The 144,179-nt window shown below is 26.3% G+C and overlaps 8 protein-coding genes across 20 annotated transcripts in view; 5 read left to right on the top strand and 3 right to left on the bottom strand.

The window, feature by feature from the left end:
* The window catches only part of LOC123272164 (protein Skeletor, isoforms B/C), a 74,199-nt gene extending 74,084 nt beyond the window's left edge, over positions 1 to 115 (top strand). For all 4 annotated transcript variants that reach the window (XM_044738863.1, XM_044738864.1, XM_044738865.1 and 1 more), the window contains one exon: positions 1 to 115. This exon is cut by the window's left edge and continues 617 nt beyond it. The gene's annotated coding sequence lies outside the window, so the exon portion shown is untranslated.
* Positions 116 to 7,079: 6,964 nt separating this feature from the next.
* On the bottom strand, positions 7,080 to 15,762 carry LOC123272163 (nuclear pore complex protein Nup107). Its single transcript, XM_044738861.1, has 5 exons — positions 15,564 to 15,762; positions 12,617 to 13,665; positions 9,776 to 10,540; positions 8,231 to 8,551; positions 7,080 to 8,092 (listed from the first exon to the last, which is right to left on the bottom strand). Exons 1-5 carry the CDS (start codon positions 15,604 to 15,606, stop codon positions 7,754 to 7,756), a joined length of 2,517 nt encoding a protein of 838 aa, XP_044594796.1. The 5' UTR covers positions 15,607 to 15,762; the 3' UTR covers positions 7,080 to 7,753.
* A 6,513-nt stretch (positions 15,763 to 22,275) lies between these two features.
* Positions 22,276 to 52,538, bottom strand: LOC123272162 (homeotic protein caudal-like). Its single transcript, XM_044738860.1, has 3 exons — positions 51,377 to 52,538; positions 22,826 to 22,971; positions 22,276 to 22,726 (listed from the first exon to the last, which is right to left on the bottom strand). Exons 1-3 carry the CDS (start codon positions 52,068 to 52,070, stop codon positions 22,421 to 22,423), a joined length of 1,146 nt encoding a protein of 381 aa, XP_044594795.1. The 5' UTR covers positions 52,071 to 52,538; the 3' UTR covers positions 22,276 to 22,420.
* A 21,544-nt stretch (positions 52,539 to 74,082) lies between these two features.
* Positions 74,083 to 105,446, bottom strand: LOC123272059. Of its 2 annotated transcripts, XM_044738678.1 has the most exons (6): positions 105,300 to 105,446; positions 105,079 to 105,152; positions 104,894 to 104,999; positions 102,749 to 103,052; positions 98,293 to 99,214; positions 74,083 to 74,105 (listed from the first exon to the last, which is right to left on the bottom strand). In XM_044738678.1, exons 2-5 carry the CDS (start codon positions 105,124 to 105,126, stop codon positions 98,296 to 98,298), a joined length of 1,377 nt encoding a protein of 458 aa, XP_044594613.1. In that variant the 5' UTR covers positions 105,127 to 105,152; positions 105,300 to 105,446; the 3' UTR covers positions 74,083 to 74,105; positions 98,293 to 98,295. The 2 variants fall into 2 exon arrangements, with proteins under 2 accessions (XP_044594613.1, XP_044594612.1); XM_044738677.1 differs by lacking the exon at positions 74,083 to 74,105 and having other exon boundaries at positions 98,269 to 99,214.
* On the top strand, positions 89,086 to 96,693 carry LOC123272056 (centromere protein J). 2 transcript variants are annotated; one of them, XM_044738671.1, is made up of 4 exons: positions 89,086 to 89,248; positions 89,369 to 93,113; positions 95,268 to 95,463; positions 96,482 to 96,693. In XM_044738671.1, the coding sequence occupies exons 2-4, from the start codon at positions 89,428 to 89,430 to the stop codon at positions 96,617 to 96,619; spliced, it is 4,020 nt and encodes a 1,339-aa protein (XP_044594606.1). In that variant the 5' UTR covers positions 89,086 to 89,248; positions 89,369 to 89,427; the 3' UTR covers positions 96,620 to 96,693. The 2 variants fall into 2 exon arrangements, with proteins under 2 accessions (XP_044594606.1, XP_044594605.1); XM_044738670.1 differs by having other exon boundaries at positions 89,086 to 89,253; positions 89,372 to 93,113.
* LOC123272060 (lipase 3-like) lies at positions 102,529 to 110,437 on the top strand. 3 transcript variants are annotated; one of them, XM_044738681.1, is made up of 8 exons: positions 102,529 to 102,604; positions 105,730 to 105,925; positions 106,053 to 106,233; positions 107,706 to 107,820; positions 107,889 to 108,129; positions 108,227 to 108,385; positions 108,773 to 109,000; positions 110,158 to 110,437. In XM_044738681.1, the coding sequence occupies exons 2-8, from the start codon at positions 105,740 to 105,742 to the stop codon at positions 110,323 to 110,325; spliced, it is 1,278 nt and encodes a 425-aa protein (XP_044594616.1). In that variant the 5' UTR covers positions 102,529 to 102,604; positions 105,730 to 105,739; the 3' UTR covers positions 110,326 to 110,437. The 3 variants fall into 3 exon arrangements, with proteins under 3 accessions (XP_044594616.1, XP_044594617.1, XP_044594614.1); XM_044738682.1 differs by lacking the exon at positions 102,529 to 102,604 and adding an exon at positions 102,954 to 103,019; XM_044738679.1 differs by lacking the exon at positions 102,529 to 102,604 and adding an exon at positions 103,004 to 103,028.
* Positions 110,438 to 110,472: 35 nt separating this feature from the next.
* Positions 110,473 to 113,551, top strand: LOC123272061 (lipase 1-like). Of its 2 annotated transcripts, XM_044738684.1 has the most exons (8): positions 110,473 to 110,561; positions 110,643 to 110,703; positions 110,770 to 110,950; positions 112,287 to 112,401; positions 112,470 to 112,713; positions 112,782 to 112,940; positions 113,020 to 113,247; positions 113,325 to 113,551. In XM_044738684.1, the coding sequence occupies exons 1-8, from the start codon at positions 110,542 to 110,544 to the stop codon at positions 113,478 to 113,480; spliced, it is 1,164 nt and encodes a 387-aa protein (XP_044594619.1). In that variant the 5' UTR covers positions 110,473 to 110,541; the 3' UTR covers positions 113,481 to 113,551. The 2 variants fall into 2 exon arrangements, with proteins under 2 accessions (XP_044594619.1, XP_044594618.1); XM_044738683.1 differs by lacking the exon at positions 110,473 to 110,561 and having other exon boundaries at positions 110,568 to 110,703.
* Positions 113,552 to 117,604: 4,053 nt separating this feature from the next.
* On the top strand, positions 117,605 to 143,564 carry LOC123272057 (guanine nucleotide exchange factor for Rab-3A-like). Of its 5 annotated transcripts, none has more exons than XM_044738676.1 (8): positions 117,605 to 118,161; positions 135,033 to 135,396; positions 138,159 to 138,396; positions 138,681 to 138,932; positions 140,734 to 141,404; positions 142,840 to 142,939; positions 143,027 to 143,093; positions 143,176 to 143,564. In XM_044738676.1, the coding sequence occupies exons 2-8, from the start codon at positions 135,053 to 135,055 to the stop codon at positions 143,253 to 143,255; spliced, it is 1,752 nt and encodes a 583-aa protein (XP_044594611.1). In that variant the 5' UTR covers positions 117,605 to 118,161; positions 135,033 to 135,052; the 3' UTR covers positions 143,256 to 143,564. The 5 variants fall into 5 exon arrangements, with proteins under 5 accessions (XP_044594611.1, XP_044594607.1, XP_044594608.1 ...); XM_044738672.1 differs by having other exon boundaries at positions 138,156 to 138,396; XM_044738673.1 differs by lacking the exon at positions 117,605 to 118,161 and adding an exon at positions 124,089 to 124,229 and having other exon boundaries at positions 138,156 to 138,396.
* The last annotated feature ends 615 nt before the right edge of the window (positions 143,565 to 144,179 follow it).

Genomic DNA, 144,179 nt, shown 5'->3' with positions numbered 1-144,179 from the left:
GAGTTCAGAATTAACTTATAAAGACAATACGACGAAATGGCGACAATAAATGAATTTTAATTAAAAAAAAAAAAAAAAAAAAAAAATACTTAATAAGTATACCTAAGACCTTCCTATGAAATAATCAGATGAGAGACATTGGGCAAAAAATAAAATAAAAAAAATTAAAAAGTTTATAGAAAGTATTAGGATAATTATACATCTTTTAACGCGTGTATGTATACATAAATTTCGTACTTGTATTTAAAGTTTATCTATACTAATAATGGGCCACTCTTGGGTCACTGATATCGATAGGGACGGCGGGTTGTAATGGTGTAAATTTTGCACAAAGTATTAGAAAAGTATAAAATAAAATATTAACAAAACGATTTATTAAAAAAACCAATTATTTTGTAAATCGGTCTAGTGTCTATTGATAATTAATTAATTTGTTAAATTCATTAATTATTAACAATAATAAAATGCTGTCTGTTTGACAATAATTAAATGTATGATAAATTATAAATAATAATTATAATTATTAATTATAAGTAATGTTTAATGGATAATTTTACGGGGTAATGTAATGTTGTTGTAAGAGTGAAAGGCAGGTATGACGAATTTAAATGTACACGAGTCGAAAATTTGTTTAGTTTTATGGTTCATAGAATTTCAATATTTGCAAATTTTAGTTATAATTTTTTTTTAATATTTACCAATTTTTAATTATAAAAAAGATTTTTTAAATGTCAATTTTTTGAAAAAATAATGAAAATTTGGAAAATTAAAATTACATTTTTTTCATATTAAAGTTGTAAATTAATTAAAAAATTTTATTTTTATAAAGTAAAATTTTGTTTATTAAATAATGACTTTTGTTAAATTGCACTATATTGCAATAAAACTATTGACGTTTTTTAAGATATAAGCTCATCTCGATGTTACACTCAGCAAGAGCTTTCATTTGAATACCCACATGCATTTTGATATATTTTTTATATATTCATATATTCATATATAACATATATAAATATATGAAAAATTGATGTGGGTACTCAAATGAAAGGTCTCGATGAATGTAATGTCGGAATGAGCTTATGTCTTTAAAAATGTCAATAGTTCTCAAGATATAAGGTAATTTCTTAATTATTGATATTTTTTAAGATATAAGTTCATCTCGATGTTGTACTCATCAAAAGCTTTCATTTAAGTACCCACATGCATTTTCATATATTTTTTATATATACATATATATAACATATATAAATATATGAAAAATTGATGTGGGTACTCAAATGAAAGGTCTCGATGAATGTAATGTCGGAATGAGCTTATATCTTTAAAAATGTCAATAGTTCTCAAGATATAAGGTCATTTCTTAATTATTGATATTTTTTAAGATATAAGCTCATCTCGATGTTGTACTCATCAAAAGCTTTCATTTAAGTACCCACATGCATTTTCATATATTTTTTATATATACATATATATAACATATATAAATATATGAAAAATTGATGTGGGTACTCAAATGAAAGGTCTCGATGAATGTAATGTCGGAATGAGCTTATATCTTTAAAAATGTCAATAGTTCTCAAGATATAAGGTCATTTCTTAATTATTGATATTTTTTGAGATATAAGCTCATCTCGATGTTATACTCATCAAAAGCTTTCATCTAAGTACCCACATGCATTTTCATATATTTTTTATATATACATATATATCATATTTATAAATATATAAAATATATGAAAAATTGATGTGGGTACTCAAATGAAAGGTCTTGATGAATGTAACATCGGAATGAGCTTATATCTTTAAAAATGTCAATAGTTCACAAGATACAAGGTCATTTCTTAATTATGTATCTAGAGATAGTGCATTTTCAAATGCAACCTAAATACTTATCACAATAAATTGACTATTGGCGAAAATGATATGAAACCTTGAAAAGGCACAATTTCAAGTCAAGACCTTTGTAATGATACTAAATTTCACTAAAAAACCGATTTTATCATATGAATATCCTGGAGACAAATTTTTTTTCATTCTCTCAATAATATAGATTATTCTAAATCTGTTAATTTAAAAAAAAATTTCAAAATGTTAATTTTTAGAATTGTTTTTAACCAAAAAAATCAGATGACCGTGAAACTAAACAAATACCTTTTTATGTTACACTGAACGATCCTTCATATTTTTTTAAGAACTTACATAACAATATACTTGTATTTATCGTTAAATTACAAATATTTTATGAAATATTTTTTAGTCTCATTAATAAATAATATTTAACTATACAAAGTTTGAATTTTTAAGTAAAAAATTCCATGAAATGAATTAATTTTTCAAATGAATTTTTTTTATGCGCAAAAAAGTTCAGTGTTACAAAATTTTAACTCGGAAATCATTATTTTTATTTGTAAGTAAAGATTGATTTTGAGTGAATTACGGTAATATATTTAGAAATTATACTTCAATTTTTTTTAATTATTTTCATGTATTAAAATTTGTTTTTGAAGTATAATTTCTATTAACATCAGGATAGAAAATTGAAAATTACAAAAATTGAAATAGAAAATTTAGAAAAACTAATCAATAAAAATTTTACAGACATTAAAATAAAGTCAAGTAGGTTACAAATTCTCCAACATAATTTTTTTCTTCATAATAATTAAAATGAACAATTTAATAATTGAAAAAAAAAAAATAAAAAATTTTCTACCCTGATAATAAATAAAATTACCGTACATGGACAAACAATAAAAAATAAAGCGTGGACCTTTTATTGAACGGAGTGAAAGTATAAAACGTGCCTTGGGTGCAGGTATATGTCTCACTTATTCTACAATACATATATATTTAAATATATCTCGGATTTAATTGGATACCCACTTGGATAAAAATATAAACATGACACTCGTTTGTAAAAAAAAGAGTAATTGGGATTGACTAAAACGCTCCTTTGTTCCCGACCCGTCGTAATTTTATGAAAGTAGTAGATATAAATTAAAATTCCTGACTTGTTGTATTAAATATTTAAAGAATTTTAAATAATAAAATAAAAACATATATCTGATAATAATAATTATAATAAAATTTTACACTCAAATACGTGCAGCTGGAGGAGCGTTTGAGTGTGGTGAAAAACCAAGAAATCAACATTAATACATAATCATATAAATGATAATTAATAATGATAATTTATAATTAATAATTTAAGATTAAGGGTGATAATTGATAATACATTCTCCCAAGGTCTTTTGTTGTAATTGTATCCATCCATTATAGCCAAGTGGGTCCTGGAAATTCCGTGGGAGAACGAAGGTATGGAATAGAGTGACTACAAGTTAATTATATTACGACTAATAATTAATAATTAATTAATTATTGATCAACAATTATTATAAATTATAATTATTATTAATGAATGTTTTTGGCTTGAGACTAAAATCCAAATGAGGTAATTAAATGTAGAATTTAATTAATATGTAAGATAGAGACGCGTAGAATAAATAGACAAGTATTAATTGATTATTTTTTTTTGAGTAAAAATTAATTTTTTTTTCATTAATAATTTTTCATTTTTAATTATTGACAAACAGAAATTAAATTAATAAATTAATAAAATTTTGCTTTATTAAATAATGACTTTTGTTAAATTGCACTGTAATTTCTTAATTATTGACATTTTTGAAGATATAAGCTCATCCTGATGTTACACTCATCAGGAGCTTTCATTTGAGTACCAACATGCATTTTCATATATTTTTCATATATAATATATATATATAAGCTCATCTCGATGTTGTACTCATCAAAAGCTTTCATCTAAGTACCCACATGCATTTTCATATATTTTTTATATATACATATATATAACATATATAAATATATGAAAAATTGATGTGGGTACTCAAATGAAAGGTCTCGATGAATGTAATGTCGGAATGAGCTTATATCTTTAAAAATGTCAATAGTTCTCGAGATATAAGGTCATTTCTTAATTATTGATATTTTTTGAGATATAAGCTCATCTCGATGATATACTCATCAAAAGCTGTCATTTAAGTACCCACATGCATTTTTATATATTTTTTATATATACATATATATCATATTTATATATATATATAAATATATGAAAAATTGAAGTAGGTACTCAAATGAAAAGTCTTGATGAGTGTAACATCGGGATGAGCTTATATCTTTAAAAATGTCAAAAGTTCACGAGATACAGGGTCATTTCTTAATTATTAACATTTTTTTAAATATAAGCTCATCCTGATGTTACACTCATCAAGAGCTTTCATTTGAGTACCCACATGCATTTTGATATATTTTTCATATATACATATATATGATATATATAAATATATGAAATATTGAGGTGGGTACTCAAATGAAAGGTCTCGATGAATGTAACATTGGAATGAGCTTATATCTTTAAAAATGTCAATAGTTCACAAAATACAAGGTCATTTCTTAATTATGTATCTAGAGATAGAACAAAATTTTGCTGATTCTCTTAATAATATAGATTTAAAAAAATAATTTAATAAACTATTTAAAAAATTAAATTAATAAATTATTTTAAAAAATAATTTAACGCTCAATTATTTAAAAATTATAAAAAAAACTTGGTATTTTTATACGAATTTTTCGTCAATTTTAATAAAAATGCTAATTAGAGTTAATGTTCCAGAAAATTTAATGGGTTCTCTTTTTTGTTCTTTAATAACTGCTTCCTTGACAAAATTATTCACCGCACAAAATAATTATTTACCTTTCTTTTTAATCAAAAAAAAAAAATAAACAGATGTTTAATTTAAAATTAGCTTCAATTTAATTAACAATAAAAATAATCAACATAATACTTGCCTATAATCAAGCGACAATAAAAATACTAAAATAAATAAAAAATGTCGGAGTACGACAATTTCGGACAATAAACGAGATAATTAAGACAATATAAAAAGTGATGAAAGTAGGGATGTTTGTCCACTTGATAAAATATAAAATCTTTGAGGACAAACTTACAATGATGAAGTAACAACTAAATAAACTGACTCAAAAAAAAAAAAAACAAAAAAAAAAAAAGTTAAGTAACATAATTAGAAATTAAGCGGATAAATCTCCTACTTCTGTGAACTTGACAATAATAAAATTTACTCATCAAGTACCCGGATTACCAGGCAGTGCTGCTCTGTACTATCAACGCTATTAATTGGAATTAATATTAATAAAAATAATAGAAGATTGGGAGCAGCTCGGCAGAGTCCAGACTTGCTATAGCTTCTTAGGGAAAAATAATAAATAATTATTTAAATAAATTTATCAAATAGACAATAAGCGTCTTTTGCTATAAATATTATTAAAGTGTAAAAAGTAAAACTAACACTAATATTAATATTTAAAATAAAACTACTTAATAATTAATAATAATAATAATATAAAACGATCATAAGACCTCACCGTGGTTGATGAGAAGATAAATCATTAATTACAAATCATTTAAAATAATTGAATAAAATAAAAGCTTATGAAGCATTCAATACGCACAGAACTAGTAAATTTTGTTTGTATATTCTATGTTGAATTATTAATTATTAATAATTAATTATTAATTATTAATTACTATATTAAAGGTTTAAGGGTTTTAAATTAACAGGTTTATTGTTTGTAAATTATTATTGAAGATAAATAGTTGCTTCTCGATAACACACGGTGTTTTAACGCTCGGGTTAAAGAACGAATGGTTATCCAATTAAGGCAAAAAGGATCAAAATGGGAGAGGTGGTTAATTGTAGTTAATTATTAAATGTTTCGACTCAATATTGATTGTTGAGATCCAATGAATCAGATCTTATTTATTTTAGACAATTTTACTAAATTGCATATCAAAATAATTAATCATATCAAATTTCATATCAAACTAGGACCTTGCAGTTACTATGTGACTGCCGTGATTTGTGAACTATAAATAAATAAAATTTTACTTTATTAAATAATGACTTTTGTTAAATTGCATTGTACTTTTTTAACTATTGAAGTTTGTAAAGATATAAGCTCATTCTAATGTTGCACTCATCAAGAGCTTTCATTTGAGTACCCACATGCATTTTTGATATATTTTTCATATATACATATATATATTTATATATAATATATATCAAATATATGAAAAATTGATGTGGGTACTCAAATGAAAGGTCTTAATGATTGGAACATCGGGATGAGCTTATATCTTTAAAAATGACATCAGTAGACAAAATACAACGTCATTTCTTAACTATTGACATTTTTATAGATACAAGCTCATCCCGATGTTATACTCGTCAAGAGCTTTTATTTGAGTACCCACATGCATTTTTGATATATTTTTCATATATACATATATATAAATATATCAAATGTATGAAAAATTGATGTAGGTACTCAAATGAAAGGTCTTAATGATTGGAACATCGGGATGAGTTTATATCTTTAAAAATGACATCAGTAGATAAAATACAACGTCATTTCTTAACTATTGACATTTTTATAGATACAAGCTCATCCCGATGTTATACTCGTCAAGAGCTTTTATTTGAGTACCCACATGCATTTTTGATATATTTTTCATAAATACATATATATATATATAAAATATATGAAAAATTGATGTGGGTACTCAAATGAAAGGTCTTAATGAGAGTAACATCGAGATGAGCTTATATCTTTAAAAATGTCAATAGTTCACAAGAAACAATGTCATATCTTAATTATGTATCTAGAGAGAGAATTTTTAAATACAGCTTAAATACTTATCATCATAAATTGACTATATGAAACCATGAAAAGGCATATTAAAAATTTTTTTTAATTTTTAATATTTTAATGAAAATTAAAAAATTGTATTCTTCAATTTTTTCACTCTACTTATTTGTTACAAATTATAAAATATCAAAACAATTAATAAGATCTGAATCATTAGTCTCTAAAAAAAAAAAATAAATTTTTGTCAATATACATTAAAAATATAAGTATATAATAATAATAAAAAAAATATATTATATATCATACGTAGAAGAAGTATGTAATAGAAAATTAGATAAAAATATTTTCTTTTTATTACGTTTTAATAAACCTTTTTTATTTATATTAATATTGCGCTGCCTTTTGCAATTATAAACGAGGCACGCTATTTATCCCTTCAACTTATTACTGTATCACTCAATTCAACATTCATCATCAATATCTTATATATATACACATAAATATATATAAAAAAAAAATGAACGAATCTTTCGTCCAGACCCAGCCATCGTAGCGTAGCTCACAAGTGTTTTAAAATAACCGGATTTAAAAAGTCAACCAAAAAAATAAAAAATAAAATTCTTATCCACGAATGAGCTTTATTAAATGTGTTTATTGATAAAAAAAAAAAAAAAAAAAATAAAATTACTAATAAAATAATTATCTAACTTGTTGTATTGGCTACCTTAATTGTTGCTATTATTACGATTTATTCACAAACATATTTATGATTAATTAACAATGTATGAAATTTTATATTCACTTCGTGTGGTTGACAATAAATAACTCGTTTTGTAAACTCATTGACGATTAAAAAAAACCATGTATCAAATTTATTATTTAAATTGTAGCTTAATTAATTAAACCTATCATTGATTAATATAATTAATTATTATTGATTGATTGATTATTGTAACTATAAATATAACGATAATTATAATAATTATAATTATACGGAAATATTTATAATTTATTTAGAATAACCCCATGCATCTTTTTTTTGATCCATAAGAACAAGAGACGACTCACATATTTTCCTGTAGACTTCCCGCAAACGTTCTTTCGGGAATACTTTGTACAGCTGGTACCGTTCTGAAGCGAGAGTATCTGCAAGTTCAATGCACTCGGCATGCTCGTTCATCTCCGACATGACATTTATCAACAGCAGCGTTATTTTGGGGATGCACAGACTCCGCAATTTTAAGAGCTGGTGCTTGCGGAGGTGGTCTGGCGGCATTGTTGATATTCTGTCGACCAGCCAACCTCCGTCGGGGAACAGAAGAACGTTGAATAGCAGCTGCTTAACGGCCTGAAGATAATTAATAAACATAATAATTAATACGGTTGAATAATTTGAATAATTTTTTTGAATAATATTTCAATATTTAATATTTTAAATAATTTTTTTTTTTTCGACTAGATTAATAGTAATTAATAATAAAATTACTTTTGTGTGACGCTGCATGGTAGCCTTCCAGTTTTCGAGGTTGGCTTGGTACTCAGCTTTCTTGTGGTCGTAGGCGACTTTTTCGGTAAACGTAGCATACATTGGTAGCGGCTCCAGTGGAATAGGTTTTCCCTGGTGAAAATGTCTGAACCACTCTTGGAAACCCTCCTGCGCGTCTAAGTAGGCCTTGAAACAGAGGTACTCGCGGATAGATGCTGAAGATTTGTGGTGGTTTAAGTCTTCGGTTACTGTTTGGTCAACGAAAGTATTTTCCATTGACGGCTGGTCCATCATTACCAATCCAATTGTGTCTGCTGGGATCTAAATGTTCAAAAATATTATTTTTGAATAATGTTAATAAAAAAAATTTTTTAATGGAAAAAAAAAATTAAGAAATGACATTGTATCTCGTGAACTATTAAGATTTTTAAAGATATAAGCTCATCCCGATGTTACACTCGTTGAGACCTTTCATTTGAGTACCCACATCAATTTTTCATATATTTTATATATATATATATATATATATATATATATATATATATATATATATATATATATATATTATATGTATGTATGAAAAATATATTAAAAATGCATGTGGGTATTCAAATAAAAGCTCTTGATGAGTGTAACATCAGGATGAGCTTATATCTTGAAAAAAGTCAATAGTTAAGAAATGACATTGTATCTCGTAAACTATTGTCATTTTTTAAAACATAAGCTCATCCCGATGTTACACTCATCAAGAGCTTTCATTTGAGTACCTACATCAATTTTTCATATATTTAATATATTTATATATTTCACAAATACCATATATATAAAATATATAAAAATTGCCATGTGGGTACTTAATTGAAAGGTCTCGATGAGTGTAACATCAGGATGAGCTTATACCTTTCAAAATGTGAATAATAAAGCAATGACGTTGTATTTTATTCAATGATGATATTTTTAACGATATAAGCTCATCCCAACATTGCACTCATCGAGACCTTTTGTTTGAGTACCCACATCAATTTTTCATATATTTATATATATTATATATATGTATGTATGAAAAATATATGAAAATGCATGTGGGTATTCAAATGAAAGCTCTTGATGAGTGTAACATCGGGATGAGCTTATGTCTTTAAAAATATCAATAATTAAGAAATGATCTTGTATCTTGAGAACTATTGACATTTTTAAAGATATAAGATCATCCCGATGTTACATTCATCGAGACCTTTCATTTGAGTACCCACATCAATTTTTCATATATTTATATATATTATATATATCTATATATGAAAAATATATCAAAATACATGTGGGTACTCAAATGAAAGCTCTTCATGAGTGTAACATCGGGATGAGCTTATATCTTTAAAATCGTCAATAGTTAAGAAAATACAGTGCAATTTAACAAAAGTCATTATTCGATACAGCAAAATATTCAAAAACAGTAATAATAATAATAATTTCAATTAAAAAAAATTATTATTTTTTTTTAAATTCAAAATTTTTTATTAGTATATATAAATAAAAATAACTCACCTTATCAAAAGCTTGTCTAGCAGCATCAATCTTATCACATGTCAAAAAATATCTAATAAGAGCATTAGCTTGCCAAAGAGCTTCTTCTCTCTGATTGGGATAGAAAGTCATCCACTCCAGCGCGTCAATCTTCTCCAAATCACATTCCGTGATCTTGCTTCCCAACATATCCAACTTGTCAACATCCTCGACATTCTTTCCCCGAATATTCTCAACGACCATCTTAGTAACAGCTTCTGCATTTAGATTTGCATCTTCAGCAGCCGCAAGACACTGTTTCCTCATCTCAGTACCTCTTATACGTTCCAAGTACTGGGCATAGTAAGTCACCTGTTCTTCTTGCTGAAGCGTAGCTGTGTAGAAGGCCACCAGGGTCGGCTCTCCGATTTCAATCAGCAACTTGACATACGCAAGTAGAACTTTGTCTCCAACTTTGTCACTTTGATTGCCAATTTTACCGATTTGCCGCAAAAACAGCACCAAGTGCGCGAGGAACCTCAAGAATTGAGGTCTGCACTGGTCACTTTCAATCCAGTCTTCGATTATTTCCATCAGCTGAGGAACTTGGTCTAATATTAAGTACTTTTGGATCATATGGTCTGGTGTATTTGATAGCTTCATTATTATAGCTTCCTTGGAGGAATGAAGGTCGTTGAAGATTTCTTCCAAGTTTAGCTTTGACTTCCAGTATTCGTCTGGCATAGCGACGTAATTTTTTGGTACTACTCCACGAAGTTCTGATTCTACTTCAATGTCCATCAATACCTAAATATAAAAAAAAAATATAAGTTTATTATTATTATAGTAAAGTCTATTGTTATTATAGTATATTATAGTATGTCTTTTATTATATAGTAAAGTATATCATTAATAATTACATTGATCATAATAATTTATTTTTTGAATTTTTTAATTTTTAATTGAATCAAAAAAAATTTGTTTTTGTTAAATTTATTCTTTAAAAAAGAACCTAACTCAAAACTTGATTTAATAATTTTGTTTTTTTTAGACGACATTTTAGCATAATTTTCATTACTAAGAAATTAATTAAATACAAGATCTGATATTTTAAAAGATAATATAAGTAAGTGCTAATAAGCGGTTGGATTTTTGTTCATTTGAAAATAACTTGGAATAATTTTACATTAACAACCTTGCAATCACTATGTGACTGCCGTAACTTATGAACTATAATGAAATAAAATTTTGCGTTATTGAATAATGACTTTTGTTAAATTGCACTGTACTTTCTTAACTCTTGACGTTTTTAAAGATATATAAGCTCATCTCGATGTTACACTCATCAAGAGCTTTCATTTGAGTACCAACATGCATTTTTTATATATTTTTCACATATTCATATATATAGTATATATAAATATATGAAAAATTGATGTGGGTACTCAAATGAAAGGTCTCGATGAGTGTAACTCCAGGATGACTTTATATCGTTAAAATTATCATCAGTGAACAAAATACAACGTCATTGCTTTATTATTCATATTTTTAAAGATATAAACTCATCCTGATGTTACACTCATCAAGAGCTTTCATTTGAATACCCACATGCATTTTGATATATTTTTCATATATACATATATATAATATATATAAATATATGAAAAACTGATGTGGGTACTCAAACGAAAGGTCTCGATGAGTGTAACTCCAGGATGAGCTTATATCGTTAAAAATATCATCAGTGAACAAATTACAACGTTGTTGCTTTATTATTCATATTTTTTAAGATATAAGCTTATTCTGAAATTATACTCATCAAGAGCTTCCATTTGAATACCCACATGCATTTTGATATATTTTTCATATATACATATATATAATATATATAAATATATGAAAAACTGATGTGGGTACTCAAACGAAAGGTCTCGATGAGTGTAACTCCAGGATGACTTTATATCGTTAAAATTATCATCAGTGAACAAAATACAACGTCATTGCTTTATTATTCATATTTTTAAAGATATAAACTCATCCTGATGTTACACTCATCAAGAGCTTTCATTTGAATACCCACATGCATTTTGATATATTTTTCATATATACATATATATATATATATATATATATAATATATATAAATATATGAAAAACTGATGTGGGTACTCAAACGAAAGGTCTCGATGAGTGTAACTCCAGGATGACTTTATATCGTTAAAATTATCATCAGTGAATAAAATACAACGTCATTGCTTTATTATTCATATTTTTAAAGATATAAACTCATCCTGATGTTACACTCATCAAGAGCTTTCATTTGAGTATCCACATGCATTCATATATTTTTCATAAGTACATATATATAATATATATAAATATATGAAAAATTGATGTGGGTACTTAAATGAAAGGTCTCGATGAGTGTAGCATCAAGATAAGCTTATATCTTTAAAAATGTCAATGGTTCACAAGATACAAGGTAATTTCTTAATTATGTATCTAGAGATAAAGCATTTTCTAATGTAGCCTAAATACTTATCATAATAAATTGACTATCGATGAAAATTAAATGAAACCATGAAAAGGCACAAATTCAAACTAAGACCTTTGCAATGACACTAAATTTTACTAAAAAAACCGATTTTATCATTTGAATATCCTGGAGACAAAATTTTTCTCATTCTCTTAATATAGATTATTTACAATTTTTTAATTTATAAAACAATATTAAGATCAAAATTTGATAAAAAAATTTCAATTGTTATTTATAAAATTAATAAAAAAAAAAAAAAAATATTACATTTTTTTAATTCAATTATTATAAATATTCAAATTTCGGCTAGAATTTCCTTAATTCTTTTTTAAATAAAAAATTCCTACCTTAACATGTGACCAAAGAGCATCTTCCCAGCTCCTCGAAACCGCCAGTAGCTGAGTAATATTCCCACAAAGACTCGCATAAATCGCGCGGTTAAACGCACCAAGACGAGTATCCTGAGACATGTACCAAGCATTAAGTTTCCAAAGTGCTCGATTAGGATTTCCCTCTATGGATAATTTCGTATCAACAAGTGGATTTTTGTAATTAGGATCATGATGAGGCTGCCAACCAAGCAAGCAAGCAGCCCTCCAAGGTTGCCCGCAATGAATCGCCAACTCCTGAGCGCGCTGAAGTCTTCCACAGCGAACTTCCAAGAACATTCTTTTCTCAAGCCGCGCATCGTCTTCTCTGTCAAGGTCGTGCAAAGGTTTGCCTTCCCTGATTGGCGCATCAGGGTCCAGAGAAGTAACCAGCGGCCTGCTCGAGCCAAAAGTAATTCCCGACTGTCGATTTTGCAACTGATGGAGCGTGTTTTCCCAGGCGACGGTTTTATCAGTGAAGTGTTCAATTTTAGGAAGATACTCGAGCTCATCACAAGCGTTCTTTTCCAGCCAGTCAATTATCAGCTGGTACTCGCGAACTTGGCTCTCGCTGCTCAACAAATTTGTTATCACGTCTTTTTCCGAGACGTAGTTATTGCCATTAGCATCGGTGTCCATCTGCGAGTGGGAGGCCAGTCTGTTCTTGTAGAGACAGTACAAAAGCCGCCAGGTGTTTCGTTCATTGGTCAAGCTTATTTCTTCTTCGCAAAGCTCAGTGTTCTCGACCTTTGATTGCATATCACGCATTACTTCTAAAGCGTGAGTGCAATTCTGGACAAAGTCCGCGATCGTGTCGAACACTTGGGGCTCCGAGGAATGTGACTGGATTATTTCTAAAAATTCTTGGTAAAGATTTGATGCTACTTTACGCCATGGCTTCTCGGATTTTAATATCAACCCTGTTGAAGCGCTGTCTTCCATCAGCTCGAATAACGACCAGTTACTCTTGTCGGGGAATACTGAAATGTCGGATTCGTCCAGATGGCTTCTTAGCCGCGAACGATCCACTGGAATTTATTTTTATTAGATGAATATTATTTTTATAAATTAAAATAAAACTTCTGATAAGTTTTTTAGTTAATAAAAAAAATTTAAGGGTATTTTTAATTTAATTTATTTTTAAATAATGAGATTGAAATTTACAGGCATATGTTCATTTTTTGAATTTTTATTATCTAATTTTTGTAAAAAAAATTTAAATAAATATTCCATGTGTAGAAATTAAAAAAAATTATGAAAATTAATTAAGAAGATATTTAATAATTTTAAAAATATTTGTTAGTTTTGTTAGATGAATTTCATTTTTATTTTTATAAATTACAATGACATCTGATAAGTTTTTTCGTGAAAAAGGAAATTTGAGGGGAGTATTTTTAATTTGATTTATTTTTAAATAATGAGATTAAAATTTACAGACATATGTTAATTTTTGTTACTGAATTTTTGTAAAAAAATTTAAGTAAAAAATTCCATATGTGAAAATCAAAAAAAAAAATTATGAAAATTAATTTAGAAGATATTTAATAATTTTAAAAATATTTTTTAGATGAATTTCATTTTTATAAATTAAAATAAAACTTCTGATAAGTTTTTTAGTAAAAAAAAAATTTAAGGGTATTTTTAATTTAATTTATTTTTAAATAATGAGATTTAAATTTACAGACATATGTTAATTTTTTTTAATTGTTATTATCTGATTTTTGTAAATAAATTTCAATAAAAAATTCCATATGTAGAAATTAAAAAAAAAATATGAAAATTAATTTAGAAGATATTGAATAATTTTAAAAATATTTGTTTGATGAATTTCATTTTTATAAATTAAAATAAAACTTCTGATGAGTTTTTTAGTAAATAAAAAATTTAAGGGTATTTTTAATTTAATTTATTTTTAAATAATGAGATTGAAATTTACAGGCATATGTTAATTTTTTTGAATTTTTGTAAAAAAAATATAAATAAATATTCCATGTGTAGAAATTCAATTTTAAAAATATTTGTTAGTTTTGTTAGATGAATTTCATTTTTATTTTTATAAATTACAATGACATTTGATAAGTTTTTTCGTAAAAAAGGAAATTTGAGGGGAGTATTTTTAATTTGATTTATTTTTAAATAATGAGATTAAAATTTACAGACATATGTTAATTTTTGTTACTGAATTTTTTGTAAAAAAATTCCATATGTGAAAATCAAAAAAAAAAAAATTATGAAAATTAATTTAGAAGATATTTAATAATTTTAAAAATATTTTTTAGATGAATTTCATTTTTATAAATTACAATGACATCTGATGAATTTTTTTAGTAAAAAAAAAAAAAAAAATTTAAGGGTATTTTTAATTTAATTTATTTTTAAATAATGAGATTAAAATTTACAGACGTATGTTAGTTTTTTTGAATTTTTATTATATAATTTTTTTAAAAAAATTTAAATAAATAATTCCATATGTAAAAATGAAAAAAAAAATTATAAAAATTAATTTGGAAAATATTTGATAATTTTAAGAATTTTTGTGACTAAAAAATTATGATAAAAAAAAAATGAGGAAAAAAAATTGACATGTAGAAATCTTAGAAAATAAAAAATGCAATTTGTTAAAAATAATTTTTCAGAACAAATTTTTTTGTTAAAAAAAATTAAAAAATGGTAATTTCTTTCAATTTCCACGTGTGGAATTTTGTAACAAATTTTTTTATAATAATTTATTTGTTAAAAAAAATCTAAAAATGATTAGATGTCTATTATCTTCAGTATCGTTAATATTCTTTATACTACTGTAGTAATATTTAATTTATTTATTAAAAAAAAAAAAAAAATATTCATATTTTTTAACTCACTATTATTAATTATAATTTATAATTAAACAAGTAGAAATTGTTAACAAAATTAAGGTTATAATTACCGGAATAATTGAGCATGGAATAATTTGACGTTGATTGATCCATATTTGTTAGTTTAAATTACTGATATTTATTAAAATTATGGAAATAACTATTATAAATTTTAATTTCAGTGATTTTTGCAGTAATTCACGTAAAATCAACAATATAACTTGTGTTTATCTTGTCGCCGGTCACATATTGACGCCATATTGTTTTGATACATGAGACAAGGTGTATATTTTGCGCGGGATTTGAAATTTGACATATCACCAGCCAGTAAGAAAGTTAGCAAGAAAATTTATATTATCATCGAGTATGAAAAATTGAGTTTGTCACTTGGCCGCAAGACAGCAGTTCAGTTCCTCTAGTGGTTATAAAGTTAATATAAATTAAAGTTATAAATAAATAATAGTTTAAAAAATCTAAAAACACGCTTTTTATAGAAAACCAAACTAAAAAATAGAAAATAAATTTAAATTAAGAATAGTGTTAAAAATTTCAATAAATATAAATTAATAATAGTGTAAATAAAAAAAATGTATTTTATTTAAAAAAAAGCGTGGGGTGCTTTTTAAGATATTATCAAAATGATAATCACTCTACTCATATCTGTCAATAAAATATTTATAACTATTGACACCATGCACCTCACGCTTTTTTTAAAATAAAACTAGAATTGAATTTTGCGCGCGCAAGCGCGCGCCTGAGTATAGCATTTGTCTATATTTTCATGCTTATGATATATTCGACCAATCATGTGACGAATAGTTTGATGCCACATACATTTCATCTCAATTTTATTATGAGACTAGAATTTGAATTTGCGCGCGCAAGCGCGCGCCTGACTGTAGCATTTGCATATATTTTCATGCTTATGATATATTCGACCAATCACGTTACGAATAGTTTGATGCCACATACATTTCATCTCAATTTTATATTAGGAATATTAGGATACATTTTTTTTATTTACACTATTATTAATTTATATTTATTGAAATTTTTAACACTATTCTTAATTTAAATTTATTTTCTATTTTTTAGTTTGGTTTTCTATAAAAAGCGTGTTTTTAGTTTTTTTAAACTATTATTTATTTATTCTTGTTTTTAGTTGATTATCAAAATATTAATCTGCCATTGAATCATCAGTTAGATTGAACAAAATTTTAACATCCTTGTAAAACTATTCTTTAAAATTTCTGTCCCTGCTTTTCTGCGCCATAATCTGCTCTACAAAGTTTACATCAAAATGCTGGCAGAGTATTGGCGGTATATTTGAATATGCACACCGGGGTTTTTTTTTATCCAACCTTTTCTTATCAGTATATAAAAATCAAAAACTACCTTTTAATTAAAAAGTGGTTATTTCTTTTTAATATACAATACAATATTCACCGGTGACGTTAGCCGAGTCGTCTAAGGCGCATGGCCTATAGAGAACTCGGACTAACTTACCGGCCAGGCGTGGGTTCGAATCCCAAGCTGGTCTTAGAAACCAACTTGGTTGATATTCGGCCCTTGCCGCGTAGGTTAAGATTTACACAACCCAAAAAGACCCAACGTACCACTCCCAACAGTTAAAAGTCGGCGATATGACCACAGCAGTTAAAACCGACTCTAAATAATAATAAATAAAAAAAAAAAAAAAATACAATATTCACAATTTTTCATCAAATTAATTTCTAATCAATATTTTTTAAATTATCCTTCCACTTAGTAAAATTTTCTTCAATTTTAAATTAAAAATCCATTTTTAGACTAGTAAGTAAACGTGATTAAAATACTTATAGCAATTATTACTTAGTAGATAATGCTAAAATAAAAAAGACGTACCACGCAGTTAATGTGAATGTCAAGAATAAATGTTTGGTAGTGAATCGTTTGGAAACGCTAGAACGCGTTGGAAATAGCGATAACGAGTCCCGCGGGTGCTCTTGAGTTAACTACCAGATCGATGTCTGACCCTTACTACTTCATCTAACACGTACCCCTCTTCAACTTTGCCAACTCGCGGTACTGTTCGGTAATTCTAACGCAACGTACTTTATTTCATTTTTTTACTCTATTTTCTTTACACCACTTTAGATTTTTTATTTTTTATTTTATCCACCAATTCTTTTCGGTTTTTTTCGTTTAAAACTTGACAACTCATACAAAGTTTAAAAATAAACTTTACTACATAAAATATAAAACTAAGGATGTATTTATATATTTATATTTTACTTAAAACTTAGATTCAATATTTATTTAAACCATTTTATACATTTTTATAAGCTTATTTTATTTTTACAATTTACTTAAACTTTTCTATCTATTATTAATTGCACCATGATTAGACATATAATTATCACTAAAAAAAAATTAATTAACAATACAACGTTGAAATATTAATTTTCAACAAAGTTTTGATAAACAAATTTCAAAATATTTCTTCTTATTACAAACTTATTTACACTATTATAAATCAGTTCAAACAATTTGTTTTCACTGTCGTAAAAAATGTCCAATAATTACAACAAATAATTACTTTAATACAAAAATAGTTTTTTTTTGTTAACTAGTTAATTAAATATAATATAATATTCTAACTAATCTTCTTCAAGTAAATTTACAATTAATCTAAATCTTATGATAGATTTTTTATGTACAATTTATTTTATTAATTATTATAAACTATATTACATTAATAATTCTTTGAATATACTTATAAGCCATAAAAAATTCATTATATCACTCACTATTCAATCATACAAAGTTTAAGGCTGCCCAATTTCAAAACACAGTAACTATTTTAAGATTTTTTTTAATTTTTCTTGTTAAAAAAAAAATTTGCGTGCCTAATTGATAAAAAATTTTATTTATGAATAGAAAATACTAGAATATAAACATTAAAAAAAAAATAGTTGAAATTAAAGTCTTAAAGTTATAAGAAATGCAGCAATACTAAAAAGAAATCAGGTATAAAAATTTTGCAATTATAACTGAGAAAAAAAATACTTTTATTAAGAAAATTTTCTTAATACAAGAATTTATATTCTTGAAAATTTTCAAAAATATATATTCTTAGCTCAAGAAATTTTTAAATTGTAATCTGTAAATTGTAAATTGTAATTTGTAAATTGTCATCTTCTCTTCAGAAATTAATAATTAATAATAATAATAATAGAATATTTAATCGTCAGCAAGTTTCTTGAACCAAGAAAATGTTAATTGAGTAAAAGTATTTTTTCTCAGTGTACTGTGGTTTAAAATTGGGTAGCCGTTTAGATGTTACAATTTTTTATGAAATACTTTACGGCTCAAAGCAAAATTATTTTACAAAATCAAGCAATTTTTATGGTGACAATTTCTTTAAAATTTTTTCAATTCATTAATTAAAATTTTGAGTTGACAAGCAATTAATTAGTTTTATTATTTACAATTAATATAATTTTTAAAGATAAAAAAGATTTTCCAGTTAGAAAATAAGGCAATTATTTACAAGTCGGCTCAACCTTTTTTTTTATACTACTTGCTTTTACGGCGCATTTATGATAAAAAATGTGAAAGAAAAAAATAAAGATTTCAATAGCTTTTTTTGCTTTTAAAAATTGGAAAAAATTTTGAAGTTCAAGTTTTTGAATAAAATTTATATTTTATCTTTTTTTTTAATTTTTTTTTTAAATTACATAAAAAAACGAACAACTAAAAAAAAAAATTGTTCAATTTGATTTAAAAAAAAAAATGGGTTGATTCTTGTAAATAATTACCGAAAATAATTCAATTTTTATAGTAAAAATTTTTATGTTAAATATGTAACACTTCATTGCATTAATTTTTTGAAAATATTTAAAATTAACACAAATAATATTTAAAATCTAACAAAAAACTTTTACATAAATTTATTTTGTTTAAAAAAAACAAAAATTTTGTACTATGTACATTTTACAAATCAAAAATTATTTTTAGGAAAAAAATAATTTGATTTACAGAAATATCTTATAAATTTAATAGTAATTTAAAAATTTTGATTTTTCTCTAAAATTTAATTAATATATTGAAAAAAAAGTTAATTTGATTCAAGAAAAAAATTGTTGAATCGAGAAAATTATTTTAAAGAATTTAATTGTCTTGATTAAAGTAAAAAAATCAAGTCAATTTTTTTTAGTGTAATACGTAGAATAAATTAATCAAGTACAATTAATATTAAAACCTATACTATTTTACTATTGAATAATGAATAATAAACAAACAGAACAGATTGAGTATTGTTCAAATCTTTCTCATAAATAAACCTACGATATTTATCGGATGCGTTAACAATAGTTATTTATGATTATAATAATAGTAAGTGTTCATCTTGGTCTTTATTTCTTCTCACTTTTAACATTTAATTTATTTTTACAATTCTAAAAAGGCTTGGACGAAATATTGCACTTCGGTTTTGAAAATCAAAAGGAAAAAAGCGGTAAAAAATGAAGAAAAAAAAAACAAAATAATTTTATCTTCACTTAATACTTAAGTTTTCAAAATCAAGCAGCAATATTCGTTCGATAAACTAAAATATTTACAAATTTATCCTTCCGGTGGATCGTGAATAACACGGAGAAAAAAAAGAAAAAAGAGGAAAAAATTACATTATAAGGTAAAAGTCTATTAAATAGGAAATATTAATAAGTGTCGGTTCAAATTTAAAACTAGAAAAATTACAATCTTAAATAAAAATTAAAAAATTCAAATTTTAAATGTTAATTTTTACAGCTTTAAATGTAATACTTACATTTTGTAATGTAATTTTTACAAGGTTCGTTGAATTACCATCTGAAATTGTAGTTTTTTATACTCAGAAGAAAAAATTCTTGCACCAAAAAAATTTATTTTAGAGCAAGAAAAAATTTTCTTGGCTCAAGAAAATTTTCAATCTTTAATATTTTATTGAACCAAGAAAATTTACTCTCGTCAAGAATTTTTTTTTCATTGTATAAAGCATCACGTTACATTATATAACGACGTTCTAATTAGCAAATTATCTATCTCCATTTTAGAAAATCTTTTATTTGTACGAAAAAAACAATTAGTTCGAAATTTATTATCACTATAAAAAACCATTTAATATCATTAATATCTAATAGAGGTATAATATTTAGGTTTGAATCATTTAAATAATTTATAATCAGATTATTACTACATCAAAAAATTAAAAAATCACCCTCTAAAAAATAAGGAGTTACAAATTGCTAATTAGACCGTCGATAATATCATTTTTTCCAATTACATTATATAATCTAACTTAGACTTATTCTAATATTTGTTATTTCGCGTTCCAGATGCCATAAGGGCGTATAAAAATTTTTTTTTCTGTACGGCTGCACAATTTCAAAACACAGTAACTGACAATTTTAAGATTCTTAAAAATTTTTCTTATTCAAGAAAAAGTTTGCGCGCCAAATTGATAAAAAATTTGATTTATGAATAGAAAATTTAGGACATAAATATTTTTAAGAAAAAATACTTGAAATTACGGTTTAAAAGTCATAAGAAATGCAGCAATACTAAAAAAAATCAGGTATAAAAATTTTTTTGGGAACGTATTTTTTCATGAAATGTGCAGAAATGCAAAAAGAAATTTTTTTCTAAGCTAAAAATTTTTTTGGATTTCGAAAAAAAAAAAAAATATAATTTTTATCATACGCCCTTATGCACACTGATAGAAGGATTTCTTAGTATTTAAGAAAATTGCTTTGTACTTAAGAAATCATTTCTTAAACATCATTTCTTAGTATTTAAAAAATATTTCTTAGTATTTAAAAAATATTTCTTAAATACAAAGAAATATTTCTTATGAATCCCGGAAAAAATAGACCGGAAAAAATAGACCTGGAAAAAATTTTAAAGTCATGAAAAATTCATATTATTTCAGATTTATTAAATTTCTATTATCATTATAATTTTTATTTTATAATAATTTTAATGAAATAATATGAATTTTTTATAATTTAAAAATTTTTTTCGGTTCTATTTTTTCCGGTCTGTTTTTCCGATTACCATTTCTTATATACTTAGAAATATTTTTTAAATGCTAAGAAATGATGTTTAAGAAATGATTTCTTAAATACAAAGAAATCTTCTTGAATGCTAAGAAATCCTTCTGTCAGTGTGGCATCTGTAACGCGATTTATTAATCTGGAATTGAACTGTATTAAAATGTAATTTTTTCCTTTTTCTTTACCGTATAATTTACAGGATTAATTACTTCATTAATATTTATAAAAAAATGCTCGAAAATCAGGAAGTTAAACCAGAAAACTCCCTTAAACCGAGAAAAATTACAGTTCGAAATAAAAATTTCAAAATTCAAACACTGATAGAAGGATTTCTTAGCATTTAAGAAGATTTCTTTGTATTTAAGAAATCATTTCTTAAACATCATTTCTTAGCATTTAAAAAATCTTTCTTAGTATTTAAGAAACATTTCTTTGCATTTAAGAAATATTTCTTAGTAGTTATGTTTCTTAATATTTAAGAAATATTTCTTTGTATTTAAGAAATATTTTTCAACTACTAAGAAATGATTTCTTAAATACAAAGAAATCTTTTTAAATACTAAGAAATCCTTCTATCAGTGAACTTTTACTACTTTAAAATTTTTACACCTTCACATTTTGCAATTTAATTTTTACAAGGTCCGTAAAAATTACAATCTGAAATTAAAATTTTTTCAATTTTTCACGCGAATCAACACGTTATATTTTGTAATGTAATTTTTTCTTTTTTCTCTACCATGTTATCTACAGTATTCATTACAACTAATGAAAATAAAATTGAGAAGCAAAGTAAACTGTTAACCCGACCAGTTGGGGGTAGACCAAGACTCAGCACTGCCGAGATGATTTTCGGGTCACAATCCAAGAACACTGTGGGGGTGGACGTGTTGGTGTGCATGTGAATGAATAGATGAACTTGAGTGAGTGAGACCTAAACTGTGTGACGTAGGTCCAAGATTTAGAGGCGGCGAGTTCGCATTGTGCATTAAACCACTCAGCATCCCGCTCATCCCACTCAGAGCTGAAAGACTGACCATTCCGCCGGGTGTTTGCAGACCATCTTGGTGTATATTAGGCTTAACATCTTTTTGTTCGAGTTCTTCACGCTTCTTCACTTGTTTACGCTCCTTGGCGCGACGGTTTTGGAACCAAATTTTTACCTGTCGTTTCAACATAAATAAACATGTTAATTAATTCTCATTTTAAATGTCTACTTGTTATTGTTGATTTTAAATGTTTTAAGATAGTTTGCTGCTTACCTGTCGTTCCGAGAGCGCTAAATGCGAAGCTAGTTCAGCTTTTCGTCTGATTGTTATGTATCTACTGCAATAAAACTCTTTTTCCAGCTCCAGCCGCTGGTGATCTGTGTATACTACTCGGTATTTATCTTTTGTTCGGGTTTTACCTGGAATTGATTAGTTTTTGTCATTAGTATGAAGAAAATATTTTTCTAAATTAATAACTTAAAATTTTAAACAAGCTACAGCCAAAATAAATATAGAAAAAATTATTTTTCTTTAAATTTATAATTCTAAGTTCAGAAAAATAATTTTTAAATTTCATAAATTAAAATAAAATTAATAAATTTAAAAATTATTTTTCTTTAAATTTATAATTGTAAGTTCAGAAAAATAATTTTTAAATTTCATAAATTAAAATAAAATTTCAATTTTTAATAATTGCTATTAATTTTTATTAATCATTTCAAATAAATACAATTTTAATCATTGATTTACATTTTATTATCAATAATAAATTGTTTCCATTCCAATAACATTAATAAAAAAAATTTCAGACAAATTAAATTTGAGACAATTAAATAATAAAAATACAATTAGTTATAAAATACATAAATGGTGCCAAATTTGGATAATTGACATAAAAAAAGAAAATTTGGATTATGTAATTTGAGATAAATATTATTGCAACGAAAAATAATGAATTAGTATTTATCGAATTGCCCCGAGTAAAAACAGAATTCCGCCGCACCACCGCTGCACGGCTTTTTAAGCGCCGCACCACCGCTGCACTACAGCCGTGACAATTTTGGTTATTTTATAAGTGCCGTATCACCGCCGCACCACCGCCGTGACAAGTAAAGAATTTATCTATTCGCCGCACTACCGCCGCACCAGCGCCGTGACAAGTAAATAAATTTCTATTCGCCGCACCACAGCTGTGACGCGCCCGGGTAAAAATAAAATTATTAATTTTTACGAAAAAATAATAAATTTCGTTCGACCGCCGCACCACCGCTGCACCACCGCCGCACCATACCACTGTTTGATGGTATATACATTGAAATAATATATTCGTTGATCATTCAAATAGCTTAACTAAATTTTTTAAGTTAAGTATGGCTTGCAGTGCAGTTGGCAATGTTCGAGACTTCCATGCAGACGATCCAGGTTCGAATCCCATCACAGTTCAATTTTTAAAATTCTTTCAGAGTATTTCGCTAGGCGTACCGCTTCTGTGCAACTCGAGGACGAAATTAAAAATCTACATCAACAATACGACTAAAAAAATCAATAATTTCGCGGTGCTTTGGCCTGATTAAAAAAAAATTTTTTTTTTTAATATTAGGCATTCGATTAAAAGGAGGTTGATCAATAGGTCTTACATAAAGATTTCTAGTCGCATTATTTATTAATTAATTATTGCGTGATAAATTAATTATGATACCATTTTTTGTGAAATTGTAGGTATGATTTAGCATTGGTGCGGCGGTGGTGCAGCGGTAGTGCGGCGATGCTAGGGGGAGTAAATTTTTAGCGTGCGGCGTAATAGTCCGCCAAACGGCGGTCGTGCAGCGGTGGTGCGGCGGTCGAACGAAATTTATTATTTTTCCGTAAAAAATAATAATTTCATTTTTACTCGGGGCATGTAAATAAAACGAATGTGTTTGAATTTTTTAGATAAGAATTTTCCAAGAGAAGATATAAATTAAAGCGAGGAAATCTTTGAAAGATAAAAATTTTGTTGAAATTTTCTCTTATATACTTTTATGTAAAAGTATTTGAAAAGAAAAGGGAAGATTAAATTTTTTATAACACATAAAAATGCTTCTTTTGACATTACACCTAAAAGTAACACTTTCTGAATAAAAAATTTCTATAAAAGAAGAAATCTCAACTGTCCGAGGAAATTCTTTTAGAGTTAAAGGTAAAAAAACTTGATCTTTAGAAATGTAAATTTAATAACATTTAAAGATCATGTTAATTTGTTTAAATTACTCGAAAAATTTTGAATTTATGAGAGGTGAAAATAACATTCTTCCTTTGATATAAAAAATAGTAATGATGAAAATTACTCTCTCAGATCACATATCGACGTCCTAATTAGCAAATTGTCTAACTCCATTTTAAAAAATCTTCCATTTGTACGAAAAAAAAATTAGTTCAAAATCTATCAAAATTTATTATTAGTTAAAACAACAATTTAATATCTAATAGAGGTATAATATTGTGGATTGGATCATTCAAATAATTAATAATTAGACTATTGCTACATTAAAATGTTAAAAAATCACCTTCTAAAAAATAAAGAGTTAGACCAATTGCTAATTAGACCGTCTACATGCACCTGATAATTCCCATTATTAGATTATAAGAATAATAATTTTATACAATATATTTTCTGTAGACTGGTTAATACTATAAATCTGAATTTTTTTATTGGCTGTCCAGTCTATTGCACGAATTTTTTTAACTAATTACCCGAGTCAGAATAATGAACCTATATGAGCCTACATGAACCTACATGAGCCTACAGAATAATTTTCAATTGTTTTGATCGATATTATTCAATTTATAAATTGAATTTTTAAGTTTTTTTATCAATAAATTTTTAGTTACTATTTAAATTTATTTGTATTGTACTATTTAAAATTAAAGATAAAAATATCGATCAAAACAATTAAAAATTGTCCTGTAGGCTCATGTAGGTTCATGTAGGCTTATGTAGGTTCATTATTCTGACTCGGGTATTTATCTAATAATTTATAATATCCTTCGCCTGTATTCCCTACAGGCATAAACGATTTTAAAATTCGTATATAAATTTGTCATTAAAGGTAAATTTGACTGAAAAAATAACACTGGACAGTGTCTCGGATAGCTTAAGGGAAGAGCAGTTGGCGCGATACCAAAAGATCCAGGTTCGATTCCTGGTCTGGGCCGTCCGAATTATTTTTTCAGTCAAATTTACCTTTAATCACAAATTTATATACGAATTTTAAAATCGTTTATGCCTGTAGGAAATACAGGCGAACGATATTATAAATTATTAAGTAATTAATTAGTTAAAAAAATTCGTGCAATAGACTGGACAGCCAATAAAAAAATTCAGATTAATAATAATTTTCTTCCCGGTAATAAATAATAAACTTTAACTGAATATCTATACTTATAAAGGAACTAACTTGATTAAGAAATAGTATATTACACACCTAGGGAAGTAAAGTAAGAAATGTCTCAGATCACATGTAATTGTTGGCCGAGGCGAAGCCGAGGTCAACAAACATGTGATCTGAGGCTTTCTTATTTACTTCCCGAGGAGTGTATACTATTTTTTTGTCCGACGAAGGCGGAAAGCGGCAACTTAGTTTAGTGCAGCGGGACGAAAGTTGCCACTTTCCGCCCGGAGGGCAAAATAATTTTCTCATCTCCGGGCGGAAAGCGTCAATTTTCCTCCCACTGCGCTAAACGAAAATGCCGCTTTCCGCCTCCGTCGAGGAGAAAAATAGCATACACACCACGGGCAGTAAATAAGAAAGCCTCAGATCACATGTTTATTGACCTCGGCTTCGCCTCGGACAACAATTACATGTGATCTGAGACATTTCTTATTATTACACTGATAGAAGGATTTATTTGTATTAAATAATATTTGTTAATAGTTAATAAATCATTTATTGAAGACCACTTTTAGTATCAAACAAATATTTCTTAGTATTTAAAATGATTTGTTTGTATTTAATAAATCTGATATTCATTTATTAAATATTAATAAATCTTTTAAATACTAAGAAATATTTGTTAAGGACTAAAAGTGGGCTCTAATAAATGATTTGTTAAATATTAACAACTATTTTTAACTATAAACAAATCCTTCTATCAGTGTGCCCTAGATGTGTAATATACTATTTAAATTAAAAAATTTTCTGGAATAGCGTCAAAAAATGTTTTCATAAAAAATCTTCATATAAAAAATTTAAAATAAAAATTTAAAGTAAATAAATAATTTTTTACCCAAACTTTTTTAACGCAAGTAAAAATTAATAAATCCAAGAAAATTAAAAAAAGTTCTTCTTAAATCAAATTACTAATTTTATCATGATAAAACAATTTAACAAGATTCGATGTGTGGATAAAATAATTCTTGTTAAAACATTAATTATCGCTGCAAACAAATGTTTCGATTTTTACTAATTTTTAATTTTTACTAAATTAAAAAAAAAATTTTTCATTGCAAAATATAAAATTTTCATCTTACATTCAACACAAAGGAATAATTTTGTGATAGATAAAAATTATTTGAGTACTAAAGATATAACTAATATCAATTTAACATGGCAATTTTTATTATAGTATAAAATTTTTTAATTGAACATTGAAGCTGATTATTTTTTTTTAATTTTATTTAAAATTTGCCTTATTTTTTCTAATAAAATTTAGGAAATAATTTTTACATACAATAACATGCAAAGCGCATTTAGCCGTCGCATACATAAAGTTATAATAAAATACATTATTGTTATTATTAAAATAAAATAAATTTAATAACAAAAGTGTATAATTCTAAAAATAACAATAAAACAAAAAAAAATTGTTTTAAAACGTTGAAAAATGATAACATATTATCATACAAGATACACGAAATCATGCGTCATGTCTCACGTAGGCGAAGCACTGTTAATTACCCTCTTTGATAAGCATTTGTTTACAATTATAAGATGAACACATTCGCTTGACAAATTCTTTTAATATTCATGCGTTTATATATTTTATCAACAGAAATACGAGTAGGTGTTTACGCATCGAATATTAGAATATTATATCTAAAAATATATTTTTATCGGATATAAAAATCGATAAATAAAATAACTATTCATTCAAAATGTGGATCGGAAAATTTACTTTGTTAAAAAATGAATTTATTTTTATTTATTTATTTACTTATTTTAATGTAATCCTGCAACAATAAACATTGTATTACAAGGACACAGGACTCAGTGAAAAAAATAAAAAAATTTTAAAAACCGAGAAGAGTTGGTAAAGTGGTGAGGAGAGGAAGACGATTAGATAAGACTGATGCGGCAAGATCAAAGACAGACACGCTAATCCACCATTCCTCGATAACTTTATGTGTGAGACGAAAGAGCCCGCAATTCTACTGCTTTACTTATTTTATATTTTATAACTTGTAACGTTTAAAAATTTTCATGTTTCTTTTTTTTTTAGTTATTGGGAAAAAATAGTCTGTCAGAATTTTTGATCATTGGAATTTTCTTTACAAGAATCTGGAAGTGTACAGGAAAAAATTTTGAGTCATTGCGTCAAAAAAATGAATTTGAAAAAATTTTATGCTCGTTATTTAAAATTTTTTTGTATTGATTTAAGATAATTTACCGTAAAAAATTTACAGTAAATAATTGACAGTAAGAAATTCGGTCAAATTTTGTCATTGCGTCAAAAAAATTTGTGTTAAATATTTAAAACATAAATTTTTTGACACAATGACAAAAAATTTTTTACGGTGTAATAATTATCTTAAAATATTAAAAATTAAAACTACTCATTAAAAAATTTTTCTTCATTATGTATTGTGTAAAAATTTTAATATTGACACTCTTTTAATGTTAGATTAATTCAAAGCTGTGTTAAACTAAGCCAAAAAATTTCTTTTGAAAAAAATGAGTAAATTGTAGTGAGGAATTAATTATTTAAAATTGTAAACAGTTTTATTTCGTAGCTGAAGAAATTAAAAATTTTTCTCACAAAAATTTTCTTGTTAAAAAAAAGATTTTTTGATTTGAAAAATAAAAACAATTTTGGATGAAAATTCGCAAGTTGTCTATCTAAAATTGTTTTTTCTTCAATCAAGAAAACTTTTTTTCAACGAAAATTTTGATTTTTCAAACTAAAAAATGAAATTGTTTAAAATTTTTAATAAATTAATATTTTACTAGCAATCTTGCAGTCACTATGTGACTGCCGTGACATGTGAACTATATATAAATAAAAGTTTGCTTTATTAAAAAATGAATTTTGTGAAATTGCACTATACTTTCTTAAATATTAACGTTTTGAAAGATATAAGCTCATCCCGATGTTACACTCATCAAGAGCTTTCATTTGAGTACCCACATGTATTTTGATATATTTTTCCTATATACATATATATAAAATATATAAATATATGAAAAATTGATGTAGGTACTCAAATGAAAGGTCTTAATGAGTATAACATCGGGATGAGGTTATATCTTTAAAAATGTCAATAGTTCACGAGATATTTGTTAAATTACACTATACTTTCTTAAATATTGATGTTTTTAAAGATATAAGCTCATTCCGATGTTACACTCATCAAGAGCTTTCATTTGAGTACCCACATGCATTTTCATATATTTTTCATATATACATATATATAAATATATAAAATATATGAAAAATTGATGTGAGTACTCAAATGAAAGGTCTTAATGAGTATAACATCGGGATGAGGTTATATCTTCAAAAATGTCAATAGTTCACGAGATATTTGTTAAATTACACTGTACTTTCTTAAATATTGATGTTTTTAAAGATATAAGCTCATCCCGATGTTACACTCATCAAGAGCTTTCATTTGAGTACCCACATGCATTTTCATATATTTTTCATATATACATATATATGAATATATAAAATATATGAAAAATTGATGTGAGTACTCAAATGAAAGGTCTGAATGAGTGTAACATCGGGATGAGCTTATATCTTCAAAAATGTCAATGGTTCACGAGATACAAGGTCATTTCTTAATTATGTATCTAGAGATAGAGTATTTTCGAATGCAGCCTAAATACTTATCATCATAAATTGACTATTGGTGAGAATGATATGAAAGTTTGAAAAGGCACAACTCCAGGTCAAGACCTTTTTAATGACACCAAATTTAACTATAAAAACCCATTTTATCATATAAATTCACTGGCCACAAAATTTTGCTTATTCTCTTAATAATATAGATTACAACATTCCTCATTTTTTCAAAAAAATTTTTTTTTCTTAATGTACTTCATCGTTACACATAGATTGTGTTAAATTAAAACTAAGTTTGTTTGAAAAAAAAAACATCAATACAAATTATTATGTTAAATTTTTTACTGTGATTCAGAGAAGACGATAGTTATTAAGTTACTTGAGTAAATAACTGCAGATAATGGTCGAAAGTGCGTGAATAACATGAAGAATATGAATAAAATGTGAGCGAAATAGAGAAATTGGTAAGATGGCAGTGAGTAAATCGTATGACTGGTGTTACTGTATACACATAGCAGGGGTGTAAAAACGGTACTCGCGGGACTCGTTGCCACCCCATTACAATGCTTCTCTTCTCTATTTCACCCTCTACACTTCGCATTTGCAGTTATATAAAACTATACTCTATAGTTTTAGTTATAGTTATATTATAGATATATATTTGTCCTCATATTTCCTTTTGGGCATTTCTTCACCACCTATTTCATGTGACAATTTGTTTTACTCGTTCGTTACATTGTAATTATCATACACTCATATATTCATCCAATTATTATTGCCGGGATTTATGAATAAAATGGTTTTGGATTATTTATTGAGGGCGAAAAAATTCTTCTGCTATTGCTTCAACAGACAGTTTGATCGTATTAATAATTGGGGTGAGTCATTTGTTTTTAACTGACAAAAAAAACTACAGTCCTTTCTTTAACAGGCCATAATTTTATAGAAAATCACCAATGTTGATGATCAATCATCAATATTTTCATGATAAGCCATTAGCTTTTTGTATGACTAAGAAGAAAAATAAATTTGATGAAAGAGAAAAAATTTTGAAACAAGAAAATCCTTTTGAAGAATTTATTCTTCTTAAGCCGAAAAATTCTTTAACCAATTAAGATTTATTTAATTTGAGAAAAAAATTAAAAAAAAAAAATTTAGCAATGTTGAATTAAAAAATTAATTTAAAACTTTAAAACAATATACATTAATTATTATAGATCTAAAATTTATCCAAAATTCTTTCCTTAGTTTAAGATTGCTTCTCTTGAATCAAAAGTTAGTTTTCCTATCAGTGAGAGTGAAAATCCCTAAATAAGATGAAAAAATTTATTAAAAATATATTCTTAGATTTATTAAAATTTTTTGCATGCATTAATTTTAGAATTTTGTTTCAATTTTTAAATCTTTATTAAAAATTGTAAAAATTTCTACTCATTCTATTTTTGAATGTTTCAAATACTTACAATAAAAAAAAAACCAATTGAATTGCATTCAATATAAATTTTCTATTTTAATAAATGAAGAACCGAAATTGAAAATACTTCATAATGACTCTAAAGGTAGCCGACAGCTGTCAATTTATTGAATTCTTGCAACAAATTATTTACAATAATAAAAGTGCTTCGAAAAATATCTACTAATAATTTTTTTCAATTTTTATATGCGGAATTTTATTATTAAACTTCTTTTATTATAATTTAACTGCTATAAAATTTTAAAACAATTTCTAATGTTTGTCAACTTTAGTGCCCTTACTTCATAGAGTTTATTTAATATGCTGTATTGAGTTTCAAATCCTGTTAAACCTGTCAAAACCGGAAAATTTTAAACCCAACAACTTTGGATGGAAGCGTGCGCTTTTCTCTAGGGATGAATTTTATGCCTGCCATTTAAAATCTGACTCCATTTTAGCTCTGCTATATAAAATTGCTGTCAATTTTCAAACCAATAAACACTAATTTAAAAATTCAAATATTTGTGCTACCTGACTTGCTTTTACTCAATTTATTTACTAATTTCAATTATTAGAAAAACATTAAATTATTTATTTCATAATTTTTTTTTCAATTTCTATTCAACAAATTTAAGGTGTATAAAGTTATAATTTAAAAAAAAATTAATTAAAAAAAAAATTAATTAAAAAAAAAATTAATTAAAAAAAAAATTAATTAAAAAAAAATTAATTTAAATAAAAAACTAATTAAAATTAATTTAAACAAAAAATTAATTAAAATTAATTCAAACAAAAAAATAGATTAATTAAAATTAATTCAAACAAAAAATTAATTAAAATTAATTCAAACAAAAAATTAATTCAAACAAAAAATTAATTAAAATTAATTCAAACAAAAAATTAATTAAAATTAATTTAAACAAAAAATTAATTAAAATTAATTCAAACAAAAAATTAATTAAAATTAATTCAAACAAAAAATTAATTAAAATTAATTCAAACAAAAAATTAATTAAAATTAATTTTCATCAATAATTTCTCTAAAAATAACAATATTTTTTTTTTTTATTTATTTTTCATCAGTTATTCCTGATAAAATGACTGTAATAAGTATTACACTTGAAATAATTAGTTACTACCAGTAATATTAATTATTTGAAGGACAAATAAATGAAAATTACTAATCCTCTTCAATTGAGTATTTAAAAGTCTTTGTAAAATGTCATCACCTATCCAAGAAATTGAAACCTATTGATCCCTCTTACGAAGAAATGATCACAATTTAATGTCCGACGGCAGAGCGATTTGTCAGTTTCCAGCAGAGATATTTAAGGAAAATAATGTTGTTTTTCTTTCCTGAGTGTTAAAGTGATATAATATGTAACAGGTAAACATCTGATTTCACAGATAAGGATCACGTCCTTTTGTGTACCTGTTATTTATGTATTTTCAAACGTAGAAATTCTTTTAAACCCATGGTATAGTCTTAAACACAAGTTTCTAATTCTGGGACGTTTTATTTAAGTTGTAACTTTGTTGTATTATGACTTATCGTGCTGTTAAAAAATACTCACTCAGGTTTTTAAGTATTTAATCAAGTATTAATTTAATTTCTGTTTTTAAATAAAAATCTAGATTTTTTTAACGTTTTTTTGTTGACTTTTATTTGTTAAAGATAAGAAAAGACGATGGAAAATAACTTTAGATTTTAGAGCACTAAATAGTAAAATATAAATCGAAAATTTGGTTAAAAAAAATTTTTATGCCCCCGAACTATTGCTTCAGGTTATATTACACTGTATTCTATTCCTCAGGTCTATCGACGTGAAATTTATTTATGACTTGGTTACTTTTATGTTCATTTATTACAACCGTAGCTTTATTGGTCAATTTGAACAGCTTCCGAGCTCGACCTTTAAATATTACGCCGCTTTTCGAAACAAAGTTTACGAAGATCTCACTATAATATCCTTGGCCCGTTTTTTTCAATTTTTACAAATATTTTTCCTTTGTATATATTTAGGAATTGAGACCGCGGGAAGATAAATTCTCTCTTGACAAAATATTTCATCAAATAAACCAAAAATTTTATTTTATAATCTATAATTGATAAACAAATCTTAAATACCAGGGTATAATCAACTTTTTATTCTTTGTTTATCTTTTTTACTTACTAATAAGTTAATCCGTAAATACACAAGAAACAAAAATGGCGGGTGTATTTTGTACAAAATAATGGGAATTTTATTGAAACATTTTTCTTATTTTTAAATTTATTTATTATTTCATTTCAATGCCAAGGCAGTATAGCCAGATGGCAAAAGTATACAAAAACAGTTACAATAAAAGTACACGTATGACTAATGAAAATATAAAATTTCAAAAATATTGGATATTAAGAATTGATCGTTTTTCTTTACTTTACTTTGGAATACAATTATGACAAATACAAGAAAAAAAAATAAATTTAAGTATAAAAATTGAGCATTAAAAATTTAAGAGTTAAACTCAGATCTATAATCGTTTATTTTTCGAAAAAAGCAATTTTTAATCTAGTGAGTAAGCTTAATTTTAAAGAATGTTATTAGATAAAGTCCGAGTGACGTTACCTGGATTTTGGGGAATTACAAATGTTTGACAGGCTTTAGTGTTGCGTCATTTTTTTCAGCGAATTTAATAATCTGCGCTAATATTTATTATAATCCAAGATCACATTATTTTTTTGTTTTTTTGTTGAAAGTACTTTGTTTTTTTTTTTTAATCTCTTTATTAAAAATGTTTTTTAAACAGACTATTTTTTTGCTGAAATATTTTAAGAAACAAATAATATTCGAACAAAATTCAAATTATAGGCTACTAGCAGCCTTGCAGTCACTACGTGACTGCCGTGGCTTGTAAACTGTAAATAAATAAATTTTTGCTTTATTAAATAATGACTTTTGTTAAATTGCACTGTATTTTTTAAACTATTGACCTTTTTAAAGATATGAGCTCGTCCCGATATTATACTCATCAAGAGCTTTCATTTGAGTACCCACATGCATTTTTGATATATTTTTCATATATACATATATATATATATATATATATATATATATATATATATATATATATATATATATATATATATAAATATATGAAAAATTGATGTGGGTACTTAAATAAAAGGTCTCGATAAGTATAACATCGGAATGAGCTTATATCTTAAAAAATGTCAATATTTCACAAGATATTTGTTAAATTGCACTGTATTTTTTTAATTATTGATCTTTTTAAAGATATAAGCTCATCCCGATATTATACTCATCAAGAGCTTTCATTTGAGTACCCACATGCATTTTTGATATATTTTTCATATGTACATATATATAAATATATAAAATATATGAAAAATTGATGTGGGTACTTAAATAAAAGGTCTCGATAAGTATAACATCGGAATGAGCTTATATCTTAAAAAATGTCAATATTTCACAAGATATTTGTTAAATTGCACTGTATTTTTTTAATTATTGATCTTTTTAAAGATATAAGCTCATCCCGATATTATACTCATCAAGAGCTATCATTTGAGTACCCACATGCATTTTTGATATATTTTTCATATATACATATACATAATATATATAAATATATGAAAAATTAATGTGGGTACTCAAATGAAAGGGCTTGATGAGTGTAATATCGGGATGAGCTTATATCTTTAAAAATGTCAATAGTTTACAAGATACAGGGTCATTTCTTAATTATTTATCAAGAGATAGATCATTTTCAAATGCAGCCTAAATACTTATCATAATAAATTGACTATCGGTGAGAATGATATGAAACCTTGAAAAGGCACAACTCAAGGTCAAGATTTTTCTAACGATGCCAAATTTAACCATAAAAACTCATTTTATCTTATAAATACACTGGCCTCAAAATTTTGCTTATTCTCTTAATAATATAGATTTTTGATTTTATCAATATTAAATTTTGATTAGAAAATATTTTTATACTTAAAAATCTTTTTTTATATAAATTTGAAATATTATAAAAAATTTCTATACCGTTATAAAATAATTTTTCTGTAAATTCTAACTTGAATGTTAGATTACAGAACTAAATAAATAATTTAAGTTTATATTCCAAACATTATCTCATAGCACCTGAGACTTTTGAGATAATAATTTTCCAACATACATTATACAAAACACTTTTCTAAAGGTGTTAGTTATTTTGAGCTAGTAGTTCTACACTACTGAAAAAAATGAGTTAATTTTTTTGTTTGATTTTAGCCGCGACCTTTAAAGGATCCTTGGAAAAAACATGATTTTCCTGTTAGCGTCTCTATTTTCGCGGAGGATCAAAGAACTTTAAAATAAATTATCTATTCTTTTTTACAAAACAATTTTTCACTTGTTACATTTTTAAAAAATGCCGTCGGAAACTCTACTCTACTCATTTAGAGCTCGTACAAATTACAAATATGAATTATCTTTAATTTTATTCAATAAGAACAATAATTTAAATATAATTTTATGCAAAATAAAAAATTTTAAACCGAGAAAATTATTTTGTGAAATAAAATTTTTTAAAAAGTAAAAAATTTTTTCTCTTGATTAAAAAAAAATTAATTAATTAAGAATAATTTTCTTGTTTTTCTTTTTTTATTATAAGGGTGATTCTCTGTAAGGACGCCTTAAATCTGTACAAAATTGTCCGACCAAATTATTTTTGATTTTATTAGAAAAAAAATTAACAAGGGCTACAAAACTATCAGCTTAATCATAATAAATAAACAGCCGAATTAATTTTTGCTTTTTCGATATTTGTGTATCTTTGCCAGGGGACTGTTTTTTTTTTTATCAAATTGAGAAAAATCAAGCAAACTATTTCAATGCATTCAACTTTTCAAGTTCTTAATTAATGTTTCCATTAATTAGAATAATATTAAGACTTATGGATCGAATTTTATAAATAAATTATAAATAAAAATAGTTGTCAGGGGACTGAGTTTTGAAGTGGCCCAGACACATATTTCCAGCACAAACTGTTCTTTGACACTAAATAAAATGGCGATAAAGCGCTAACAGCCCTATGGTTATTAACTCTAAGCTAGTTAAATCCTTATAAACTTTACAAAAGGTAAAATAACACGCTGGATTTTTTTTTTGGCTTTGAACTTCTGGTAGGGGACTGTTCTTAAAATGCCTGAGACAAACTTTGCACGGAAAAAAGTAAACTGTAATAAATAACAGTCGATTTATAATAAGTAGGGGAGAAGGGGGTCAAATGAACCACGGGGCAATTGAACCACTCGACTTAAAAAATCGAAAAAATTGAAAAAACGCTTCATGCTCTTAGAATTAGATTCTAATATGTTAAACTTGGATATGATCAAAATTTGAAATCATTGCGATCGATAAATTTTGAAAAATTGAGATTTTCTTATTTTTAGGCATGCAAACTTTCTTTTCGGCTGGTGACAAATTGTTTAATAATATTTAAATTTTTGAATTAATTGATAAAATTTGAATTATAGTAGTTGTATATACTTATATTTTATAATCCTCAACTTTGTTTATAGTGATAGAATGGTTTATTTATTTATTATTTACTATTAATTGTTTTAAAATTATACGGGGTCAATTGAACCAGCAGTCCCGGGGACGATTGAACCATACGGAGAAGCATGGGACATGCGCGCGCATCTTGACTCGACGTGAAAAATACTCAGGGAAATAACCTAACAATTTGATAAACTCAATTTGTAATTAAAATTATTTTTAAATCGATTTTTAATTTATTAAATATAATATATGTGTATTAAAAATGTGCAACAGTAATATTAGAAAGTAACAATTAATATGTTATTTATTAAAAGTTCGGGTTTGAGTTATAAATGTCATTGGTTCAATTGACCCCGAGCAGTGGTTCAATTGCCCCCCGAGCGGGGGTCAATTGAACCATTCGACGCGTTTGGATAAATTAATAATTTTTAAAAATTCACGTTGTTTATTAACTAATTTATGTATTGATAATGATAGTAGACTTAATAAACTATCATTCCAAGAAAAAAAAATTTATTATTTAGTTTTAATTCGAATAGTAAAAAATTACTAAACTTTTTTTGGTTCAATTGACCCCCTTCTCCCCTAATGATCAACCGCTAAAAATTACCATTTCAAACAGTAAAATCGTGGTTTTACTATTCACTTTAAAATATTTACCATTTAAACGTTACAATTTACTCTTTACATGGAAAAAAATACTATTTCAAATACTATTTCAAACAGTAATTTCGCAGAGCTATCGACAGAAATGAACTAACTTATCTTATCCTCTTCGATTTTTCTAAAGCCTTTGACTATGTAAACCCTGAGGTCTTATATATAACTTATGTATCAAATTGGATTTTCCATTGAGGTTATTCTGTGGTTTCACTCCTATTTCACTGGTAGATCGCAATCTGTATCGGATCTTGATCACTCTTTATCTGATGCCATCAGTACGACATCTGGAGTTCCTCAAGGATCCATCCTAGGCCCTATCTTATTGCACGACTCATGATGCGAAGCATCAGAGAGTGCTTTACGATCGAAAAATTTTTTTCGCCTCATTTTGGCGGCTATTTTTATTATTATAGCCTTGTTAGTTCACGGAATCAAGATATTTTGCATACTATTGTCGAGATAATTTAATGGAGATTAATTTCATACTTTTTAAAAATTGATTTACTGCAATAGAATTGGAAAAAAACACCAAAATAGGTCAAAAAATTTTCCTGTCCGTCATGTGTGAAACCCGAAACACTGTAACTTGTGAAAAAATCCATTATTTGAGTTAAATTTTTTTTTTTTAAATTCTAATCGACGATTGTAGGTCACTGAATGCGAATGATTAATTAATTCAGTGTCGTTTAATTGCAATGAATAAAAAACGAAAACTACAAGACTGTATATCTATATATATCCATGTAAAATTAACATGGATGGTGATATATCTATATCTATAGATATTATGTACATTTTATTCCACCAGGGGCGCTTGTGCAGTACCTTCCTACTACAGCTGTTTTTTCGGCAATTAATTTTGAACGACTTAAGTTTTTTTTTTTTTTTTTTTATATTTCATAATTAAATGAGCATTATGAGTCGTGCACTTTTGGATTTTCCAAACTTTTTTCTTATTATGATAAATGGTGTTGCCAAGAGGATGAAGTACTCAAAATATGGTCTCTTTGCAGATGATAAATATGCTTACTATCACTTCAAATGTTTTCAACTAAATGAAGCAGCTTACAAAATTAATATAGATGCTCAGGCTGTAGCTGATTGGGCTAAAGATGTTGGTCTTGAACTAAATCTTCAAAAAACTAAGGTTATGCGATATTGGGTAGCAGCAGGAAATTGAAATGGCTAGATGACTTTGATCTTCCTCAAATCACTGTAAATGGAAATGTCATTCCATATGTTAATTCAACTAAACATCTTGGGGTGCATATAACAAACAATCTCTCCTGGGATGTTCATGTGGCTCATACCTCGCGTAAGGTCTACGGTACACTTAACAGCCTCAAACATAGGAAGAACATACTATCTACCGCAAATCGCAAATTACTTATCACGGCTTTAATTATTCCAATACCCTAGTAGAAATAATCGAGTTTTCACTGGATATAAACCAGTAACTGGCCAGTGATATCGAGTAAAAACTTGAAATCTCGCCACCTACAACTAAGTCATAAACATTAGTTACACCGACAGTGTATCTTTACTAGTGTGTGTATGTTTGTTTATTTTTTTTGTTAACCTGTACGCATCATTATTGTAATTATTATTATTAAAAAACAGTATAAATCAATCAAAATTAGTGTTTATTAACGTGTAAATAATTTCCAGTATATATTTCAAAATGGATGCAGTGAAAAAAAATGACACAATATATAAATTGCGACTGTGGGCATTAAAAACAAATCTCCAATTCAAAATAATTATTTTCTTATTCTATTGTTAGATTTATTATTAGTCTATCAGTCTAATGATGTTATCTATTTTATAATGTACACATAAATGAAACTTTTTTATATCATATCGTTTATTAAACATTATTTTGAATTTATTTGACAATTTTAATAACGCCCAATAACCTCAAAATTCGAAACTGACAGTTTCACTAAAGCCGCCATAATGTTTTGTTAGATCTCTAGTAAAACTGGCCAGTTACTAGACAGAAACTGGATATTACACTGGCCAGTTACTGGTTTAAGTCTAGTAAAACTGGCCAGTTACTGGCTAAAAACTTGATTTCATTTCTACTAAGGTAATTGATTATTGCTCATTGGTATTGATAGATAACTCTAAAAGATTAGACTATAAATTACAGCGATTGATGAACAACGGCATCAGGTTCATTTTCGATCTGAAGCGTGATGACCATATCACTCCTTATCGTCGCTCCTTAAAATGGCTCTCAATCAAATCAAAAAGATTGTATCTCCTAGCTTGTTTCCTGTATAAACTGTTCAGTTCTGATGAACCAAATTTTTTGAGGTGTCTCTTTGTTGAGGAGCCACAAGATATAAGACGCTCGGAAAAGCTGGCTTCAAAGTATAACAATGTCTCGTTTAGCTTTCCAAACTTCTCAACAGCAGTATATGAACACTCTTTCTTAATATCATCAATACGCCTTTGGCGTGAAATACCATTGGATGTCATAAATTCAATTAGTATTGAGGCATTTAAATCCAAAGCATTTGAATTCTTCTACGACCTTGAACTCAGAGAGACATAGTAACCAAAGACTGCATTCACTCTACATAATTTATAGATAAACTGATATGTACAAAACTTTATTGCTCAAATCCATGAGTGGTTTTCATGGTGGTTTATATTTTTTTTTTTTTTTTATATTTAGATGATGACTATGTTTATGGTTTTACATGTACTTTAATTAATCACACTATGTATAATTTTGCCATTTGGCTCTTTCCTTGGCATTTAAATTGAATAAATAAATAAATAAATAAATAATATTCGCTATGTAAATGTCTAAAATGTTAAAGTATAATAATTAACAATTCAGACTTTGATATTTATCATTTCGTACCTAAAAAATGATCTTATGATATGTAAAAAGTATAAAATAAAGTTAGTAAATTTCTAATACAAGAAACGTCAATATTTACAAAGTAAAATGGTAAATTTTAAATGCAACGCTAAAAATCAAACTGTAATTATTGACTTGCTTGGACTGGTAAAATGTATATTTTAAAAGTATAATTTTTACTGTTTCAAATGTTAAATTCTCCCAGAGTGGGACCCCCTTCTCTTTCATCTGAGTTCCCCATCTCATAATATGGACTATATATTGAAATGGCAATTTTTACTGTTTGAAACTGTAATTTTTTAAGAGGAAAGAGTCGTTATTTACTATAGTGACATCTACTAATCACTTATTTTGGATATTAAATTATAAATTATGGCTTTTATATTTTCTACATTAAGTTCTGTAATATTTATATTTTTGTCACCCCGATGTCCACTTTACTGTTTGAAACTATAAAAATTAATCGGAATCCGAGTGAATATTACAGTTTACTTTTTTCCGTGTGGTTTAATGAATTTAATGAAACAAATTAATTTTCGGTACTTTTTATTGAAGAAGATTGTTAGTTAACTAATTAAGTTTATAAACATTATGGATCAAATTATATATTATGGACGAATAACTTAAAATTTAATCTTAAAGTTTTAATTTTGGGAGTGGGACAGCCCAGGGGACTGTTATTTCGGTGGTTTACGAATTTATAGCAAAAAAACCAAAATTTATTTCATTTTAGTTTTCAATGCTCCAAATAGAAATGTTTTTTTACTTTCATAATCAATTTTTTTTCGTAACAAAATAACAATTTTTCTAATAAAAAAATTAGGAAAACGGTTGACCCTAAAGGCCATCCCTGCAACTTCCCGCTAATTCCGTTAATACCTGGCCGCTTTTTTGAGCTCTTCGAGCTCAAAAGTACAATCTGTGTGTTGTTTTAAGCTCTCCGAGCTCAAAAAGATACCTTTTCTATGCTTTTGAGCTCTTTGAGCTCAAAAGTCTGATAGAAGTTTCATAGAACACTATTTTTTGAATGTTCATACCGCAATAACTTTTGAATGAATGAACCGATTTTTACGCGGTTGCCGGCATTCTACGCAGTTTTTTAAGCCTTATGAAGAATTTCTAAGTTTCAATTGGTCAAACTAGAAATTTCGGAGTAACTCTGAAAAAACACTTTTTTCGGTTTTCTTTCGTTCACGATATCTCTCGAACGAATCTACCGATTTTGACCGGATTGGCGGCGATCGACGTGGTTTTTTAAGGTTGAGAGCTGATTAGTTTTTGGAATCGATCGGTTGAGCCGTTTAAAAGTTATCCCAAAAAAACCACTTCAGAAAAAATTTTTTTTCCTACTCTTTTTTAGATTTCTCCAAATTTCTCAAAATATATCGGTCCGAATCGGTTCAAATTAACAGGAAATCTAAGTTTGGCGGAGCCCTTTCGAATGGCACCAACCGCGATGAAATCGGTTCAACCGTTCAAAAGTTATAAGAGGTTTACATACTTACACACACACACACACACACACACACACACACACACATACAGACATAGTGACACCCTCGCGGGAATAGTCAGGAAAGCTTCCTAGGACCTCAAAACGTCGAGATCTGATGAAAACTCGATTTTCGAAAAACGGGGTAAAACCAATAACTTCCCGATTTTTGAAAATTTTCAATTTTCTTAGCGGGAAGTTAAAAAATGCCTGAGACATCAAAAAACATCCTTACAGAGAATCACCCATAAATTAAAAAAAAAATTTTTTTTCTAAAATTTTAATAACAATAAAACTATAATGCGTTCCGCCCCGCTCAATTAATTTTACAGTAATATTGTCGTGAGTTGACGAGTATAAAACAATGAAAACAGTTGTTAAACGGTAATTTAAACGATGGTTATGCAAATTATTAGCAAAAACCCCGGAAACTTTAAAATACCTTAAGGTTTTTCCCGTCATAAATCAAAGTACATAGGCAAAATGAATGTTTCTAAATATGTTGAGGCCATTTGAAGAAAATGAGTACTACCTGACAAGTAGTATTTAGTATACTAAATACAGTCGACGCTCTCTGTATTGGACCTCTCTGTATTTGACCGCTCTCTGTATTTGACCACATTCTTTCTCTGTACTAGACGATTTTACACAGCTCTTATGGACAAGGACGAGTCAAATACAGAGAATGGTCCTGTACGGGTGAGTCAAATACAGAGAGCGTTGACTGTACAATACTGTAAGAGCTGTGTAAAATCGTCTAGTACAGAGAAAGAATGTGGTCAAATACAGAGAGCGGTCAAATACAAAGAGCGGTCAAATACAGAGAGCGGTCAAATACAGAGAGCGGTCAAATACAGAGAGGTCCAATACAGAAAGCGTCGACTGTAGATTGAAAAGAAAGTTTGGGAATTTCCCAAGTAGCAGGTGTACAATATCCAGTTGTGATTCATTGAGTAGGAGACAAAAGATTGTCCCTTTCGAAAGGTAAACCTTACTGAAATAATGTTACGGTTGTAATGCTTCCATCTTCACCCTAAGTACGTTTAATTAATCTCTGTTGTTGACCAACAAAACTACCTTCTGTGACTCTAGGGTTTCAATTTTGAGCCGCAGCAAACTACTCTAAGACACAGATACATTTCTAAAATTTAAATACGTTTGTTAAAAGATGTGAAGTGTCATACAAACAGGATTAGGACAACTTATAAACATTCAATTGTGTTAAACGCAACTGTTGTTGCTAAATTGATCTGTCAAAAATGAGGGTGCATTTTCAAATTTATCATGGAGCGTGCACGGAGAGAAGTATTTATTTAAGTCATAATAAGGCTCGTTTATTATAAATAAATCTGTTATTTAAATACCACAAACTATATTACTTATTTGACGGAAATAAATTAATTTAATGAGATAAAAATATAGTTTTTTCAGTGTATTTATTTGAAGAATATAGTGATTTTTTTATAATTAACAAATCTTCCTTTAACCCTTTAGAGTCTGACCTTGAAACCCCACTCTTTGGTCTGGCGGAGCCCAATAGAATTAGAAAAAGCGCGAAACAAATGTGACAGGGCCGTATTATAAGAGAAAAAATTTCACCTGGGTGGGAAGTAAAAAATAATTTTTTTTTCAATTTTTAATTTATTAAATAATAAATATCAAAGGACTTAAATTCAAATTAAGAACAACATTTTGTCTCATTATAAATATAGTTAAGTATTTTAATTATCAGCATAATTATTAGAAAAAATAAATACTAAGAAAAGTTCAAATTTCAATATCAATTCTTATAATGTGAATAATGGCCATATTTTAATAATATTTTTAGTAATATTTTAACAATATTTTGAATAACATTTTTAGTAATATTTTAAATAATTTAATAGTTAGTTTTTTCCATAAAAACTTTATTTGACTTTATGGTAAGCAGCAAAACAAACTATTTTGCACAAAGATACCTGATATTGTTCACATTGCCATGTAGATCTAACATTATTGCCATTTTGCGTGTGATTTTCATTGACGATACACATAACACATGATTTTTGGGAACTCCTTATCAAGTTGTGTTCAAGTTTAGATTTTAAGGTATTACCCTCGCGACTTCCGTCGTCAAAAGTTTATGCCAGAGTGTACGGTACACATACCAGATAGCCATTATTAACAAGCCTAAAACTTTTTGCTGTTTATGTACTTATTTCAGCCAATCACGAAGGAGATACTGATCGTTTGAAAAGTCTGGCAACACTGCGTGAGCGTTAAGATATTTTATAGTGGTTATACTGTAGTGTTTTGGACTGGCTGTAGACTTACCTCTGTTTTGATACATGCGTTTATTTATTTATTTACATACATTGAAAGATTAATATATATTATTATATTAAAATTGTTAACTTTTTGAATTTTTAATAAATATAAAAAAAATTAAAATTAATTCAGCCGACATTTAAAAATTTTTAGAATTTTTTTTTATTGAAAAAATGATTATAAAAAAATAAAAAAGAAATTTCACTTGAAAAAAACTTCAAAAACTGTAAATGCAATATAAAAAAATTTTTTTTTTTTCTAATTTAATTATTAAAAAAAAGTCAAAAAATTAAAAATGTTGGCTAACTTTAGTATCATAAAAAAATACTTATTTTCATAAAATAATCATAGTTTTTTTTTCAAATAAATAAAATTAATAACTATAATATTACACCTAACGTAAATTAAACTTTTCAAATTTGTCAGCGCATGCGCGTCTCATACTTCTTTCGCGACTAACAAAACTTGCGCTGTTGCCACAGCTTTATTAACGTATCCCCTCCTCAGTTAAAGTCTGGTAAATTTTTCATTACTTATTAATAAATAGCTCTGAAACTGTGTGGTAATTATCAATGAATTTTTTTTTTAATTGTTTAGTTGTTAGTTAACGTTACTCTAGTTTTTTAAAAAGATCCTAAGAAAAGTTTCTAAGATATAAAAATGTTTGTAGGTAAATTTTTCGATATCCCGTATACCGTAATGTATAAGAGCGTTCAAAACTCAAACTTTAAAATTAAATATCTCGGAAACTAGATGGTAAAAAATTCTCAAATTGCGCCAATCGACGAAGAATTATATGAACATTAATCTACCAAAATTAAAAAAATCCTAAGAAAACGACTTTGGCGAGGGTACTACCTTAACCCTTTAGAGTCAGAGGATCTTGAAACGTCTACGTGTGAGACTGGTGGGGAGAGCGCGAATCGTAGAGTCCCGTGAGTATGTATTTCTGACATGTGAGAGTAGTAGTGTGCCTGTGAGTACCCTTCCACTCATTTGAATCTCGCGCTGCGTTCATTGACAGTGCCGTAGTTAGTATTTTGACGTAAAGAAATAGTCTCTTCGAAAGTAAGGTTAGAAAAAATTTTTTAAATTTCATACATTGCTATGTAATTGAAAAATAATTTGATTGCTCATAATTAGTCGCTAGTATGCCAAAAAAAAAAAAAAATAAAAACATAAAAATATAATTAAAAATATTATTAAAATATGGCCATTATTCACATTATAAGAATTGATATTGAAATTTGAACTTTTCTTAGTATTTATTTTTCTAATAATTATGCTGATAATTAAAATACTTAACTATATTTATAATGAGACAAAATGTTGTTCTTAATTTGAATTTAAGTCCTTTAATATTTATTATTTAATAAATTAAAAATTGAAAAAAAATTATTTTTACTTCCCACCCAGGTGAAATTTTTTCTCTTATAATACGGCCCTGTCACATTTGTTTCGCGCTTTTTCTAATTCTATTGGACTCCGCCAGACCAAAGAGTGGGGTTTCAAGGTCAGACTCTAAAGGGTTAAAGTAACAGTTGGAGTAGGTTGAGCAGTCGGATCTACCAGTAGTTGGTTAACTAGGTTTATTCGAAATTGTAACTGGTTATGACCACGGTTATTCTGAGATGGTGAATTGGTGTTTGTATACAAGAGGAAATAATTAATAATTGCTACGTTAATCACATAAAAAAAAATACATTTCCACCATTTTTTGGCTGGACGACCTAAAGTTTTCTAACCTTACTTTCGAAGAGACTATTTCTTTACGTCAACAATACTAACTACGGCACTGTCAATGAACGCAGCGCGAGATTCAAATGAGTGGAAGGGTACTCACAGGCACACTACTACTCTCACATGTCACTCATACATACTCACGGGGCTCTACGATTCGCGCTCTTCCCACCAGTCTCACACGTAGACGTTTCAAGATCCTCTGACTCTAAAGGGTTAATTAATTTATTTTCATTTTTAAAAAAATGAGTATTGTTGTGGGCACAGTAACTTTCTTGTTGAAAAATAGTTTTTTTTTAGACGGAAATAGTTTTTTTTTAGACGGAAGTCGCGAGGGTAATACCTTAAAATTTTCTTGGCGCAAGAAATTTGTTTTTTTTTCTTTTCTGTGTATGTATTTAATGATTTATCTGTACTCAATTAAAATTTAAAATTAAATTTATTTTTAAATCTTTAATTAATTAATTAAAGAAAGATTAGGTTCTAAAGTCGAATAAAATTTTTATCTATCTATTTATTTCAAATAAGATTTATTAACTACACGGAAATAAAATTGAAGGAGTTTTTACTAATTTACTATTGTAATTTTTACTAAATAAAAGAGTAACGGTGGACTATACTTCTTATTTAGTAATTTTTACGATCTACTATTGTAAATTTTATCCAACAAATAAGACAAGCAAGAGTCTTAAAAAGTCGAATACTATAGAGCAAATTATACAATATGTGTTTGTGAACTTTACCATTCAACTATTGTAAAAATTCACAGTTGGTTTTTTTAAAAGAAATATTAGGGAGGGAGAGAGATAGAAGGTTGGACTAATTGGTACCTGTACAGTAATCGAAAAAAGAAACCGACATTTTCGTGCTATCTAGGAATCGAACCCAGAACTCTGTGTTGGCAGCCAGAGACTCTCCCTCTACGCTATCTGAGGTAAACTAAGACACATATCCTTTAACATTTACATAAACTCGGAGTCTAGCGCTGTGCACGGCCATCACTCACACTAATTGAGAAACATTCCAATTCAACTATTGTAAAATTTGCTATAGTTCTATTGGAAAGATACAGAGGCAGCACTGGAAATTTTCATCTCTTACTTTTTACAATAGTAATATCGTATTTTTTCATGAATAAATAGTATTTTTTCTTCTAAAATATTTGAAAATTAATAGTAATCAAAGTATAGTCCAGCTTTACAATAGTTGTATCGTAAATTTTCCCAGAAATTTTTCCCGTGTATATTTAATGATTTATCTGTACTCAATTAAAATTTAAAATTAAATTTATTTTTAAATCTTTAATTAATTAATTAAAGAAAGATTAGGTTGTAAAGTCGAATAAAATTTTTATCTATCTATTTATTTCAAATAAGATTTATTAACTATTAAAAATCTTATTCCAATGAAATAAATAAGCGAATTCAATCAAATAAACCAAAACAAAATAGCATTTGGTTCAAATTTAAATAAAACATATTTGTTAATATTAAATACGTATTTTTAAGTTATTGTAAATAAATCTAAGAATTTAAATCAATCAAACTGTTTTCGTAGTTTGGACAAAAATTATATGCAAAATACCAATAGCGATAAAGTATACGATCGCGTGCATTTTCTTTTATATTATTCACTGTATCTGGCGCTAGAAACATGGAGAGAAATCGCGTGTAACTAAAATAATTCAAACATGTATCATGAATCGTATTTTTATTCAGAGTCATAAGCTCGAAACTTGCAAATGTCCAAACTTAGATATTGCCAAGTGTTTCTGTTAGTTTGAAACACAGGAAAATACACCATAAAAGATGGTGTACGTTGCTACACGAATGGGTTTTATTTAATTGTAATGTACCTACATTTCAAGTCATGCAAAGGCGCATTATACGAGCGGCAATGCAGCAATAAAACCATAAAATGCAGATAATCACCAGTAAAAAAAATATGAGAGATAGTCTCACGCTTGTAGAAGCGAGCGTTTGAAAATCGTTAAAAATAATCAATTATTTTTTTTTCTACTTGTAATGCAACTACGGAAAACATGGACGGATAATTATTAGACATGCTGATTTTTAAAAACATTCAGTTCAACGGGTATTTTTTTTTTTATTTTATTACCGTCGAGGGTAAGTTCTGGTAGCACCGATATTGAGTAGCTTGTGATCCCAATGTTACAAGCTGTAAAAGTTGGTAAAGAGCAGATTTTGAGAAATATTTTTTAAAGTTTATATCACTAGACAGGAGGACAAAATAAGTTCAATTAAAACTAATTAAATTGGTGCGTAACACCAATATTTAACTCTTCAAAAAATATCAAATTTATTCACTCTAGGTCCTGGCTGACAACAAATAAATTAAAAATAAATATAACTCTGCACGCGTAGCCTTAATTCATCTATTTTTCTTTTTTCCTTAATAATTAAACTACCTTGTTAATTTAAAATAATTAAATATAGAAATTTTAGTTTATATAGTCATATTTTTACGTAAGTTTTTTACTCTAAAAATTTATTAACCCTGTTATTGGCCCTTTGGACTGTTGAATTTAAGTAAATGCAAATAAATAAATAAAATTTTGAATTTGGAATTTTTTAACGCAATTTTTAAATATTTATTTACTTACTTTAAATATTTATTTACTTTATTAATATAAGTTAAATAATTGAGACTTTTAAAGATACACAGAAAAAAAATTTTGCGTTATTGCATCAAAAAATTTTGCATTATAAATTTTTGTTTTAATTATTTAACACAAATTTTTTTGACGCAATGACAAAATTTGACACAATTTTTTACTGTGCAAGTTAAAAATAATAAATTTATAATTTTGAAGGAAAAGAAAAAATTATCATTTCGAAAACGTAAACTATCATTCTACTGGTAATGTTTTCTATTACATATTGTATAACACATCGATGTTCTAATTAGTAAATTATCTAACTCCATTTTAGAGAATCTTCTATTTGTACTAAAAAACAATTAGTTAAAAATTTATTATCACTTTAAAAAATAATTTGATACTAATAAAGGTACCCAGTAAAAAATATTTTGTAAAATCAAAACACACTTTGTGTTATTTTAACACAAAGTTTGTGTCATTTTAACACAAAAGTGTGTTAAATTTTAACATTAATTTTGTGTGGAGTGTATTTAACATAATAATTTTTACTGTGTATAATATTTTGGTTTGGATCATTCAAATAATTTATAATTAGACTGTTGCTACATTAAAATGTTAAAAAATCTTCCTCTAAAAAATAAGGAGCTAGACCAATAGCTAATAATTAGACCGTCAACATTTACCTGATAATTCCCATTGTTCGCTTATAATAATAATAATTTTCTTCTCTGTAAATAATAAAATTTGACTGAATATCTATACTGATAAAAAAATTAACTTGATTAAGAAAAATAATCTTAAATTAAAAAATTTTCTGTCATTGCGTCAAAAAACGTTTTCATAAAAAAAGTTCTCATAAATATGTTAGTAATATATTATTAATTTGCTATAACTGTACTAAATTAACTGACAAATAAATAATTTTATACCCAAACTTTTTTAACGCAAGTAAAAATGATTAAACCCAAGAAAAATAAAAATGTTCTTCTTAAATCACTAATTTTTTCATTATAAACCAATTCAACAAGATTCATATTCTTACCGTCGATTAAAATTCCAAACGAACCCAATTTTACAAAATAAAACCTAAAAGTACACGTATGACGAAAAGTATTGTAGATTAATCTTACAAATATTTGATAACAATTAGATGTTTACCTTCATCTATCCAACAATGTTTACATTGTTTCTCCATATCTATACCACGAGTCAACTATCCTATTTACAACGCAATAAATGTAACAAGAATTTAATATATAAATTAAAAATTTATCCATTATTACTTTTGTCTTAGTTTTTATTAGACCCACGAAATCCTCTTTATCTCCAAAAGCCACAAAGAAAAAAAATGAATTAAGTAAAGAATTTTGAAGAATTTGATCTTCTAGATTTGAGTAAAAAAATTCTTAAACTAAGAAATTTATCGTCTTGATACAAGACAATGAAACTCTTCAAAATTATTTTTTTGGTTTAAGAATTTTTCTCTTGATTGACAGAAAAAAGTAAACTGTAATAAATAATAGTCGATTTATAATAAGTAATGACCAACTGGAAAAAATTAACATTTCAAACAGTAAAATTGTGATTTTAACAATTACTTTATAATATTTATCATTTAAATGCTACAATTTATTATTTACATGGAAGAAAATACTATTTCAAACAATGATATTCGCTATATAAAAGCCGAAAATGTTCAAGTATAATAATTAAGAATTTTGACTTTGACATTTATCATTTCGCACACAGAAAGAAATAATTAAATTCATTAAATAAATTAACGTTTTTAATATTTAAAAATATAAAAGATAATTATGAGCTGTGATAGAATTTGGTATTTTACAATAAACGTTATTATAATGTAATATAATTAATGCAAATAATTTATAAAGATAATTTTTGTTTATAAGCAATCTTCATATCATATAAAATTGCAAGCGAAACAAATTCACTCAACAAAATATTTATTAACTGTTAATAAATATTTGTTAACTATTAATAAATACTTATTAATTGTTAATAAATGTACGTTCCTCCCAAATAAATATTTATTAAATGTTAAAAAATATTTATTAAAATTTAATAATTGTCTTCAAATAAATTGAATTATTAATAGTTAATAAATTCTTCTATCAGTGCACGCAGAAAAAAATTTTGTTAAAATAACTTAAGATATATTCTAGTAACAAATGCATTTGTTAACATAGTGATAACAAATTATATGTTAAAATAACAAAATTTAGGTTATAGCAAGTTATTAATATGTTATAACAACAAAACAATTTGGTTACTATAGCAAAATCTTTAAGTAGATTCGACCAAATAATTCAGTTAGTATAACAAATTTTTTTGTTGAAACAGCAAAATTATTCTATTAAAATAACAAATAAATTTACATTAAATTTTATAAGAATCCATAATTTAAAAATATGCTATAATCAGTGATATCTGATTTGGAAAATATTTTAGCAACAAATTAGTTTTGTTATTGCAATAAAATGATTTCATTAGGACAACAAATTGATTTGGTGAATTAACAGACTGGTTTTTTAGTACAACTTGAAACATTTTGTTAATGCGATTAATGGATTTGTTACTATAACTAAACTCATTTGTTACCAGAACATATTTTTTAGTTATCCCGTCTTTTGTTATTTCAACAAAATCATTTTTTGCCCTCCGGGCGGAAAGTGGCAACTTTCGTCCCGCTGCGCTAAACTAAGTTGCCGCTTTCCGCCTTCGTCGGACAAAAAAATAGTATACACTCCTCGGGAAGTAAATAAGAAAGCCTCAGATCACATGTTTGTTGACCTCGGCTTCGCCTCGGCCAACAATTACATGTGATCTGAGACATTTCTTACTTTACTTCCCTAGGTGTGTAATATACTATTTTATGCGTGTGTATTTTCTAAAAATACTATCGTACTTATTATTAATCTGGTTAATATTTTTTTTCAGTAACGCGTTTATAATTAATACGCATTAAAAAACCCTCGATATACAGTTTACTTTTCTCCGTGTTGAAATAAATTTTTTTTCCGTGCAAATAAAATAAAATAAACCCAAAAATCTTACCAGGAGTCTGCTGATGAATATACGAAGTTTTCTTCATCCACTCATAAGGGCTGCGAATTGGCGCGGGTCTAACAGGGGTCGTGGAAGCACTACTATTATTATTATTATTATTATTATTATTATTATTATTATTATTAGGAGGATTAAGAGTATTGATATTAGGCGAAGCGGGTGTTCCAGGGCTGCTAATTTCACTGCCACTTATGGTAATCGGCGGACTGGGTTCACTGCCGGCAATAATGTTGTGATTGTTGTTGTTATTGGTTTTGGTCATGCTCCAGTCAGTGGGGGTAGGAGTCATGGGGCTCTGCTGGTTTTGGTGATGATACAAAGGCTGTTGATACTGCAGATGATGGGAATAAGGATGAGAATGAGGCCAGGAGCAGGTGAGGACGTCCCCAGTGGGACTTGAGAGGTGATCTAGGTACTGGTGTTGGCTTCCAGGTGAGGATTGGTGCGAAGATCCTGACGAAGGATGGCCATGAGGATACCCATGAGGGTACCAGTACTGTTGAGAGCCTTCTGCTGCAGCTACTGCAGCTGCTCCAGCTACAACTGCTGCAGTTACTGCTGCTTGTTGCTGCTGCTGGCTGGTTAAGTGTTGTTGGTGAAGAGTCGCTTGTGCCTGTTGCTGTTGACGGTACATCGTTAGTTGATTGTAATACACCATTCCTACACTACTGACTTCAGTCATTACGTATTAAAAAAAAAATTTTTTTTCTGTCTATTTTGACAAAATTAATCCTTTATTTTTTTCCAATAATTTAAAATGAAAATTTATCACTTCACAAATTTTAAGCCGACAAATATTCGACATTACTAACCTAATCTATTGAAAGGTCAGACGTCACAATTAGGCCCCAGGTATGTCGAACTTAACAATTACTAGAGAAAAACGTGTACGCACTTGAGCAAAACTAACTCGAAAATGACACAAGCTCCGTTTATCAATTCTAAGGTACTGAAAGCAGTAGGTATATTTTCCCCACTCTTGGTATGTAACGCCTCTAAAATTTAACTTTCCCCACTACGGCATTTAACGGTAAGACTCGACCAATCGCCTTTAGCTTTTATACATACATCACAATGGCGACTTTACTACTCTATGTACACCGATTATGATAAATTTCTGATAATAATCTCACTCCATTCACGTACAAGTTATTCATTATTTTGAGATTCATTTTTTTAATGATTTTTATATTTTATGCGCCGGACTATTTTTGATTGTTTATTACTTAATAATTCTCAAGTTTTGTTGTATTAATTTTTAGTAATGAAAAATTTATGGAGATTTTTAATTTGGAATTAGGAAATATTGGCTACAAAGTGTAATAACACTTTTGTGTATACTTATACCTGGTTAACAAAGCAAAGGTAAACTTAATGAAGGCATCCTAGATTATTGTTAAGCTCCAAATTAACTCTCTTTTGTATTTACATGACTTGAGTATATGTCGTGACTTAAATTCAATAGCGTTAATGTCTACAAATATATATTTGGTTTGTGGGTAAATTATGAGTTTGAAAAATATATTTATCCCAGGGATTAACTCGAAAGAAAATTTTTCTTTAATTCATTTTTTGAATTATGGTATGAAATACAAGGTTAGTATTTTTTAAATACTTTTATAAATTTTTTTGTTGATACCTGATATATTAAATTTGTTTTAAAATTTTTTTTTTGAAACTATATTTTTAATGAAAAATGATAATCTTTCGTTCAAAAAAAAAAAAACAGTTTAAAAAAAGCACTTCTTAACTTACTTGTTTGTATACTCTAGCGTATTTTAAAAATTTTTTATTAATTTTAATTAATAATTTATTATTAATTTTAATTAATAATTTATTATTTGCACGATAAAAAATCTTTCTGACTGAAAAAAAATATTAAAAAAACAAAAATGATAATTTTCTTGGCTGAAATGAAGTTTTATTGAGCTAAGAAAACTTTGTTTTCTCAAAAAAATCTCTCCTTGCTCCAAAACAAGTAAATAGCAGCGACTTCAAAAAATTTTTTTCAAAGATAAAATTTTAATATCAACATTAAGAGAACTTTTTTCCACTAATTTCTTTACTTTTTCAAAGAAAGCAGCTAAAGAAAACTAAGAAGAAAAATAAATGTAAAGATAGTCAGAAGTTTTGAAAATGAAAATTTTAAAAGTGTGGTTAAACTGTAGCGAACCCTCTATTATATACACCCATCTCAGTACTGCTACAAAAGAAACTCATAATTGGTCGTCTCCTAATTACAAATCAGGTCAAATCCAATTTACAAATTAATTTAAACAAAGAAACTATTTCCTTAGACCAGTGAATTTCCCACAAAAATGTCCATTGTTCGTTTTATAATGATTTTGCTAATCATCAACAAGGTTATAAATTTTATAGAGAAATAATAATAGAAGCAAAATTATATGTATAATAAGAGCTAAATGATCTTTTCACACTCTTCAAATGAACCACCTTTGAATAATCCTATTCTTATGTTAGTGTATTTGTTATTTCTGGGTCAAAAATGAATTATTTTTGACTTTATTTGTCTTGATTTCCTTTGAAGTAGTCGATTTTATTTAAAATCTTAATTTTTCTTTATTTAAATTACAGTCGACGCTCTCTGTATTGGACCTCTCTGTATTTGACCGCTCTCTGTATTTGACCACATTCTTCCTCTGTATTTGACGATTTTACACAGCTCTTAATCTTATGGATAAGGACGAGTCAAATACAGAGAATGGTCCTGTACGGGCGAGTCAAATACAGAGAGCGTTGACTGTACTTTATTATCTTTAAATCGGACGTATTTTACCTTAAACAAACAATTGGTTATTAAGCCGAAGTTAATCGTGGTCTGACTGATTTTTACACGCTTTATATTAGCTTCACTTGTATGTCAGTTTGTTTGTCAGTTTGTCAGTATGTCAGTAACTCTCCGTGGGTAATCTGCGCGCCTGCGGCCTTCCTTGGTTCTGGTAGCCGTTTCTCAGGCTCGCTCTCCGAAATCGAACTCTGATTCCCCGTATTTATAATATTTATAAATAATTATTTTTTATTAGCTTCACTTGTATGTCAGTATGTCAGTATGTCAGTATGTAACTCTCCGTGGGTAATTTGCTCGCCTGAATATTTTTGATAATCAACAAATAATAGTTAAAAAAAACTAAAAAATCACGCTTTTATAAATAAACCAAACTAAAAAGTAAAAAATAAATAATAGTTTAAAAAAACTAAAAACACGCTTTTTATAGAAAACCAAACTAAAAAATAGAAAATAAATTTAAATTAAGAATAGTGTTAAAAATTTCAATAAATATAAATTAATAATAGTGTAAATAAAAAAAATGTATTTTATTTTTAAAAAAGCGTGGGGTGCTTTTTAAGATATTATCAAAATGATAATCACTCTACTCATATCTGTCAATAAAATATTTATAACTATTGACACCATGCACCTCACGCTTTTTTTAAAATAAAATACATTTTTTTTATTTACACTATTATTAATTTATATTTATTGAAATTTTTAACACTATTCTTAATTTAAATTTATTTTCTATTTTTTAGTTTGGTTTTCTATAAAAAGCGTGTTTTTAGTTTTTTTAATTGACTTTTTCTTTCTTTAATTTAACAAAAGGCTAACAATGAGGATAACAAAAATCTCAATAAAACAGAACAATGAGATATTGGCTTTATTATTTTTAACTTCCCGCTAAGAAAATTGATATTTTTTTTTTTCTAAAAAAAAAAATAAAAAACCAGCTTTGAAACAAAACTCGAGTGATATTAATTTATTTATAATGACTTTTTTGTGCTCTATTTAATCCAAAAAAGTCATTTTTTGGCTTAAATACACTGATAGAAGGATTTATTAACTATTAATAATTGAATTTATTTGAAGACAATTATTTAATTTATTAAATTTTAATAAATATTTTTTAACATTCAATAAATATTTATTTAGGAGGAAAGTACATTTATTAATAGTTAATAAGCATTTATTAATAGTTAATAAATATTTATTAACAATTAATAAATATTTTGTTGAGTGAATTTGTTTCGCTTGCAATGTCACATGATATGAAGATTGCTTAGAAACAAAAATCATCTTTATAAATTATTTGCATTAATTATATTACATTATAATAACGTTTATTGTAAAATAGCAAATTCTATCACAGCTCATAATTATTTTTTATATTTTTAAATATTAAAAACGTTAATTTATTTAGTGAATTTAATTATTATCACGTAAGGCAAAAGCCCCAATTATTGACGGAGGTCTAAATATTGACACCTTAAATTATTTTTAAATATATTAAATTATCTGTAATAAGAATAACGATCAAATAAATTTTTATTAAATTCTAATTAATTAAAAAATTGAAAAAAATCACATTCAGTTCAAAATATTAAATATTAATTATTAAAAAAAAATAAAGTTAGCACCACTTCATCAAATCAGTTTACGAGCGTCTATTTTCTTAACAACTTTGGTTAGAAAAGCATTTTTTTTAACTGCCGAGTTTAAATTAATTTTTTCATGTAATTATATGATCTATTTTTTTTTAAATTAACAATATATGAAATATTTATAAAATTAAATAATCGAAATTAATTGTATGCTTTATGATATTTAAATAATGGGAGTCAATAACTAGTTCATAATTTTTATGGTGAATCCCATATTGACAGCCAGTCAACAGCGCTATGACGCCTTTTTTTTTTAAGTATAAAATACGTTATATACGCGATTATATTCAAGGCTTTTAACTGTCAAATAACTCGGCGTGTTTTAGTGTTAAATAAGTTTTTTAATAAATTGTTATATTTTTCATAATAATTATTCATTCATAGAAATTATTATTAATTAACTTTAATAATATTGATTACTTTATATCAAGTTTTTGATAAATAACAATATAACCAAATGATTCAACGCATGTGTTGTAGGGGCGTCAATAATTGGGGATACGGTACGTCAATAATTAGATCAATCAGTTTTTTAACCCGTCAATAATTGGTGTATCCAGATCATATATTTAATTATTTAAAATTAATTAGTAAATATCACTGATTATCATTTTAAAAAAAAGAAATTGATTAGTTAAAACATTACTGAAGACATTACCACAAACAAAATTCATCGATATTTATATTTGATTGCTTAAAAAAAATCAAATCATAACTTTGTCTCTTATAGCGTCAATAATTGGGGCTTTTACCTTATTCTAGCTGTAGGGTTATAAAAAGTGTCAAAAGAAAATTGCTATTTTTGCTTTTTATTTTAAATAAATATTTGTTAACAGTTAACAAATATTTATTAACCATTAATAAGTATTTATTAACAGTTAATAAACTGTACTTAATAATCACTTATTAACTGTTAATAAATATTTGTTAACTGTTAAAAAATATTTATTAACATTAAATAAATCGTATTTAATAAATAATTTATTAACTGTTAATAAATATTTATTAAATCCTATGATGTTAAAAAATCATTTATTAACAGTTAATAAAGTTTATTAAATATAAACAAATCCTTCTATCGGTGTAGATCCTACACAGTAAAAAATATTGTATATTTGCGTCAGAAACGGTCTGTGTTGAAAAATTGTGTGTTGATTTTTGTGTGTTAATTTGACACTTTTTTTGTGTTACCTGAATTTTAACATTAAAATAGTGTTGTTTTCACGATATCAACACTTTTTGTGTGTTACTAGATAAAATGACACAAAATTAGTGCTAAGCGGGAAATATTAACACTAAGTTTGTGTTGTTAGCGCGTTCTTTCTTCAGTTTACGCACCAAACGCATTGTATTACCGGACAGCTATTTAACCACGCGTGCGTATAAATTAAAGTGTTAAATATTGTGAAAAATAGTTTATTTAAATATATTTGATAAAAGTACCAGGTTGTTTTCAATAAAAAAAAGTAAATTTGATATTCATTAAAGTAAGTAAAAGTTTACTGTATTTATAATCATATAAAATGCTCAACTAATCTCACTTTCCTATAATAAATTTGCTAAATAAAATATTATTTAACAATAAAATTTGTAATAGTTATTAAAAATGACAGACTTTGAACAATTTCTCTGTTAATTTAACAAATTCATAAAAAAAAATATCAAAAAATTTATTGATTTTATGTTTTTCTTTTGCAATTTTATTTTATATTTTCTGACACTAGTTTTATTTTTTATAAAGATGACTGATAGTTCACAACGAAATATTATGTTTATGTTTTGGTTACGCTACTGAACAAACATGTCAGACATTTGTCATCAATGTTTTAGATTTACCATACATTAAAAGCTGGGAATTGCACGAATTGGATGCCGAAAATTCTGTGATGATTACTAATTATTGTTATTAATTTATAAAAAATAAATTAAGCATCAAGTAAGTTTAAGATGAGTAAATCATATATTTAAGTTGAAGACTATTGGTACTTGACTCAAATTTAAAGAAATGAAATAAACTAATTTTCTTAATAACCATGAAAAATGTATTTATTTTCAAATAATTCCCTAACCTTTATATCCAAACTCAAATAATAAGTAAGTTAACACTTATTTTGTGTAAAATCAACACAATTTTAGTGTTAGATACAGTTGACACAAAATTACTGTTAATTTTGACACAATATTTGTGTTAAAAATTCAACACTATTTTTTGTGTTGAAAATTAACACTAAAATTATGTTGACGGATTCTAACACTAGGATTGTGTTGATTTTACACAAAATTTTTTACTGTGTAACTAAGCCAAGAAATCAAATTTTGTAGAAATTTAACTTATAGAAATAAATAAGCGAGGAAAAATTGACAGGACTTAAATTTTCAGTCAAAATTAAATTTGATTTTCGTCCCGATTTACTACGGTTGTAATTTTCCTACTATGTTTTCTAAAAACAACATAACCGAATCATAAATACATGAAAATGTTATAGAAATTGATGTTACACTTATATAACGATGTTGGCTTCTTTACTGATGTTCCACTTTCTCTGATTCATCTAAAAATTATTCATATTAGACATTATGTTGTTAAGTCAACACTTTTATGCGTAGATTATGATTAAGATTTTATTTCAATATGACATCATCTCGAATAGACTTTTCGGCACATGAAAACTTTAAACTGAATGGTAGAAACTTACTTTGAATTTTTTATTCGCGCATTAGGATAAAAAATAAATTTTTATTCCTTGAATTTATAGTTTACATCCGATATATCTGATTACTCATTTGATGATAATTTCAATTTGCATTGAAAGTTTAGCTTTAGAGTAATTATTTCTACTTTAACTAGAAATGAATAAGACCTTTTATGAGCTTACTCACGTTATGCAAAAGTAATAATTTATTAATTATTCAAAATTCAATTATTTTATGTTAAAAGTAATTATTAGAAAAGCAAGAAGTGTTAAAAGATGCTCTCTCTCTCTCTCTCTCTCTCTCTCTCTCTCTCTCTCTCTCTCTCTCTCTATTATCTCAAAGTAAGGAAAAATATCTTTTCAACTCCTATAAGGAAATTACTAGTATCAGCAACCATCTTACCACTCGTTGACTATTGTTCCGTTGTATTGGTCGACTCAACTTCTGATAATAATTTAAAACTACAACGTGCGATTAACTGCTCTATCAGATTTATTTTTAATCTCAAAAAAGATGAGCACATTACACCTTTCAGACGTGAGCTGGGATGGCTGTCTGTAAAGTATCGCCGAATGTACTACATGAGCTGTTATTTTTACAAGTTACTTCAAGTTGAAAAGCCCAAGTACTTACGAGAGCTATTCATTGAAGACATTGATGTTAGACGTTCCAATAGACTAGCAGCTAAAAAACATACTTCCTTCAAGATACCTCATTTTGCTACCACCTATATGGAACACTCATTCTTGATCTCCGTGATTCGTCTGTGGGAGGAACTACCAGAAGAAATCGTAAACTCAAGTAGCAGTGAAGTCTTCAAAAATAAAGTTTTTGACTCTTTGCTAAATTTAGACAGTTGATAAATTGAACAATTGATAGATTAAATTTGTTGATTACAGTACTTGTATACTAATTAAAAAATTTAAATTGAGATATTAGTCGAATCAGTTTAGAAAAGTTTAAAAATGGTTAAAAGTTTTTGCAATATTATTCTAAAATAGAAAGTTTGGAAAATCCAAAAGTGCCCCTCGCGGTTTTGATAATGCCGTAAAAATACCGTAATTTTTCGGCATTTATGCTCATGCCGTATATTTATCGTTATAATTCGGTAATAATGCGGTTAAACTATAGTTGTTTTGGCCAGTTTTTATACTGTAGTTATCCAGTATATATACTGCACTTATGCTGTACAGTTACCAAAAATATACTATACAATTACCGCATTAATGCCCAAATTTTACCCAAAAAATTCCAAATAATTACCGTAATAATACAGTAATTTTGCCGAATATTTTCTGACATAATGGACAATTATTAAAGATTTAGTTTTATTTTTAATTCACTTCTATGTTAGAAATGAATAAAATGAAAAATTTCAAATTTTGCTTTTTATTCTCCATCGCTACTTTGCAAAAACAAATACTGTTTTTGAATAAAAAATATGTAGAATATTATTTTTCAATTAGGTATTTAGCGATAATTAATATAAAATAATACATATGTTAAATAAATATATTCTAATTTTAATTTCAATTTTTAATTTCTCACTTAGAAAATTGAGAATTTTCTAAAATCGAAAAGTTATATTGTTTCACATGTACAATTATATTATTTAATTTTAAATATGCTTATCGTAAGATGGACGGTGTGGCTTAATGTATATAGAATAAGCAAAAAACCAATATGGTATAGACCGGGTAGCTCAAATGGTAGAGTAGCCGACATGTCCCCAGGAGGTTCTGGGTTCGAATCCCAGTCCGAGCGTTATTTAATTTGATACCATTTTTTAAATATGGTTTTAATACAGTCATTTTACCGTCTTATTACCGTAAATATGCCGCATTTTCAGCGTAAATGTATCGCATTTTTACGGTAAATGTTCCGTAATTTTTCGATAAAAAAACTGACCAAAGCAACCAAAAAAATGCTGAAAAAATACCGCATTAATACTGTATAATTGCGACATTTTTTCGGCATTTACAAAACCGCTAGGGGCACGCCTCATAACGCTCATTCATTTTTTAAGAAAAAATAAATTGTGTAACTGATAAAAAAAAAAAAAAATTATAATTAAGTAATTTCTGACAGAGTATTTTTTTTTTTTAAATATCAGCGCCCTTTTTTCTTGTTATATGCGCACGCAGTCTAAAAAAATCTAGCTTTATCAAGTGGCGCCATAGTTTTCACGTGACAAATAAGGAAAATTCGTTTGTCTTTGTACGGTTATATCGTAATAAATTTTAATAAAAATTCAATTTAAAAAAAAAAATACGTAAACTAGGCTACTGATATGAAATACGGACCCAGTTCATCGCATTCGTAAACTAATAAAAAAAGTCCGGTCTTGAAATATCAATTTGTTCGGGAGTAATGATTGGTACATCCAAAATGGGGTGACATCCGGACGTCCACGTAAAATTTTTTTCAAAACGTTTTTTTTTCAAAATAGCTACATGAAATGATTTTAGAAAGTAAAAGATGGTTTAATTTAAGTGTTTTCTCCGTGTACATCTACTTATACTATTGTATAAGTGTAATATGGTTGTGATAGAGACATTTAAAGATCACAAAATTGCTTGACCTTGACGAGTCGAGTATAAAGCACAACCTCACGCGCTTCGCGCTATGAGGCGTGCAATTTAGGTTAAGAACTATGTACTTACATTTAATATTATTATTTTTAAAATGTAAATATTTTGTATTTAAATTGCCATTTGGCCTGTGCCTTGGCATAAATAAATTTATCAATCAATCAATCTCTCTATCTCCTATTTTATTTTGACTAGCGAAATTATGCATTGAAACTTATAAAAGCTTCAATACCAGTAATCTAACAATTACTTTACAAGAACCTAATTCTAATTAGGGGTGAATGTAAAAATTTCATTGTGTATAATTACATGTAATTTTGTGCACAAAAATATTCCTAAGAACAAAGTTTGCAATACTTCTTAAGCGCTTTCTTTCAACCTTACACAACCTTACATAATTTATGAGATAATAAAGTTTTCACCAGAGCATTTACTAATATCAATGGAAAGGTATGTGTATTTAATATTTACAGTGGAGTAATGAGTCATTTAGCAAACATAAGACAACTTTACTCAATATTTTCATAGGACACTTAGAATGTATCTTTCACAATAATGCAACAAGTATAAACAAAATTATATTTAACAAAAATGTGCAAGGTGGTACATCATTTTCATAGTTTTTTAAGCGAAAAAACAATAAGAGAAAAAATCTTTTAATTACAATAAGAGAAAAAATTTATTTAAAAAAAAAAATGAGCAATGTTGTAATAAAAAATTATATTGCGTAAAACTTTAAACAATTTTATTTTTTAATTGAAGAGATAAAAATTTTTCTCACAGTAAATTTGTTGGCAAAAAAAATTTTTTTTAGATTAGATAGAAAAATAAAATTTTGGATAAAAATCCGCAAGTTTGTCTCTTTAAAATTATTTTTTTCCAAATCTGGAAAATTTTTTTGCAACAAAAAAATTAATGTCAAATAAATTTTCTACTTCTTCAGCGAAGAAATAAAATTTTCGCTAAATTAATTTTTAATTACAATATTGTTCATTTTTTTAAAAATAAATTTTTTTTCTCAATGTATATAATACAAAAAATTGACATTTATTTTCCACACACAGCGCAGCGCTTTGATAAATAAAATTTTATACCAGTAAGTACTGTAAAGAAATATATCAATTAACTCATAAAAAAGTGGCTTATTTAATTCGTAATGATTATATTATATGTCAAATAATCAATTAATAACTTTTATTTTGACTTAACGATCAAAATATTTACAAAACAGAAGGAGAAGTCATAACTAATGTGACATTGCCTTACACGAATATAATTCTATTGTGATATTTTAGTGGGTTTTTTATTTTTTTTTTACAAAACTCTCGGTTAAACATGCTCCGCCTCTGGGCGGGCTTCCCTCTCGCAACGTCAATACATGTTTAGTTATATACACACAATAAAGTGACGTTTTGGTGGCTAAAAATACACACATTAGTAGCAGCTTTAAAAAATTATCTGATTTATAAAAAATTTATGGTATAAACTGTTGAGTTTATTAAACTGCAGCTCGAGACAATAGTTCATCTATATTATTAAGAGAATAAGCAAAATTTTGTGGCCAGTGAATTTATATGATGAAATGGGTTTTTATGTTTACATTTGGTATCATGAGAAAGGTCTTGACGTGGAGTTGTGCCTTTTCAAGATTTCATATCATTCTCACCGATAGTCAATTTATGATAATAAGTATTTAGGCTGCATTTGAAAATGCTCTATCTCTAGACACATAATTGAGAAATGACCTTTTATCTTGTGAACTATAGATATTTTTAAAGATATAAGCTCATTCCGATGTTACACTCATCAAGACCTTTCATTTGAGTACCCACATGAATTTTTCTTATATTTTATATATTTATATATATTATATATATATGTATATGAAAAAAATATAAAAAATGCATGTGGGTACTCAAATGAAAGCTCTTGATAAGTGTAACGTCGAGATGAGCTTATATCTTTAAAAAGGTCAACAGTTAAGAAAATACAGTGCCATTTAACAAATATCTTGTGTAATATTGACATTTTTAAAGAAATAAGCTCATTCCGATGTTACACTCATCAAGACCTTTCATATGAGTACCCACATGAATTTTTCATATATTTAATATATTTATATATATTATATATACGTATATATGAAAAATATATAAAAAATGCATGTGGGTACTCAAATGAAAGCTCTTGATGAGTGTAACATCGAGATGAGCTTATATCTTTAAAAAGGTCAACAGTTAAGAAAATACAGTGCCATTTAACAAATATCTTGTGTAATATTGACATTTTTAAAGATATAAGCTCATTCCGATGTTACACTCATCAAGACCTTTCATATGAGTACCCACATGAATTTTTCATATATTTAATATATTTATATATATTATATATACGTATATATGAAAAATATATAAAAAATGCATGTGGGTACTCAAATGAAAGCTCTTGATGAGTGTAACGTCGAGATGAGCTTATATCTTTAAAAAGGTCAACAGTTAAGAAAATACAGTGCCATTTAACAAATATCTTGTGTAATATTGACATTTTTAAAGATATAAGCTCATTCCGATGTTACACTCATCAAGACCTTTCATATGAGTACCCACATGAATTTTTCATATATTTATATATATTATATATATATGTATAAATGAAAAATATATCAAAAATTCATGTGGGTACTCAAATGAAAGCTCTTGATGAGTGTTACATCAGGATGAGCTTATATCTTTAAAAATGTCAATAGTTAAGAAAGTTCAGTGCAATTTAACAAATACCTTGTGAAATAATGACATTTTTAAAGATATAAGCTCATCCTGATGGAGTTAGACTTATCAAGACCTTTCATTTGAGTACCCACATCAATTTTTCATATATTTATATATATTATATATATATATGTATATATGAAAAATATATCAAAAATGCATGTGGGTACTCAAATGAAAGCTCTTGATGAGTGTAACGTCGGGATGAGCTTATATCATCAAAAACGTCAATATTTAAGAAAGTACAGAGCAATTTAACAAAATTCATTATTTAATAAAGCAAAATTTTGTTTATCTATAATTCACAAGACTCAGGAGTCACATAGTGACTGCAAGGTTGCTAGTACTTTTTATTACTATTATTATTATCCAAATCTATTTAACGACTTGATACTAAATTAATATTTACTCTAAACAATCAAAACAAAAAAAGCAAAAAAATTAGGTCGCAATTAACTTTTCTTCCTATAAAAAAAGTGATAATAAAAATATATTGTGTTAGAGATATTTTAACATTTAAAAGAACATCTTATCATGATCTTAAGTTTTTATAATACGACATAGATCAAACGTGCCGTGACTTAGCTCTATTATATGTGTATGTGTATATATAAATACATATATATTTATACTTACATGCTTATAAATGTGTATATAAAATCGTAAATAATAAAACTGAAAAGAAATAAAATATAAAAAATGAGCATTATGATAATTGGATGAAGATGAAGATTCAGCGTTAGCTCATTTCCATAAAATAACCACGAATAATATATTAATTGCCGGGCATTTTGATTTCTTTATCCTCTAGGCCGCGGACTTTAATGATCGGACTGGTACTCGTGTTAAAATCTTTTTTTTCGTTTTTTATTGAGACTATAAAAGATCGTATAGTATGTGCACTCGATATAAAAATATACATCACCACATTATTTTGCTTTTTTAATTTCACAGGCAGAAAAAATCACACAAAACTTAAAAATTAAAATTGCTGATGCCATGACATTTTCATTTAATTTAAAAAAATGATAATTTTGTTGGTAATTTAATTAAACATTACTTTGGCTAGTTGGTATAAATTCTATATTGAACGTAGTTATGCAAGTTTGCGCATCATAATTCAACAGTTATAATCATTATTCATGTGTAACAAGAAACCCTATTTCTGTAATGATACTTCGGGGTAATATGTATGCGCTCATAATTTTGCATATAATTTATTAAAAGCTCATATATGAATTAACTAACAAATTTGGAGTTTAACACATGTAGAATATTAAAAGTTTGAAAATTTTTATCAGAAATTGTAAGTATATATTGTTTAATTATTTGATTGAGGGTCAAGTAAATAGAGGACAACAACAGAAAATTAGAATATGTTGATAATATAGAAATAACATAGAATCTTATCATCTAATTATATTTTTACACGCTTTATATTAGCTTCACTTGTATGTCAGTTTGTTTGTCAGTAACTCTCCGTGGGTAATCTGCGCGCCTGCGGCCTTCCTTGGTTCTGGTAGCCGTTTCTCAGGCTCGCTCTCCGAAATCGAACTCTGATTCCCCGTATTTATAATATTTATAAATAATTATTTTTTATTAGCTTCACTTGTATGTCAGTATGTCAGTATGTCAGTATGTAACTCTCCGTGGGTAATTTGCGCGCCTGAATATTTTTGATAATCAACAAATAATAGTTTAAAAAAACTAAAAAATCACGCTTTTATAAATAAACCAAACTAAAAGTAAAAATAAATAATAGTTTAAAAACTAAAACACGCTTTTTATAGAAAACCAAACTAAAAATAGAAAATAAATTTAAATTAAGAATAGTGTTAAAAATTTCAATAAATATAAATTAATAATAGTGTAAATAAAAAATGTATTTTATTTTAAAAAGCGTGGGGTGCTTTTTAAGATATTATCAAAATGATAATCACTCTACTCATATCTGTCAATAAAATATTTATAACTATTGACACCATGCACCTCACGCTTTTTTTAAAATAAAATACATTTTTTTTATTTACACTATTATTAATTTATATTTATTGAAATTTTTAACACTATTCTTAATTTAAATTTATTTTCTATTTTTTAGTTTGGTTTTCTATAAAAAGCGTGTTTTTAGTTTTTTTAAACTATTATTTTTCAAGATATAAGCTCATCCTGATGTTACGATCATTGAGACCTTTCATTTGAGTACCCACATAAATTTTTTTATATATTTCACAAATATGCACTGATAGAAAATTTATGTTGACTCAAGAGATATTTTCTTGATCTAAGAATTTATTTTGGAAGACAAATGATTATTTTGCTTTAAGAATTTCTTGTCTTGATTTAGATTTTCTTGGCTTAAGAGCTATATTATGTTCAATCGATACATTTAAGTTTTTCAATCAAAATAACATTGTCGTTTAAAAAACTTAAAATAATTCATCAAAGTATACTTCAAAAACTAAATAGTCTTTAATTGTTATACCAAATAAAAATTATTTCTTGGAAATAAGTAAATTAATGAATGACTCAAAAAAAATAGGCATTCTTAACACAAGTCGGTAACATCTTGAATCAATGTTATCGCCTATCTTGAACCAAGAGACAAAAATTCTTGAAAGAAATATATCTATATCTAGTTTCACGAGTTCAAGTTTTGAAGAAAAAAAGTTTCTTGAATCAAGATTGATTTTCTATCAGTGTGACAAATATCATATATGTAAAATATATGGAAAAATTCATGTGGGTATTCAAATGAAAGGTCTCGATAAGTGTAACTCCAGGATGAGTTTATATCGTTAAAAATATCATCAGTGGACAAAATAGAAAGGAATTCCTTAATTATTGACATTTATTAAGATATAAGCTCATTCTGATGTTACACTCATCGAGACTTTTCATTTGAGTACGCACACGATTTTTTCCATATATTTTATATATATGATATTTCTCATATTTGTGAAATATATAAAATATATAAAAAATTCGTGTGGGTATTCAAATGAAAGCTCTCGATGAGTGTAACTTCAGGATGAGCTTATATCATTAAAAATATCATCAGTGGACAAAAAACAACGTTATTTCTTAATTATTGACATTTTTAAAGATATAAGCTCATTCTGATGTTACACTCATCGATACTTTTCATTTGAGTACGCACACGATTTTTTCCATATATTTTATATATATGATATTTCTCATATTTGTGAAATATATAAAATATATAAAAAATTCGTGTGGGTATTCAAATGAAAGCTCTCGATGAGTGTAACTCCAGGATGAGTTTATATCATTAAAAATATCATCAGTGGACAAAAAACAACGTTATTTCTTAGTTATTGACATTTTTAAAGATATAAGCTCATTCTGATGTTACACTCATCGAGACTTTTCATTTGAGTACGCACACGATTTTTTCCATATATTTTATATATATGATATTTCTCATATTTGTGAAATATATAAAATATATAAAAAATTCGTGTGGGTATTCAAATGAAAGCTCTCGATGAGTGTAACTCCAGAATGAGCTTATATCGTTAAAAATATCATCAGTAGACAAAATACAGCGTCATTTCTTAGTTATTGATATTTATTAAGATATAAGCTCATCCTGATGTTGCACTCATGAAGAGCTCTCATTTGAGTACCCATATGCATTTTTTATATATTTTTCATATATAAATATATAAATATATGAAAAATTGATGTGGGTACTTAAATGAAAGGTTTCGATGAGTGTAACATCGAAACAAGCTTAAATCTTACACTGATAGAAGGATTTATTTGTATTAAATAATATTTGTTAGTAGTTAACAAATCATTTATTAGAGACCACTTTTTAATATTAAACAAATATTTCTTAGTATTTAAAATGATTTGTTTATATTTAATAAATCTGATATTCATTTATTAAATATTAATAAATCTTTTTAAATACTAAGAAATATTTGTTAAGGACTAACAAATGGCTTCTAATAAATGATTTGTTAAATATTAACAAATCTTTTTAACTATAAACAAATCCTTCTATCAGTGTAGAAAATGTCAATAATTTAGAAATGAATTGAATATCGTCATCTAATTATATTTTTCAAGATATAACGGGAACAACAACCCGTTCTTTTATCATCTGGTCATCAAGCTAGCACAATACAATATATTAACAAAATTAAACAAGTTCTTCACAAGTTCAGCAAAACTCAAGCCTATCTAACAGCTAAATCAGGTTCTCCGATCTCTGAAGAGGATGTCAGAATGTGGTACAATTTATCTAGCTAAGGGAGGTGCCAACAGTTTGCGGACTGTATTTTCTTCTTCAAAGTCTTCACAGGCCTAATCGAAGCCCCTGATGCTCTATTGTTATTATTTCGCGTGCTTAAAGGTAAAAGGACTTATAGCTAAGGGTTAATAGCGATTTATGCTGAAAGAGCCTATAAAAAAATTTTTTTTTGTCATTCGGTTTGAAATTGTCTGAAACGTAAAAATCTGTGAAAAAAAAAAGATGGTATCCTAAAACTGAAAGGACGTATCTCAAGACATACGCCCTTTCACTTTTAAGAAAAGTACTAATTAAAGGTAAAAGGGCGTATAAAAAAAATTGTATTTTTTATACCAAATGGTCATTAATAGTTTCACAAGACAAGTTATACTCAAATAACAGCCTCATATACAAAGTTTGATATAAACAAATAGAAAATAAATCAGTCAAAAACAAATTACATAAAAATTATGCAATAAAAAAAAATCACAATGACAGATAACATTCAAATATTTAGAAATTTCCCGCTTTAATCGCTCTATTGAATATACCCAAACGGCACAAATTTTTTTCTTCCCTCCGGGCGGAAAGCGTCAATTTTCCTCCCGCTGCGCTTAACGAAAATGCCGCTTTCAACATTTTCTTTTTGTGACGCTTGGGTAACTACTGGTGCCGTTCACACAACAGTTGTTTCATCATGATCAATAATCCAGGATTCAAGTTTTATAATAACTATTTCTTAAAATAAAAAGCAAGAAAATAATCACGCGTAATTTATTGTTTTTTTGGATATATATTCTATTTTAACTTTAAAAAATTGTATAGTTGAGGTTTTACGCCGCTACTACCACAGAAAGTTTTTTTTTTTCACTATGAATTTTTAAACTACGAATATGTTCTTTTGTAAACTGGCCGAAAAAAAATTATACGCCCTTTCACCTTTAGATCACCAAAATTTCAAATTCTTAAAAGTAAAAGGGCGTATAATTAAAGACATACGCCCTTTTACCTTTGTAATTTTTAACTTCCCGCTAAGAAAATCGAAGATTTTCAAAAATCGGGAAGTTATTGTTTTCACCCCGTTTTTCAAAAATCGAGTTTTCATCAGATCTCGACGTTTGAAGGTCACAGGAAGCTTCTCTGACTATCCCCGCGAGGTTGTCACGGTGTCTGTATGTGTGTGTGTGTGTGTGTGTGTGTGTGTGTGTGTGTGTGTGTGTGTGTGTGTGTGTGTGTGTGTGTGTGTGTGTGTGTGTGTGTGTGTGAAAGTATGTGAACCGCTTATAACTTTTGAACGGCTTGACCGATTTGATCGCGGTTGGTGCCATTCAAAAGGGCTTGACCAAACTTAGATTTTGAAAACTATTTGGACCGATTCAGATCAATAGATTTTGAGAAATCTTCAAAAAACTGAAAAAAAAAAATTTTTCAAATGTGGTTTTTTTGGAATAACTTTTAAACGGCTTGATGGTTCAATTCCAAAAACTAATCAGCTCTTAACCTTAAAAAACCACGTCGATCGCCACCAGTCCGGTCAAAATCGGTTGATTCTTTCGAGAGATATCGTGAACGAAAGAAAACCGAAAAAAGTGTTTTTTCGGAATAACTCCGAAATTTTTAGCGCGATCAATTCAAAATTTAAGATTCTTTGTGAGGCTTGAAAAACTGCGTCGAATGCTGCCAACCGCGTGAAAATCGGTTTATTTATTCAAAAGTTATTGCGGTTTAAAAATTCAAAAAATAGTGTCATCAAATCCCTATCAGACTTTTGAGCTCGAAGAGCTCAAAAGCATAAGAAAACAATCTCTTTGAACTTGGAGAGCTCAAAATAACCCATAAATTGTATTTTTGAGCTCGAAGAGCTCAAAAACGTCATTGGTGCAATTTTAAGCGCCTAAGTATGGAATTAGCGGGAAGTTGCAGGGATGACCTTCAGGGTCAACCGTTTTCCTAATTTTTTCAATTTTAAGCGCAGAATGTGTCTACTACTCGATTGGCAATGAAAAAAAAAAATATGCGCCCTTTTACCTTTGCAAAGATTGTTAAAAAAAATATGCGCCCTTTTACCTTCGCATAAATTGTTATGTCCTTTTACCTTTAGGCACGCGATTTAATAATAAAGATAACTAATTAAGATTCAACATAAACATAAGATGTAAAGATTCTAGAGGGAATACGGATTATCATTGATAAGCAGCACCTAAGGCACAACCGATTGTTCATGACCTTTCTCTTCAATAAGAACTATATCATTACATTTCACTCATCAGAATTGCAAATCATGTCAACAAAAACTCCACTCAGAAGTTGACTTCTTTAACCAGACCAATAATTGTTTCGATTTTAGACTCTATTGTTTTTTTTTAATTAACATTGATAAGAATTTATAGATATTTTCTGACGTAAGCCATTATAATTTTTAGATTATTGGCTGTCCAGTCTCATACAACAATTTTTTTCTCTAATTTTTCGTAATATATTAACTTGTATTTCCCTCCAGGCATAAACAATTTATCCTCAATTTGTATCTAAATTCGTCATTAAAGATAAATTTGAGTGAAAAAATAATTCGAACGGCCCCGACCAGTCAAATGTATCTTTAATGACGAATTTAGATATGTAATTAGAGAAAAAAAATTGTTGTATTAGACTGGACAGCTAATAATCTAAAAATTTTAATGACTTACGCCAGAAAATATCTATAAAGTATTAAAAAAACCAGTCTTTAGAAAAAATAAATTTTAAAAATTGATAAGAATATTATCAAAAATTTAATATTCAATTAATAAATTTTCATGATTATAAAAAAAATACTCTAAAAAAAGTTTTAATTTCTACAAGTGACTTATCTTCTTACAAAAAAAAAAGAAAAAATAACATTCACAAATGCTTATAATAAGTGCGCTGACTTTTAAAGAATTATAGAAATATAAGTTTACGACACGACAAATCTGTGAAAGTGTTAAACTGAGACGTCAATTGTACCAATAAAAACATTACCTGACAATGAATTATCCAGTGTATCCCTAATGACAGTTTTCAACCGAGTTAATCTTCTAAATAGACGTGCAATAATAATAAATGAAGTTATATTCAAATACCAGTGACCACTTGAGCAAAATAACCCTTTTACAATGTGTACTTATGTATTTATATAGTGTATACAGTTTACTTATCCCACTAACCAGATAATCTTCCTAAAATATTATTTCTACCTCTATTTTTCTCCACCATCTTTCTACCTTATTCTTATTTTTTACCTTAGCATATTGCAGCGTCAATTTAGCAACAAAATATTCCAGTCAACGGTAATATATCCATATATCTTTAAGGATTAAAACCATAAAGGTATCTCATGATTTATTAATGTCCAAAATATTGTCTTTATTACATCTATAGCAGGGTCTAAAATACTTATTGTGTCTTATATATTTTTTTTTCACAATTTTCTCAGCGTTATTTGTTCTCCTGAATTCCTTTCAATCCCACCGTAAAACGGTCGGTACCCGAAAAATGATGAATAAGGTAAAAATAGATAGTTGTATTTTATTTTACCTTATTATTTTGTTTCTTTTTCTTTTTTTTGGAGATACAAGACCTCAGGCATACCTTTGACCCACATAGTTTTGCTTCCAGCATCATCCTAACGTAATGTAATTTAAATGCAAGACTTACAGATGGATAGATGCTCCTTCAAGGCCATGAATGAACCTTTAAAACTTTACCTAAGAATAAGAAATTTTTACGCCCGTAAAGACACTAAAGAAGAAAAGAGACAGCATGGAAAATTTTGAACACTTGTTGAGCACAAGAGCTTTAGTACTTCATTTTCAGACCAATTGCACTTAAAATGATGGTAGCATTGTGATAAAGATGGTCTGACGTCGTTTGTCATTATATTACCCAAGTTGTAAAATTAATATTATTATTGTTATAATGCGGTTTCAAAAATACTCCAACATTTAGTCATTTTTGCATCCCGGACAAACGTGTGCTTGCTGGGGGAAAAAAAGTTATCGAAAAGGGATGGCGGACCGTTATAAAACACGGCCCTAATTTTACTGTAATATTTTATTGCTGCTTTTTTCCATTCAATCTTTTTTTTTTCAGTCACTTTTGACATTACCGCAGTACACTTAAAAATAGTTACTCATTTCCTAGCTTAGCAAGTTTTGGCCAGCACTACCCAGGTACGTAATTTATGAACACACATTTTTCTATTGTATTTGTGAGTGTTTTATAATAGACAAATCTTCTAACTTTAAGAAATTATGAATTTTGTTGTCACCGTAAATTATTTGGCGACAATAAAATTTTTTAATCCTATTGATATATTTTTAACGCTTAGAAATATTTAAAAATTAGATTTTTTTTACCAACTTTAAGAAATGGGGGTGCTTTTAATTTTTTTTTTTTTTTTTCGACATATTTTCTTTGACAGCTTCATCGCAAATCATCTTTTCGTTCTTTTAATTGCAGATCATATACTTGTAGGTATATTGTTAAAAAAAAGTTTTTTTTCGTAATATCAAAAGTTTTCAGAGAATTTTAGATTACATCTTTAATTTCCCTTTATTTATAATTATTCTTGATGATAAATTTTTAAAATGTGATTTTTTTCAGCATAATTATTTTCAAAAATATAATGAAGAAAATTTCTTTTCATAAAATTATGTACACTGCTAAAAAAAAATTACTTTGGTTTAAAAGCAAAAATGTTCAACTAAGAACATCATTTTGAAGAAAATGAAGAAAAAGAAACAAGTAGAAAATTTATCAAATGACGTAAATTTTACTGGCATTAAGAACAATTTTTTAGATTTTTAAAAATTTATTTGAATGAATTTGAACAGCTTAACTCTTCTAGCTAAATAGCTAAGTCATGCTTTTTGTTTTAAAATTTTGTATCTTCAATCAAGTTAATTTTTTATCAATCTACCTACTAATAAAGGATTAAAAAAAAAATTAAATGACGAAAATTTTTTAGGAAATATATCTTAATATAGTCCTTACAAAAATTGAGGAGGCAAAATTAATTTCAAAATTTTTCGGTGACTTTTGATGAGCTGTCATAGCAGAGGGATCCGAAAAAAAATATTTTGAAGTTTGAAAATTCTAGTTCTAAGATCTCTTGGCTAAAAATTTTTGGGAGCCTAAGAATTATCGCAAAAAAAAAAATTTTTCTTTATTTTTCTCAGTCCTTTTTTTGGTTCATGAGGTTGGAAAAAAAGTTTTTTAGCTAAATCATCATGTTTACCTAATGGTCTTTTATCTTTCTTCAATACAAATCTTTTTTTTTATTATCTATACTATTAAGAGAATAAGCAAAATTTTGTGGCCAGTGTATTTAATTGATAAAATGGGTTTTTATGATTAAATTTGGTATCAATACTCATTATCACCAATAGTCAATTATGATGATAATAAGTATTTAGGCTTCATTCGAAAATGATCTATTTCTAGATACATATTTAAACCTCGTATCTATTGACATTTTTAAAGATCAAGACCTTTCATTTAAGTACCCACATCAATTTTTTATATATTTCATATAATTATATATATATATATATATATATATATATATATGTATATATGAAAAATATATCAAAATGCAAGTGGGTACTCAAATGAAAGCTCTTGATGAGTGTAGCATCAGGATTAGCTGATATCTTTAAAAATATCAATAATTAAGAAATAACCTCGTATCTTGTAAACTATTGACATTTTTAAAGATATAAGCTCATTCCGATGTTATACTTACCAAGACCTTTCATTTGAGTACCCACATCAATTTTTCATATATTTTATATATTTATATATATTATAAATATGTATATATGAAAAATATATTAAAAATGCATGTGGGTACTCAAATGAAAGCTCTTGATGAGTGTAGCATCGGGGTGAGCTTATATCTTTAAAAACGTCAATAATTAAGAAAGTACAGTGCAATTTAACAAATATCTTGTGAAATATTGACATCTTTAGAGATATAAGTTCACCCCGACATTACACTCATCTAGATCTTTCATTTGAATACCCACATCAATTTTTCATATATTTTATATATTTATATATATTATAAATATGTATATATGAAAAATATATCAAAAATGCATGTGGGTACTCAAATGAAAGCTCTTGATGAATGTAACATCGGGATGAGCTTATATCTTTAAAAACATCAACAGTTAAAAAAGTACAGTGCAATTTAACAAAAATCATTATTTAATAAAACAAAATTTTCTTTTTTATAGTTTACGAGTCACGGCAGTCACATAGTGACTGCAAGGTTGTTCTATTTATGTTAATTGCCATAATTCTATTGTAGATTGACTAACTCCATAATCATTAAGCTCAATAAAATCTCGATTAAGATTAGAGAGATGTCAATATACAAAACTAAAAATCATTTTCATCCTTTAAAACCAACTTATAAATCATTTCGACAAAAATGAAATCCTTGCACTGATAGAAGGATTTATTTGTATTAAATAATATTTGTCAATAGTTAACAAATCATTTATAAGCGACCACTTATTAGTATTAAACAAATATTTCTTAGTATTTAAAATGATTTGTTTGTATTTAATAAATCTGATATTCATTTATTAAATATTAAGGACTAACAAATGGCTTCTAATAAATGATTTGTTAAATATTAACAAATCTTTTTAACTATAAACAAATCCTTCTATCAGTGTGCAAATAAAAAATCACGTTTAAAAAAGTCCTTATAAATGTAATTAAAGGTAAATGCAGATGTAAATTTAAAAAATCATTCTACTCATAAACAAATTTTAGCTCAAACCCAGCAAAGTACACAATTGACAGCTAGTAAAGAATATACATTAAAAAAAAAAATAAAAAATTCTGCTCTGCTACAAATCAAAAGACGGATGATCAATCAGACCGAAAATATATTCATGAAGAAAAGATATGACAATGAATGGAAAATATATAATTTTTCTTCTGGACTTTGAATAATAAGTGTTATAAAATTTAAGAACCTTTTCTGAATTCTAATCAAGTTGTATTGAGGGATTTTTTATGAGCGCCTACTGAAAATTTTAAACAGTGAATATTGAAATTGAAAAAAAAAATATTCCTGCAAAATGACGGATCCTAACTTATGTAGTATATAGATGTATATAATAATAAGTGTGTTAAAGAATATAAGCAGGATCTTTTTAATGATCAAGCGATCTCACTGATTGGATAAGGTAACTTTGTAAACTCCGCCTTTGAATATATGCAGCAGCGGTCATTTTATATTTGTTCTTTTTTATCCTTTTTATTTTTTTTGTAACGGCTGTTCTTTTGATGGAGAAGTTTGATGTTGCACCGGTCTAACCACTATTTTATGATTCAGCTTGAGTGAGGAATCTGAGGGATCATTATACTCGAGCAAGCTTACTACATCAGACATTAAAATATATTTTTTGGTCTTTCAAATAAAAAATTTATATATTAAATGATGAGAATGAGGATCGACCATCTTGATATTTCTTGGAAATAAAAATAAGAACTACCGGTACCATGAAAACGTATTTCATCACCAATGTGTCAAGTTCCCATCAAATAATTTAACGATGGGAAATTTTCATTTTTATGTGAAAAATTTACCGGAGAGTCGTTTAGTAAATATTTGTGTGCCGATTTAAACAGATTTTAAATTGGAAAAAAAAATTTTTTTTTGAAAAAAATAAGCGATGTACTTTTCGTACGAAAAATATTGCACATATCTTCAAAGAGGATTTGACTACCTAGCTATGTGTGTTGATGCTAACATTTTAAGTCTTGAGGAAAGAATAATTTGTGCTTCTGTTCTCCTGCTCGCAGGTCTGTTAAAGGGAGACATTATATGTCCCAGATTTTTGCAGCAAATTCCTATCTCTGTTCCCCAGATCCAAACTAGATCAGCCCTACCATTCTGTCCACCACAAGCAAGAAATAATATTATGTTAGCGTCGCCGTTGCACAGTACAAAATTTTGTGTAAAACCAACACAATCCTAGTGTTAGAATCCGTCAACACAATTTTAGTGTTAATTTTCAACACAAAAAATAGTGTTGAATTTTTAACACAAATATTGTGTCAAAATTAACAGTAATTTTGTGTCAACTGTATCTAACACTAAAATTGTGTTGATTTTACACAAAATAAGTGTTAACTTACTTATTATTTGAGTTTGAATATAAAGGTTAGGGAATTATTTTAAAATAAATAAATTTTTCATGGTTATTAAGAAAATTAGTTTATTTCATTTCTTTAAATTTGAGTCTAGTACCAATAGTCTTCAACTTAAATATATGATTTACTCATCTTAAACTTACTTAATGCTTAATTTATTTTTTATAAATTAATAACAATAATTAGTAATCATCACAGAATTTTCGGCATCCAATTCGTGCAATTCCCAGCTTTTAATGTATGGTAAATCTAAAACATTGATGACAAATGTCTGACATGTTTGTTCAGTAGCGTAACCAAAACATAAACATAATATTTCGTTGTGAACTATCAGTCATCTTTATAAAAAATAAAACTAGTGTCAGAAAATATAAAATAAAATTGCAAAAGAAAAACATAAAATCAATAAATTTTTTGATATTTTTTTTTATGAATTTGTTAAATTAACAGAGAAATTGTTCAAAGTCTGTCATTTTTAATAACTATTACAAATTTTATTGTTAAATAATATTTTATTTAGCAAATTTATTATAGGAAAGTGAGATTAGTTGAGAATTTTATATGATTATAAACACAGTAAACTTTTACTTACTTTAATGAATATCAAATTTACTTTTTTTTATTGAAAACAACCTGGTACTTTTATCAAATATATTTAAATAAACTATTTTTCACAATATTTAACACTTTAATTTATACGCACGCGTGGTTAAATAGCTGTCCGGTAATGCAATGCGTTTGGTGCGTAAACTGAAGAAAGAACGCGCTAACAACACAAACTTAGTGTTAATATTTCCCGCTTAGCACTAATTTGTGTCATTTTATCTAGTAACACACAAAAAGTGTTGATATCGTGAAAACAACACTATTTTAATGTTAAAATTCAGGTAACACAAAAAAAAGTGTCAAATTAACACACAAAAATCAACACACAATTTTTCAACACAGACCGTTTCTGACGCAAATACACAATATTTTTTACTGTGTAGGATCTACACCGATAGAAGGATTTGTTTATATTTAATAAACTTTATTAACTGTTAATAAATGATTTTTTTAACATCATAGGATTTAATAAATATTTATTAACAGTTAATAAATTATTTATTAAATACGATTTATTAAATGTTAATAAATATTTTTTAACAGTTAACAAATATTTATTAATAGTTAATAAGTGATTATTAAGTACAGTTTATTAACTGTTAATAAATACGTATTAATGGTTAATAAATATTTGTTAACTGTTAACAAATATTTATTTAAAATAAAAAGCAAAAATAGCAATTTTCTTTTGACACTTTTTATAACCCTACAGCTAGAATAAGGTAAAAGCCCCAATTATTGACGCTATAAGAGACAAAGTTATGATTAACACTAATTTTGTGTCATTTTATCTAGTAACACACAAAAAGTGTTGATATCGTGAAAACAACACTATTTTAATGTTAAAATTAAGATGTGCAATTATGAATTAATAGTTAATAAGTAATTTTTAATAGGTAATAATTAATAAATAATAAGCAATAATTACTCAGCAATTTTTATGAGTGGAAATGAATGAAATCACTATGCTAGCTATAAGTCATCTTGTTATACATCAAAATTTATTTTTCTTATGTACTAACGATTGTATTATTAACCCTGTTAATGGCCTAGGCTGTTGGGTTTGTTTATTGAAATAAAATAAAAAAAAAAAAAAAATTCAGGTAACACAAAAAAAGTGTCAAATTAACACACAATTTTTCAACACAGACCGTTTCTGACGCAAATACACAATATTTTTTACTGTGTGTCTAGAATTTTAAATATTAGTAATTATATCGCCGAAAATTGTGATTCATTTGATCTCTTGGGTTTTAATCAAGGTCATTGCCGCAGCACTAATGTACTTGCCTCGTTGTTAATTAATATCCCTTAGATAATTTTAGATAACTTAAAATAATTTCAGATCATTTTTGCTCATACTAGTTAATGTTGTTAATCTTATCTGTCTCTAATAATCATAGAAGAACTTTGTAATTCAATACTTCCAATTTTTTTAAACATTATACTATTACAAGTTTAATTTACTATTACCTATAAACTTACTTTATCAACTGTATACGCTTACTTGTATTACGCACACAGTAAAAAACTTTGCGTCATTGCGTCAAAAAATTTTGTGTTAAATATTTAACACTTTTATGTGTAAATTTAACATTAATTGTGTTAAATTAACACAGAAAAATGTTAAATTAACACAAAAAAGTGTAAAATATTTAACATAAAAATTTTTAACACAAAATTTTTTGACGCAATGACGCAAAATTTTTTACTGTGCATTTAGTCTAACTTAAAAATTGTTAATCAATACAGTATTTAACTTTGTATAATATTATTCAGAGACACTTTTATTGGCCATTTGGCTGTTGGGTCGTGTAAAAAGAAAATAAATAAATAAAGAAGAAATTAATTTGTTGAAAATTTTTTTTTAGCTGAAGAAATAAAAATTCTTTCCACAGAAACTTTTTTTCAATAAGAAGAATACTGTGATAGAAATTTTGATTTTTTCAGCTAAGAAATAAAAAAGTTTGGAAAATCCAAGAGGACACGACTTTTAATGTGCGTTTAATTATGAAATAATAATTTTGAAAAAATATAAAACAGCTGTTTTAAAAAAATACAAAATTGCAGATTTTATTAATTGCAATTAAACAACACTGAGTTACATAGGCATTCGCGGTAGGAGACCTATAATTCCTTCAAAGAATTAAGAAAAAAAAATTGACTCAATTAATTAATTATTTCGCAAGTTACAATCTTTACAGGTTTCATAGCTAACGTATTCATACTTCATGAATATTATTTTTATTTATATTATTATTATTATTAATTTACGAAATTAAAAATAAGAGTCGTATGAATGTGTTTAAAATTTTATTAAAAAAGGAGATTAAGATATTATTTGGATACTTAGATAAAATCTAATTAAATACACTGATAGAAGGATTTGTTTATAGTTAAAAATATTTGTTAATATTTAACAAATCATTTATTAGAGACCACTTTTTAGTCCTTAACAAATATTTCTTAGTATTTAAAAAGATTTATTAATATTTAATAAATGAATATCTGATTTATTAAATACAGACAAATCATTTTAAATACTAAGAAATATTTGTTTGATACTAAAAAATGGTCTCTAATAAATGATTTGTTAACTATTAACAAATATTTTTTTAATACAAATAAATCCTTCTATCAGTGTGTATTGAATGTATTGGATGTTATTCACTACTGGAAATAAGTTACACGAAAAAAAGTAAACTGTAATATTCACTTAGATTCCGGTTAATTTTTATAGTTTCAAACAGTAAAGCGGACATCGGGATGGCAAAAATATAAATATTACAGAACTTAATGTAGAAAATATAAAAGCCATAATTTATAATTTAATATCCAAAATAAATGATTAGTAGCTGTCACTATAGTAAATAACGACTCTTTCATCTTAAAAAATTACAGTTTCAAACAGTAAAAATTGCCATTTCAATATATAGTCGATATTATGAGGAGAAGGGGAACTCAGATGAAAGAGAAGGGGGTCTCACTTTGGAAGAATTTAACATTTGAAACAGTAAAAATTATACTTTTAAAATATACATTTTACCAGTCCAAGCAAGTCAATAATTACAGTTTGATTTTTAGCGTTGCGTTTGAAATTTACCATTTTACTTTGTAAATATTGACGTTTCTTGTATTAGCCCTTTAGAGTCTGACCTTGAAACCCCACTCTTGGGTCTTACTACGGATTTGTGCTCTCCCCACTACTCTCACGCGTAGACGTTTCAAGGTCCTCTGACTCTAAAGGGTTAAAAATCCGAACAAAGACAGTTTCACTGTAAAGAAAATCACGCCAAGTCCACGTTCATAAGGCTGTTAAGAAAAAAAAATTTTATTTCTTTACAAAAAGATATAAAATAAAAAATTAAAAAATCCAAGTAACCGATATGGTTGTATATGATTTTCGGAAATTAAAAAAAATTTTGTTGTAAATTTAAAAATTAAAAGAAACAATTTTGGAACGTATTTAGTGTGCGTGGTTACGAAAAATTTCACTTTTTATGAAATTCCTAAAATCTATCTACTAGGACTTTTAAAAACAATTGAAGTACACAATGACGCACACCAAGTACGTTCCAAAGTTGTTTCTAAGCTATGATGTAGACAATAATTCTAAAACGGCTGCAACAGTAAAACTGTTTCATTAAACGAACTCTAAAAGGAGTAATATTGAGGCTACTACCATTTTTAAGAAGTGAAAATTGAAGCTTATTAAAAGAGCTTTACGATGCATTTTACCGAATTTCAATATTTTGTCTAGTTCAGTAATTATACCAAGTTGAAGTAGTAAAAACATCAATTTTTACGATTTTCAAAATTTCAAAATCCTGTCATTTCCAAATTATTCGCCCGATTAAGCTCATCTTCGAACTTAACCTTGGTCTTGATCGATAGATAAAGCATGCTGAGTTTGAGAAGAATCGGTCATAAATTGAAAACGCTATCGTGCTGACAAGCCGCGTTATATCGTATAAATATATATATATATATAAATATATATATATATATATATATATATATATATATATATATATATATATATATATAAATATATATATAAATACATACATATATAAACTTTTGAACTATATATATTTTCTGACTCAGCTCGACAAACTAAGTCAAAAATGGCTAAATTTTTCAAAAGTTGCGCCATGAGGACGGCTGCAATAGTTAGATTTTTATAAAATCTACTGAAAATGTCAATAGTTGATAAGATAGCAATGTTATTTCTTAATTATTGACATTTTTAAAAATATAAGCTCATCCCGATGTTACACTCGTCAAAAGCTTTCATTTGAGTACCCACATGCATTTTTTATATATTTTTCATATATACATATATGTAATATATATATAAATATATAAAAAATTGATGTGGGTACTCAAATGGAAGGTCTCGATGAGTGTAACCCTAGGATGAGCTTATATCGTTAAAAATATCATCAGTGGACAAAATACAACGTCATTGCTTTATTATTTACATTTTTTAAGATATAAGCTCATCCTAATGTGACACTCATCAAGAGCTTTCATTTGAGTACCCACATGCATTTTTGATATATTTTTCATATATACATATATATAATATAATTTTTCAAAAGTTGCGCCATGAGGACGGCTGCAATAGTTAGATTTTTATAAAATCTACTAAAAATGTCAATAGTTGACAAGATAGCAATGTTATTTCTTAATTATTGACATTTTTAAAAATATAAGCTCATCCCGATGTTACACTCGTCAAAAGCTTTCATTTGAGTACCCACATGCATTTTTTATATATTTTTCATATATACATATATGTAATATATATATAAATATATAAAAAATTGACGTGTGTACTCAAATGAAAGGTCTCGATGAGTGTAACATCAGGATGAGCTTATATCGTTAAAAATATCATCAGTGGACAAAATACAACGTCATTGCTTTATTATTTACATTTTTTAAGATATAAGCTCATCCTAATGTTACACTCATCAAGAGCTTTCATTTGAGTACCCACATGCATTTTTGATATATTTTTCATATATACATATATATAATATAATTTTTCAAAAGTTGCGCCATGAGGACGGCTGCAATAGTTAGATTTTTATAAAATCTACTAAAAATAGTTGCTGAAATAAAGCGAAAAAAATTTGTTGATCGTAAAAAACTCTCTGATGCTTCGTATCATGAGTCGTGCAATTATAGAAAATTATCAACAAATTACTTTCTTATTACAACATTACTCGTTTTTTTCAAATGAACTTTTTTTCTCAATTTTAGTAAACTAAAAAGTGGTAATTTATCTCTTGTATTCATTTTTTAAGGCCCTTAGGGAGCTAAGGCTTTAGGACCTAAAATTTTGATAGATAAACAATAAATAAAAAGAGTTTAAAAAATTTTTTTTCTCACCTTTTAAAAATAAAGTCGATTATTTTATTGGAAATTTTAAAGAATAAAAATCTGAGTTTAAGTGAATAATTTAATTGTAGAGCGTTAAAAAATTTTTCCATCAAGTTTGAAGTAGAGATTTTGATAATTAATATAAACACTAATAAAATTAAGATTCCTGTTTACAAACCATAAAAATAATCTTGATTATGTGGATTATCGTTTTTTAATTTTTATGTTAGTGCGAAAAAATCTCACTGTTTTTTTTTTATCTACGTCTAAAGTAAATAAATTATTATGTAACAATTTAAAGAGCTACGACATTTAATCGTATCATGTATAAAAACAAAACTTAATTTTTAGGTAAATAGTGTATTATGAAAAAATTGGGTGTATTGACTAATCGACTATATATATATTAATTAAAAAAAATTCATGCGCATTATATTAATTGTTGATAATACAAACTACTAAAATTCAATTATCAGGATCAAAGTTTTGCTAAATATTTCTCTCTTTTTATTAAAAAAAATTGTAAATTTAAATATTTTTATACTTTTTACATATATTATTTTAAATATATTACTTCTTTCCCAGATCATTAATTTTTAAATTCAAAGTCTAAAAGCTTGGCGGTTGATACTGTAACATCTATAGGTGTTTAATTTCCTCATAAAATATAATGTATAGGAGAAATATTAAGACATAAGAAACATAAAGAAAACCAACAACTCATAAAAAAAAAAGATACTTTACATAAGACACTTAATTTAACTGAGATTTTTATAGCGGAAAGATAAAAATTCTATTAAAAGAATTACAGTTTTCAAAAATAAGATTCAATTAGTAAAGCTGAGTCTTTTCGAAAAAATTTTAAATCTTTTTTTTTCTGTGATAATTTTCAAGTCCATAATTTTTTTTTTGACTGTGAAAAAAAATTTCAATTCACACTTGAAGAAAAAAAAATTTACTTGAATCAAGTAAATAATTTTGAATAATTTGATCTTATTTATTTGCTTTAAAATTCTTAAACTAAAAAATTAATCAAATTTTACTTGAATAAAAAATTTAGCGTTATTATTCAAGACTATAAAACTCTTTAAAATTCTTTTCTTGGTTCAAGAATTTTTCTCTTGATTTCAGCAAATCATTTTTTCAGTTTTGGATAAAATTATGTCGTGAAGATCACTAAGTTACTAAAAATTTATCAAACCACTGCATCTGCTTTGCTTTTTGAAAATTTTACAATCCAAACTTTTGATGTTTTGATATTGAAAATACAAGATCTGTAATTTAAAGATATCTGATAATTTTTTCATATTTTTATAATTGAACTCTAATGATAACATTTTAATACAAAATTTTACATCTAGAAATTTAAAAGAATTACAAACGCAAATATTAAAAAATATTTTTTTTTTTATAATTGCTTTATTATAGAAATTTTGTTTCATTAGATAATGACTCTTGTTAAATTGCACTGTATTTTCTTAAATATTGAAGTTTTTAAAGATACACGCTCATCCCGATGTTACATTCATCAAGAGCTTTCATTTGAGTACCCACATGCATTTTGATATATATTTCATATATACATATTTATAATATATATAAATATATAAAATATATAAAAAAATTGATGTGGGTACTCAAATGAAAGGTCTCGGTGAGTGTAACATCGGAATGAGCTTATATCATTAAAATTATCATTAGATAACAAGATGCAATGTCATTTCTTAATTATTGACATTTTTAAAAATATAAGCTCATCCCGATGTTACACTCATCAAGAGCTTTTATTTGAGTACCCACATGCATTTTGATATATTTATCATATATACATATATATAATATATATAAATATATAAAAAATTGATGTGGGTACTCAAATGAAAGGTCTCGGTGAGTGTGACATCGGAATGAGCTTATATCTTTAAAATTATCATTAGATAACAAGATGCAATGTCATTTCTTAATTATTGACATTTTTAAAAATATAAGCTCATCCCGATGTTACACTCATCAAGAGCTTTTATTTGAGTACCCACATGCATTTTGATATATTTATCATATATACATATATATAATATATATAAATATATAAAAAATTGATGTGGGTACTCAAATGAAAGGTCTCGGTGAGTGTGACATCGGAATGAGCTTATATCTTTAAAATTATCATTAGATAACAAGATGCAATGTCATTTCTTAATTATTGATCTTTTTAAAGATATAAGCTCATCCCGATGTTACACTCATCGAGACCTTTCATTTAAGTACCCACATGGCAATTTTTATATATATGGTATTTGTGAAATATATAAATATATAAAACATATGAAAAATTGATGTAGGTACTCAAGTGAAAGCTCTCGATAAGTGTAACATTGGGATGAGCTTATATCTTTAAAAATGTCAATAATTCACAAGTTACAAGGTCATTTCTTATTTATATATCTAGAGATAATTTTCGAATGCCGCCTAAAAAATCATAATAAATTGACTATCGTTAAGAATGATATAAAACCTTGAAAAGGCACAAATTCAAACTGACCTTTGCAATTATACTAAATTTCACTAAAAAACTGATTTTATCATAACTATCCTAAACACAAAAGTTTTCTTATTCCCTCAATAATATAGATAATTAAAGTACACTGTAAAAAAACCGGGGTAAGTCCAAAGCGGTGTAGGTGTTAAAATTTGCGGTGTTAAATTCCAACACCGGAAGCGGTGTTAAAATAACACCGCTGCCGGTGTAAATATTTTTTTCCGGTGTTAAAATATTTTTTGATGTTGAAGATATTTTACTCTGTGAATACTTTTATTCACCAAATTACTACTATTGGGCAGTATATTCATTAATTCATAAAACTATTAATTATTGAAATGGTAGGTGTAAAATTGTATAATTTTTAAACAAAGTCTGTATTACATAGTTAACAATTTAAATAACTACAAACCGAAATTAAAATTTGTTCTGGATATAATACTCATAGACTTTTTATATTTTTTTATGTCATACATTTTTTTCTTAACTTTTATAGGCACAATTTTGTTTATTTCAGTAAAAATCATAAAAATTACACCGGCCCACAAAAAAAAAGTGGTCTGTACTTTTGACCGGACCTACCTATCTTTATGTATTTTAACGTGCTGAATTTGAATCTGAAGTCATTTTTGCGCGCACACCCTCAAAATTATGAGTAAATGCAAAACCCCAAAGAAGAGGCAAAAATTGCAAAAAAATTGCAGTTTCGATTGGTTTCATGAAACGAATGAAATTTTTGAAAAAAACGCTTTTGTGGTGAAATAGTTTATTAAATTATCTATTATCTCTAAAAAGGTTTCAAAATTTCCATTCGTTTCGCTAAGCCGAGTGAAACTGCAATCGCTGGTCTCGGCTGTTAAATTAAAATTGTCAATTTTATTATAATTACAAAAATACTGAAATCCGAACAAAACAGTTTCACTGTAAAAAAATCACGCCAAGTCCACGTTCATAAGACTATAAGGAAAAAATTTTATTTCTTTACAAAAAGATATAAAATAAAAATTAAAAATCAAGTAACCGATATGGTTGTATATGATTTTGGACATTAAAAAAAATTTTTTTGTAAATTTACAAATTAAAAGAAACAATTTTGGAACATTACTTGGTGTGCATCATTGTGAACTTTAATTTTTTTTAAAGTCCTAGTAGATAGATCTTTAGGAATTTCATAAAAGTGAACTATTTTGTAACCACGCACACTAAATACGTTCCAAAATTCTTTCTTTAATTTTTAAATTTACAACAAAATTTTTTTTTAATTTTTCGAAAATCATATACAACCATATCCGGTTACTTGGATTTTTTAATTTTTATTTTATATCTTTTTTGTAAAGAAATAAAATTTTTTCTTAATAGTCTTATGAACGTGGACTTGGTGCGATTTTTTACAGTGAAACTGTTTTTACTTGGATTTAATTATATATCGAAGAGCGAAGCGTTTTCAAAAATTTTATCTTATTCATGAGCAAAACTCGTTTGAAAATCAACTATCAACCACTCTTAACCCTGATAGCCACAGTTTCAGACCAACCAAGTTGGTGTCAGATAGTTGCCACCAACTTAGCGACAACTTGCGGTCAACTTCCGAATTTGTAACTGTTGGCGCCAAGTTGGCTACAAGTTTCTGAGAAAAAAGAGACCAATCTATCGCTCGCAATATGTCGCCAAATTTCTTGAGAAACTTATCGTCAACTTGGTGTGAAAAAAGTTTCAGAGCAACTTTGCCGACAACTTGGTGAACAAGTTGACACCAACCGAGTTACTTTCCAAGAGTTGCCGCCAAGTTGGTGACAAGTTGCGGCAGTAGATTGACAGAAAGTTGCGGCCAACTTGGCTATCAGGGTAGAGGTATAGAGAGATGGTAAAGTTAGTATGAAATCTTTGGCCCGCTCGAGTGATACGGAAGATTTCATACTAACTTTACCATCTCTCTATACTTCTACGTGTAAAAGATGCAATTTCGAAAATTAATTACTTAAAAACGGTGTGGTCAATTGATCTGAAATTTTGGTAGTGAATTATTAATATATTTATCTTTCAATAAAAAAAATTTTATAATTTTCTGTTGAAATGCCTATCACGCTACAACTACCTTAATAGTCTTATGAACGTGGACTTGGCGCGATTTTTTTTAACCCTTCAGCACTCTCGCTATGAGATTTTCTCTCACGCTCATCAATAACTCAAATTTTCTTTCAAATTTCAAATGGAATGACTATGTGATTTTTTTTCTATCTGTCAAAAAATTAATATTATTTCAGATTGCAATATTATTATTTTAATTGTTCTATACTATAAAAAAATAAAATAAATTTTATTAACTCTGTGAGATATTTTCTCATCGCAATAGTAAAGTAGGGAGGTGAGAATTTAAAAAATCGGGTCTGATCGATACAGTTCGGAGGTTCCCGTAAGAGTGCATTTGTGTTTGGATGTATTATTATTAAATATTATTTTTAAATAAGTCAATTTTTTTTTGTTTTAAGAAATTTATTTTATTTAAGATTTTTTAAATTAAAGGGACTATAAGCATGCGTGCGCTTCCACGGGTTGCGGTCAACTAGTCAGATCGACAACCTTCCAAATTATTAAAACTCTAGAAAATTTAAAATTCCGCTACATTCAAAGTTTATAAAATACATTAGCTTAAATAGAATAACAGCCGAAAAACAATTTTGTAAATTATAAAACACCGGGTTATCGAATAAAAGTAAATATAAATCTTATATTCCTCAAGAGTTAAAATTAATTTGATTTCGAAAAAGGGTTGTTCCGACGTATATTCATCCGAATACTCATCTATCCGAATAATGATTCGGCCGAAAATTACTCATCCAAAAAATTGGAAATTTTTCTTAGATGGTCCACCTTTACAATCATGAAATTTGAGTGTTTTCCATACATGCTTGTAAATTAAAATAAAATTAATTTTCAAAAATTAATTAATTTAAAATTAATTTAAAAAAATTTCTAATCTAATTATAAAAATTATTTACATTTTTCGGCTAAAATGAGTGTTCGTCTGTTCATTCATTTTGGCGTATAAATTTTCGTTGTTATGTTTTTAATTTATTGGAGACTTTGTAACTTTGAAAGATTCTATTAATATAGCTTTAGATTTTTCTTTATTTAAGATTATATTTTTCTGGAATTTTAAAAATTTGTAAAATTAATTATTTTAAATTACATTTAATATTTACTTTCTAAGTTCTAGTAATTTATTAATTCGGAATGTTGTTAGTCTGACTAATTGACTGCAACCCTTAACTCCACATAAGGTTGAGAGTTTTTCTCATCCAGTCATGATCGTAAATCATTCCAAATTATTAAGACTGCTAGAAAATTTAAAAATTCCGCTACATTCGAAAAGTTTATAAAATACATTAGCTTAAATGAGAATAACAGCCGAAAATCAATTTTGTAAATTATAAAAAACACCGGGTTATCGTTCGTTTAAGATCTTAAACGTAAATATAAATCTTATATTCCTCAAGACGCCAAAATTAATTTGAGAGCAGATTTTGAAAAAGGGTTGGTTCTCGACGTATTTGTTCATCCGAATACTCATCTATCCGAATAATGATTCGGCCGAAAATTACTCATCCAAAATATTTTTGAGTAAGATTTTTCTTAGATGGAATCCACCCTTACAATCATGAAATTTGAGACTTTTCCATACATGCTTGTAAATTAAAATTAAAATTAATTTTCAAAAATTAATTAATTTAAAATTAATTAAAAAAATTTCTAATCTAATTATAAAATTATTTACATTTTTCGGCTCCGAAAATGAGTATGGAGCGTCTGTTCATTCATTTTGGCGTATAAATTAGTCGTTGTTATGTTTTTTAATTTATTGAGACTTTGTAACTTTGAAAGATTCTATTAATATAGCTTTAGATTTTTCTTTTTATTTAAGATTATATTTTAACTCGAATTTTAAAATTTCTAAAATTAATTATTTTAAATTACATTTAATATCTTAAACGAACGAAGTTCTAGTAATTTATTAAGACGAATGTTGTTAGTCTGGATCTAGTTGACTTTATAATTCAAATTTCGCAAATAAGGCGTGAGAGTTTTTCTCATCCCGCGAGTAATGATAGTAAATCGTTTTGCGAGAGTGCTGAAGGGTTAAGTGAAACTGTTTTTGCTTGGATTTAATTATATATCGAAGAGCGAAGCGTTTTTTTTCAAAATTTTGTCTCTCTATACATCAACACAGTGCCTTTTACCGCCAAAAGTAATATATATAAACAATAAATAATGTCATTGTTAAATTCACTAAAATTAAATTTCACCTGTGTATTTAAAAACTATCCAAATTAATTATCCATCCAAGATTGTCACCACCTGTGGTAAGCGATAATTAAACTTAAATAATTACCCACAACTTATAAAACAACCCAATATTAAATAACAATTAATTATTAAACAAAACCAAAAACACTATTTAAAAATATAAATATTTTTCAGCCTCCAGATTTAAATTCCCAGATTTAAAATAATTAAATTAAAATTGAGGTTAAGAAATGTCAGTGGAGGCGTCAATAGTAGAGCGGCTCCAGGAATTACGTAAGTGGCAACTAGACCAGCAAGACCGTTTATTAAAACAACAACAGGAACAACGCGACTTATTAAACATCGAGCAAAAACGTATGTATGAATCTTTGGGTTTATCTATTGATGACGTAGACGTAACTCTGACGGATGAGATGTCTTTAACAAAAATTCAGGAGCATTTAGAATCTCTGGAAGAGATTCCAAGCACTGGCGACAAATCAGACGCTTTTGACGAGTCTTCTCAATATAAATCCTTTCATATTACCGAAATAAAACAACCGGGTGTAATAAATTCAACACAATCTTCATCTTCTGACGAATTTTCTGAAAAAACAGAAAAAGAAATTGAAGAAGATAATTTTAATTTATCAGTAGAAGGAGTTAAGCCTTTTCCAAAAAGATTTTCCACTGAAAACATGCGTATTGATGATATACCATTACCTTCTCCTAAAAAAGACTTTAAAACTTTGTTAGAAGAAAAATTAAAAGATTCTGACGCGCTAGGAGACAATTCTGGGTCAAAAGCTCAGAAAATTATTAAAAAACAGCCTTTTTTACGCAAAGGTGAAGGATTAGCGCGTTTTAGAATGAATAAAACTCCGAATATTGAAAAAGTTACTAGAACTCGTGCTAAATCTCTCCCTCCTATTGTAAAAAGTAGATCATCTGCTGTTAAAGTAATTAATCAAAAGCCGAAAGAAAAAATAACTAAAATTAATAAAAATAGCGGAATTTCACGGCGTAGTTATCCGCTTCCTAAAGTTGCGCAGCAGAAACTTAATTTAAAAAATATTCCGTTGCCAAAAAATATAATTCAAAGATCAATTTCACCTTTAATGAAAAATTCTCCAATTATTCCTCCTAAAAATTCAAAATCTTTTCCGGTCCAAAAAATAAGTGATGTAAAAATACCCGCTGAAGAATCAGATCTTGATTCTTCAAAATTAGAAACAAAAATGTTTGAATTTTTGGAAGAAAAAGCCGAAAATTCAAGCTTCTGTTCAACATCTAGCGCAGTTGTTGCTTTTTTACAACAATCTACTCCGCTTAAATTGAAAAGTATTAGAAAGAATTTAGTTATGAGGAAGCAAGGGTCGCAAGAAAAGAAAAGTAGAATTATTGATGATGAAATTGAGGAGCTTGTACATTCATTAAAATCTAACAAGCTTGAAAAAGCTATTGTGGATAATAAATCTAAGAGAAATTCTTCCAAGCCTTTTGTTAATGAAAGTTCTATTGATAATAATGTTTCTAGTACTCCTAAATTATCAAAGAATAATTTTACGAAAAGAAGGTACCTCAGTAAGCAATTGGAAGGGGAGGGTAATTATGATGGTAGAGAAAAAATAGAAAAGATAGGGATAGAAAGTGATAGCGAGTCGGAAAAAAATTATGGAGATAGTCAAAGGTTCAAAGTTGAGGATAAAAATTTGAGGGATCAAATTAATGACGGAGTTGATGATGATGGAAGTATGCATGTTAGATTTTCGGAATATAATGAATATAAAATGATTGGGTTAACTGATACTTCGACTATTTCAAGGGATTCTTTTGTTGATGATAAAAATTGGACTGATGATTCTAGTGTTGAATCTTCAGAGGTTGAAATTTTGACGGAAAGAAATTTTAAGGAAATTCAGCAGCATAATTTGGTTAATAATAGAGTTGATAGAGATAAAGAGAGAGTTTATGAGAGTACCGATGATGAACAATCTATTTTTAATGAAACAGAAAGCACTGTTGATGAAAAAGATGATACTATTACAGAAATAAAAAATTCTGTAGATAATTTGAAGAATTGGAATGCAAAAAATGAAGAATTTGATAATTTAGGTGAAAATAATGAAGAATTTGATAATTTATATGAAAAAAATGAAAGATTTAATAATTTAGTTCAAAAAAATGAAGACTATAATAATTTAGAAGAGAAAAAGGAGCTTATTTTAAAGTCAGAGCTTTTAAAAAATAGATTATTAGAGTTAGAGCGAGAGATAGAAATTTTTAGAAAAGAAAATGCGGCTTTGTCGGAAAAGCGTCAAAAATTGGACCAAGAGCGACGTGATTGGGAGAAAGAGTTGAAGGAGAAGGAGGATAATTTAAGGAGAGATCAATTGGAGGCTGAGAATAATATTCAGGAGGAAAAAAGACGGATGATTCGTGAGAAAGCTGCTCTTGAAAATAGGCTTAAAGATGCGAGGGAAAAAAGTATTCAGGCGAAACAAGATAGACAGGAAATTGAAAGGCTCAAGGATCAGCTTGCGGAGCTTAGGGATGATTTTAGTGAAAAGGAGAATCTTTGGTTAACTGAGCAGGCTAGACAACGCAGTCAAATTAGAGTTTTGCAGATGGAGAATGGAAAATTGAAGCAGGAAATTTCTAAGTTTCAAGAAAGCCGGCAGAGTAGATTGAAGAAACCTTCTTCTGTAGTGTTGCAAGTGAAGAATTCTTCTGGGCAATCTAATAAGACGGAGAAGAAAATTACTTTTGATGATCAGGTGGAAAATTTGCGGGAAAAAGATCAAGAACTGGAGCGTGTTAAATATTCACCGGATAGAATTTTAAATTGTAATTCTAATAGAAATTTAATTGAACCACCTGCAGCTGATGTTTTGAAGAAACGTGAGCTTTATAAAAATTTAATTAAAGAAGCTGCGGGGGAATATTATGAAGATATTGAAAATATTCCTGAGAATATTGTTAAAAGTCCGGATAAAATTTTAAGTTCTAATTCTGATAGAAATTTAATTCATCAATTACCTGCTGAAGATGTTTTGAAGAAACGTGAGGTTTATAAAAATTCGGGTGAGTATTATGAAGATATTGAAAATATTCCTGAAAATATTGTTAAAAATCCGGAAAAGCCAAAAATATTGACGCCAACTTACAGAAAAAATAAAACAGTTCAAGATAATTTTTTGAATAATTCTAATAATTTTTCTACACAAGCTACGCAAACAAGTTTACAGTTAAAAAGTACTGTTGAAAAAAATGATATTAACAAACGAATTCCGAGATTAATTAGTGAAGATCTGCAACTGCCTCATGGATCTTATCAACAGTTTGTTCGTGAAGTGATAAATCCAGTAACAATTCAGTATTCACAACCTGCTTCTGAAGGTAATGATGTCCAGGAATCTAGACAAGTTCAACAGGAAAGTCCCTTGAGAGTTCCAGTTAGCTATTTAAAGGAAGCTAGAAGAAGTCCGGAAGTTAATGGACTTCTACAAGGAAAACAAACGCCCACTTATGTCGCAGACAGGCGGATTAATCAGACGAAGTTTGTTGATGGCAATGAATCGGATATTTCACCGAGGGTGGAAAAAATTCCGCTACCTAGACCAACGGATAGTGTGATGCCCTGTCCGAGTTCGTTTCAACTTAGTTGTGTGTCTAATTTGACGGGTCAGGAGAAAATTTCTGTGCCTACCAAGCAAAGTGTCAGGGAAGTTCTGCATCCTGATGGGCATTTGGAGTACTGGTATCCTAATGGAAATGTTAAGAAGGTTTTTCCGCATAGCAATACCTCGAAAATGATCTATTACAATGGAGATGTAAGGGAAACTCTTCCGGATGGTTGTGTTAAGTATTTTTATGCTGCTACTAAAACTTGGCAGACTACCTTTCCTGATGGTTTTGAAATTATGGAGTTTCCTGAGTAAGTATTTTTTTTTTTCTAAGAGAAAAATTTAATCTATATAAGGTAAAAGACCTAGTTATTGACACTGGCCTAGTTATTGATACTTGCAATTTTATTTTAATTACACTGAGAAAAATAGTATATTTGTCGTCTATTAATTTAATATCAAAGTACTATTAAAGTCAATTCAATACTCCTACCAATAAACTATCGTCAGAATGCTTATCTACAAATTTAAATTTGAATAATCAAATTATGAATTTGCGTGCCTAAAGGTAAAAGGACTTATAACAATTTGCAAAGGTAAAAGGGCGCAAAATTTTTTTTTTTATTGCCAATCGAGTAATAGACACATTCTGCGCTTAAAATTGAAAAAAAAATAATTACAAAAGTAAAAGGGCGTATGTCTTTAATTATACGCCCTTTTACTTTTAAGAATTCGAAATTTTGGTGATCTAAATGTGAAAGAGCGTATAATTTTTTTTCGGCCAGTTTACAAAAGAACATATTCGTAGTTTAAAAATGTGAAAAAAAAAACTTTCTGTGGTAGTAGCCACGTAAAACCTCAACTATACAATTTTTTAAAGTTAAAAAAGAAAATATATCTAAAAAACGCCATTCGGCCAAACCTGAAATGGAAGGTAGATTTCACGGAATGATATTCTTTTAATTAAGTAACGTACATAACAACAAATAAGTGAGTTGTACTATACATTGCCTGAAAATAGTTCAATTGCAATCTTAACTTTGAAAAAATAACAAATAATGGTCAAAATGTCGATGTTATAAACGTCGAATTATTCATTTTAAGAAATAGTTATTATAAAATTTGATTTCTGGATGCTTGATTATGATGAAACAGATGTTCTGTGAACGGCACCAGTAATTATATTCAATAGGGCGATTAAAACGGGAAATTTCAAAATATTTGAATGTTCTGTCATTGTGATTTTTTTTTATTACTTAATTTTTACGTAATTTGTCTTTGATTGATTTATTTGCTATTTGTTTATATCAAACTTTGCGTATATGAGGCTGTTATTTGAGGATAACTTGTCTTGTGAAACTATTATTTAACATTTGGGTGTACCTGAAGTTCCGAACGTTTTTTTATGAACGAAAATCAAAAAAAAAATTTTTTTACTCCTGAAACTGAAAATGGTTTTTCAGTTTCAAGAAGAGACAGTAAGCTCTATAAATGATAAATTTATTTATTTATTAATCAACATACGCCTATCGGCAATATACATAAAAAAAGATTATTTAAAATTAACTAACATAAATTAAAGAAAATTAAACTATGATTTAAGTTGAATTATAAAATATTTTTTCAACAAAATAGTTGCTGTAAGAAAATTTTTGATTTCTTCAGCTAAGAAATAAAATTGTTGAAAATTTTCAACAAATTAATTTCTTATCCCAACAATGCTCCTATATTTCAAAAGAAGTTTTTTGTCATTGGAAAGATCTTGACCTAAATTTATAAATAGATTCGAAATTTGTTTATTTATTTACTTATTTTTGTAAACGTGAATGCGGTTACATGTCAAAAATTAATTTAGGTAATTAAGAGACTAAGAAAAATTTTGCAACGAGTTTATCTTTGTGGTAAATCGATTTTGATATTTTTTCAGCGGTAGTCATTTATAATTTAAGTAATTGAGAGAGTAAGGAAAATTTTGTGACGAGTATATTATTATTTTTAAAGAAATTTTTATAGTTAAATTTAGTATCATTAGAGAGGTCTTGGTAAGAATTAGTACCTTTTGGTTTTATATATTTTTTAGTAGTCAATTTTTTATGTCAAGTTTTTGGAGGAGTTTTTAATAGTTTGTTGGTCCTATAAATTTATTCCGTCAAATTTGTCTATTAAATTATTAATAATTGACCCTGTAATAGCACTATTATTTTTAAAATTCATTTAAAAAGTATTAAGTCAAAATTTTTTTATTTATAATCCATAAATCTTAGCAGTCGCGTAGTGACTGCAGACCTAGTAATTAATTAAAATAATTTGAATAAAAAATTGTAAATAATTAAAAAAATTTTTTAATCAATTCCAGACAGAATAGCTTATTTAAAAATACATTGGCTTTCAACTCTGTCTATTTAATTAGTGATTTTAATATACATTAAGATTGTCAATTTAATTATAAATTAATGAAATTCCAGCGGTCAGCAAGAGAGGAGAACTAAGGATGGTACAATCGAAGTCTCGTTTCCGGATGGATCAATTCGGCTGATGCAACCGGATGGTATTACTAAATGGGCACTACCTGACGGCACTATTGCTGAAACATTTCCAAATGGTGATAAAATACTTTCACTCCCGAATGGACAACGTGAAATACACACTGCTGACCACAAGGTATCATTAAAGAAAGTCAAAAATAAATAAAATATTCAAATGTGTATTTAAAAAAACGCCATTCGGCCATACCCGACATGGATAGGTAGATTTCTTGTTTGAATATTGAAAAAAAAACACGTTATTAAAAGGCAAAAATGTCCTAAAATTTATTTTTTATTATATTTTTGCAAATAATGATATGAGACCGACTACAACCAATAGATATTCAAAGACATCTTCCTAAAAAATAGGATTTGTAACAGACGAAAGTCATTTGATGATAATAGCTAAAAATTAATTTATTTTTGATTTTTTTTTAATTTTCCAAACTCCGAAATAAATTGAAAAAAGTATCAAAAGGTAACGAATAATAGCTCAAATCGAAGATAATTATGTGAATTTTGACATAAAGTTGATAAATTCAAGCTATCTTTTATGGCTTAAAAATTATTTAAAGAAAAAGGGCTGAAATACGTTCATTGAAAAATTTTTGAAAATTTTCAAATTCACGGAATTAATTAAAAAAATCATCAAAACTAGACAAATAATAGTTTAAATTGAAGTTTATTAAATGAAATTTAAGATAAATTTGATAGATTTTAAAAAAAAAATACAAAATTCAAAATTTTTTGAAAATGAAAAAAAATTTCAAACACCCACAACTCGTAAACTAACCGGCCGATTTTGCTCATCTTTGAACTTGATCTTGGTATTGATCCACAGAATAAGCCCACAAAATTTCATAAAGATCGGTTGAGAACTGTGGGCGCAATCCTGCTGACATGGCGCGTTATATCACATATATATATATATATATATATATATATATATATATATATATATATATATATAAATACATATATAAACTTTTGAGCCAATGCCATTTTTCGACATTACTCGATAAAATAAAACATATTATGATAAAATTTTCTTAAAATTACAACATGAGACCGGCTACAATAGTTATATTTCTATAGAAATCTACCTAAAAAAAATTAATTGTATGATTTTAAATTAACTGTATGATTTTTTTTAGCGACGTGAATATCCAGATGGAACGGTTAAATTTGTTTACAATGATGGAACGCAAGAAACGCGATATGCCAACGGACGAATTCGTATTAAAGATAGGGATGGACATCTTTTATTTGATTCCCATCATCCTGAGAATTAATATTTAAAGCAGTGATCCAAATACTTTTGAAAATTGATAAGTATTTTAGAAAAAATAATTAATATTTATTAATAAACAGTAATTAGTAATAATTGAATAATTTTATAAATGATTGTTCCTCAAATAAGACTGTATTTATATAAATATCTTATTAGACGACAATACTGTTGTACAAAATAAGTATCAAATTTTTTTTAAAATGTACATAAAAATATTTTCATTGATACTTGTTAAAATATTGATACGATAATTAATTTTTAACCAAGCAATTTATTGTCAGTAATATTTATGAAAAAATGAATTTAAAAATCTCTTTTTATTATTACACGCACTTTATTATTATTTTATTATTAGTTAGCTTCACCTGTATGTATGAATATTTGTAACTGACTCCTTTGGGCGTGATTTTGTCTCACTTTAAACGGCCAGTTTTCGTTCAATTTTTGTAGATTTATCGAGGACCGATGACAGTACACTAATTTAATAAAATTATTCCATTTTTCAATTTGCAAAATAAGATTTTTGTTGATTTATATATTTTTCATTTATAGTAGATAAGGCAAGAATTGAAGTTAATTTTAAATTCCAACCATTATTTATTTTTAACCGATTTATCTAATATTAGGAAATTTTTGAATACCAAAGAGAATTTTTAATTCAACAAAACAAAAAATAGTTTTAAAAAACACACTTTTTGTAGAAAACCAAACTAAAAAATAGAAAATAAATCTGATTAAAAAATAGTGTGAAAAATTTTAATAAATATAAATTAATAATAGTGTAAATAAGAAAAAAATGTATTTTATTAAAAAAAAAAGCCTGGGGTGCTTTTTAAGATATTATCAAAATGATAATCCTTCTACTCATATCTGTCAATAAAATATTTATAACTATTGACACCATGCACCCCACACTTTTTTACAGTAAAATACATTTTTTTCTTATTTACACAACCTATTATTAATTTATATTTATTGAAATTTTTTACACTATTTTTAAATCAGTTTTATTTTTTAGTTTTCTATAAAAAGCGTGTTTTTACACTGATAAAAGGATTTTTTTTATATTTAATAAGCTTTATTATCTGTTAATAAATGATTTTTTAACATCATAGGATTTAATAAATATTTATTATCAGTGAATAAATTATTTATTAAATGTTAATAAATATTTGTTAACTGTTAACAAATATTTATTTAAAATAAAAAGCAAAAATAATTTTCTTTTGACACTTTTTATAACTCTATAGCTATAATACATGATAATAATTAAATTCACTAAATAAATTAACGTTTTTAATATTTAAAAATATAAAAAATAATTATGAGCTGTGATGGAATTTGGTATTTTACAATAAACGTTATTATAATGTAATATAATTAATGCTAATAATTTATGAAGATGATTTTTGTTTATAAGCAATCTTGATATCATATGACATTGCAAGCGAAAAAAATTCACTCAACAAAATATTTATTAACTGTTAATAAATATTTGTTAACTATTAATAAATACTTATTAACTATGAATAAATGTACTTTCCTCCCAAATAAATATTTATTGAATGTTAAAAAATATTTAATAAATTAAATAATTGTCTTTAAATAAATGAAATTATTAATAGTTAATAAATCCTTCTATCAGTCTAGTTTTTTTAAACTATTATTTTTTATTATTTAATTATCGGACGTTCGAGTACATTTTTCAATCATAGTAGCCAATTCGCGAACCTGCCTGTCTAACGGTGTGCTATCTAATAGATCTTGATCTTGATAAGTAGACACAACATTAAGAACTTGACTCATAGGCAATTCATTTCTAACTTTGCTACTCCTTGGTGGCAAATCATCAGGATTTATACCATGAAGACTGTGCAATGCATTTTTATAACTAACAATTGTATAATCAAGACCGTCTAATGGAGAAGTTGCCCACAAAAAATTTTCTATATAATGTAAGTCTGTTATCAGCCTACTTGGCCGTGATTTAACTATCACATAAACAAGTAACGATGTTAAATCATCAGTTGAAATCATTTTTACAGACTTATTATCTTCAGCCAAATCATTGGACTCTATTTGAGATTCAATGTCCGCTAATGCGCCCTTAACTTCTGCGGTAATAAGATCCAGAGTGCTCTTCAGGCAGAATAATTTTTCAAAGGGCGCTTGACGAGCATCTAACGTAGCCAGTTCAACAATTGCAGATGGCATTGAAATGGCAAATGCTTCAGAAACTCCCAGTTGATCAGGTGTAACTCCAGCATTTATTAACTTTGTTATTTTATCTTTGATATAAAAGTCATCCTGCTCCAGTGTGTTGCTTAATAATGAGTAAATTCCGTCATGAAGATGATGCATGATAAATAATTCTAGTGACAAACTGAGCAACTTTTGAAAACGCCCATCGCTCTGGATGTCCAATTTAAAAAGATTCATTATGTTTACCCAATGGCGTTTTATCCAGCTTTGAATTACATCTCCTAATTCACTCGCTGAGTCATACTTTTCAAGATCTATACAATCTATGTCATCCTTCAAGTGTGGTAATTGATAACTACAGATATTTGATACTTCATACAGAAAATCCAAAGCCCTGAAATTATTTATTAAATTTAGTAAATTAACGCCAATCGAATTTATACAGTGATTAAAGTCAATATGCATACAAGAGAGAATTCATAAATTAGTAATGATAATAATAGGGTAAGTGTGGGTATTACTGCAGATTTTCTTGTTTTAATTTATGACTTTTCTAATTAAAAAAAAATTATTTCTGTTAATTTAAACCTTTTGGAAAATAACTGCATAGTGGTTTTATATGTATGACAATTATTCAATTTTTTATTAATTAATAAAAATTAAGTAGCCCGTACAAAAATGGATTGATCACTCATTGATCACTGACTGACCAATTATTGATTACGGATTGATCAACAACTCATCGTTAATTGATCAATAATTGATCAGTCAGTAATCAACCATAGATCAATGAGAGATCACTTAAAGATCAATACCTGATCACTCTGAGGAGAATAATCTGATAGTGATCAATCAGAGATCAGTTAGAGATCACCCAGTGATCAATCAGCGACAACCTATAGATCATTCGGAAATCGCATAAAAATCGTCCAGTGTTTAAATGAAAATCACACAGTGGCCATTTAATTATCAAGAAAAGATTGGCCCTTTATAAAGTAATCATTACTGAATATATAACTATAAATATAATAAATAAATACAAAAAGTAATAGCTGAAATAAAAAAAATATTATCAAGAATACTTTAAATAAATTTTATTTTCAGTATCAAGCAATTTTTATCCCATCACTGGACAATTTTTATAATATCTCCGAGTGATCTGTAGATTGTCGCTGATTGATTACTGGGTGATCTCTAACTGATCTTTGATTGATCACTATCAGATTATTCTCCTCAGAGTGATCAGTTATTGATCTTTAAGTGATCTCTTATTGATCTGTGGTTGATTACTGACTGATCAATTATTGATCAATTAACGATGAGTTGTTGATCAATCCGTGATCGATGATTGATCAGTCAGTGATCGATAAGTAATCAATCCATTTTTGTACGGGAGTTACAAAAGTGAATAATTTTATCTTTTTTAAGAGTTTCAGTGTAAAAAGAGGTGGTCGTAAAAAGTCTTTTTCTTTATATAAATGACCTAATTAATATATTTTTTACATTTAGAAGTTAGATAGCCATTTTTTAGAATCAAATAATTAATAAAAATTACATTTTGATCAGTAAAATTTATTTAATTAAGCATGCAGTAATTGGTACCGAGAAACCGCATGTGCGTGTATTACTGCAATTTTCTCAGTCGACTGCAGTAATAGAAGCGCCTCTATTTGTATATGTCTGTACCTATTACTGCGGACGTAAACACGACTATTCTAATCTCTAAATAAGTGCGTGAATCAAGTTGTCTCGAAGTGAAAAATAAACTATGGATAAAATTAATAAAAAATCAAAAGTTAATAAACAAAAAAATAAGAAGTCGAGGCAAGTCCAGGAAAGCAATAATCAGTAGATTGTAAGATTACATCAATTAAAATTTACGAATTCTGGTCAATTAATAATACGTTAATACGTATTAAGGCTGTGTTACTTATTATTTAGATTATGAAGAATTCTTGTTATTACATTAAACTAATAAATTTTCTTTTTGATAAGTTTTTGTTCATTTTTAAATAAATCCTAAAATATAGCCGTTCTGCAGTAATAGGTACGCAGTAACTGGATCAGTTGCAGTAATAGGAGCAAGCTACTTTAAGACCTGCAGTAATACATGCATTTAGACTTCTTTTTAAATGCTTATTATTTAACGAAAATATTTGTTTCTCTCATTGTTGATTTTATTTTGGGTTAATAATGAGTCAAACTTTTGTTTAAAAAAAAAAAGTTATCATTATCTTGAGAAAATTTTATAAAAATGCTTTCAAAGTGAGACTTACGAAAAAAACCGCAGTAATACCCACACATACCCTAACTTAAAAAAAACTTAGAATGACTTAAAAAAAAAAAAAAAAAAAAAAAAAACTTTACTCAATTCTTTCAATACTCGATAATAACTTTACTCAGATCCAACTGTATTTTATGAAATATTTACTCAATAATATTTTATAAGTGATGGCGCGCTTTTAAAAATTTCTATTCAATATTTTTTTATTTAATAACATTTTATTCGGCAAAAACAAAACTGTACTCAAGTTTCTCAACTCTGTGCAATCTGTACTCCAATAAAATAATTTAATAAATTAAAAAAAAAATTTTTTGCTATATATAGATATATAAATTATATATAATTGAGTGAAGTTGACATTGAATAAAGTTTCTAAAATAATAGAATTTTATTTTTATTAAGATTAAAATTATTAAGTAAAGTTTTTTTATTAATTTATTTAAAGTAAACGTATTAATAAACAAAAAAAATTGAATAGAGATTTTTAAAAGCGCGCTATTGCTTATAAAATACTATTGAGTAAAGATTTCATAAAATACAGTTGGTTCTGAGTAAACTTAGCGTTGAATAAAGTTAGTATCGAGTAGTGAATGAATTTAGTAAAGTTGTCTTTTTTTTTTAAGTTTTTCGATTATTTTTACACGCTTTATATTAGCTTCACTTGTATGTCAGTTTGTCAGTATGTCAGTATGTCAGTATGTAACTCTCCGTGGGTAATTTACGCGCCTGAATATTTTTGATAATCAACAAATAATAGTTTAAAAAAACGAAAAAATCACGCTTTTATAAATAAACCAAACTAAAAAGTAAAAAATAAATAATAGTTTAAAAAAACTAAAAACACGCTTTTTATAGAAAACCAAACTAAAAAATAGAAAATAAATTTAAATTAAGAATAGTGTTAAAAATTTCAATAAATATAAATTAATAATAGTGTTAATAAAAAATGTATTTTATTTTAAAAAGCGTGGGGTGCTTTTAAGATATTATCAAAATGATAATCACTCTACTCATATCTGTCAATAAAATATTTATAACTATTGACACCATGCACCTCACGCTTTTTTTTAAAATAAAATACATTTTTTTTATTTACACTATTATTAATTTATATTTATTGAAATTTTTAACACTATTCTTAATTTAAATTTATTTTCTATTTTTTAGTTTGGTTTTCTATAAAAAGCGTGTTTTTAGTTTTTTTAAACTATTATTTATTATTGAGTAATTTGGAGTAAAGATGTGTAACTGCCATACTAATAATAATAGAAGAATTACTAAATTTATAATAATAAGTGAATAGTTATAATAAAAATTTAATGATATTTAACATTAATTTAATTTAAATCAATTTGTGGCTTCGACTTTAACATTAGAGAGACATTGAAAATCAATGTTTGATGAGTTGGTCACATGATGAGGGCTTTTAGTTGCACTTAAAAGGAATTTATGGGTCTATTGAAGAAGTCGATGTCTTGGTGAAGTTTGTTAACAGTTGTGGTAATTCTATTGCAAGGACTACTGATAACATAGTTTTTGTTAGACTTGGTAGTTTTTAAAATATGATTTTTTCTAAGATTACGCTTATTATTTTTTATTAATATTTTATCTTATTAAATTAATAACTCGCTAGTAGATACTTACTCTTTGTAAGACGTAATTGAATTATTTAATTTAAGTTGAGATGCATCATGTGACACTGTAGTGTTGGTATATTTTTCATGCAGCAGTCTATTTACAAAAACAACAGTGCACTCTTCATTATCACTACCTTTTTCGGTACTTACAATCTGAACTTTATGAGGCACTGGAGATAAAATTATTGAGTCTTCGTTTTTTATCATCAAATGTATGACACCGCCATCGAATTTATAGATTCTTGATTCTTGGGCATCAGTGGAAACATAGTGATCTGGTAATTCTGGTAATGGTTTTAAAATGTGTTCGTCTGAAATTATAAATTTTATTTGTTAATAGTGAAAATATTAGTGATTAATTTATTAGATTTGTAAACTATGAAGACTATAAAAATATAACCAACGTTCAACAATTTCTTATTTTTTTCAACAATTAAATTACAAGTAAAAAAAATTATAGGTACTAGCAACCTTTCAGTCACTACACGGAAAGAACAAGACGACACTGGATATCATCGCAGATTATACTGAGTGAAGAAAAAATTTTAGATAGTAGCTAATATAATCCAGATTACAATGAGTATTATCCAGATATCACTTAGTATAATCTGGATTTTTTTAGCTACAATATTTTTGGCTACAAAATTTTTTTTCACCACATATATCACTGAGTATAATTTGGGATAATATCCAGTGTCATCTTGTTCTTTCCGTGTATGTGACTGCTTTGACTTGTGAACTATAAATAAACTTTTGTTAAATTGCACAGTATTTTTTTAACTATTGACGTTTTTGACGATATAAGCTCATTCTGATGTTACACTCATCAAGAGCTTTCATTTGAGTACTCACATCAATTTTTGATATATTTTTCATATATATACATATATATAAATATATGAAAAAAATTATGTGGGTACTTAAATGAAAGGTCTTGATGAGTGGAACATCAGGACGAGCTTATATCTTTTAAAATGTCAATATTTCACAAGGTATTTGTTAAATTGCACTGAACTTTCTTAACTATTGACATTTTTAAAGATATAAGCTCATCCTGATGTTACACTCATCAAGAGCTTTAATTTGGGTACCCACATGAATTTTTGATATATTTTTCATATATACATATATATAATATATATAAATATATGAAAAAAATGATGTGGATACTTAAATGAAAGGTCTAGATGAGTGGAACATCAGGATGAGCTTATATCTTTAAAAATAACAATATTTCACAAGGTATTTGTTAAATTGCACTGAACTTTCTTAACTACTGACATTTTTAAAGATATAAGCTCATCCTGATGTTACACTCATCAAGAGCTTTCATTTGAGTACCCACATGAATTTTTCATATATTTTTCATATATACATATATATATAATATATATAAATATATGAAAAAAATGATGTGGATACTCAAATGAAAGGTCTTGATGAGTGGAACATCAGGACGAGCTTATATCTTTTAAAATGTCAATATTTCACAAGGTATTTGTTAAATTGCACTGAACTTTCTTAACTATTGACATTTTTAAAGATATAAGCTCATCCTGATGTTACACTCATCAAGAGCTTTCATTTGAATACCCACATGAATTTTTGATATATTTTTCATATATATAATATTTATAAATATATGAAAAAAATGATGTGGGTAGTCAAATGAAAGGTCTTGATGAGTGGAACATCAGGACGAGCTTATATCTTTAAAAATGTCAATATTTCACAAGATATTTGTTAAAATGCCCTGTACTCTTTTAACTTTTGACGTTTTTAAAGATATAAGCTCATCCCGATGTTACATTCATCAAGAGCTTTCATTTGAGTACCCACATGCATTTTTGATATATTTTTCATATATACATATATATAATATATATAAATATATGAAAAATTGATGTGGGTACTCAAATGAAAGGTCTAGATGAGTGTAACATCGGGATGAGCTTATATCTTTAACAATATATTACTATAATATTATATATTACTTTCAAGTAATAATTAACTCAACACATTCATAAATTAAAAGTTATTGTTTTTTATAGTCTGCATACTTAAAAATATTTTGATATATAATTAATATTGCTGTCACGAATTTATGCAGCATTGAATTACTCATTACTCATTACTCATGCATTCACATTACCTATTAAGTCTTCAGTGATTGATAAATTTTTCAGAGATTCATCTGATGGAATGCAAATTATCCAACGGTTTGCCAATGTTAATTCATATTTAGCTTTAAACTTTTTCTATAACACAATAATTAAATTAGCAATAAAATAACATCCTAATTATATTTAAAAAAAAAAAAAAAAAAAAAAAAATTACTTTCAATAATAAAAAAAACGGGTTTAGAGCAGTCTCATTAAATTCCATAATCGGAAATGTTTTTCTTCATCCTTCTAAAAAAAAAAAAAAAAAAAAAAACATAATAATTAAAAATAAAAACTATTCTTCAAAAATTACTATATATAAAAATTGAATAAAATAAATATCAAAATAAATTACTTTCTAATTCGAAAAACAAAAATATTTTTAAAGAACCTAACCTTTAATTTAATAAATCAGTGCAATGACTAATATAATATATAAACACACATTCCATAAAAAATGGTGATGAAAAAATAATTACATATTCTATGAACACATGACAAATGTAAACAAAAATTACTGAAAGAGTATTATTATCATCATTATTATTGTTGTTATTATTATATATGTTTTGTTACTCAAAAATTTTGAACTTTGATTCTAAGCAATTCATAAAATATATTTATAATTATGACATGAGTAATAGATGAAACATATAATACATTACATGCTTATAAATTATATATGAGAGAATATATTAATATATTTATATGTATTGTAAGTATTTGATAAGCTAGTCAAGTAAGTTTGATTTTATATTTTATTCTTACAGCATCATTCATCAGAGCCAATACTTAAATTAATAAAATTTATTTTTTTTCATTCTAGTAAAAGTAAAATGATGTATATTATGTACTGCGACAATTATTTAATACAATTGATAATACTATCAATAATAATTAACATTACATCGGCATTATCAGTAATCGATGTAATTACATTTTTTCCAAACTCATTCGCCGATGTACCATCATCTTTGAATGATAATGTTATTGATTATAATCCAGACGTTGATTTGCCTGCGGTAAGTTTTTTAGAATACTTTATTAATTTTTAAATTAAATAAAATTCGCGGGTTTTTTTTTTTAATTATTTTTTTTTTATTTCATTTAATTTTGACATGGTAATTTTAAATTAAATTTATCTTTTAGGAAGATATGATAAAAAGAGCTGGATATTCTGCAGAAGTTCATGTAGTGGAAACTGATGATGGATATTTATTGTCTTTACATCGTATCCCCGGGAAACCTGGTGCAAAACCGATTTTCTTACAACATGGGTTACTGGGTAGTTCTGCGGACTGGATTATTCCTGGCAAAGGACATTCATTAGGTATTTATATAAATAATTAATACTCAAATTTAGAGAAATCTGATCATTTTTTTTAATTTTTATGATAAATAAATTAGAGTAAAAAAAATTTATTTAAAAAATTACATCTTTCAAAGCCCTGAGAAATTATAAATGCAATGTTTTTTTTTAATTATTTTCTAAATCTGGTTTATTTTTTAAGAAAAAAAAAATGTCAAGTGTCTGCTAATTTCAGTGGCATAAAATTTTGGCTTATTGAAATTTTTAAAAATATAAGCTCATCCTGATGTTACACTCATCAAGAACTTTCATTTGAGTACCCACATGTATTTTTGATATATTTTTCATATATAAATATATGTAATATATATAAACATACAAAATATGTGAAAAATTGATGTGGGTACTTAAATAAAAGGTCTTGGTGAATGTAACATCGGGGTGAGCTTATATCTTTAAAAATGTCAATAGTTCTCAAGATACAAGGTCATTTCTTAATTATTGATATTTTAAAAGATGTGAGCTCATCCCGAAGTTATACTCATCAAGAGCTTTTACTTGAGTACCAACATGCATTTTTATATATTTTTCATATATACATATATATAATATATATAAATATATGAAAAATTGATGTGGGTACTCAAATGAAAGGTCTTGATGAGTATAATATCGGGATGAGCTTATATCTTTTAAAATGTCAATAGTTCTCAAGATATAAGGTAATTTCTTAATTATTGATATTTTTAGAGATGTAAGCCCGTCCTGACGTTACATTCATCAAAAGCTTTCATTTGAGTACCCACATTCATTTTGATATATTTTTCATATATACATATATATAATATACATAAATATATGAAAAATTGATGTGGGTACTCAAATGAAAGGTCTTGATGAATGTAACTCCAAGATGAGCTTATATTTTTTAAAGTGTCAATATTTTACAAGATATTTGTTAAATCGCACTGTACATTCTTAACTATCGTCGTTTTTAAATATATAAGCTCATCCCAATGTTACACTCATCCAGAGCTTTCATTTGAGTACCCACATTCATTTTGATATATTTTTCATATATACATATATATAATATATATAAATATATGAAAAATTGATGTGGGTACTCAAACGAAAGGTCTTGATCAGTGTAACATCGGGATGAGCTTATATCTTTAAAAATGTCAATAGTTTACAAGATACAAGATCATTTCTTAATTATGTATCTAGAAATAGAGCATTTTCACATGCAGCCTAAATACTTATTATAAATTGACTATTGGTGAGAATGATATGAAACCATGAAAAGGCACAACTCCAGGTCAAGACTTTGGAAAAGTTCCAACGATACCAAATTTAACTATAAAAACCTATTTTATCATATAAATACTTTGGTCACAAAATTTTGCTAATTCTCTTCATAATATAGATATTATGGCTTTGTTAGTTATTGTGATAAATACATAACGATAAATTAATTAATAACATTACAGCATATTTATTGTCGGATGTTGGATACGATGTCTGGTTAGGAAATATACGCGGTAATACATATTCACGCGCTCATATAAATTTATCACCCCATGATTCGCAATTTTGGAATTTCAGGTAATTACCAATTAATATATGCAAAATTTTTATTGGTGACATCAACATAAATGCTATTTATTTTTAAGCTTTCATGAAATGGGAATTTATGACGTACCGGCTGCAGTTTCTTATATCGTAGAGAAAACAAACATGTCTTTAGTTTACATTGGGCATTCAATGGGGACAACAATGGGATACGTGATGGCATCTGAGCGGCCTGAAATAGCAGAAAAAATAAAAGTTATGATCAGTTTGGCTCCTATTGGATTTATGAGTCATTTAAAAAGCCCCGTGAGAATTGTAGCACCTTTTGCAAATGATATTAAAGTAAATAGGGTTTTTTTTTTTACTATTTTTTTAAATATACTTGCAATTTTCCCAACTACAAAAATACTAAAATAAAATTTATTTTTTTTTTTTTAAGTTAGTAGCGCATTTTCTAGGAGTTGATGAATTTCTTCCTCAAAATATTTTTATAAAATATCTAGCCAAGTATGGCTGTGAATTGGTTACCATTGAAAAAGAAATCTGTAAAAATTCAATATTTGCAATTAGTGGATTTGACGATGCACAATTTAATCAAGTATGTCTTTAATTATCCTCTCTTATAGTTTTAGGAGTTAGAAAATTTTATGACATGAAACTAAAATTTAATTTTCAATTTTTAATTAACTTTGAAAAAAAATAATATATCGTAGATCAAAAAATTTTAGTCATGTGAATTTTATTTTCAGTAACTGAGTAACTGAGAAACTAAACAATTATTTTTATTTTACTCCTTTTTATAATAATTGACCTTTGCATACTAGATTTTTTTTTTAAATCTAACTTGTAAAACTATTTATCAAAATTTCATTTTAAAACTTTTTTTAAAAATTTTTATGCGCTCTTTTAGCTTTAGGATGATGGAATTTTTTTTTATTATTAATTATTTTTTTATTTATTATTTATTATTGAAATAATATTTTAGACCTGGTTACCAGTTATATTGAGTCATACACCAGCAGGCGCGTCAACAAAAACTATGGTTCATTACGCTCAAGAAATAGTATCCGGGCGATTTCAACAGTATGATTATGGAGCAAAAAAAAATTTTGAGCTTTATAATTCAACTTATCCACCGGAATATAATTTAAGTAAAATTCAAGTACCCATTGTATTTTTTTACGCTGATAATGATTGGCTAGCTGCTCCAGAGGTATTGTAATTTAATTAATCATTTTAATTATTAATTAGTAATTTTAATTATTAATTAATAATTTTAATTATTAATTAATAATTTTAATTATTAATTAATAATTTTAATTATTAATTAATAATTTTAATTATTAATTAATAATTTTAATTATTAATTAATAATTTTAATTATTAATTAATAATTAAAATTATTAATTAATAATTTTAATTATTAATTAATAATTTTAATTATTAATTAATAATTTTAATTATTAATTAATAATTTTAATTATTAATTATTAACACCGGCACACAAAAAAAAAAAATTTGTCAGTACTTTTGACGGGATCCGTATATCTTTATGTAATCCGACCCGCTGAATCCAAATTTGAGGTCAGTTTGACGCGTAAAACGTCAAATTTACGAGAAAATTTTGAAAAACCGAAAAAAATGACGAAAATCGGCAGTTTAGGCGATTTAAAATGATTTAAAAATTTTTTTTGACCTAAACTAAGGATGATTTTTATGTATTTCGACCCGCTTAATACTTATCTGAAGTTTATTTAGACCATAAGCCATTAAAAGTTTAAGAAAATTCCAAAAAACCCTGAAAAATTGCAAAAAAAGCAAAAAATAGCAAAAAAAAGTAAAAAATTCCAGATATTGTGTTAAAAAAAATTTTATAAAATTAGATCAATCATAATTCTCATGTATTTCGATCCGCCGAATATAAATCTCGAATTTATATGGCTCAAACATCTCTAAAAATGTAAATAAATGGCAAAAAAACCACTGAAAATTAAAATAAATCAAGTCCGTTATGATAAAAATCAATTTTTAAATAAAAATAAAAATTTTTTAACATGTTATCCGATCTGTGGAATGTAAATTTTAAATTTTTTGACCTAAATCCTCAAAAAATTTTAATTCTTTAAAAAAATCTTTTTAAAACCGTTTATTTTTTTATTTTAATACGGGTCACGTCAAAAGTACTGACAATTTTTTTTTTTTGTGTGCCGGTGTAATTTGGATTATTAATTAATAATTTAAATTGTTAATTAATAATTTAAATTATTAATTAATAATTTAAATTATTGATTAATAAATTATAATTTAAATTATTGATTAATAATTTAAATTATTAATGAATAATTTAATAATTATAATTATTTATTTCAGGATGTTCAGAATCTTTATTCAAAATTACCAAGAACATACGGTTTACACAGGATTAATTTTACAAAATTTAATCATTTAGACTTTTTATGGGGAATCGATGCAAAGCAATTACTCTACAACGACATAATAGATCTGATAAATAAATATGATAATTTATTATTGTTTTAAATACTCAACAGTTTAATTATGAAGATAAGCTTGCTTACAATTGCAAGTTTAAAATTTTTATATTTTTACATTTTTTCAAACACCTTACGTATAATAAACCTGTTTACTTCAAGTAATTGTTTTAATTATTACAGATAGTGTCGTAATAGTCAAACTAGTAATTAACACACAAATGAATTAAAATTGTTATCGCACTGTGATAATTATGAATAATCGATGCTACCGCGAAACGTTTAGTTAGTATAATATGAGAGTACTGTTAAAAATATTGTTGTAATAAGTTTATTTTAAAAAATGATGCATGTTCTTTCATGTAGTGTAATTTTTCTTTCTCTTCTTGGCTTTTCAACAAACGATGTTTTCGAGTCATGGCCTACAGTAATTTCTTTTTACTAATTATAACAACAGTTACTAGCGTAAAGTATAACTTTATTTATTTGACAGACAAAATTAATAGAACGCGATGGATATTACGGAGAGACGCATAATGTTACTACGGAAGACGGGTTTATTTTGAGTTTACACAGGATCCCGGGGAAATTAAATTCTACTCCGGTATTGCTAATACATGGTTTGCTTTGTACTTCAGCTTTATGGGTTGTTTTAGGAAAAGAAAAATCATTGGGTAATTTATTTGATTAATATTTTTACTAGCAACTTTGCAGTCACTATGTGACTGCTGTGACTTGTGAACTATAAATAAATAAAATTTTGCTTTATTAAATAATAACATTTTTAAAGATGTAAGCTCATCCTGATGTTACACTCATCAAGACCTCTTATTTGAGTACCCACATCAATTTATCATATATTTTATATATTTATGTATACTATATATATGTATATATGAAAAATATATCAAAATGCATGTGGGTATTCAAATGACAGCTCTTGATGAGTGTAGTATCGAGATGAGCTTATATCTTTAAAAATGTCATTATTTAACAAGATACAATGTCATTTATTAAATATGGACGTTTTAAAAGATATAAGCTCATCCCGATGTTACACTCATCAAGAGCTTTCATTTGAGTACCCACTTGCATTTTTGATATATTTTTCATATATACATATATATAATATATATAAATATATGAAATATAAGGAAAATTGATGTGGGTACTCATTTGAAAGGTCTCGATCAGTATAATTTCGGGATGAACTTATATCTTTAAAATTGTCAGTAGTTCACAAAATACAAGGTAATTTCTTAATTATTGACATTTTTGAAGATATAAGCTCATCTTGATGTTACACTTATCAAGAGCTTTCATTTGAGTACCCACATGTATTTTAATATATTTTTCATATATACATATGTATAATATATAAAAATATATAAAAAATTGATGTGGGTACTCAAATGAAAGATCTTGATGAATGTAAAATCGGGGTGAGTTTATATCTTTAAAAATGTCAATAGTCTACGAGATACAAAGTCATTTCTTCGTTGTTGACATTTTTAAAGATATAAGCTCATCCCGATGTTACACTTATCAAGAGCTTTCATTTGAGTACCCACATGAATTTTGATATATTTTTCATATATACATATATATAATATATATAAATATATGAAAAATTGATGTGGGTACTCAAATGAAAGGTCTCGATGAGTATAATGTCGTGATCGGCTTATATCTTTAAAAATATCAATAGTTCATAAAATAAAAGGTAATTTCTTAATTATTGACAATTTTAAAGATATAAGCTCATCCCGATGTTACACTCATCGAGACCTTTCATTTAAGTACCCACATGACAATTTTTATATATTTGATATATATGGTATTTTTGAAATATGTAAATATATTAAATATATGAAAAATTGATGTAGGTACTCAAATGAAAGGTCTCGATGAGTGTAACATCGGGATGAGCTTATATCTTTAAAAATGTTAATAGTTCACAAAATACAAGGTCATTCTTTAAATATGTTCTTATTGATTATTTTTACGTAGCGTATTTATTAGCCGATGAAGGATATGACGTTTGGCTAGCAAATTCTCGAGGGAGTTCTTATTCAATGTCCCATGTTAATTTAACTACTGATGATTTTGAATTTTGGGATTTTAGGTAAAATTTATTATTTTTTTAATAATAAATTTTACTAAAGTAAAATTTATTAACATTTTATTTTTCAGTTACAATGAAATGGGTATTTACGATTTACCAGCTATGATCGATTATATTACGTCAATAGTAAATGATAAAATAATAATTATTGGACACTCGCAAGGTACTATGCAAAGTTTTATAATGGAATCTGAACGACCAGAAATGACTGAAAAAATCAAAGGATTAATTTGTCTTGCGCCAATTGCATTTCTGGGACATGTAGAGTGGCGTATAAAAAATATCGGGCCAGTACTAGCTAAAATTGCTAATGTATGAGTATTTATTTTTTAATCAAACATTAATATAATTATAGTTAAAATTTATTTATTTTTTTTTAGTTTTTTAGAAATTTTGGTCTTCTAAATAGCTTTGGAGTTCAAACGCTGGCATTTAAAACCATTTTATCTTTTGGTTGCAAATTATTTAAAATCCAAAACTATTTTTGTCAAAATATTTATTATTCAATTATTGGGTTTGAAGATCACCAATTCAATAGCGTAAATTTTAGTTGAAATTTTTAATATCTAGATTTGTAATCAATAAAATTATAATTAGTAATTTTGAAATGAATTTTAGACTCTTTTAAATCCAATTTTGGATAATTATCCAGCTGGAACATCATTCAAAAATTTAATACATTTTTCGCAAGACGTTGAATTTAATGTCTTCGCAAAATACGATTACGGTGAAGGAGAGAATTTAAAAATTTACAATTCGTCTAAACCACCTGACTATGATTTATCGAAAGTTACCTCTCCAACTGCTTTGATTTATTCAAAGGCTGATTGGTATTCAAACCCTACGGTAAATATTTTCGACTGTACATTTTGTAGATACATACAAATAAACTTGTGTTTAATCATAAAGAATTGTTTTTTTAGGATGTGGAAGCGCTTATTGATGTGTTACCAAATATAATCGATGTATACGTTGTAGATCATCCAAAATTTACCCATATGGATTTTTTGTGGGCTATCGATGCTAAATCGCTACTGTATGATCATGTCATTGATCTTGTGAAGAAATTCAGCAATTAAGATCTCGAAAATAATGATAATTTTAATGGTATTTGAAAAAAAAATCTTAAAGTATAAACATAAAGGAGAAATAAAATTTTGAAATATTTATGACACTTTGTTTTATTCAACGAATTTTTTAAAAAAATAATTTTTAAAAAATTATATCAATAGTTTTTAAAATTCTCATCTGTGAAATTTTCACTCACTATGTCGCTGCCTGATGACTTGTCAACAATAAAAAATTAAAATTTTATTTTATTAAATAATGAATTTCGTTAAATAGCACTTTAATTTCTTAAATATTGACGTTTTTAAAGTTATAAGCTCATCCCGGTGTTACACTTATCAAGAGCTTTCATTTGAGTACCCACATGCATTTTGATATATTTTTCATATATACATATAAAATATATATATATATATATATATATGAAAAATTGATGTTGGTACTCAAATGAAAGGTCTTGATGAGTGTAACTCCAGGATGAGCTTATATCTTTAAAAATGTCAATAGTTGACAAGATACAAGGTCATTTCTTAATTATTGACATTTTTTAAGATATAAGCTCATCCCGACGTAACACTCATCAAGAGCTTTCATTTGAGTACCCACATGCACTTTGATATATTTTTCATATATACATATATAATATATATATAAATATATGAAAAATTGATGTTGGTACTCAAATGAAAGGTCTTGACGAGTGTAACTCCCGGATGAGCTTATATCTTTAAAAATGTCAATAGTTGACAAGATACAAAGTCATTTCTTAATTATTGACATTTTTTAAGATATAAGCTCATCCCGATGTAACACTCATCAAGAGCTTTCATTTGAGTACCCACATGCATTTTGATATATTTTTCATATATACATATATAATATATATATAAATATATGAAAAATTGATGTTGGTACTCAAATGAAAGGTCTTGACGATTGTAACTCCCGGATGAGCTTATATCTTTAAAAATGTCAATAGTTGACAAGATACAAAGTCATTTCTTAATTATTGACATTTTTTAAGATATAAGCTCATCCCGATGTAACACTCATCAAGAGCTTTAATTTGAGTACCCACATGCATTTTGATATATTTTTCATTTATTTATGTATATAATATATAGATATAAATGTATGCAAAATTGATATGGTTACTCAAATGAAAGGTCTCTGAGTGTAACATCGAGATGAGCTTATATCTTAAAAAATGTTAATTTCCACAAGATAAAAGTAATTTCTTAATTATGTATCTATAGATAGAGCATTTTCGAATGCAGCCTAAATACTTATCATAAATTGATTATCGGTGAGAATGATATGAAACCTTGAAAAGGCACAAATTAAAGTCAAGACCTTTGCAATGACACTAAATTTCACTAAAAAAAACCGATTTTATCATATAATTATCATGGAAACAAAATTTTTCTTATTCTCTTAATAAAATAGACAATTATAAATGTCTAAATGTCATTAAAAATGTCTATAATTTCTTTATATCGAAATTAAATTGAAAAAATCTGATAATTTTTTAGTAAATTAATTATAGCAAGAAAAATTTATTGAAAAAATTCAATTTTCATAAGCTTTTAAAAAACATTGCAAATTCAAATTGTTTTTAAATAATTTCCTAGACCTAGATTATTCAAGAAAAATAAAAAAATTCTCCGCTGATTTCAATGTCAATTTTTCGGAGTCAATTTATTTATTTAAATAAAATAAAAAAAATACTCAAGTGTAATTATAAATAATTATAATAATAAATTACGTCAAGCAAAAATTATCAAAAAAAATTGACATATAGAAGTTTAAAAAAATAAAAAATGCAATTTTTTTTAAATAATTTTTTTTTTCAATAAAATTATAAAGTTTTGAAGTGACTTAACTTTAACTGTAACATCATTGTAAAAAATTGTTTCTAAATACAAAAATTTTTCGGATGTCTGCAATTGTCACTCAAATTAAAAAATATAATATGATACACTTAAAATTTTTTTTTTATTGGAGCTTATTGTAATCCAGAACACCTGAGGTTTCAAAGTAAAGAATAAAGAACAATTTCTTTGACGAGGCAACTGTAAAATGAAATACCTTAACAAAAAACACGAGAGATAATTTATTCACACGTGTGTGCTCCATGTCACGTGTTTCCTGACAGCAACATTAAATAAAACCCATATTATGCTTATTGTCAAAGCAGTGTTTCCATGTTTTAAAAGTACCCTTACATTAAATAAATAAAAGTGTGTTAGTAAGACACATTGTGCAAGGAATATTGTGGTTTATTTTTAAATAAATAATAGTTTAAAAAAACTAAAAACACGCTTTTTATAGAAAACCAAACTAAAAAATAGAAAATAAATTTAAATTAAGAATAGTGTTAAAAATTTCAATAAATATAAATTAATAATAGTGTAAATAAAAAAAATGTATTCCTAATATAAAATTGAGATGAAATGTATGTGGCATCAAACTATTCGTAACGTGATTGGTCGAATATATCATAAGCATGAAAATATATGCAAATGCTACAGTCAGGCGCGCGCTTGCGCGCGCAAATTCAAATTCTAGTCCTAATATAAAATTGAGATGAAATGTATGTGGCATCAAACTATTCGTAACGTGATTGGTCGAATATATCATAAGCATGAAAATATATGCAAATGCTACAGTCAGGCGCGCGCTTGCGCGCGCAAATTCAAATTCTAGTTTATTTTAAAAAAAGCGTGAGGTGCATGGTGTCAATAGTTATAAATATTTTATTGACAGATATGAGTAGAGTGATTATCATTTTGATAATATCTTAAAAAGCACCCCACGCTTTTTTTAAAATAAAATACATTTTTTTTATTTACACTATTATTAATTTATATTTATTGAAATTTTTAACACTATTCTTAATTTAAATTTATTTTCTATTTTTTAGTTTGGTTTTCTATAAAAAGCGTGTTTTTAGTTTTTTTAAACTATTATTTATTTTTTACTTTTTAGTTTGGTTTATTTATAAAAGCGTGATTTTTTAGTTTTTTTAAACTATTATTTGTTGATTATCAAAAATATTCAGGCGCGCAAATTACCCACGGAGAGGGTTGCGGTCAACTAGTCAGATCGACAACATTCCAAATTATTAAAACTCTAGAAAATTTAAAATTCCGCTACATTCAAGGTTTATAAAATACATTAGCTTAAATAGAATAACAGCCGAAAAACAATTTTGTAAATTATAAAACACCGGGTTATCGAATAAAAGTAAATATAAATCTTATATTCCTCAAGAGTTAAAATTAATTTGATTTCGAAAAAGGGTTGTTCCGACGTATATTCATCCGAATACTCATCTATCCGAATAATGATTCGGCCGAAAATTACTCATCCAAAAAATTGGAAATTTTTCTTAGATGGTCCACCTTTACAATCATGAAATTTGAGTGTTTTCCATACATGCTTGTAAATTAAAATAAAATTAATTTTCAAAAATTAATTAATTTAAAATTAATTAAAAAAAATTTCTAATCTAATTATAAAATTATTGACATTTTTCGGCTAAATGAGTGTTCGTCTGTTCATTCATTTTGGCGTATAAATTTTCGTTGTTATGTTTTTTAATTTATTGAGACTTTGTAACTTTGAAAGATTCTATTAATATAGCTTTAGATTTTTCTTTATTTAAGATTATATTTTTCGGAATTTTAAAATTTGTAAAATTAATTATTTTAAATTACATTTAATATTTACTTTCTAAGTTCTAGTAATTTATTAATTCGGAATGTTGTTAGTCTGACTAGTTGACTGCAACCCCACGGAGAGTTACATACTGACATACAAGTGAAGCTAATAAAAAATAATTATTTATAAATATTATAAATACGGGGAATCAGAGTTCGATTTCGGAGAGCGAGCCTGAGAAACGGCTACCAGAACCAAGGAAGGCCGCAGGCGCGCAGATTACCCACGGAGAGTTACTGACAAACAAACTGACATACAAGTGAAGCTAATATAAAGCGTGTAAAAAAGCCAGACGACCACTGTGAACAGCTGTAATTACCGATGGAGTACAACAGTAATTTTAATAATTTTCTCTGGCTTCCTGTTGATCTCTCTACTCTCTGAGAGCACTGAGAGCGAGCGCAGTGTGCTCAGATAGCTTCAAACATTCTCCGTGTCGTGCGTTACAATCGAGTTTGGATGATGATGCTGATGCCTTTTTATCTACCAGCCAGTACCAGAGCACCCAAGAGCATCACTTGCATCACTGAGATATATACAGTCTCTACAGTGCTCCTCACCATGCTCTTCACTTGTATTGTGTGGTGTTGCCATTTCACAACCTTCAATCAGCCTTCGTTCACCTTCCTTGGTGAATTGGACTACTCTGAGTGACTCTCAGTTATAAATGCTTGCCTTCTTGATCGCGAGTTTTATTCAACACATCTTAACACAAACACTACCACTACACTCTCAGTCCCAAGTCCCGTCTTGTCTCCAAGTACTCGAGATTGTCGCGGATGTCACCGGCAAAGTTTAAAGTAAATATCAAGGGAGTAGGGAGTGACAGAACATTGATACTAAAACAACAAATGGCCTTTGTTTTTTGTTATCATGTTTAATTAAAATACTATCGGATGTTAAGCTGAATATTTATTCATTTAATTAGCTTATTAATATTTATTAATCTGGATTTTTAATATTTGTAAGGTAAGAACATTTTTATTATTAATGAATCTAGTTCATCGATTTTATTCCTCAGTTTAGTTATTTTGATACTAATTTTTAATTTAATTATTAAATACAGTGTCAGTGCTTTTGACTCAATTATTTTATGCTTCAAATTTAGGTTTTATTTTTTTTAACTACAAAGTACTGAGCCTATGGTGATTTTTTAATAAACTTATTTTGAATGTCAATAAGAAAATTACACATTAATATTCTTCTGATTTCTTCACACCTTTAATTTTTTATGAAAATTAATTTAGCAGATGTTTAATAATTTTTCTAATAAATAAATTATTGCATGAAAAAATTTTAATAAATTAAAAATGCAATTTTTTTTAAATAATTTTTTGTTATAAATTTTTTTGTTAAATAATATTAAAAAAAAATGGTCAAGTGACAGCTAATTTTAATATCATTAATTTTTTAAATATAATTCATTCTAATGAAAATTAATTTAGCAGATATTTTGTAATTTTTAGAATTTTTTTAACAAATAAATTATGTCAAAGAAAATGAGAAAAAAAAATTGACATTTAGAAAATTAGTAAAATAAAAAATCCAATTTTTTAGAAATGATTTTTCGGAGCAAATTTATTTATTAAAGAAAATCAAAAAATTGTCACGTGACTGCTAACTTTAATGTCATTAATTTAGCAGATATCTGATAATTTTAAGAATTTTTTTAACAAATAAATTATTGCATACAACAGATGAGAAAAATAATTGACATTTATAAGTTTTAATAAATTAAAAATGCAATTTTTTTAAAATAATTTTTTTTGTTAAATAAAATTAAAAAATGCTCAAGTGACAGCTAATTTTAATATCATTAATTTTTTAAATATAATTCATTCTAATGAAAATTAATTTAGCAGATATTTAATAATTTTAAGAATTTTTTTAACAAATAAATTATTGCATAAAAAAAATGAGAAAAATAATTGATATTTAGAAATTTTAATAAATTAAAAATGCAATTTTTTTTAAATAATTTTTCGGTATACATTTTTTTGTTAAATAAAATTAAAAAATGCTCAAAATGTAACAAAGTTTGTAGAACAGACTGTACATCTGGTAAAAATATAATAAATAATAATTTAAAAATGGTCAAGTGACAGCTAATTTTAATATCATTAATTTTTTAAATATAATTCATTCTAATGAAAATTAATTTAGCATGAAAATTAATTTAGCAGATATTTTGTAATTTTTAGAATTTTTTTAACAAATAAATTATGTCAAAAAAAATGAAAAAAAAAAATTGACATTTAGAAAATTAGAAAAATAAAAAATCCAATTTTTTAGAAATGATTTTTCGGAGCAAATTTATTTATTAAAGAAAATATTTATTAAATAAATTAAAAATGCAATTTTTTTAAAATAATTTTTTGATATAAATTTTTTTGTTAAATAAAATTAAAAAATGGTCAAGTGACAGCTGACTTTAATATTATTAATTTTTTAAATATAATTCATTCTAATGAAAATTAATTTCGCAGATATTTGATAATTTTAAGAATTTTTTTTAACAAATAAATTATGACAAAAAAGAATTAAAAAAAAGTTGTCATTTAGAAATTTTAAAAAATAAAAAATGCAATTTTTTTAAAAATAATTTTTTGGAAAAAATCTATTTGTTGAAAAAAAATTAAAAAATGGTTCAAGTGACTGCTAATTTTAATGTCATTTCATTCTAAAAATCGAAAAAATTAAAAAAAACAAAGAGTTAATCTTGAAACTATTTTTTTATTTTGTATTATACTGGAGTTAGCTGACAACTGTCAATTTTTTTAATTCTCATAACAAATCAATTACAATAATAAAAATACTTATAAAAATTTCCCCTAATAATTTTTATTAATTTTCACATATGTGAAATTTTTTAAATAAATTTTTTTCATAATAATTTCATTGCTATAAATTTCTAAAAAAAATTATAATGTTTGTCAACTTCAGTGTCATTTATTTTGTTTAAAGTTATGAAAATTAAGTTAGCCATCTACAAATTTTTTTTTAATTGAAAAAATTATTGCAAAAAAAATAAAAAAAAATTTACACTTGTGAAAAAATTGAAAAGTATAAGTGTAATTTTAAAAAAATATTTTTTAGCTCCAATTTAATAAATGAAAAAAAATCAAAATATTAAAAATGTTGGATATCTTTAGTATTATTTAAATTAAGTCAACAATTGTTAAAATTTTTAAGTTATCAGTATTATTATTTCATTACAAAAGAACATTTTAATTAAAAAAAAATTTTTGTTATTACAAATTGTACGTACACATGTTTTTGTTAGTCACTATAAAAATTAAAAATGAATGGAATGTGTAAGTGACAAAGAGCTTATATGTAAAGTTCACTTGATGTCACATAATAGGCGACGAATCATACAAAGCAAATAGAGTACAATAGATAACTTTCACTTAAGTACACTGTCATTATTTATTCGTACGTATTATTATTATTACTATTAATATTATCATTATTATAATATAAATATTGATAGCTATTTAAAAGATGTTTTTAAAATTTTTTATTTGACTTGTGAGTGTTGAAAATTAAATCCAACAAAATATTCATAGATATGTGTACATATTAAACGTATACATATATGATTTAGATCATTGATATGTTATGAAAGTTGGAAGGGGTCTTAAGTATGTTCCGTTATTCTGTCATTCCACTTGTGCGTGTACTGATTGTGGATCTTATATATTATACTTTATTCCCACCCGCTATTCTGTTGCGTTAAATCGCAAGTTAAAAGCACTCGGGTGATGAGAACTTTTCTCAAAGCATCTAATTACTTTTCTGCATATAATGCATTTGAATTGTAATTTTTTAATTGGAGTAAATTAAATGGTAAATGTTAAACTCTTTTTTTATTCTCTTTATCGTATTATCAGTTGAGATTAATAGATTTATTTGTTAATAATTTAGCTTATTTAAAAATAAAAACAATATATTATATTAGCTACAGGTTCTTTTGCCACAATAACCGGTCGGAGAATCCATAAAACCGGTACAACGAGTTCTCTGGTGTGGGACCCCGTGATATGAACCCACGGCGATCATTTTGTCCTGATTGCTAATATGCTATGAACTTCCTTCCCACATCAACTATTTTGTTACTTTATTATTTTTTCATCGATGCCGCTGACTTTTTTTTTTACACAACTTATGACCCAGTAAATTATTAATTGCTGGTTTTAATTAAACTTTCTGTCTTGAACTTTTGAGGTATGTCAATCAAAGTTTGTTAAATCTTTTAAAATATTTTTATCACGTCAAATTTTAGTTGAATATTTTTGGAGTAAAAAATTTTTCAAGATTTAATATTTTTACTAGCAAACTTGCAGTCATTATGTGACTGCCGGGACTTGTGAACTATGAATAAATATAAAATTTTGTTTGATTAAATAATGACTTTTGTTAAATTGCCCTGTACTTTCTTAACTATTGACGTTTTTAAAGATATAAGCTCATACCGATGTTATACTCATCAAGAGCTTTCATTTGAGTACCCACTTGCATTTTTGATATATTTTTAATATATACATATATATAACATATATAAATATATGAAAAATTGATGTGGGTACTCAAATGAAAGGTCTCGATGTGTATAACATCCAGATGAGCTTATATCGTTAAAAATTAAATTAGGGAACAAAATCCAACGTCGTTGTTTTATTATTCACATTTTTAAAGATATAAGCTCATCTCGATGTAACACTCATCAGGAGCTTTCATTTGAGTACCCACATGCATTTTTGATATATTTTTCATATATACATATATATAATATACATAAATATATAAAATATATGAAAAATTGATGTGGGTACTCAAATGAAAGGTCTTGATGAGTGTAACATCGGGATGAGCTTATATCTTTAAAAATGTCATTAGTTGACAAGATACAAGGTCATTTCTTAATTATTGACATTTTTAAAGATATAAGCTCATCCCGATGTTACACTCATCGAGACCTTTCATTTAAGTACCTACATGACAATTTTTATATATTTTATATATATGTTATTTGTGAAATATGTAAATATATTAAATATCTGAAAAATTGATGTGGGTACTCAAATGAAAGGTCTCGATAAGTGCAATGCCGGGGTGAGTTTATATCTTTAAAAATATCATTAGTTGACCAGATAGCAATGTCAGTTCTTAATTATTGACGTTTTTAAAGATATAAGCTCATCTCGATGTTACACTCATCGAGAGCTTTCATTTGAGTACCCACATGTATTTTTGATATATTTTTCATATATAAATATATGTAATATATATAAACATACAAAATATATGAAAAATTGATGTGGGTACTCAAATGAAAGGTCTTGATGAGTGTAACATCGGGATGAGCTTATATCTTTAAAAATGTCAATAGTTCACGAGATACAAGGTCATTTATTAATTATGTATCTAGAGATAGAGTATTTTCGAATGCAGCCTATATACTTATTATCACAAATTGACTATCGGTAAGAATGATATAAAACCTTGAAAAGGCACAAATTCAAGTCAAAACCTTTCTAATGATACCAAATTTAACCATGAAAACCCATTTTATCATATAAATACACTAGCCACAAAATTTTTCTTATTATCTTAATATAGATTAAATTAAAATCTTAGTCCAGAGCATTGAAGTGTTTTGATATTTTCTTGAAGTTCTTGAAGTAATACTAATGAAGTAACTTAAACATATTACTAAAGTTAGTCGACGTTTTTAATTTTTTTTTATTTATCAAATTAGAACTAAAAAATATTTCTTAAAAATTGCACTCACAGTTTTCCAAGTTTTTTACGAATGAAATTTATTTTTGTAACAATTTTTTTTCTAAAAATTTTTAAATGTCTGCAAATTTAATTTAATTTTCATAAATAAAACTATAATAATTATTTTTCGCAACGAGGTTATTTTAAAACGCAACAAGTAATATTTCGTAAAAAAAAAAAAAATATTAAATACATATTTTGTTTGTTAAATTTCATAATATTTATTACTCGTTTGATACTTAATGTGCTAAAATAAGATCTTTATATAACTTTCACACTGGACTTTATTCAGGATGTCCCTGCATGGAAGCTGGTAATTTAGTTTAGATAACTATCGATGCCTATGAAAAAATGAAAGATTTCTCCTTTCCAAACTCATAATTTAAAAAAAATAATAGATAACTAGAAAGTTTAATTAATTAATAATTTCCAGAGTTATTAGAAAAAAAAAACTGATAATGATAATTTTTTTCTGATGCACTAAAGGTTATCAAATATTGGAAAATTTTCATAAATTTTTTTTTTAGATAGTTACAACAAGTAGATCAATTTATCGTGTTATTGAATTGACCTTTATAATTGTTGCAAATAGCAGAGATGATCTTTTATTAAACTACCAATTAAAGTAAATAACACTAAAATAATGACATAATATATTAAAATTTAAAATAGAGCTATAATTAAAATCACTTGGAGGCCACTTAAAATAAAATTTCTTCTGCCTACGTCTTAAAATAAAATTTAATATTACCGGATGTAAATATAGAAGTACACTTAACTTTTAAAAAATAATATAATTGGAGTAAAATATTAATATATTTATAAATAATATTTATTTATGTATGCAAACAATTGCAAAATATTTAAAAAACTTTTTAGTAAAGAAAAGAGTACACGAAAGCAAGATTGAAAGTCTGATAGAGAAATAATGTGAATATAAGTTTGTGAGAAAAAGAAAGAGAGAGGCTTCAGTCAAGTAGCCTTCTCTTTGATCCCAGTCAGTCTACATCGAGCTACCAAGTATTAAACATTCGTTCTTTAACATATTTTATTTTTTTTTTATTAAAAACACAAACAATTGTTATTATTTTTAATTTATAGTATTTTTAATTTATTACTTTAAATTAAAAAGAAATTTACTACCAAGTGAAGGTTAATAACTTTTTATTTAATATTGCCGTAATTAATTAATCATCTGTAAAAGTATAAATTAATAATATGTAATTAGTGGCAAGTGAAACGTGAAAGTGGAAGTAGGTACTTCTTTATTTTAAAAAGATTAATTGAAGTAACCATTAAAATAAATATCTAATTTTTTTTATTATTATTTAAAGTAATATCATTAACTACTTTCTTTTTAGTTATTATTTTATGGGTTGGTTGTACTTGACCTTATTCATATTTCAAAATGTCATCTATATTTGTAAATATGTACACAAATATTATCAATTATCATGAACTAAAGAGCGTTATCGCAAACCATTCATATAACTTGACACTGCAATTTAATATTCGATAAGCAGTGCGTAAAAAATTTAATAAACTTTCCAATTAATTGTATTTAGATTACTAATATTTTACGGCAAATTTATTTTTAAATTAATGTGACTGATCAAGTATAAAATAATTGTATTAAAATTAATTTAGACGATATTTGATAATTTTAATAATATTTTTGATACATAAATTATGGCAAAAAAAATTAGAAAGAAAAATTGACGTAGAAATTTAAAAAAATAAAAAATGCAATTTTTTATGAAAATTAAATTAGCCGACATCTGAAAATTTTTAGAATTTTTTTTTATTGAAAAAATAATTACAGAAAAAATAAGAAAAAATTTTCATGTGTAAAAAACTTGTAAAACTGTAAGTGCAATTTTTTTAAAAATATTTTTTTGTTATAATTTAATTAATGAAAAAAATGAAAAAATAAAAAACGTCGGCTAACTTTAGTATTATAAATTAAATTAACCAACATCTGAAAATGTTTATAATTATTTTTATTGAAAAAATTGTTACAATAAAATTAAAAGAAAAAATTTCACATGTAGAAAATTTGAAAAATTATACATGCAATTTTTTTTAAGTATTTTTTGACTTACAATTTAATTGTTGAAAATGATAGAAAAATTTTTGAACGTCGGTTAACTTTATTATCATAATTTTTTGGAAAAAATTTATTTGTTAAATAAAATTAAAAATTGTCAAGTGGTTGGCTATCTTTAATGTCATTATTGTATTAAAATTAAATTAGCCGATATTTGATAATTTTAATAATATTTTTAAACACATGAATTATGACAAAAAAATTAAAAAAAAAATTGATATGTAGAAATTAAAAAAAATAAAAAAATTCAATTTTTTATGAAAATTAAATTAGCTAACATCTGAAAATTTTTATAATTATTTTTATTGAAAAAATTATTACAATAAAATTAAAAGAAAAAATTTCACATGTAGAAAATTTGAAAAATTATACGTGCAATTTTTTTAAAGTATTTTTTTGCTTGCAATTTAATTGTTGAAAAAAATAGAAAAATTTTTTAACTTTAGTATCATAATTTTTTTAAAATAATTTTTCGAAAAAAATTAAAAAATTGTCAAGTGGTTACTAACTTTAATGTCATTATTGTATTAAATTAATTAAGCCGATATTTGGTAATTTTAATAATATTTTAAATAGATAAATTATGGCAAAAAAAAATTGACATGTAGAAATTTAAAAAAATAAAAAATGCAATTTTTTAAAAATTATTTTTTAAATAAAATAAAAAATTTTCAAGTGACCGCTAAATTTATTGATGACAATAAAGTTAGCCGACATTTAAAAATTTTTAGATTTTTTTTTATTGAAAAAATTATTACAAAACAATTTTAAAAAAATTTCATTTGTAAAAAATTTGAAAAACTGTAAAAAAAATATCTTTTAGTTCTAATTTAATAAATTAAGCAAAATCAAACAAAAAATTTCAGCTAACTTTAGTATTATACTTTAATAAAATATTTATTGAATTTATTGTTAAGAAAAAAAAAAGAAGAAATAGTTAATAGCACTTTGAACTTCCTAGTTTTTTTTACTAAAAATACTCTCATGGTTTTCTCATAACTCGCTCTATAACGGATTATAAAATAATTTATATTAAGCGACTACTCGAGAAATTAAACGTTAAACTACTCAGAGTTATTGTGTGTATTAGTAAAGTCGGTATGTATTTAATCGACAATACCATTTAATATCGAGTAGAACAGAGCTACATATAACATATCCATGAGATACATTAAATATTATCTTCACATACAAGCTCGTAAACTCTTTTCACATACACACACACACAAACTCAAACAATTCAACTGATATTCGTGGTAATCAGGGTCGAGAGAACGCGTGTGCGCTGACGGGTGACTGGCATCAACACACACGGTATAAAATTTAAATGTGTGAGAAGAAGTATGTTTAGTAATTTTATTGTAGGATTGGTACTAGTAATAGTAATAGGAATAGTAATAGTACAGTATTGCAGTCACATACCTATCACATATCTTTATATGTGTTATTATTATATTATATATTTATATGTAATAGACGAATGTAGAATGCAGATGTATGTGTGCATACAAGCTCGAAAATGACGATGTTATTTGCGTTACTGTGTTGCATTACTATCTGTGAAGACTGTCCAACTCTGTACCACTCAACGCCTCCGCACGAATACGTGGTATGATTGCGATTTCGACATGACACAATAAATATCTTCTTTATTTTTGTTTTATTCACGTTCTTTTATTCTTTAACTTCGTTAATCGCGCACGTTTATCATTGTTTGAAGTTTAAATAATCATAAAATTTTACTCAAATAAATTTTTTATCAATTACAATGATATCAAAGTACTTTTTAATTACATGTTAGTCAGAGAATATTTTATAAAAATTTATTTTTATTTTTTAGATATTTTTATGATACTGTAATTAAAAGACGTAAAATTTTTTGGATTTTTATAATAATTAAATTATTATGAAAAAAAATTTATTATACTAAAGTCAATAATTTTATAACAATTAAATTATAGTAACAAAAAACTAGAAACTTGCAGTCACTATGTGACTGGCGAGACTTGTGAGCTATAAATAAATAAAATTTTGCTTTGTTAAATAATTACTTTTGTTAAATTACACTGTACTTTTTTAACTATTGACGTTTTTAAAGATATAAGCTCATCACGATGTTACACTAATCGAGAGCTTTCATTTGAGTACCCACATGCATTTTTGATATATTTTTCATATATACATATATATAATATATATAAATATATGAAAAATATATCAAACATGCATGTGGGTACTCAAATGAAAGCTCTCGATGAGTGTAGTGTCGGGGTGAGCTTATATCTTTAAAAATGTCAATAGTTCACAAGATATTTGTTAAAATGCCCTGTACTCTTTTAACTTTTGACGTTTTTAAAGATATAAGCTCATCCCGATGTTACATTCATCAAGAGCTTTCATTTGAGTATCCACATGCATTTTTGATATATTTTTCATATATACATATATATAATATATATAAATATATGAAAAATTGATGTGTGTACTCAAATGAAAGGTCTCGATGAGTGTAACATCGGGATGAGCTTATATCTTTAAAAATGTCAATGGTTCACGAGATACAAGGTCATTTCTTAATTATGTATCTAGAGATAGAGCATTTTCAAATGCAACCTAAATACTTATCATCATAAATTGACTATTGATGAGAATAATATGAAATCATGAAAAGGCACAACTCCAGGTTAAGACTTCTCCAACGGTACCAAATTTAACAAAATTTTGGTTATTTTCTTAATAATATAAATTAAGCGAAAAAAATTTTTAAAAATTAAAAATTGGGATTTTTTTATTACAGTATATTTGTTATAAAAACTCTAAAAATTATCAAATATCTGCTAATTTCAGATTTATCATATATTTTTTTTTATGAATTTTCTATTTATTTCTTCTTTATAAATAAAATTTATTTCTTCTTTATTCTGTTGCAAAGTACTACATTAATTCTAAGACTAGTTTACTAATTATTCTTCGAACAAAATTGTAATATTTAATACCAGAACAAAGATGCACTATTTCTGAAACCTGACTCGGAAATTTCTTTGTATAGACCACCCGAATAGTTTTATAAACTATCCAAGTAATTGAGATTATCGACCGACGAGATTTGACTTTCAACTTAACTTATTTGCATTTGAGAGTGACTTAATATTATTCTAAAGTTAAATTTTCATTTGATTCAACAGAAAATTCTATTCATTACCTACTAAATCTTGTTAGGTTAAAAAAACAAAATTTATCTATTAAAGTAATTAAATTTTCGTATTTAATAAAAGTTCATATCAGTAGACTCTTCTTTATTATTTTTTATCACTTGTTAAAAATTTTTAATTGGTAGATAACTTATTAAAGCACTTTATTGTTGTACTAACAGTATCTTCGTTCGCTTCACTGAATATCGGTGTAGTTTTTTTGTAAACAGGTTGTTTTTATTATGAACAGTTAAATTTAAATTTATAACTTATGTATAAAAAATATGAACTAAAAAAAATAAGAATTTTATTTTAAGAAGAATTTACCGTTGACTTTTTTTTCATAGTCACGTTTAGTTTAAAACTTAGTAAATAACTGAATTTCTTCTTGAAATTTTATGGAGCGAAGTTATTGTAAGTTGATAAACTTTGATGGATTTATATTAAATTTTTATATCAACTAAATTATTCAACAGAAATTTTTATTTAAAAAATTCCACATTTAGAAATGAGAATAAATTTTTTTTAATATTTTTTTTTTTTCATAATTGATTTGTAAAAAAAAAAAATAGAAAAAGTTGTCAGATTTCTGGTGATTTAAGTATTATTATAATATTAATGTTTTTTTAAAATATTCTCAAGCAAATTTATCAAGTTTCTTTGATAAATAAACTAGCAACCTGCAGTCGCTTTGCGACTGCCGAGATTTACGAATTATGATTAAGAAAACATTGACTTAATAATTTTTTGATATTTTTAATCACACTATATATAGTTTAAGCGCTTTTAAAATAAATTTTGAGACATCTAATAATTTTTAGAATTTTTTTGACGAATAAATAAGAGCAAGAAAAATTTATTTAAAAAATTCCATCTTTAGAAGCTCTGAAAAGTTATAACTGCAATATTTTTTTTTTTAATTTTCTAAACCTGGTTTATTTTTCAAGAAAAATAAAAATAATTGTCAAGTGTCTGCTAATTTTAGTGTCATGTCTTTTTAAATAATTTTGACTTAATAATTTTTTGATAATTCTAATCACACTTTACATAGTTTGAACGCTTTTGAAATAAATTTTAAAAATAATAGTGCTATCACAGGATCAATTACAAATAATTTAATGGAAAAATGTGACGAAATAAATTTATAGAACCAACAAACTATTAAAAACTGCTTCAAAAACTTGACATAAAAAATTGACTACTAAAAAATATATAAAACCAAAAGGCACTAATTCTTATCAAGATCTTTATGATGATACCAAATTTAATTACAAAAATTCCTTTAAAAATAATAATAAGCTTGTCACAAAATTTTCCTTACTCTCTCAATTATTTAAATCATAAATGACTACCGCTGAAAAAATATCAAAATCAATTTACGATAAAGATATACCCGTTGTAAAATTTTTCTTAGTCTCTTAATTTTTGACCTACACTGATAGAAGGATTTATTTGTATTAAAAAAATATTTGTTAATACTTAACAAATCATTTATTAGAGACCATTTTTTAGTATCAAACAAATATTTCTTAGTATTTAAAATGATTTGTTTGTATTTAATAAATCAGATATTCATTTATTAAATATTAATAAATCTTTTTAAATACTAAGAAATATTTGTTAAGGACTAAAAAGTGGTCTCTAATAAATGATTTGTTAAATATTAACAAATATTTTTAACTATAAACAAATCCTTCTATCAGTGTATAACTACATTGACATGTTCAAAACAAAATAAATAAATAAAAAAATTTTGTTTATCGCGAAATTCGAATTTATTTATAAATATTTAAACTTATCATAATAAATTAACTATTCCTGAAAAGTATATAAAACATTAAAAAGGCACAAATTCAGGTCAAGATCTTTCCAATGACAAAAAATTTCTTTTGAAAAAAAAGGAGTATTGTTGGAACAAGAAATTAATTTATTGAAAATTTTCAATAATTTTATTTCTTAGCTAAAGAAATCAAAAATTTTCTTACAGCAACTATTTTGTTGAAAAAATTATTTCTTGTTATTTTTATTTGGAAAAAAAATTTCGGATGAAAATTCTTAACTTGTCTAGCTAAAATTTTTTTTTTCCAAATTTAGAAAACATTCTTTCAACACTAAAGTTACAGTGAGAAAAATTTTTATTCTTTCAGCTTAAAAATAAAATTGTTGAAAATTTTTAATTCTCTCAATTATTTATATCATAAATGACTACCACTGAAAAAATATCAAAATCAATTTACGATAAAAATACACTCATTACAAAATTTTTTCTTAATCTCTTAATTATATAAATACATTTTTGACACAACCACATTGACATTTACAAAACACAATAAATAAATAAACAAATTTTGTTCATCGCGAAATTCTAATAATGTTTATAGGATCGCTAATATTATTATTATATTTACTTTTGTTATATTACTTAACTTTGTTTAAATTGCTCTAATTATAATTTTAATTATCAGTATTACTCTAATAATTATTACTTTTCAATAGAATTAATAGTTAGACATATTATTTTTAGTAACTATTATAAAACAGGGAGCAAAAGCTCCATGATCAATTTAAATAAATAAATAATCTATTAATAACTACTTCGAAAACTTATCATAATAAATTAACTATTGCTGAAAAGCATATGAAACATTAAAAAGTTACTAATTCAACTCTAGACCTTTCCAAAAATACTAAATTTAATTTTAAAAAATGGCCATTCGACAGCCAAAATGGAAGTAGATTTCTCAAATAAAAAAAAATTGTTTTTTATAAAATAAAATTAATAATAATATGTCACATAATTCATTAATTAAAGAAAAATTAAATAATTAATTTTAAACTATTTAGAACTAATTTTGTTCAAAATAAACATTTGCTGGTTTTAGTACAACAATAGTGTGAATAATGTTTCTATTTAATATTAAATTACAACCAAAAAACTAAACAAAACGACTGCAAGAGTAAAATTTCATTGAAAGGGACCCATAATATAGTATATTACACACCTAGGGAAGTAAAGTAAGAAATGTCTCAGATCACATGTAATTGTTTTTTTTGCCCTCCGGGCGGAAAGTGGCAACTTTCGTCCCGCTGCGCTAAACAAAGTTGCCGCTTTCCGCCTTCGTCGGACAAAAAAATAGTATACACTCCACGGGAAGTAAATAAGAAAGCCTCAGATCACATGTTTGTTGACCTCGGCTTCGCCTCGGACAACAATTACATGTGATCTGAGACATTTCTTACTTTACTTCCCTAGGTGTGTAATATACTATTTTGGTCTAGAAATATATGTAAACATGTAAATTAAAGCTTATTTTCTGAGCTTTTAGATGCATTTTACAGAATTCAAATATTTCGACGCGTTAAGGTAGTACCCTCGCCAGAGTCGTTTTCTTAGGATTTTTTTTTAACTTCGGCAGATTAATATTCATATAATTCTGCGTCGATTGGCGCAATTTGAAAATTTTTGACCATTTAGTTTCAGAGATATTTAATTTCAAAGTTTGAGTTTTGAACGCTCTTTTACATTGCGGTATACGGGATATCGAAAAGTTTACCTACAAACATTTTTATATCTCAGAAACTTTTCTTAGGATTCTTTTAAAAAACTAGAGTAACGTTAACTAACAACTAAACAATTTTTTAAAAATAATTTCATTGATAATTACCACACAGTTTCAGAGATATTTATTAATAAGTAATGAAAAATTTACCAGACTTTAGCCGAGGAGGGGATACGTTAATAAAACTGTGGCAACAACGCAAGTTTTGTGAGCCGCGAAAAAAATATGAGACGCGCATGCGCTGAAAAATTTGAAAAGTTTAATTTACTTTAAGTGTAACATTATAGTTATTAATTTTATTTATTTAAAAAAAAAGTAACAATGATTATTTTATGAAAATAAGTATTTTTCTATATTTATAAAAATTCAAAAAGTTAATAAGTTGAATATAATAATATATATTAATCTTTCATAAGTTATAAAAATAATAGTCAGATGAAATAATAAAAAAAATACTAAAATTTAAAATCCGTAAATACATCAACATAAAAAATTCAATTACTGATTTTTCTGAAAAAACAAAACAATATTGTCAATTATTTTTTTTCTATTTGTTATTTGCATATTTGCTAGTGATTTCTGTCGTTTTTCAAGGACTTTTTTTTATGAATCGTCCTTTATAAGTCAATTTTTCAGACATTGTAATTATATTTCCGAATAAATGTATGTAAATAAATAAATAAACGCATGTGTCAAAACAGAGGTTAATCTACAGTTAGTCCAAAACACTACAGTATAACCACTATAAAATATCTTAACGCTCACGCAGTGTTGCCAGACTTTTCAAATGATCAGTTTCTCGTTTGTGATTGGCTAAAATAAGTACATAAACAGCAAAAAGTTTTAGGCTTGTCAATAATTACTCTAAAGTATATGTACCATACACTCTAGCACAAACTTTTGACGACGGAAGTCGCGAGGGTACTACCTTAAAAAGGGGTTGCGGTCAACTAGTCAGATCGACAACATTCCAAATTATTAAAACTCTAGAAAATTTAAAATTCCGCTACATTCAAAGTTTATAAAATACATTAGCTTAAATAGAATAACAGCCGAAAAACAATTTTGTAAATTATAAAACACCGGGTTATCGAATAAAAGTAAATATAAATCTTATATTCCTCAAGAGTTAAAATTAATTTGATTTCGAAAAAGGGTTGTTCCGACGTATATTCATCCGAATACTCATCTATCCGAATAATGATTCGGCCGAAAATTACTCATCCAAAAAATTGGAAATTTTTCTTAGATGGTCCACCTTTACAATCATGAAATTTGAGTGTTTTCCATACATGCTTGTAAATTAAAATAAAATTAATTTTCAAAAATTAATTAATTTAAAATTAATTAAAAAAAATTTCTAATCTAATTATAAAATTATTTACATTTTTCGGCTAAATGAGTGTTCGTCTGTTCATTCATTTTGGCGTATAAATTTTCGTTGTTATGTTTTTTAATTTATTGAGACTTTGTAACTTTGAAAGATTCTATTAATATAGCTTTAGATTTTTCTTTATTTAAGATTATATTTTTCGGAATTTTAAAATTTGTAAAATTAATTATTTTAAATTACATTTAATATTTACTTTCTAAGTTCTAGTAATTTATTAATTCGGAATGTTGTTAGTCTGACTAGTTGACTGCAACCCTTAAAAAGTTATTTGAAGGAAAAGCGGTAAGAATGTGGAATTTTTTAATTTTCAAAATCTTAAAATGCTGTAATTTCTAAACTAATCAACCGATTTGGCTCAAATTTGAACTCGACCTTCGTAATCGTTCATAGAATAAGTATGTTGAGTTTCATTGAAATCTCTAAAGAATTGTAGACGCTATCGTGCTGACAAGCCCCGCGTTATACCGTATATATATTTATATACAGAGTGTCCCAGAAGTAACGGGCGCCATTGTAGAATCTGATAAACAAAATAATTCTGAGACGAAAAGTCCTTAGCCATTTTTTAATCAGACGCATAGATAATTAATTGTTAATTAAAATAACGTCCTTTTATGCGTTAGAGAGAGAGCACTAGTGTCAAGTCAAGTGCGTTCCAACGAAGATGCTTGCACGTGTGAATGTGTAAGTAAATATGTGTGACTACGTTAGCTATAGAAACTAGTTAGTCATACAGTTAGTTGTGTCTTTGTTTGGCACATACTTTACTGGACACTGGCGCTCTTTCTCTAACAAATAAAGAGACGTTATTTTTAATTAATATTTAATTATCTATGCGGTTAATTGAAAAATGGCTAAGGACTTTTCGTCTCAGAATTATTTTTTTCATCAGATGCTACAATAGCGTCCGTGACTTTTGGGTCACCCTGTATATATATATAGATATATACATACATATATAAACTTTTGAACCATATCATATGTATTTTCTGACTCAGCTCGTCGAGTAAAGTCGGAATATAGCAAAATTTTTGAAAAGTTGCGTCATGAAGACAAATACAATAATTAGATTTTTTTGAAATCTACTAAAAACACATTTTATCATATAAATACACCAGACAAAATTTTCCTTACTCTCTTAATCATATAGATTAAAAAATGTTACATAATACAATATTTATAAAATGATAAAAATTTTAATAAAATTTTTTTTTTAGTCAGCAATAAAAAAATATTATTTATTCCACAAATTTGTAAGATAAAAAAAATTATTTTTCCGGCTTATTAACTTTATTCATTTATTTAAATAACTTTTGGCATCAGACATGTCTGCTAGCAATAATTCTGTATAAATTTCCCTGAATTTAAAATAAGAGAATAAAAATAAATATATAATGGTAAATTATGATTTGAAATAATAATAAATTATTATAATAGAAACAACATTGCATGTTTCTCATGATAAAGCATAATAGACTCAGACTTCCGTTATATTTATAATAATAAACAAGAAAAATTCCATCACCAATAAAATGACACAATGACCAGAACATAAATAATTGTACATACGTTAGGATTACGTAAAGAGAAGGCTGTGAAAATTATTAACGATAACGATTATAAGAATTAGCAAGTTTACTTTTCAAGGAATATTTACAGAGATAAAAATATAGATAAAAAAAAAGAAGAAATAATAAAGTGTATGATTAAGATAATATTAATATATCAAGGATAATTGATGACTATTTATTTACATTTGTATTTATAATTATATAATTACTAATTATATTCATTGATTTAATTAGGTATTAAAATAGACACCAAGATGAAAGCAATCGAGCAGCATCAGCCAAATTCAATAGACTCGAGTGATTCCGTAACAGGCAGTAGCGAGTACGCTTATCGTCCTTTGACAACTAAGCACCGACGTGCTGGTAGTACTGGTACAACGGGTGACGAAGAATACACGACTGATGAAGACGAGTTTTATGGTGATGAAGCTGATTGTGCTGGTACATCACTGCACCCTCCTCATCCAATTCTTAAATCAGATTTAGCTCGCGCAGCTACTGATCTATTTGGATACTCTTCAAAGGCTGATGACAATGACAATGACAACGAACCTACCAGTTTATTTGACGATGATGAGGGACAACTTAGTCCGGACAGGTATATTTTTAAACTTTATTTTTTTTGTGAAAATTAAACTAGCCGACGTTTAAAAATTCTTTATTGAAAAAAGAAGATTTTAAAAAGCATAAGTGTAATTTTTTTTTAAGTATTTTTTTATTTGTAATTTAACTGTTGAAAACAAATGAAAAATTGTTGAACTTTGGCTAATTTTAGTAATGTTATTTTTTGGTGCTTTAAGGGGTTATGGTTATATACAGTTAGAAGGCCGAAAAAAAGCGAATTTTCCAGAATTTTTTCTGAGAAAACATTAAATTTATTGATCTAAAAATTTGTGCACATATTATGGTATCTTTAAACTGTATTTTAAGACTTAGTATTAGTAAAAATATTTATTTGGAAAGGAGCTACAGCTGATCTCCGGGAGCTCCTCTCAAAAAAGACGTTTTGCGGTGACTACTATATCTCTGAAATTAAAAAACCGAACAGATTTCGTTAAAGTAATGTTAAATCTAGTAATTAATCGAAGGAATAAGCAAAATAAATTTTTTTGACAAAATGGAGGTTTCTCAAAAAAAAAAAAATCGATTTTTGACCAAAATTTCGGCCTTAAATTGTTTATAAAAAAAAAAAATATTTATCGGTGAGAAAAAATCTTCGATTAATTACTAAAAAATATATTTAAGAAGCTCGTGTTAAAATTTGAGATTAATCGGTTTAGCCGTTTTCGAGTAATGTTAGTCGCCGACTTTGTAAACACCATTTTGAGAAAAGCGCGTTTAAAGTTTGAAAAGCACTTTACATAGGATACAAATTTATTTTTTTATTTGCGTGTAACTTCGAAAATATTCACCGGAACGATATGAAATTTTCTGTGTGTATTCTTAAATATATATACATTAAGAAAATAAAATTAAAAAAAATAAATTTTTTGAAAATTCTTATATATAACCCCTTAAGGGGTCATTCTGGTTCGATGGTTGAAAAAAAGCCAAATATTCATGATTTTTTTACACAGAAGCTATTATAGATATTGACATAAAACTAGCAACCTTGCAGTAGTCACTATGTGACTGCCATGGCTTGTGAACTATAAATAAATAAAATTTTGCTTTTTTAAAAAACTTTTGTTGAATTGCACTGTAATTTCTTAACTATTGACGTTTTTCAAGATATAAGCTCATCCTGATGTTACACTCATTAAGAGCTTTCATTTGAGTACCCACATGCATTTTTGATATATTTTTCATATATACATATATATAAAATATATATAAATATATAAAGTATATAAAAAATTGATGTGGGTACTCAAATGAAAGGTCTCGTTGAGTGTAATGTCGGGGTGAGCTTATATCTTTAAAAAAAGTCAATAGTTGACAAGATAAAAGGTCATTCTTTAATTATTCACATTTCATAAGATATAAGCTCATTCTGATGTTATCCTCATCAAGAGCTTTCATTTGAATACCCACATGCATTTTTATATATTTTTCATATATACATGTATATAAAATATATATATATATATATATATATATATATATATATATATATATATATATGCAGCATATATATATATATATATATATATATATACTATATATAGCATGATAGCAAAATGTAACTCCCGTGGAGAACCTTTTAAAATTGGAATTTTTAGTTCCGCTTTTAACAGGGGCTGCGTTTGGGCATTTCCTGATATATTTTGGTGTGAGACAATGTATTTGATTTTCATAGAATTTTTTAACAGAAGTTTAGTTTGGGTATTTCCGGTGAAAATTCAAAATTTGGCCGGAAGTGCCCAATTAAATCTCGTGTTAAAAATCCTATAAATAATCAAATGAATTCTCCCAAACCGAAATATCTCAGGAAATGCCCAAACACAGCTGCTGTTATAAGTGGAACTCAAAATTCCAATTTTAAAAGGTTCTCCACGGAAGTTACATTTTGGCACACCCTAATATATATATATATATATATATAGTATATATATATATATATATATATATATATATATAAAATACATGAAAAATTGATGTGGGTACTCAAATGAAAGGTTTTGATGTGTGTAATGTCCAGGTGAGCTTATATCTTTAAAAATATAATTAGTTGACAAGATACAAGGTCATTCTTTAATTATTGACATTTTTTAAGATGTAAGTTCATCCTGATGTTACACTCATCAAGAGCTTTCATTTGAGTAATCACATACATTTTTGATATATTTTTCATACGTACATATATATAATATATATAAATATATAAAATATATGAAAAATTGATGTGAGTACTTAAATGAAAGGTCTCGTTGAGTGTAATGTCGGGGTGAGCTTATATCTTTAAAAATATCATTAGTTGACAAGATACAAGGTCATTCTTTAATTATTCACATTTTATAAGATATAAGCTCATCCTGATGTTACACTCATCAAGAGCTTTCATTTGAGTACTCACATGCATTTTTTTATATATTGTTCATACATACATATATATAATATATATAAATATATAAAATATATGAAAAATTGATGTGGGTACTCAAATGAAAGCTCTTGAAGAGTATAACATCGGGATGAGCTTATATCGTTAAAAATATCATAAGTTGACAAGATAGCAATGTCAGTTCTTAATTATTGATCACTTAGAAATTGTAACACAATAGTTGTAGAAATGTATGAAAATAATATAAAGTTTTTTTTTAAGTTACAAATCAGAATGATTACTTAAGTATGAGAAATTTTTTTCTTTAATTCCATTGAAACTTTAAATGAATTGTATTAAATTTTTTTCTAAAGCAGCTCATTCAAAATGTCTCCAGTTTGTAGCAACAATAAGAATTTACAAGTGTGTAACAGTTCTGTAAATGATAAAAACAATATTTTAAGGACATTAGAAAAAATAAATACCGTAAAACAGAGTAAAAGTGAGACTGAATTGATAGAATTCCCACAACACACAAGGCCTTTGGACTTGAGAATGGATAATAAAACCAACAGTACTGTTTCTGTCCCGGAAATACCTGAAACTAAAACTGAGGTGAGTTAATACAATATCATTATTTTTTTTTATGAAAACTAAATTAACAGACATCTGACAATATAAGAATTTTTTTTTGTTAAAAAAATTATGACAAAAAAAATTCCACATTTAGAAGATTTAAGAAATTATAAATACAATTTTTTTAAAATAATTTTCTAGACCTAGTTTATTTTTCAAGAAAAATTAGAAAATTGTCAAGTGTCTGGTAATTTCAGTGTCATTATTTTTATTTACAAAATTTAACGTAATTATTAGTTACTAATTGTCAAATAATTTAAAAGCAACCTTCAGAGGAGAGTAGAAATAAAGAATGTGATTTGATGAAGACGGTCGATGATCCTCCGTCTCCAACGACTCTGCAGTGGGAGAAAGCTGTCGCAGAAGTAAAAGAACACGCAATTACGAAATTACAAGAGGAGCTTAAGAGGGCACATGAAGAACTCAAGCTTAAAGATGAAGAAGTCACGCGATTGTCACGCTTCAGACAAGATGTCGAGACTGAACTTGAAGAACTCACTGCCAATCTTTTTCAGGTAATATTTTTTCTTGATATATAAACAAACAAAATTTTGCTTCATTAAATAATAACTTTTGTAAAATTGCACTGCATTTTATTAACTATTGACATTCATAAAGATATAAGCTCATCCCGATGCTACTCTCATCAAGAGCTTTCATTTGAATACCCACATGCCTTTTTGATATATTTTTCATATATACATATATATACATTTTATAAATATATGAAAAATTGATGTGGGTACTCAAATGAAAGGTCTCGATGAGTGTAACTTCAGGATGAGCTTATATCGTTGAAAATATCATTGGTAGACAAAATACAACGTCATTTCTTAACCATTGACATTTTTTAGGATATAAGCTCATCTCGATGTTACAATCATCAAGAGCTTTCATTTGAGTACCCACATGGATTATGTTATATTTTTCATATATACACATATATAATATATAAAATATATGAAAAATCGATGTGGGTACTCAAATGAAAGGTCTTGATGATTGCAACATCGGGATGAGCTTATATCTTTAAAAATGTCTATAGTTTGCAAGATACAAGGCCATTTCTTTTAATTATTGACAATTTTAAAGATGTAAGCTCATCTCGATGTTACACTAATCAAGAGCTTTCATTTGAGTACCCACTTGCATTTTTGATATATTTTTCATATATACATATATATAATATATGTAAATATATGAAAAATTGATGTGAGTAATTAAATGAAAGCTCTTTAAGAGTGTAACATCGGGATGAGCTTATATTTTTAGAAATGTCAATAGCTTACAAGATAAAAGGTCATTTCTTAATTATTGACATTTTTAAAGATATAAGCTCATCCCGATGTTACACTCATAAAAACCTTTTATTTGAGTACCCACATGCATTTTTATATATTTTTCATACATACATATATATGACATATATATGAATATACAAAATATATGAAAAATTGATGTGGGTACTCAAATGAAAGGTCTTGATGAGTGCAACATCGGGATGAGCTTATATCTTTAAAAATGTCTATAGTTTGCAAGATACAAGGCCATTTCTTTTAATTATTGACAATTTTAAAGATGTAAGCTCATCTCGATGTTACACTAATCAAGAGCTTTCATTTGAGTACCCACTTGCATTTTTGATATATTTTTCATATACACATATATATAATATATATAAATATATGAAAAATTGATGTGAGTAATTAAATGAAAGCTCTTTAAGAGTGTAACATCGGGATGAGCTTATATTTTTAGAAATGTCAATAGCTTACAAGATAAAAGGTCATTTCTTAATTATTGACATTTTTGAAGATATAAACTCATCCCGATGTTACATTCATTAAGAGCTTTCATTTGAGTACCCACATGCATTTTTGATATATTTTTCATACATACATATATATGACATATATATGAATATACAAAATATATGAAAAATTGATGTGGGTACTCAAATGAAAGGTCTTGATGAGTGTAACATCGGGATGAGCTTATATCTTTAAAAATGTCAATAGGTCACAAGATACAGGGTTATTTTTTAATATTGTATCTAGAGATAATTTTCGAATGCAGTCTAAATACTTATCATAATAAATTGACTATCGGTGAAAATGATATGAAACCTTGAAAAGGCACAAATTAAAGTCAAAACCTTTACATGGCACTAAATATCACTAAAAAAAACCGATTTTATCATATGACTGTCCTGGATACAAAATTTTTGTTATTCTCTTAATAATATAGATTACGTATTATTACTTTTTTTGGTTAGATAATTATTTATCGAGGAATTTCATTCATGTTTAATTACAGGAAGCGCATAATATGGTACGAGAAGCAAATACTCGTCAAGCAACAGCAGAACGACTTCTAGAAGAAAGTCGTATGAAGAATGAAGTCCTAGCCGCTGAGGTATCGGCATTAAAAACTCTAGTACTGACGTCAACACCAGCACAACCAAATCCTCACTTACATCCGCAAATTGATATACGCTCTAAATCATCAAGTGGCTCAGACGACTTACAACTGGGACTATTTACTAAAAAACATCGCCGATCACCGTCGCACTTTAATCTTAAGTATGGAAGAGAAAATTCTCCACCTGAATCTCCGGTTAAGGAACAAAAAACATCTCTTCCCATTGAAATCCACGCGTCGGAAAAAGACATCACCGACCATCGCGACATCAATAAAGAATACCGCGAGAGAGATCGTGATCGCGAACGTGATAAGGACAAAGACAAAGAATGTAAAGATTTTGGAGTTGAAATAGATCCAATTTTACACTCTGAGTTTTTAAGGTGGAAGGAAAATCCTTGTATTGACAAAAGTGATGTCTTTATTGCAAGAGTTTTTCGCGAAGATATTGAACTTTGTCTTAGCTTTCCCAATCAAGAACTTGGGAGTAAAGTTCGACAGGCTGTTTTAGACGGTATTATTTTCATTGAGGCTATCAGTGATAAAAGTAAACTTTCTTTTCCAAGGTATCTATAACTTTGTCTATTAAAATTACTTTAGTAACTAGTAGGCGGCTGCATGGCTTTTTTTTTTATTTGTCAAGAATAAATATGCAAAAATTTCTCAGACAAAAAATTATCGGACGGAAAAATTTCTTATAGCAAAAATATATCATTATAAAGATTTCTCATAGGAAAAAAATTAATCTTATATTTTAAATCAAGGACTTCGCTTATGAACTTCACTTGATTAATATCATCATAAACGTAATTATTATTATTATCATCATCATCTATAATATTAAGAGAATAAAAAAAATTTTGTGGCTAGTGTATTTGTATGTTTAATTAATACTAATAGTCAATTTATGATGATAAGTATTTAAGCTGCATTCAAAAATGCTCTATCTCTAGATACATAATTAAGAAATGACCTAGTATCTCGTGAACTATTGACATTTTTATAGATATAAGCTCATCCCGATGTTACACTCATCAAAAGCTTTCATTTGAGTACCCACATCAATTTTTCATATATTTATATATATTATATATATGTATACATGAAAAATATATCAAAATGCATGTGGGTACTCAAATGAAAGCTCTTGATGAGTGTAACATCAAGATGTGCTTATATCTTAAAAAATATGAATAATAAAGCAATGACGTTGTATTTTATCCACTGACGATATTTTTAACGATATAAACTCATCGTGGAGTTACATTCTTCGAGACCATTTATTTTAATACCCAAATCAATTTTTCATATATTTATGTATATTATATATTTATGTATATAATATATATATATATATATATATATATATATATATATATATATATATATATATATATATATATATATATATATATATATATATATATTATATATATGTTATATATATTGTATATTATATATATGTATATGTATATATATATGTATATATATATATATGTATGTATATATGAAAAATATATCAAAATGCATGTGGGTACTCGACTGAAAACTCTTGATGAATATAACATCGGGATGAGCTTATATCTTTATAAATGTCAATATTTTGAGGAAGTACAGTGTAATTTAACAAAAGTCATTATTTAATTAAGCAAAATCTTATTCATTTATAGTTCACAATTCACGGCAGTCACATAGTGACTGCAAGGTTGCTAGTCATTATTATTATCTTCCGCATCATTATTATTGTCATTATCGTAATTAATATTATTATCATTATCATTATTATTATCATCATTGTTACCTATGAGTTATTATTGACAAAGAAATTATAGAAAGATTAATTAATAAAAGGGATATATTTTTGACTGACAAATCATGAGAAATTTTGTCTTGATAAAAAAAAAACAGTAACCCTTGTTGTAGTAAGAAGTTTCAGTACTACCTCATAGGGTTAATTTTCTGTTGAATTTCTTTTTAAAAATTTTCATCTTATACTTTCAGAAAATGCGCTCTCTTAGAAGTACCAAGACAATGCCTTTATCGAATGCGATTAGGCGATCAAGATGTTCATTATTCTATTTCCCAACTTTGTCGAAATCGAGTAAGTATTAAAAGATATTAATTTATTTTTTTTTTAAATAATTGAATTTTTTTTTAAAATAATAAAATTTTTTTAAATATTTTACAGATAATAGCAGTTTGTGATTTTTTAAATTACTTGAGATATATCGAACGTGGATTGGTAAAAAGTGCAGGTAATTATTTTCAACTAAAAATAACACTTTTAAGTTTATTCAATTGTTACTAAATAAATTAAATCCAATTGTTTGATTACAGTTAATGACATTTTTTGGGAAATCACAAGACTAAGAAAAGAAATGGTATTAGCACGACTTGGAATAGCTCTCTCATCTTAATCTTAAGTTTAAAATATTTTTGTTTTTATTAATTTTATTTTATTGAAAATGTCTAGTCTTGAGATTATCTGAGTTGTTTAAACAAATATCTCTTCTAGGGATTATATACACATATTTTATCATCCACTTTTTATATTTTATATTTTGCAATCACTAATTTTATTTTATTTTATTTTATATAATACTCTAAAGTCTTCGACAAATAGAACATAGGCTTATCGTCATGATACGGTACTAAAAAATTAAAGTAAAACAAAATATATATATAAATATATACATTAAGGTGGCCCAAAAAAAACCGACTATTTTTTTTTTTTGAGTCTCGAGTGAAAAAACGTTAGTTTTTTATATTTAAGAGCCCTTTCTAAAGGACAGCTTAAAAAAAAAATTTTTAAGAGGTCGCTCCAAATTTTTTAAAATTTTAAAAATCGTCAAAAATCGAATTTTTTTTTTCTCATTACAGTATAATTTTATAGACTAAAAAAAAATAAGTTTCTGAATATTTCAATTCAAAATTTAAATTTTGAAAAGTCGCTCATAATTTTTTTCAATTTATTAGTGCATTAATTTAGATTTTTTCGAGCGACCTTTTACTATTCAAAGAAAAATTCCATGCATTTTTTTTTTTATCGATAACAATACATCACATAATTTTTTTTTAATTTAATAATTTTACAAAGAAAATGTATCATTATATTTAATTTTTTTTTCTCTGAGTTTTTAATATTTCGTAAATTTATCTAAACGCCTCGTTTGTTCGCCAAATTCCTACTATAGCCCCGAGAATTGATTTACAATTACTAAAAGATCTGGTTTAATTAAAAGAACAAAATCAAAAGTTAAGTTCAGCAGCACTAAAAAGTTTTTCTCGACATTTATGGTACATTATGACTATTTAATTGGATTAGGATTTTTTGACTCTGA

This window comes from Cotesia glomerata, linkage group LG9, assembly GCF_020080835.1.
Source record: "Cotesia glomerata isolate CgM1 linkage group LG9, MPM_Cglom_v2.3, whole genome shotgun sequence".
NCBI classification, from domain to species: domain Eukaryota; kingdom Metazoa; phylum Arthropoda; class Insecta; order Hymenoptera; family Braconidae; genus Cotesia; species Cotesia glomerata.
The sequence above is the reverse complement of the archived record's forward strand: the minus strand, read 5'-3'. Positions and strand labels throughout refer to the sequence as shown.

Bases quoted from the DNA above. Each gene is read 5' to 3' on its own strand.
- LOC123272163 (XM_044738861.1), bottom strand. From the start codon at position 15,606: ATGGATCAATCAACGTCAAATTATTCCATGCTCAATTATTCCG. The intron at 13,666-15,563 runs GTAATTATAACC...AATAAATTCCAG, and splicing joins TTCCATGCTCAATTATTCCG to TGGATCGTTCGCGGCTAAGA. The intron at 8,093-8,230 runs GTAATTTTATTA...AATTATCTTCAG, and splicing joins CCATGCAGCGTCACACAAAA to GCCGTTAAGCAGCTGCTATT.
- LOC123272162 (XM_044738860.1), bottom strand. From the start codon at position 52,070: ATGACTGAAGTCAGTAGTGTAGGAATGGTGTATTACAATCAACTAACG. The intron at 22,972-51,376 runs GTAAGATTTTTG...AATCAATTCCAG, and splicing joins TATTCATCAGCAGACTCCTG to GTAAAACCCGAACAAAAGAT. The intron at 22,727-22,825 runs GTAAGCAGCAAA...TTGAAACGACAG, and splicing joins TAGCGCTCTCGGAACGACAG to GTAAAAATTTGGTTCCAAAA.
- LOC123272056 (XM_044738671.1), top strand. From the start codon at position 89,428: ATGTCAGTGGAGGCGTCAATAGTAGAGCGGCTCCAGGAATTACGTAAG. The intron at 93,114-95,267 runs GTAAGTATTTTT...ATGAAATTCCAG, and splicing joins GAAATTATGGAGTTTCCTGA to CGGTCAGCAAGAGAGGAGAA. The intron at 95,464-96,481 runs GTATCATTAAAG...GATTTTTTTTAG, and splicing joins TACACACTGCTGACCACAAG to CGACGTGAATATCCAGATGG.
- LOC123272059 (XM_044738678.1), bottom strand. From the start codon at position 105,126: ATGGAATTTAATGAGACTGCTCTAAACCCGTTTTTTTTATTATTGAAA. The intron at 105,000-105,078 runs GTAATTTTTTTT...ATTGTGTTATAG, and splicing joins CGTTTTTTTTATTATTGAAA to AAAAAGTTTAAAGCTAAATA. The intron at 99,215-102,748 runs GTAAGTATCTAC...AAATAATTTCAG, and splicing joins TCAATTACGTCTTACAAAGA to GGCTTTGGATTTTCTGTATG.
- LOC123272060 (XM_044738681.1), top strand. From the start codon at position 105,740: ATGATGTATATTATGTACTGCGACAATTATTTAATACAATTGATAATA. The intron at 105,926-106,052 runs GTAAGTTTTTTA...TTTATCTTTTAG, and splicing joins CAGACGTTGATTTGCCTGCG to GAAGATATGATAAAAAGAGC. The intron at 108,386-108,772 runs GTATGTCTTTAA...ATAATATTTTAG, and splicing joins ACGATGCACAATTTAATCAA to ACCTGGTTACCAGTTATATT.
- LOC123272061 (XM_044738683.1), top strand. From the start codon at position 110,620: ATGATGCATGTTCTTTCATGTAGTGTAATTTTTCTTTCTCTTCTTGGC. The intron at 112,402-112,469 runs GTAAAATTTATT...TTTATTTTTCAG, and splicing joins TTTGAATTTTGGGATTTTAG to TTACAATGAAATGGGTATTT. The intron at 112,941-113,019 runs GTAAATTTTAGT...AATGAATTTTAG, and splicing joins AAGATCACCAATTCAATAGC to ACTCTTTTAAATCCAATTTT.
- LOC123272057 (XM_044738672.1), top strand. From the start codon at position 135,053: ATGAAAGCAATCGAGCAGCATCAGCCAAATTCAATAGACTCGAGTGAT. The intron at 138,397-138,680 runs GTGAGTTAATAC...ATAATTTAAAAG, and splicing joins TACCTGAAACTAAAACTGAG to CAACCTTCAGAGGAGAGTAG. The intron at 141,405-142,839 runs GTATCTATAACT...TTATACTTTCAG, and splicing joins AGTAAACTTTCTTTTCCAAG to AAAATGCGCTCTCTTAGAAG.